At 46.7% G+C, this 117946-nt stretch overlaps 1 pseudogene; it reads right to left on the reverse strand.

Annotated features, from left to right (window-relative positions):
- Positions 1-13294: 13294 nt before the first annotated feature.
- On the reverse strand, positions 13295-98219 carry LOC132250073 (antigen WC1.1-like; annotated as a pseudogene).
- Positions 98220-117946: the final 19727 nt, after the last annotated feature.

Here is a 117946-nt window from a genome sequence, read left to right on the forward strand (position 1 = left end):
TAATACATCTATTTTCTAGTCAAGGGAAAGGCAATACCACTGGACCAGAAATACAGCCACCCAGCATCATAGGGCCCCGTTAAAGATTCTTACCAGTCCAATGGAATTCTTGCTAGTCATGACATTGCCACCAAAATAGAATAAGCCAGTAGGATGGGTGACCTGGGGCAGCACCCCAAGTAACCCAGAAAAATGTTCCCGCAAAGGTTCATAAATTGCCAAATACCTCTAAAAATCAAAGTGAAGAAATTCAATGAGGCACAGGAAAATGGTGGGAGTAACTATGATTTTTTTATGACTTCAGTAGAATAGTTACAGGTCATAACTACTCTGGAACCCTGACTTTCCCATGGTTCCTACTGGATGGCACCATAAGGGTGAACCAACTGGGGCTTCAGTACAACTATGGTGTGCTTACCATAGTTACTTCCTACACTACTGACCTGCACTTACCATCCAGCAAATAGTATGCAAGGTGAAAAACACTCATGAAGTTGCTTACTACCAGCATCATCTGAGTCCATTGATTGATGGATAAAAATACAGCAAGTGATGGATTTGTTTGGGAGTGCACTAGGCACCCAATGAATTTTACCTCCAAAGGGCAGTCAGGTGAAATTCCTGTCCGTGGCCACCTAAAAAGAGGACCTGGAGAAAAGGGATGGGAGGGAGCAGGCAAAGTACATCTTCCTACAGATGAATACCAACCTGAGGCTAGACACACTCATAGCATCATTTCAAATAATGGTATTCATCAAGACAAGATACAAGGAGGAGGAAACAACACCAGCACAACACCTATGGCAACTTCATCAATGGCTCCTGTGACGGCCCCAGCAACAGTCACCCAGGAGACAATGGTCAACAAAGCAGCAGTCCATGAAGCAACAACTCCCAAAGCAGCAGTCCCTAAAGTGGTGATTCCTGTTATACCAGCTACTAAGACAACAGCAATTAAACAAGATGTTACAGCCATCTGTGTTGAAAATGTCCTAGTGGTAACTTAACATACCCATAATGATCACATGGAAAGTACCTACTCTTGTAAACCACCTGAAGTGAAACCACAGCATCAGAAAGAGCATGTTATGATGTACTGTATGTGAGATGACCAATACCAACCATCATAGCATTTTGTATCCCATCATAAACTGCCAATGACCACAAATTCCAGCAAGGGATTGGTTCTGTGACATCTATGCAAGGCAATTTAGACTGGGATTGAGGGTAAATCCTTGGATCAGGACACGTAAACAGGTGCTTGCAAACCGCCCTCCCCCCCCCCCCCACCCGGATTATTGGCTTCAGAGGATCAGCAGAGCCTTATTTAAACTAAATATCCAAAAGTTTAAGCTACTCAATATATATGCCCTTCTCATAATAATTTACCACACTGACCACTCTAGCATTAAAGAAACTCTCTTCTCTACCCTAGATGCCCAATTCAAAAAGTCAGTCAAAGAATGGCTCCATGTTCCCACCTGCAACAGCTTGCTCTACTTGAGTTCAAGAGATGGAAGCAGTGGACAGCCTTCAACAACATACAGGCCAGGTGTCTGCAACAAATTGCCAATTTGTCAGGCTCACTGATTTTCAAAATAGCACTTAGTGGAGGGATTTGGGGTTGAATATAAAGAACTATGGCTGGCATCAGGTGAAAGTGAAATGGGAATGCCCACTGTAACCTTCCCTGGTGACCAGGGGCACCAGATCCAATAGCAGTACTGTAGATGTAGAGGGGTAGAAGGGACAATTGCTTGTGGATGCCATTTGCTAAAGGGTTGCCAAACTGGGCTCAAACCTTGTGACAGGGTACTGCCTCCATACAACGTGCCATTTGAAACAGGTCATTGCCAGTTATAGGGGTTGCTTCAAGTATGATAGGCCATCTCCAAGACAAAAACATCCTTACCCACACTGAGGAACCACATCAAGATTTTTCCCACCTCTCTGAAATTCTAACTATGAACCTTTCAAGCAGTAGCCATGCAATTGCAATTGCAATCATGGTAGCAAACCAAAGTCACAACTGCCCCTGTGCCCCAAGCGCCCAGCTGTGTCTCTACAGTATTGGCTACAATAGTTTGTACACTGTTTCATATTTCTAGAGCAGATGGTAGGGAAAATCTCATGTGAAGTTTTCCACAAGTGCTTTAAGTGAGACCATGGAATTGAAATGTTTGTGATCAGATGTTTCCTTCAGTCTTCATCTTTCCATAGATCTAAACACTTTTATGGGTGGCAATGAGAGGTAGTTCAGAAAACATAATTTTCATTGATAGGTACATATTATACTTTTATACCACTGTAAGGAGAGACCAAATGTACAGGGCTGTTTGGTTAAAGAAGACCTCTATTTGGAGCTCCAATAATTATAAAGGTATTTGAAATCTGAGCTGTACTCAGCAGCTGGGTGACACATCAATGGATCTGATCTGAGACAAGACAGCAGCCCTGCAGGAGCAGGGAGGATGTGGCAGTGACATTATACAGGCCTTTGCCAGGACCTTGATTGACTGGACAGAGGTGTTAGGAGGCTGTGACCTCACAGAGAGACTGAGGTCAGAGACAGCAGCCCCTGAGCCCCAGAGGCTTTGCCCCAGCAGGTCCCTCTCTCAAAGCCTCTTTTGAGGATTAGGTTGGATTCAGACTCATGCACCTGAGCATTAGGGAGAAACCTCTGCAGAGCGTTCTTCCCTTCCTGCTGGTACGTTCTGTAGAAAATGCACCTCCCCAGTTTAGCAGGTAAGAGCTTTGCTGAGAGCTTGAAGATTATCTGCTCTGACATGCCTACCTCCTGCTGAACTCTAGGGACAGGAAACAAGGCTAAGATGGTAGAAAATGTTCCACTGTGGATTCTTCCATTTACAACTACTAGTGACTCCAGACTCCTTTTGCTGTCCTTCCTTCCCTCATTCTTTTCTTCTCTCTTTCTTTTTTTTCCTTTGCCCTGTTTCTCTTAGTCCAGGGGTAGGGCCAAGCTGCTTTTCAGATCTCTGAATTGACCATCTCCATATACAAAAAGACTTGCTCATATTCTCACAGTGATTGCCCCTGGGGAGCAGCACCATCCTTTCTGATACTTGCTGGTTGTTGTTGGCTTTCAGCTCCTGTGATTCTCCACACTGTTTGGAGTGAGTGTTGAGGTGCCAGGGAGGAGACTCAGAGCTTCACTGTTCTCTTGTGAGGCCAAGCAAATAATGCCTACCCGAATATATTTGATGGATTTGGGAACTTCTCCACATTAAGTGCCTATGGGCCGTTCATGGTTATTTTGATTTGGTAGTTCTAAAATGTTTGGTGAATAATTTCTATGAATAATCCCAAATCTATAGTTCATTTGCAGACATTTTGTTTGAGCACCTCATGTCTATAATATGAACAGCGTTGACTATTTTGGTCCTGCTGGCATCTGGGAAGGATATGTGAAAAGAAAGCAGGATTCCTGAGTTCTCTGATCTCTACAAATGGCTGGCATTTTGACCTTCAAAAATCCCAATACATTCTTCTGCCTGTAGTCTCTCCACCTGTAAAGTGGGCAGCAATGGGGATCCATTCCAGAGCATCTATAAGGCATTTGGGACAAGCCAGGCTTATATGAAGTGCCACAGTCTACAGAAAACAAAACAAAACAAGCCTTTCCAGTCTGTTGAGGATGGGAAGAGGAAGGTTGTGGAGAAGATGGGATGTGTGGAGCAGGGACTTGAATCAGGCTCCTGGATTCCACCCATTCCAGTGGGAGAGCTGTTGTTTCCTGGTTAACGGAGGATTCATGGCTCTTGGCTTCGCTCTGGCTTACTCCCTCTGGCAGGGCAGTTCCCTGTTCTGTACCTCAATTTTACCATCTGTCCAGTGGGGAATAAGAGCAATTTTCTGACTCCTGCAAGAAGGAAGAACTGCTTCTGTAATGAGTTTTAAAGCCTTTTGAACTCAGGCAGGGGATGGCTGAGTGCACTGAGGACAGAAATCCTGATTGTTTCCTCTCATTTACCATTGACAGGTAACAACACATCTCTGCACTGTCACAGTAATAGAATTGCCACAGTGTTATTTGTGACTGCTGTGTGGCCTAAAGTCTGGTGGTGATAAACACTGTGATTCAGAGATTCTCACTTAGTTAAACTACTGGTGTGGAATGATAGAGAGTATTTTCTCAGGGGCCATATGATTTGGGTAAGACTAGAGTAAGTTTATGATCAGTACAGGACATGCCCAGCCTATGAAGCAAGCCCCAAGTCACCAGTTCCTGGAGAGAGTGAGAGACAGAGGTTGACAAATGGGCAATTGCAGGAGTCATAGAGGTCCCTAGACCTATCCTTGTAATCCTGGTGAGACATTGAATGGTTCTGTTTCTGATAATTGAAACTGGCACAGTGTGACCCATGTGTAATCTTACTCCATATGCCATACTGTTGTTATACTGGAGGTATTAAAATTGGTTCTTAAAAAGAGCGAAGTATCTGGCTGCATGAATACCTCTCCCAAAGATGGGGCCGATGGTATGTCATTGTAATGCCATGTGGGCTGTGGAATGCAATGGAGCAGCAGATGGAGCAGGCCATATGTATCTGGATGTCAAGTCCACTGGGATGCCATTGAGGTACATAACGAAGCTCCTGAGCAAACAGTGTGAAGTCAGAAGAATGTGCTAGGTTAGCTTTGGTGAGCACATGTAGGGCTGCATCTGCAAAGGTTGGTGGTGCGGAGATGTGCTTCCTAGGGCACAGTGAAAGAACTTTGGGCTGCTCCTTGCTCATTATGGGTGATTTATATGATTCATAGTTTATTCAGTGTGTAATTATTTTGGCTGCCTATGGAATACAAAGGCATACAAAGCCCTAAGGTTATTTGCAGGGTGACCACCGTCAGTCTGAGAATTTTCTTTAGCTGCTAGGTCCTCTCTGTCTGTTAGCAGAGCTGTGTGCAATAGCTTTTTAGACCCTTTGTGAAGGGAAAGGGATATTTTTATGGGACTGACATGAAAAGACATGAGGGCAAGTAGCCTTGATCCAGCATCTTATATAGTTTCTGTGTGGTGGTATGGCAGGTCTAGAATGGACCCCTGAGACACCCTGAAGCAGGTTAGATTGTTACGGTGTGGTGCTGGGAATGCCCTCTACAATGCAGTCTTGTCCTCAAAGCAGAGAGGAACTAGAAGGCTATGGTTAGTCTGTATTGTGTTTTGAGTCCCTCTTCACTGATGGACTGTGATCTAATGTAAGTTTAACACCTTCCCATGGATACCTGTTCTATACCCACACCCTATAGCACAACTATTCCCTGGGTTTGGCTGCAGCCTACTCTGCACAGTTTCTCGGGGGGTTTTAATTGCATACCAGGCTCCATGCAGGTTCTGAAGTTTCAGGGTAATTTCTGGGTCATGGCCTGTCCAGAGAGTTTCTTCCTCCTCTTCTCCCCCACCCCCATGGCCAGTTTTGAAAGGCATGTGCAGACAGAGTGGGGTAATGGGGCTGGTAGTGTATAACTTAGCAGGTTCATCACATGCCTTTTTATTAGATGTGATACATTTATGGGGGAGATTGGGATGGGGGATAAGGGGATGAGGGGGATGACTAGAGGGTGGGAAACCACTTTCTTCCTGAATCCGGCCCTGCTGGGGGAGCCTGTATATCATGATGACACACACTGTGGAGTGTAGTTTCTGCAGCTACAGTCTGCACATATATGGGCATAATCTTCAGATCACAAAACAAAAAGGGAATATCAGAGAGTTTATATTTCATGCCTGAAACACTATCTTGGGATCTCTGTGTTACATTCTGTCTGAATCATTTTAAAGCTTCACACATCTGTGAATACCAGACAATTTACACATAGCCCCACTGATAAGCATGAATGAATAACACAGAACAGACCACACTGCAATAGCTCAGAGAGAGGAGTAAATAAGTGTTCTGACTGCTTTTGAGGACATAATGAGGCAGTTTAGCAGGGGGATTACAGAGGTGTGGATGACCATGGTACTGGCCAACTCAAAACCAAAGACTCGCAGCGTTCCCTCTACCCACTGCCCTTGTGTAGTATACTGCTGTGTATACTACCATATGGAACTGGCTCATGAAGACAACATTAAGGAGAAGGCTAAATATAAGACAAGGGAAAGGAAATTACACTTCAACATGTGTTACTGAAAGTGGGGCCTTCTTTTAATGTGTTCTCTGCTATAGTAACACAGGGTGCTATAGTAACACCTGTGCCCTTGCCCATTTTGTGTCTACTCATGCCAGTATATTCTTCCCCAAGCCCCAAGCAGGGAGGGACCAGAAGCATGGAACACCTCCTCTGGTTATTAACTCAACAGCAAACCAGTGCCACATAATGGCAGGCACACAACCAGTACCAAGAGTTGAAAATGTTGCTGCCCCATCATACACAGACCCAAAACACATAGAATAAAGTTCAGCCTGCAGCTGAGGAACAGCAACAAGAGTCTACCATTGTGGCCCTGGTTTGGAAACAAGTTTAGTTAGCATCACAGACAAGGATGAAAGCAACCAGCTTCCAGCTTCGAGTAGCAGAAAAGTAGATTAGGGGCCTTATTTACTTGTGGGATGCTGAATACATGAGATGATTCAGGCATTTTAATGAGACCAGCTCCCAATAGCTGCTCTAATTAAATCACTGCCCCCCACACCACATCCTGGAGAACGTGTATAAGCACCCAAGGTGACCAGGAACATCCAGCATAGATTACCAAGATCAAGTCATGCCTAACCAAACACCTTCTATGTTAAGATGACAGGCCCTGCATAGAAAGAGTGCAGTTTCTTGACTTTTGCAAGGCTTTTGATACTGTCTTCCATGATATTTTCATTAATCATTTAAAGAAATATAGATTAGATGGATATTCTCTAAGGTGGATAAATGACTAGCATGATTCAATGTCTAGATGGGAAGAGGTAGCAAGGGGTTCCACGGGGGTCTGTTTTGGGTCTGGTATTATTAACACTTTCATTAATAATTTGGATGATGGGATTGAGTACATACTTAGCAAATTTGCGGATGTCAAAGTCAGGTGGTAGTATTCTCCATTTGAGGTTAATGCTAGGATTTCAAATGGCCTGGATAAACTGGAGAAATGGTCCACAATCAGTAAGGCAGAATTCAACAAGAACAGTTGCGAAATCCTGGACTTGGGACAGAGCAACTCCATGCAGAAATACAGACTGGGGAATGATTGCTTAGGCTGCAGTGCTGTAGAGAAGGATGTGGAGGTTACAGTGAACTATAAGCTGAATATAAGCCAACAGTGTGCTCTTTGTTTCAAAGAAAGCCAACAGTATCCTGGCTCTGACATGCTGTACACTCCATTAACCATGTTCCAGACCACTTAAGAAGTCCCCTGTGGTTCAGTTTTAGAATCATTTTCTGCCACACAGGAGACCCAGGATCAATTCCTGGATGCTTATACAAATACAGCTATGGAGGCCCCCAATGTCTGGACTCAGTCTTGCCTTTGGATTCTGTCTCAGTGGCCTAAAGTAGTGGTCTCCAACCTTTTTATGGTGAAGATCACTTTTTGGCACCCCAGGATCTACTGTGCCCTCCTCCACCTGCCCTGCCCGTGCTGCTCAGGGAATGGGGAGGCAGCTACCCCAAAATAGATAGGTCCCCTCCAAAACTGAACTGTAGAAACAGACAGGGAAAGAACAATTTTCTGAGGCTGTCTTTCAGTCAGGGGTTGCCAGCCACTCTCTCTCATGAAACTTAATCCTCATGCCAGGAGGCTGCCTCTACAGGGTCTTACATCTGAAGCAAGGAACCACCACCAACGGGGCATACCTCCAAGAGGTGAGTTCTGCCCCTCACAAAAAGGTATTACTGGGTGGTAATGCTGAGGGACTATGTCTAGGTTTTACCTAACATCTATAAAACTCTTAGCTATAGCACTTTTTGAGGGTTGGTCACAAATTGCCAATTTGTCTTGGAAAGAAGTAAAATCACCTGGGCTCACTTACAGTTCACTTACACAGTGGAACTATACTGCCTAGTACAGCACACAAGGCTTAGACACTGAGCATTTTCCAGCCACCCACAGCCCTACTATTGACCTACATGAGAAAACAGGGCCATAGATTGCTAGAGTATCAGACCAAATAGGAAGATCAGGGCCTCTCATCTGACTGCTTACCTATCAAAGCCTGTAGAATGTCACTAAATGGCTCCTTGGCCTTGGCTCCTTGGGGTCGAGTAAACTCATCTGTGATAGAGCACATTTGGTGCTCTGTCACTTTAAGGGCTGGAGCAGGTAGCCAGCAGGTGTTTGATTAGGGTGGCCATTTCAGAGCCCAACTCTCAGGGCTGGGGCAGCAGTTTGCTGCCAGCCAGTGAGGGAGAAACATCACCTGGCTGAGCTACTGCTCCAGGAACATCTTGGAGGTATGGGCTGGGGCTATGGGGAAGGAGGAGGTCACATGGTCCTGGGCATGACCTAAAACTGCACCCTGCCAGGGTAGGGAGGCCTGGTGAAACTATGCCATTGAAACGCCAGGGCCACTAACCTTCCCAGTGAGAGTGCCTCAATAACCCCAGCCCCCATCGTCTTGTGGGTCACTAATAAGAGGCACCTGAGCCCATATGGGTGTAAGACACAGGGGTGTGGGCCAGGCACGCTCAGAGCGGAGCACCTGATCCTGCCGGGGTGTAAGACCCCAGGCCCTAATGAGAGGGTGGAGTTAGGGCTAGGTATGCTTAAAGGGAAGCACCTGAGCCTGAGGGGGGTGTTCGACCCTGGGGCCCCAGAGTAGGGGTGCAGTGTTGGTCTAAGGAATGGGTGATGTGGCCCCATAAGGGACTAGGGGAAGAGTCAGCCCACAGTTGATGAACTGACTGGCAACTGCTCAGATGAGGGTCATGGGAGGCACCCAAGAGGCTGAGCCAGGGCCACTCAAAGAATGAAGTGTCAAGCCTGATGGCCCTCCAGGGTCCCTCTAGGGAGCAGGGCAGGGTGAATGAGGCCCAAGGAGGGCGGAATGAGGGAGGCCTAGTGAGAGCAGATGGAGTGCAAGAAGCCCCGGTGAGAGGTGGGTGGTGTGAATGTGGCCCAGGGTAGGGCAGTGTGTAAGAGGCTTAACTATGTGCTAAATTTGGCCTGTCCTTAAGCCGGAGATAGAACAAATGATATCATCTGCAAGGCATGGGACACTTTAAGGGGAGGTTGGAGTGTGTACTTATTACCCTCCTACATCAGGGTACCCAAAAGGCAGCCTCCTGCCTAATTAACATCTGGATCAATTAACAACAAGGCGTGGCATGCAAATGAGGTGGGTAGTTTGCCCATAGACAGGTGGTAGGCCGATACTGAGATCAGGCCTGGGAGTTTGCACCATCACACCGAGACTTATCCATTCAGCCTGACCACCTACACCTCAGAACAATCCTTACAAGAGCAGAGAGGAAAGGAGTGAAGGGAGAACAGATCTTGTATTGGAAGGTAGAAGATCTAAGTACTACTATCCTGGCTTTTCCAATAAATCACTTACTTCCTTTACAGCTACAACATGGGGGACCATGTGAAAGCAGAGTTGCAAGCCCTTTTCCTGCTCTGCAAAGTGCAACAAATATGTATTGTATTGGTCTGGACATGCTCTAAATGCATAACTCAGTGTAACAAAGTGAGTAGCCTCTTCTTTTTTACTATGTACCCTGCTTAATACCCACAACCAATAGTGAATGAGTGGGGGAGCTGCAAGAGACACAGCAAGGAAGTTAATTAACGGGGAACTATGCAGGACAGGACATCAAATCTGAAAGAGTGTGGAGCAATGACATCACAGGGACTTTGGCAGGACCACAAATGATTTGGAAAGCAACTCAGTGTCCTCATAACGATCCTCATATCAAACTTATAGAACTAGATGCAGGGTTGGAAATTGCCTTCAAAGACCCTGGGTCCTTATTCTGGCAAGATTTTTCAGGGATTCTGGAGGATTAGAGGGAATTGTAGCTAAAATCCTTTAGCAGTAGGGCAGTTCCATGTTATTCTCCTTTCCAGCTATTGGATTTTTAGAGAAATCTGATACCCACCGTCTGTCAGGGAATAGTTTTGCTTAGTGTTTGAACTCTGTTCAAGCTGATATGTATATCTCAGTATCAGTGAGATACTGAATAACTAGATTTGGATAAATATGGTACATCTTTGCAATGCAACATTTTGGTTAATAGACACAGAACCATTTGTGGCCTATAAATGGCCTGGGCCCTATATACCTACAGGATTGCCTCCTGTCTTATGTACCACCCGGATACCTACAGTCAGCTGAGAATAACATCCTTCAAGTTCTATGTGTGCTGTGTCCACAGGGCAAAAGCACATTCGAGAGGTCATTCTTGGAAGGCACTAGTCAGCTTTGGCATAGAATGTTCTGGTTCAATGAAATGTTGTCAACATATGGTCAAGGGATCTCCGGTAGAGGGCCATGCCCCTTGCTGTGGAGGAAGGCAGAACCCCCACCACCCGTACCAATCATACCTAGGCTAAAATTCCTTCCTGACCCCAAATATGGTGTTAACCTTGACCCTGAGCAAAGATGCAGGACCCTCTAGCCAGGAACCTGCAGCTTTGGTCCAAGCAGAAGCATTGGCACACGCCAGGCAAAGTCCCCAGCCTTGCCTGTAGCCAACACACAATGCCCCTGAGGGAGGCTTAAAAAAACCCTGTCACATGCAGCAGAAATGGAAGGTGGGGGCAACCAGCAAAGCCCAGAATCCTGGGAAATACCAGTAATTGAATATAGGCATAGCTACACCTATATCATGCCCAAACAGAGGCTGTCTAACTTTTTTTTGTAAATACCTCCAGTGACAGAGAATCCACAACTTCCCTAGGCAGTCTATTCTAATGCTTCACTATTCTCAAAGTGAAGAAGTTTGGGTTGTTTTTGTTTTTTTTTCCAGATATCCAATCTAAACTTTCTTTCCTGCAACTTCAAGCTATTGGTTCAAGTCCCCTCTCTGCAGCAAGTCAGCAAAAATTATTTCCTTCTATGCTATGGCAGCCCTTCAAGTATTTGAAGCCTTGGGGTTAGGAACAGCTCCATAATCAAGAATGGTTTCTTGCTGTGCTCCTCTAAATCACTGCACACTGGATTTGCTATACACTTTAAATTCATCCTCTCACTTGAGAGCCAGGGAGGTGGGCCTTTTCTAGTGTGACATATTTCAAGAGAGAAGCAGCAGCTTGGAGCTTAATACAAAAAAGGTTTTATTTAAAACAAAACAAAACAAAAAACCCTTTAAATTTATGATGAAGAATAGAAACCAGGAAATGTATGGAGAGTCTGATAATTTGGAAATAAAACGGAAATTAGAGCCCCTTCTTTAGTCACATTCAGAGATTTTGGTGAGTAAATGAAACCATTTTCAAGAAGTGAGTCTCAGTTATTCCAGGTTTGGTTGCCCCTTCAGCCACTAAGACCCAGTATGCGTTTTGGAGAGAAGGAATCTAATCATACAGCATTTACACTCCCACAGAATATTTGCTCAACACAAATCCATTCTTAGAGCGACAATCCAGACATGCCATCTTCAACATCAGCATAATAACCCTTCCCTCCAAGAAAGAGGGAAGGGTCATCTTGCACAGCCTCAGAGGTTCCTTCACTTTCAAGTCAGTGCACACTCCATTCTGAAAATATCAACAGAAATACATTACAAGCACTATGTCTAACATGCATCCACATGCCCTCACACAACACATGTGCAGTCTATAGCATTGGCTGCTACTTGTCTTCCATCTTTGCTTCTAACTGAGCCCAGAGAAGTTGCCATTCTTACTCTCTATGCCTGCAAAGGCTATGCTTACATTCTTGGTGCACAGAGGCTCAGATTCAGCAAGAGGATTAGAGGATTCCCCACACTAGTATTCTGTACTAGTGGTCAAGACAATGGAAGATCAGGGCTTGAGTTCACCAGGAAGAAGAGGGCCTAGAACACAAGTCTCCAACCATCTCTGGGAGTGCTGTAACACTAGACAGTTATGGAACAGTTGGGTGGCACTGGCATCAGATCTTCCCTTCCTCAGAACAGGACCTGGGGTTCAGGCACATGTGGACAAGGATGGCTGTGCTCTAAGGAGGGATGTAAGTTAAGGCACAATCCTGCTCCCAGCAATTCCTGTTTTCTTGAGCATTGGCTTTTGTGGGTCACTATTTGGAAGCTCCTAAATCTCTTCAGTGACTTTTTTAAGGAGCCTAGGGACAGATCAGTAGTAATTCCAATTCCAGACACCCGATTATTAATCAGAACAAGGCATAGAATAGAGCTGTTGAAGGGGATAATTTGGATTTTGTATTTACAGTTCTGTCTTATTCCAAGGCTTTCACTTGGTAACAGTAAGCCATTCTAGCTTGGAGGCACCCAAGGAGGTAGGTTCTTCTCAGCTGATGGCACAGTGTTTGTTAGCGTGGCTCCTTGACAGATCTTCACTCCAGATGCCTCTATTTTGCCATACTTATATTTCTTGGGGATGGTTCTTCAACAGCTGTCCGTGATTCTATGAACATGGGCAGGATTATGTTGTATAGATGTTTTGAGGACTCTATGATGGTGATAAAAATAATACAGCTCAGTCCCACACTGTCAGAGAGATTCTACAAAGAAAGCTCCAGGAGCAGATTGGCTCCTGTGCTGTGATCTTTTGGGTTCAAGAGAAGTGTGAGGAGATCAAAGGGTTGGCTCTCTTCTTCATAGTGAAGGGGTCACATTATCTTATGACAATATCTGTAGCCGTAGGAAATCATTATGCCAGCAGGAAACTCAACAGTGTAGAGCTCCCTAGACAATATATCTCAAGAGGAAGAGCCTTAATACTGGAGGATAATGTAAGTCTTACCTATCAAAACAAAGCAGATTCACATTTGATTTTCATTTAGTGCACAGAACTGAATATTTAATCCCAGGCCAATTCCCTGCAGATTTTAAGACAGTAGCTTAGCACTTGTAAGAAGATTTCAAGGAGCCTTATGATACAGTGACACAGGTCATGTAAGTGCTTACTCAGGGTGGCTACTTTAGAATTTTGCCTTCAGCTTCTCTCCTCTGGTTTCTGTTTTTGATCCCTAAAGCGGGCCCTGTTTCATGTTCTAAAGTTTCCTTCTGCAGTGATTAGGACTAGAAAGCTTGCTGTTCTTTAAAGGGAAACAGCATTTCTTATGTGCTTTTTCGCTTCCAGGAGCTGGGAATTTTGGAAAAGCCCACATGTCATGAGATGAGTGATAAGGTTGTGAGCATTGGAAATATTGTTCTTTCCTCTCACCTGTCTGTGAGCTCCTATTCATGTCTTGTTCTGCTGGGACCCCAAAGATTCCCTGGTATTGCTGCCCAAAACCAGGATCATGTGCAAGATCAGGAACTTCTCCGGCATCATCATAACCACCTTCTGGGACACCTCCAGCCAGGGCAGGGGCCTCTGCAACAGAGAAAGGAATCACTGGGCATGAGGTGGGACCATCACTGAGTAGAGAAGTAAATTACCTGAAAGGGACTAAAAGCTGAGGGGCTTATACTTCTCAAAGCCAGGGCAATGAGAAACAACAACACCCACCACAAACTCAGTTTCAGAGGATGCTGAAATCCATGAAAGTCAGGAACCACATTTCAAAGTGAAGATGTCCTTACATGCTTCAGGAAGGAGCCAAAAGCAGTATCCCAGCTGTTGGGTGTGAGGAAGGTGTGGGAAATCCAAGTGGGACACTGGGAGGTGAGTGAGTCCAAGGCTAAAGAGTAAGTTCTCAGTGTGTCTTGAGCGTTATTCTTTGTACATTAACTAGAGCTCACCTTGCCGTGCAAGTGTTTGTTTGTCTACTTGTATGCACTTTGGGTGATATTCTCTTATTTCCTGGTCATCTAAATGCCTGTTTTTTGCCATATACAGGGCATTCTGGCACCTACACACCTAGGTGAAGACTTGTGCACATGGAAACTATGCACATCTATATGGGGAGTCATGGGGACTCAGCATGTGAGGCAAGTACTTACCTACGCTCATTATGGATGTGTAACAATGTCTAAGTTTGAAATGGAGTCATTAACAAGCCAGGGCAACCAGGCTTTGTTTAAGGCACAGAAAAAGACTGGATATGTCCCTTTTCCACCCCCTCCCCAGGCTCAGTGGTGGGGACACTCACTTTGGAAGCCAGAGATCCTGTGTTCTAGGCCTCCTTCCCAAAACGGGAATGAACAAAGCCGTCCCAGGTTAGCCTTCATGATCTTCTCCAGTTCTGATTTACTAATATATCAGTTGGAGAAATGGACTGAAGGGTACCACAGGGGAAAGTTCCACCCCGATAGGAATCTTCTGTGAGTGAAGGGAGGAGAGGAAGGGTTAGAATCCAAGTCCTCTGGCAACTCAGAAAAGTTAGGAAAGAGAAGAAGTCTTTTTGACACTTTTTTTTGTTGTTGCCAGTTTGTTCAACTACATAGTCACATAGTCACCCACAGGTGTTTAGGAGTAGAATTCCCCTGGGTGTGTAAGTGCCAAAAATGCCTCATAGATGACTTAGGAAAGAGCCATTTAGATGATCACAAAATAATAGAATGTCACCCTTTATCACTCTGTTAACCCTTTGGGAGGAGACATAAGCAGATGCATGTATGTTGCATGTAGTCTGTAGGCTATGCACTGTCCATACCACACCATACCACACCATATCTTTGTATTCTGGCCTAAGTCCTGGAAAAGAGCAGGGGGATGAATGTGGTGGCCCTCCCACCTTCCAGACTCAACAGCTGAGCTGTAAAGTCAAGCTCACATAAGGCCTAGCTTTCTCATCCTTGAGCCATAGAGGAAGTTTGATTTTTTTTTTCCTAGATAAGAATGGTTTCTAAGCACTACCTAGTCCTTTCCCCAGCACTCCTTTTGAAATAGAATCACTTCAACTGGCACATAACAATTGCTGGATAGGATGGAGTGGAGTTATTTCTGTCTCACTGGGAGCTAGGGTCCACGTTAGAACTCAGGGCTGGCTCTTTCACAGTGGCATTTATAACACTTAACCTTGCTTCTCCTGGCTTCAGGCATCCATCCTGGCCCCACTTATCTCCCTCTCTTGACTTTCAAGGGTGCAAGCTTCAAAGGAGGTTTGGAGAGGGGTTGGGATGATGCCCAACGTATGGTCCAGGGGTAGGAGTTCTGCTTCTGGAAATCAGTTTTATGCAATTTTAGACTGTGGGTCTAAAGTATTTGGTCCCTGGGTCTAAGATATGGAAGAGCTCTCCTCCTCCTTGAATTCCAACCCCACTACTTGAGGGATTCAGTGTGGCTAACATTTTGTGACTCATACATGTACACTGGGTGCATTTTTATAACCATGCACCAGAATACTGTTTAACCCACTGAGCAAATATGAGACATACTGATATGATTATGTATCCACACTGCACAAGTAATAGTGGGTAATAGAATCTCAATGCATAGATGCCAAAAAAGGCCAGTTTCATAGTTGGAAATCTGTCATTTAGGTGAACCAAGGTGAATGGAATTCTAGCATTTCTGTGCCTATACACTCATGACCCATTAGCTTGCTTCACTCATCACCTGCTTCCTCAGCTTTCCATCGCTTCTAAGGAGCTCACTGTGTTGCATTTCCCATGAATGGTCTGTCCTTTTGTGACCCTGGCTCCTCGGGCTGCCCAATTCTCAGGGCAGACAGACTCACAGGCTGTCTGACTCCTAGCATCATTGCAGTTACTTCCCCAGATGGCCTGAAGCCTCCTTGTGCCAGTGCACAGGTGACACACAGCCTGCCTTGCAGGGTTTTGATTTTCCTGGGGGGGAGGGGGGGGACCTGTTTTCTTTAAAAAATGCCCACTCTGCAAACATTGCAATTTCCACCGGAAATCCCTCCACTGGACATGTTCTGATCATTCCCAGAAGTACTGTCCTGGCCTAGAGCAGCAAGCACTTCTCTCTTTCCTGGTCTTCTCCAGCTCAGGAAGTAAGAAACAGTTTTGGAACCTCCCACAGTTAGACCACTGCTGGTAGTCATCTCCCATCATTTCAGGCTTGTTATACTGTGGAAAGAGTATATCAGGGCCCTGGGAAGGCCTGAGCATGTCACTGATCTCTGCTGACACAGCTGAGTTCTCAGAAGACCTGAATTTTTACTACTAAGGCTGTTCCAGACTCTTTCTCAGGGCTTGCTGAAACCAAGGGATGGATAGTAGGGACTCTCATTGACCCATTCCCAGATGGGAGTGGATTTGTGGATGGAGTTCAGCAGGGTGATATTTTGGTATGACAGGCCCTTTGAGGCCAGGGCACATTGGTGCGATAGTACCAAGATGCCCTCTTACACACTAGCACACTTGGCTGCATTGTATTATAGACTCAATTCTCATCAAACTTGTTTATGCATTGCTTGGACCCTGAGAACCTGAGCAGTGTGAGGTCCTGCTGATCTCAATGTGATACAGGAACATCTCTCTGAACCAAAACCTTGGCACCTATTGAGACCACACCAGAAGAGAATAACTTTCCCTTTAAAATGGTAGGGTTCCTTTAAAATACAGCAGGGTCATGTTGTCTCTGAAGGTGGATTTGCTTCTCATCTTGACTGTCTGGAGGCACAGGGACATCACTTAAGTCGGGTTCCTCCACGATATCATAATCCAGCTGGTAATCCCCAGGATATGTTTCCTCTGTATGAACAAATACCACACTCAGCTTGCCTTGGACTTGTTCATTTTTCCAGGCTTCTAGTTCCCCACTAAATGCCTGCTGTCTTGGACCTAGAGCTGTTTTCTATGGCATTACAAGGAAACTCTTGGAGTTATCCAGGTGGAAAAGGAAGTAAAACAGGACTTGGTCCAGTTTCAGTTCTTCCTTAAGAACTAAGGATACAGCCCTGCCCAAGTGCATCCCATACTTCTGGGGTCATGCATTTCATTATGGTCAGGATTTTGGTGGTTTTAAGTAACCATGGACATATGAAAGACTGGAGCTTCAGCACCTGACTCATCCTTGTCAATGAAACCACACTCTACAGTCAAGTTTCAAGTCCTTTATCTCATGTTGACTAGAATGTAACTTGGGCTACATACTTAGAGAAGGGAGGCAGGAGAGTAAAATCTTGGCCATTGATCTAGGTTCTCTCAGTGATAGATACTTTGGTGATCAGCATGTTATTACCTTCTCCATTCCCTGTCCATAACTCTCATGCCTCATAGTGTTTGGATCTGACCCCCCGTTCCCATCAGGATGCTCTCAGGGAAGTCATTGAACACCTTGTTCAATCTGACCCAGTCCCTCTGTCTCCCATGAGTGCTAAACAGAGGGAATATTGACAGGAAATGCCCAGGAAACTAAATTCCTGTCCTTGGTCTGGGTCTCTATCTCTGGGCTCTGCCTTTCCCCATTACCTTGTGCTGATCCAGGGCCATTCTCTTCCTCACTGTTCTCAGTGTAATGCTGCAGCTCCATCACGGAGTCCTCTGAATAGGGGACTGGAAGGTGAAAGATGTTTTGTTATCCACATGAACCCTAAGGAAGGGACTGGTGGCTGAGCTCTGTTCCTAGGCTGCAGCATGGACAGAGGGAGAGGAATACTAGAGTTGGGACAAGTGGAGTGTCTGCTGGGAATGAAACTCATTTACAGGCTCCTGTAACAGCTTGTTCTCACCCTAGGCCCAGCACTTGCAGCCTTCCAGGGCTCAGGATGCTGCAAAGAGATCTGAGTGAGCATGGAAAGTGCCTTATTAGATTCTTGCAGATTCTTGCTATGCATTAGCAATGGGGCACACAGACCTGAGTGACTGTACATCTCAAGCTTGTCTCTCTTCTTCTTATAATCAATCTCCTCATACACAGCTTCAGTTATGGATCCTGAGTATGTTCCAGAATCTGAAAACAAATGGCAGGTTTCATATAGGGTCATGGAAATAGGAACTGTGAAGATAGGAAGTGTTAACAGGTTCTCCAGCCCTTCCCTTTGTAGCTCAGCTGAGCCCCACAGCACAGTTCTGCTTCCTTCTCTGCTCTACAGAACAATATCCAGTGTGACACTGCCCAAGCCTATTCAACAACTTCCCTGTAGAGACTGTTCCAGGGGCCACTCCCCTGTCACAAAACCTTGTCATAGATTTAGTTTAAAACTTCTTTTCTACTATTCCCATTGTAGTGCTTCTGACAATTCCTCAGTTTCACCTATTGGAAAACTGTGAATATAGTCACAAATACAGATACACACACACACAGGTACAATACACACATTGATTCTGATTGCAGTAAGGTGGCAAATGCCACCCCTCACCATGCAAAGTATAAGGATTTTTTTTTCCTTTTCCACCTTTCCTTTTTTCTTGCCTTTTTTTCTCTGCCTCTTTCTCTTTCTTTGCAATCTGCTTTCCTGAAATTTTCTTTCCTAGTACTTTCTGTCCCACTGATCTCTCTGTTCATGAACACTTCCACAAGTGGAGCTTCTAGCAGTTCTCCCAATACAAACCCAACATAATATTTTTCCCAATATTTCCAAACTCTTTCATGCCAGTGATATCTTTGCTTTGTCCTGACCGCAATTCTGAGCTGGACTAAGGTCAGCTTTGCCTCCATATTTTTTTGATGTCCTGTACAATTCTATTGCCAGGTTTCTGATGGAAGGCTTTACTGTACAGGCACACTGAATCACCCACTCACTGATCTTCCAGAATCCTCCCCTCCTCAGCTATACATCTCATTACCCTCCAGGCCTAGGTTGCATCACAGCTTTGCCATTGCCTCTCCCTTCACCTGCTGATTGTTTACACATTATTTTTCCATGGCCAGACCAATGAGTCTCAGCTCTGTGCAGTGCCCTGGTGCTTTGCATCTGTCCCCCCAGAATGATCAGGACCAGGCAGAGAACAGCCCCCAGGACAATGCAGATGACAATGGGCACCATGCCTCTCCCATCTCTTGGAGATTGGTGCTGAGGTGTTTCTGGAAAGAAAGTAACATGAAACAGTCAGAGACTATTCTGTGAGAAGCAGGTGGGCATAGGGAGAGCTGCAGTCTCTAACTGCACCACCCACGGCATCAGTCAACAGTGGAACACAGGCACTTTGTCATGGGGGCAACCACTCTAGGAGACACTGGACAGGAATGGCTGCTGCTCAGCATGCCCTGCAGCTCCCATCCTGGCTGTTATTCCTGGTGGATCCTTCATTCTTATAAGAGGAGCTCATTCTCTCAGGGTGAAAACAGACATTGCCTTTATGCTACCAGAAACATGTGTGTGGCAGCGCAATGGCCAAGCAGTCAGCTGTCCACAACCCTTGTTGCACCTAATGTGACCAAAGTGTGTGGCTGAATCTTTGGTAGTATCAATTTCTGTAGCTTGATTTAAGCTCTCCAGTTGTACTGGGCAGGCACTTCAGTGGCCCAGTCTTGTGCACCCTTGAATTCCTTTTTCTGGGGTTAACATCATTGGGCCTTGGAAGCTTGGGATTACCTGCCTAAATTTCCAGACAGGCTTGCTAACCTAGTGAGGAGGGCTTTAAATTCGGTTCACTGGGGGATGGAAATCAAAGCCCTGAGACAAGTTGGGAAGCAGATGATGTGGAGGAAGCACAAGCAGGAGGGGCAACAGGGCAAGCCGTCTCATTCTTCCTGAGAAAGTAGGGCAATCAGCTATTTATCTCAGATGTCTATACATGAATGGATGGAGACTGGGAAATAAGTAGGTAGAACTGAAATTCCTCACAGTCATGAAACTAGGACATTATTGGAATATCAGAATATCAGAGACTTGGTGGGATAGCTTGCATAACTGGAACACTGTCACAAAAGGATATATATTGTTCATGAAGGACAAGCAGGGGAGAAGAGGAGGGGGAGTTGTACTATGTAAAAGAGCTCTGTGGTTCCCCAGAGGCACAGTATAAAACTGGAGATAGGCCTTTTGAAAGTCTTTGGGTTAGAGTCAGAGTGAAGAGCACCAAGGGCGACATCATGGTGGGTGTCTGCTATAGACCACCAGACCAGGAAGATGAGGTAGATGAGGATTTCTTCAAACAGCTAGTGGAAGTTTCCCAATCAGAGGCCCTGTTCTCGTGGGGGACTTCAGTCATCCTGACATCTGCTGGAAGGGCAATATAACAATCTAGGAGAACACAGACAATCTAGGAAGTTTTTGTAGTATGTTGGGGACAACATCCTAATGCAAGTGCTGGAACAGCCAACTAAGGGCTGTGATCTTCTTGACCCGCTGCTTAACAACAGGGAAGGAGAGCAGCAGAGTAAAGACCCTGCAATTCAGAAAAGCAGACTTAGACTAACTCAAGGAACTGGTGCACAAGATCCCCTGGGAGGCCAGTCTGGAGGGGATAGGAGTCCAAGAGTTTTGTCTGTATTTTTAAAAAACCTTATTGAGGGTGAAGGAATGAACCATCCCAATGCACAGAAAGACTACCGAGTACAGCAAAAGACCAGGATGGCTTAGCAGGGAATTCTTCAGTAAGCTAAAACACAAAATGGAAGTTTACAACAAGTGGAAACTTTGACAGATGATTAAGAAGGAATATAAAGGTATTTCTTGGCCATGCAGGGATGAAGTCAGGAAAGCCAAACTAAGGTTGCCATATTTCTAATATCAAAAAAGAGGACACTGGTTGGGGAGGTGGGGGAGCAGGGAGGAGGAGAGGGGGAAGGTATATATGATTGTGGGGATGGGTATGTGATTGGAGGGGGGCAGTGATATGCCCATGGCCTGCCTGTACCCCTTACTCCTAAGCCCCTGTCACACCAGCCATGCTGGTGCCCCTCACTCCTGACCCATGGTACTATGCCCCCCCCCCCGCCCCCAGCCCTGCTTCCCATAGTGTGTGTGCATGCACAGAGACACTACTATCTGGAAGAAGCTTGCTGGGCCCATGCAGAGGACATAACCCCCAACAGCCAATCACCTTGCCTGCTTCTCCCAGCCCCAAGAAGGCAAGGTGCTAGTCCCCTGGAAAGCAGAGGCAGAATAAAAACCCAGACATTTGCTTGCATTTTAAAAACCCTCCCAAACATGAGGGCAGGTGGCCAAAAAACAGGATGTATGATAATTCTACCAAAGTGCAATTGGAGTTACAGCTGGCAAGCAATATGGAAAGGTAACAAGAAGGGTTTCCACAAGTATGTCAGCAAGAAGAGGATTATGTAGAAAGGTTGGATATGTATAAATCCACGGCACTCAAAATGATGCACCCCAGAGTGCTGAGGGAGTTAACCAATGTGATTGCAGAGCTGCTGACTATTATTTAAAAAAAACAAACCGTGGCCATTGGAAGAGGTAACAGGTGATTGAAAGAAGGAAAATATAGTACTCTTCTTTAAGAAAGGGAAGAAGGAGGAGGATCTGGAGAACTACAGGCAGGTCAGCTTCACCCCAGTCCCTGGAAAAATCATAAAGCAAGTCCTCAAGGAATCAATTTTTAACCACTTGGAGAAGGTGATTAGGAACAGTCAGCATGGATTCACCAAGGACAAGCCATGCCTGATTAACCTAATTGCCTCCTATGATGAGATGACTGGTTCTATGAATGTGGAGAGCAGCGGATTCAATATAGCTTGACTACCAAGGCCTTTGATACTATCTTCCACAACATTCTTGCATGCAAGGAAGTATGGGTTGGGTGAATGGGCTGTAAAGTGGATAGAAAACTGGCAGGATTGTCAGGCTTAGAGGGTAGTAATCAATGACTCAATGTCTAATTGGCAGTTGGTATTAAGTGGAGTGCCCCAAGTTCAGCCCTGGAGCCATTTTTGTTCAATATCTTCATCAACAACTTAAAAGATGGGGTGGAGTGTATGGCAGAATACCACCTCTGTCTCTCCCCAAACTCTGCTATCTGACAGTTTGGTTACCATGGTCACTGCAGAAGGCAGACACCTCTGGCCCCATCAGCTTCAGGTGACCCTGAGTTTTAACCTGAACTGAATCCATTATTGAGGGAGGGGGGAAGCCTGCTCCCTCTGCCTTCATGACTGGCCTCACACGCCTGGGTGGGGGCTTAAACTCCCTATTGTTCTAAGCAATGTCATCATGACTGGGAGAGGGCTAGAGATCCTGCCAGTCTACCCAGAAACTATTGATGCATTTCAAATTGGTTGGCTGGCAGACAACAGTTGATGGCCTTCACTGGATCAAGTAAATGAGGTCATAAGATCTATATAAGTTAAGGACTGCCCAGGAGGAGATGATAACTCTCAGAGAAACTGGACCATCTGAAACTTGCTCTCTCTCTTGAAACTCATGGTTAGTGAATTGCTTGCTTGCAGAGGGAATCTCCACCAGCCTCTGGATGATACTTGTGAGTAAGCTACTTGAGATCTAACTAGATGTATAGCTTGTAGTACCTCGGATGTGTGATCAAAGGCTACCACGCCATTTTGCTCTAGGGGATTTCTCTGTTATTGCTTTACCCTGTACCCTATTCCAGACCTACTCCTTCAACCAATAAAGTTCTCCTTTCTACCTCACATGGAAGACCCATTGGGAGACGGTCTAGATTATGCCTTGGGGTCCCCTTGGTTTGGGCGACTAAGAGAGACCACTATTTGTGCTTCAGTCTGAGGGAAGCACCCCAAGTTCTTGTAGTGGGTCAAGTACCCTCAAGGACTAGTAGGCCTGTGTTTCCCAGGGGGCACAAGTCTAAGATTGGTCCAGACTCTGGGTGGTGGTGGCATTACCCCCAAGCTTGTCGTTGTGCTCCACAAAGGGGGTCGGATGGATGTGAGGCACCCCCATGGAGGTGGTCAGGCACAGTGAGGTGGTTGGCTTAATGCAGAAACACCCCTTACTGACTCACCACAGAATGCACCTTCAGAGAGTTTGCAGATGACAGCAAGCAATGGGGAAGAGTACATATGCTGGAGGGTTGGGCTGGGATTTACAGAGACTGATAAATTGGAGGGTTTTTAAAGGACTTCCCATGAGGTTCGATAAGGACAAGTGCAAAGTCCTTTATTTAGGATGGAACAATCCCATGCACTGTATAAGCTGAGGACTGACTGGTTAAGCAGCAGCAAAAAAGGATGTAGGGTTAGCAGAGAACTATAAGCTGAAAAGGATCCAACAATGGGCTCTTGTTGCAAAGGAAGCTAATGGCCTACTGGGCTACATTAGTAGGAGCATTGCCAGCAGATCAAGGGAGGTGATTATTCTCTTCTACGTAGAACTGTTGAGGCCACATCTGGAGTGCTGTGTCCAGTTTTGGCCCTCCACTAGAGAAAGGATATGGACAAATTGGAGAGAGTTCAACAGAGGGCAACAAAAATGGTTAGGCGACTGGGAGAAGCTGAGGGTGCTGGGCTTATTTAGTCTGAAGAATAGATGACTGAGAAGGGATTTAACAGCAACCTTCAGATACTTGAAGGGTGGTTCCAAAGAGGATGGATATAGACTATTTTCAGTGGTGGCAAATGACAGAATAAGGAGCAACGGTCTCAAGCTGCAGTGAGGGAACTTTAGGTTCAGTATTAGGAAAAACTTGCTCACAAAGAGGGTAGTAAATTACAGGAATAGGCTACCCAAAGAGATTCTGGAAACTCCATTCTTGGAGGTTTTTTAAGACTTGGCTAGACAAAGCCTTGGATAGGATGATATACTTGAAAGTGGTCCTGATTTGAGCAGGGGACTGGATTTGATGACCTTCTGAGGTCCCTTCCAACCCTAATTCTGTATGATTCTATGATTTCTTCCCAGGGGGAACAGGTCACTTGTCACACAGGAAAGGGCCCCTGACCAATGCCTGACAATGGTCAATTGTGTTTAACCCAATGAAGCAAATCAGCAGTTTCAAGACCCATCCCATCACAGCTGATCTGCTTCATTTGGTAACATCTCTTTATACACTCAGGCTGGAGGTTGCAGCTCATCCTCCCTGGAAACTCAGTAGCAGTGAAATATAACCACCATTAGAAGCAAGACATTTTACCTGTTCTCTGTGGGGATGCACTGGTCTCTGTCCAATCTGCAAGGAAAGAGAGAAGGAGAGTGGAAGTCTGAAGTAAGGTAGATATGACAGGTCTGTTACCAGTATAATGTCCCCTCTGAGAGTTAATATGGGAATTTGGAGCTGGAGACCTGGTGATAAGGAGGATGGAGTGGGGCCCGGGGGCGATTACTGCTTCATTTCTGGATTTGATACAAGATGACAGGGAGTTGGTGGGTAGAGTCCTCTTTTAGCAGCCCTCTCAGGAGCACTGGGGATGCCCACTCAGGAGCTCCTGATGTCCAGAGACATAGCCTGTGTGTCACCCCACCTCACTTGTACATAACACATATATTCTGTCCCTTGCTAGGAAAAGCTGAGAGCAAACAAGTGACACCTGCTGCAGAGCTGGAGTCAGATATTTTTTAGCTTATATGTTCCAGAGAATAGTCTACAAAGCCACAAATCCAGGGGTTATCAGGTCTACCAGGAAGACAGATTTTTTTTTTTCTAACAAGACAGTAACAAATATAATGCATCTCAGAGCTGATAAAGACTGGAAATAGAACTCAAGACCAAGAACAAAGTGTTGGAAACAACCAAACAACACATATACTCACAACTGAGAGGAACGCAGGATATTATAAAGGATTTGAAGTCAGATCTTACTGCCATTGGCACAAATAATAAACAGCTAGCCTGTGCACAAGTACACACTGGTCATGTCTACATGTGCACTTTAATGCACAGTAGACTATTCTACTGCCCATTCAAGTGGTGTGTAAAAAATCATGTTAATGCATTAATGTGCAGTACAACAGTCTACTGCATAAGCATCACCAGTAGTGGGCTTAGGGGAGGGCAAACTAGACAACCGACCTAGGCCCCACATTTTAGGGGGCCCACATTTTTTTTGGGGGGGGGGTGAAGTTTTTTGCAAAGAAGTGGCTTTATTTGCATTTTAACATGACTATTTATCTAATTCCCCCAAAGAATACTAAAAAGATCCACATTACCACTGTGGTGGGTTAATATTTACCTGAATACATACCTCTAAGGGGCCCCAAATGTCTCTCTTGCCCAGGGCCCTGGTCACCACTGGCATCACACACACAAAAATAAATAAATAAAAAGTTGCTTTTGCTACTGTGCATTAGCATAACCTAATATGCCTTTCTGTAGTACCTCATATTAGAGGTCCTACACTTAATGTGCTGTAGCAAAGGTGTATTAAGAAACATGTAGATGTGCCCACTGTGTCAAGAGCAGGGTGAGCTAAGAGGAAACACTGGTGATCAAAAAGAGCCCTGCGTGCTTCTCTCCCTGTGGGACTGTGGTTACAGCTGTTCTTGAGTTACTTCTCTGTACTGAGGAGGGTTCATTCATGTACTACTCTCCAAGGATGGCACTGGAATAACAAGCCTTGACTCCTGGCCAGAAGTCCCTGTCCAATTTAGTTTGAGGGGAAACACGTATTAGAACTGGGGCCCATAGGGCTCTTGTGCAGCAGCTCCCAGAAGTGTATTGCACTGACAGAGGGCCCCAATCCCCCTGGCACTGGCAAGGATGAGTTGCACACTAGCCCACTTGATCATGTATCTATGAGGGCTGGTGCTAAATGGGCTGATGCTTTTGAAACTTGGGTCCACAAAGTCTTTTTCCTATCCCAGCCAAGAGACTGCTGCTTTGGGGAGATGGGGCCTGTTCTGCCAGTGAAACACATTCCCTACCCCACCTCCAAACATGTATCATGGATGAAAGAAACTGTCACTCACCGGTGCAGATCACAGCAGCATCTTTGTGATGGCATCTACTGTCTCCCCAGGGCTCAGCACAACAGTCCCACAGAGATGACTCTGTTCCTTTGCAATTCACCTTCTTCAGCCAGATGGGGCCAGTCCCCGCCCCAAATGCAGCCTCACCCAGAGCAAACACAGCAGCTCCACAGCCCAGTTGTTTGCACACAACATCAGCATCCGCCATGTCCCAGAAATCATCACACACTGTTCCCCAGGAGCCACGGTGCCAAACCTCCACTCTCCCCAAGCATCTGTCCTCTCTTCCCACAACGCGGAGCTTCTCTTTGATTAGGAAAAGCAAAAACCTCACACATTACTGGCACCACTGGGAAAGGCCTTTGGGGCCCAAGATGGAGACACAGAGAAGGACAAACATGCCTGTGCATTTTGTTATGTTTGAACACTCAGCAAACTGTGTCTGTGTTGTTTTCTCTTTTTTTCCTACGGAGAAAAAAAGAGGGGGGGGGGGAAGGCGGGAGGAATTCTATGAATGAACTGGTTAATGTGTACGTGTGTCATGGGAAAGAGTAGAACTTACCAATAGGCTAAAACCTAATGTCACTCTTATATAAAATACAAATTTAAATTTGTTTAGCATAATACTGAACACTTTTATATTCAGCTCTTACTGGTCATTATGCAGTTTTCTTGCATCTCCCTACTAGCTCTATTGCTCAATGAGCATTTGATCAACTGGATTTCACCCTATGGAATTTAACAGCAATCCATTACTTTGAATGTAATTTTTTTCCTTAGCTGAAATTAAGCCATTATTCTGGGAATGCTTAGGAAAAAAATAGTGTCACAAGAGCTGGTGTGACAAATAAAATTCTGATCCATAACTAGCTTCTTTAAACACATATTTTATATATGCACATATGAATGCAGTTACAGAAATGTGCACATGAACACAGATGGGAACCTGATCTAAACTGAAACCTCAAAGTCTGGCCAAATGTAGGATTGTGCATTCAAATATGTCTAATACCCACAAAGAAACAACTATAACACCCTCTCAGGATCAAGAGTTTCTTGAATCTCCCTAAATGACTTCATTTTGGAAAGCCAGTTACATTTGTAATTAATTGCCATGCTTCTATTCAATGGAATATTCTCCATCCTCTCATACTCAATGAGAAATGTTTCTGTCATTGTTTGAAATATAGGACTGTCTGTACTGAAAAGCAAATGAAAAGCAATCCAGGACACTTCAACTGAGCATGTGAAGGATGTGTTTGTGCATACCTGCTTGTGTGCAAAAAAGTTCAAACTTACCAGTACAAGTAACGTGGGTCTCTTGTCCCCGGGAATCGCATGAGTGAGGGTCCCAAGGCTATGATGGACACTCCCACAGGGAGCTGTGATGTTCATGGCACTGAATGAGGTCCAGCCACATGGGGCCAGAACCATGTCCATATGCAAAGTCTCCTGCAAATTGTCCTCCATTCCCACAGCCCAGTTGCTTGCATATAATGGCCACAGTGGCTTCAGTCATCTGATTAGAGCACACACTCCCCCACGTCCCATTATAGAAAATCTCCAGCCGCCCAGCACAATCATCACCATTCACCAGCCTCAGATCCATGAACTCTAGAATTAAATGCAGAGAATGTGAATAGGGGGGTACATATTGAAATGCTGGAAATCACTAATATTCTTATATGTTACTGGGTCCAAGTGCCACAGAGGTGCACTCCAAAGATCAGTGATTCTTCAAATCATTGCAGGGCCATTAGAAATACAGAGAAAGGAAAAGTGACCTATGAAAGTCATGATCTCCAAACATTTATAAGTAGAAATATATGAGATATAGCATTGACTGCCCACTCTAATCTTAGTGAAGGCCAACAATTTTTCCAATACCCTTGTCACAACCCAGTGATTTTGGTGCCTCGGCACGGTGGAATTTTCCCACCACATGAGAGCCTCTTGCAAAAGTAAAGGCTTTCTGTTGCTGCAGAAAACCCCCGGTGCAAGAGAGTTCCCGCCATTTGGATGTAAATTTGTGTCCTGCTATTGGCCAGTTCAAAATTATGCACACGTGGCAGCTAGTAATTGGCTTGCTGGCCGTTTAAAAATTAGCGCGACTTCCACCCAAGTTGGAGAACTTTGAGCACGCTACAGAGTACTTCTGAAGAGATCTGACTCGTGGCTGAGCTAATCGATAGCCTGATCACCTATCGATTCGTCTCCCCATCACCAAGCGCAATCCCAGACGTATCCCTTTCCCTGCTGGCCCAATTTGTAGATGGACGTGCTGGCCTGAGCCCTGCCAGCTGGAACAACTAACATAGATTTCATAGATTTCATAGACATTAGGGCTGGAAGGGACCTCGGAAGATCATCGAGTCCAGCCCCCCGCCCAAAGGGCAGGACGTCAGCTGGGGTCATAGGATCCCAGCAAGATAAGCATCCAGTTTCATCTTGAAGGTGTTCAATGAAGGTGCTTGAATGACCTCCGGTGGCAGGCTGTTCCAGACCTTGGGGGCTCGGACAGTAAAGAAATTCTTCCTTATGTCCAGCCTGAAACGATCTTGTAGTAGTTTGTGACCATTCGTCCTCGTCATCCCTTGGGGCGCTCTGGTGAACAAACGTTCCCCTAGATACTGGTGGTCACCCCTGATAAACTTGTAGGTGGCCATCAAATCACCCCTGAGCCTGCGCTTTTCCAGGCTAAAGAGCCCCAGGGCTCTCAGCCTGTCATCGTAGGGTCTGCTTCCCTGACCTCTGATCATACGCATGGCTCTTCTCTGGACTCTCTCAAGCTTCTCCACATCCTTTTTGAATTGTGGAGCCCAAAACTGGATGCAGTACTCCAGCTGCGGCCTCACTAAGGCCGAGTACAGGGGGAGAATGACGTCCCGGGATTTGCTTGAGAAGCATCTATGGTTGCAAGCCAGCGTTTTGGTCGCTTTACTAGCCGCAGCATCGCATTGCAGGCTCATGTTCATCTTGTGGTCAATGATGACCCCCAAGTCTCTTTCTTCCATAGTGCTAGCCAACATAGCACTGCCGAGCCTATAAGGATGCTGCAGGTTTTTTTTTCCCCAAGGTGGAGAACCTTGCATTTATCGGCGTTGAACACCATCAGATTCTCATCCACCCACTTGCTGAGCCTGTCCAGGTCAGCCTGGATCATCCGCCTGTCTTCTGGTGTGGATGCTTTGCCCCAAAGTTTGGTGTCATCGGCAAACTTGGCCAGTCCGCTTCTGACTCCAGTGTCCACATCGTTAATGAAGATGTTGAACAGTATGGGTCCAAGGACAGAGCCCTGGGGGACCCCACTGGTCACAGGACACCACGATGAGTGACTTCCATCAATTACTACCCTCTGGGTCCGACCCCGGAGCCAATTTTCCAGCCAGTGGATCGTGGGGGACCCAAGGCGGCAATTGGCCAGTTTCTCCAAGAGACGATCATGGGACACCAGATCGAAGGCTTTTTTGAAGTCAAGATATATGACATCAATCTCATCTCCCTTGTCCAGATCATAGGTCACCTGGTCGTAGAAGGAAATGAGATTGGTCAAGCAAGACCTACACGCAACAAACCTGTGCTGGCTATCCCTTAAGGTGTTGGTGTCGGCCAGTCCATTAAGGATGGCCTCCTTAATAAACTTTTCTAAGATCTTCCCCGGGATAGAAGTCAGGCTGATGGGCCTACAGTTAGCCGGATCCACTTTCCTCCCTTTCTTGAAGATAAGCACCACGTTGGCCTTCTTCCAGTCTTCGGGCACTACACCAGAGCGCCAAGAGTTTTCAAAGATCCGCGCTAGAGGCTGGGCTATGATGCTCGCCAGCTCCTTGAGTACCCTGGGGTGAAGATTGTCAGGGCCGGCTGACTTGAAGGTATCCAGCTTCTCAAGATGTTCCTTCACAAAGTCAGCATTAATGGAGGGCAGGGGATCACCCTCACCCGGACTTCCCGGCCCTGTAGCGGGCACGGCCGTCCTATGGGGCTGATGAAAGACCGACGCAAAGTACCTATTTAATAGGTTGGCTTTTTCCTGGGCGTCAGTTGTCAGTTGCCCCATCTGGTTCAGCAGGGGTCCAATGTTGCCCCTGCTTTTCCTCCGGCTCCCCACATATCTGAAAAAGGACTTTTTATTGTCCTTGAACATATCTGAAAAAGGACTTTTTATTGTCCTTGAGTGGTTGTTCAGACGTGGTTGTTCAGACAACTGGACCATTTTCGTCGCAACAGCAAGCGACGTAAGTAAAGTTTTACAACCATAAAGCTTTCTCGGCCTCTCTATTCACCAGCCCACCCCAACGAACGAGTAATTATTGAATCACCTCGAGTCGGCTTTAGCTGTCCGAGACATGGCAACGAGGATGGGATTAAAGGGCACGGTGATGGAGAAGAGCCTCATCAGGTGCTGCCCCTGGCGCACCGGGAACTGCCACATAGAGAATGCCAACGATCTATGGGCGCATATCGCTTACCACCAGGCGGTAGAAGGGGATGAAAGAAATATTGATGGTTACTTCTCCGTAAAGAGAGAAGAAGCAGTAGTGAAGGAATGGAGAACTAAGCTATCCCTTGGGGAGTTCGGATGCATAATGGGGAGCGACCGGGTCTATTATCGACCCCCGGAGGAAACCTCGACCATATCCTTAGCAGGGGTGAAAGCGCGGAAGGCAGAGAAGCTGACCCCTGCTCAAGAGTTCGCTCAATGCATTTGATACTTAAGAGAAGGAGGGGAATCCACCCCCACAGATTGGTTTAACTGTCCGGAGTTGGTGCCAGAATCACGGGGTCATGAGCTTCTCGTTCAGCTCCGGGAGGATTTGGAAACTAAGGGCCGTCATGTGCCGAGATGGGGTCTAACCAAATGGAAAAAGGGAAAAATGATAAATGTGCTGTTCCGTACAGTAGCGAGTCTACTAAGGGAATACGCAAATTTAGAGGCACAGATGCATACGGCGGGTAAGGAGTCGCTGGAGCAGGTGGCAAAAGGCTCCGGAGCGGCGCTTATTAATAGCGCCGGCCGCATGATACCGCTAGCAGAAAATGGCGCCGAAAGAAGCGCGAGTCATCCAGGGAACCCGGAAAGGAGGGGCGGAGTTTCAGAAGATCCGGCGGGGATCTGCCTAGCATCTCCGCCCCCTAAGGTGACGCCGTTCCCTGCAGCCCCGCCTCCTTGCCAAGGGGAGGGAGCAATGGGAGGAGAGATATACCCAACCTTCTCAGACAAAGAATTTAACTCTTTCTCTACCGCAGCTCACCCAGTAGCTGTGACGAAGCATGTTGCAGATGAAGATGGTGCTACACGTACCACTATTATCTCACGCACACGCACCAGACCAGAGATTCAAAAGCTTTGTAAGGAATCTAAGATAAGATCAGGAGAAACCTTGGCAATGTGGTTAGGGCGGTTAATAGTGGAATTCAGATCTGACACCTTGGATAAAGAAGAAGCAAGTGCCTTGACCCGACAGGCAGCATTGCGTGGTGGACATGCTACCGATTTGAATGTGGTCACAGACAGTGCCCACTGGCCCATCCCAATCCCGGCGCTCGTAGTGGGACAGGTAACCCACAAATTTCACACCTGGCACGAAGGTCGTCCACAGAAGGCTACTGCGGAGCAACTCCTCCTAGCCATAGTTGGGGTGTCATATCTCTCATGGAGCCCGAGAACAAATCCCATGGGACTAACAGCCGTACAATGAAAAGAGAGATGGGCTCATCGCCGCCTATCGGACCCTGGGGTGATCCCAACACCCTTGGAAGCTATAGAGGCCTGCGTGGAGGTATATGGAGGAGCAAATGCCGTTACACTCCGAGTCTTTTTTAATCCAATGGCAGGTCAACCAGTGGGAAATCTCTTGGGCCATCTCCCATGTTTACAAGCACTTATGCAACAAAGTGAAGAAGCTTCTGATACCATAAGGGACCGATCTTCAATATGCCCAGCCGGAACACTGAGACCCAGACGGCAAGAATTTATCCCTTGATGACAGCAAGTATGGTCACCCCCAGGAACCCCGAAGGAGAGAACCCTGAGGGAAAGAACCATGTTTGGTTTTCTTCTCTCCCGCACCGGACTTACAAAGGCACAGCTACGAATTTTGGGAGAAAAGGGCCAGTCCCATCTGGCTGAAGCATTGGGATTCAAATTCGAGGACTCCTCAAAAAACGAGTGATGGCCGTCGGCTCCGCCGGCGGCCTTCTCCAGTTCAGACCTGACCCCACGGATTCTCGACCATACGCCGAACTCACTGTTTGCAACCCTACCGATCCGGATGACCAACAACAAGCATTCTTCCTTCTCGATACTGGAGCTCAGACCAATGTGGTTACTTCAATGATACCTCATCAAAAGACCGCCAAAACGATCAAGGTACAAGGGCTTAACGCTATCGCTGTCACAACGAAGGTCAAATTTTGGGTCCAAGGCTACTGATATCCCCTAGAGGCTGTCCTAGGGGGCATCAACATTTTAGGGATCCCGGGGATAAAAGCGCTTGACCTTAAAGAACAAATGCTACAGGCATTACCCGTCATTATCGCAGAACAGGATTGGCATTGACCAACGCTTCGTAACAACTCCACCTGGCGATATCGACCAATCCCGACTAAGGGTCCTCTAAAACAGTCCCTTACTGACCTCCTGAGGCGACTTGAGCGACGAGGCTGTATTAAGACCGTAACAGCCAGCACCTACCTGTCATTAAGATGGGGGGTAGCGAAACCTGGAAAGCCTAATGAAGCCCGGTTGGTTGTAGACTATCGAGAAGTCAACAAAAGGTGCCAAGTACTTCAACAACCTAGTCCGTCTACTCTGCCACAGTGTACGTTTGAGATGGCACAGTTCCAACAAAGTAAGTGGGTTGGAGTCACATTGGATCTTAAGAATATGTTCTTTTCCATCCCAATAAACGACCCGGAAGGAATACTAAATATGTGTATTGATGGCATCATGTATAGGTGGACGGTCTGTCCACAAGGATATCGTAACGCTCCATCACTAGCCACAGGTGCCATGAATAACACCCTGAAGAATTTTCGAGCTTCATATTCTCTTCCTCAAGAGAAGTAACTAAAGATTTGGAGTTATGTCGATGATATCGCCATCATGGGTCATGATAGTTCCGTAGTTACTAGTATAGTCAGTCAACTAGTCACTCACCTTCAGAGTGAGGGATGGACAATCAACGAGGACAAGTCGTGTTTGCATCCTGTAGATGACATTATGTTCCTTGGTACTCGATACATCGGTTCCACCCGCCACGGAATTTCTCATGAGGGTCCTGATGTCAATCCATTGAAAACATCCTTCCCTACAACTAAAAGGCACTTTCAACAGCTGTTGGGTCATTTGAATTGGTATCGACATTATGTTGAACCTGGTGATTTGGCACTTCTCACCAAATTACAGCGACAGATCTGTAATAAATTCCGAAAGTCCACGCCCTGGACGAAAAAAGATCAGCAGAACCTGCTTCACCTGCTAGCTATGGTTAAAGATACACGGCTCCATGCCATCGATCTGGGTGAGTCACTAACCGTAACCCTCGGTTTCACCACCAACCATATGTGGGCTGTCGCACATAATTCTCATGATGAGTTAGTATATACAGCCCATAAAATGCTTCAAGCGGCACAACATAAATATGGAGCTGTGGGAAAAATCCTCCTAGCCGAACAATTGGTGGAGCCTTTAGCAAGGGGGCATGGGACGTTACGCACTACCGGTGCCACATTGTTACCCTTGCTGGATGCAGACAGAGTTGACCCAAATTTTCAGGGAGAATCTAAGACCTGGAATACGCTAGTGCTTACCCACCATTACAACTGGCATTGTTGGAGGTTGGAAGACACGGTACCTGATCCGAGCCCAGAGGATGAGGAGAAGGTCCCTACATTGTATGGAACTTCTGCCCCGGCATGGATGGCCTCGGATGGAACCTCCCAAAATGGCGGAGGCTATAGATATTATTGCAAAGCTTGCAACAATAAGGAAATCTTTCAAGCCAATCCAGATGATAATTCGGCCCAAAGATGTTGTGGCGGCGAAGCGCCCCCACAGGCGAGTGAGGGGGAGAAGAGGGGACCCACAGACCCCAGACCCCGAGAGCAAGCCCCCAGAAGGGCATACGTACCGTCAGAGGGGCAGCGGGAGGAAGAGCCGCATCTGCGGCTGCAGCCGCGCGAGCCGCCATTACGCCGGCTCTGGCAACAGCTGTTCCCCGCGCGGCGAACAGCTGAGCCAATCCCAGCGGCCGGAGCAGCCGCGGCGGGAGGATTTAAAAACGCCGGCAGAACAGGGAAGGAGCGGGAGCAAGGGAGAGAGAGTACAGGTGTGCTGCCCATGCTGCAGGCTCTCGCACGGGGCATCGAGGACCCCGCCTGTGGGTCTCAAGCAGCCAGTGTAGGCAAGAGCTGGAAGCCTTTCTCCAGCAGCCAAGCAAGAGGCAGTCAGAGAGTGCACGCCGAGGCACTCTCTCTGCAAGCGGCAAACGCACAGGAGGCAGGGGAGCGCCCTGCGGACGGGAGGAAAGGGGAGACAGCAGAGGCCCCAGGAGGGGGCTGGCACCAGGGGAAGCACCCACCAGCTCCCCCTTGTTTGGAGGAGTATTACCCTTAAGGAAGGAGAAAGGAGCAATCCCTCTCAGCAGGAGGGAGGATGACCGGAACCGGGGAACCGGTCAGGGGCCATCATACTGGGCCTGGCAACATCTGGACAACATTGCCCAGCGGTTGGCATGTGGACGGGGTGTAGGGGAGGCAGAGCCCCGTGGATCACTGCGTCCGATAACCGTGAGTACCACCGTCTATCGGGAGGCCCCACCCAGGATAAAGATCTCCACTGGAGACCCCTCTGAAGGTAATCGAGTACATCCAAGTCGTGGCAGGCGAGTTGAGGGGAGGGGCCACACCCCGATAGGCCAGGCGGAGCGAGGCGCAGGCTCCACAGTGGTGCATTGGCCAGGAAAGACATCATTCTCGGACGGTGGTAAAGGGACAGTGTCCCGACCCGGGACCCGATAGCGATGCAGCAGCCAGCCCTCGCGCCCACGGAGCTGCTTACGCAGGCTATCCAGGCCATAGGGCAGGTGCTGGCAGTGCAGCAACAACAGGGCGCACACCAGCAGGAGTGGATACAGCGAAATGCTGCTTTATTTAAAATGCCCCGGATGACTAGGGAGGATGACCCAGAAGCTTATATCGAGGCATTCGAGAGGACAGCCATCCAGACAGGGTTAGACCGCGGTCAGTGGGGCCACCACCTGGGGGCGCTGGTGATAGATCAGGCCCAAGCGGCCTACCGAGCGCTATCGAGGGAAGAAGCTCGTGATTACGAGACAGTGAAAGCGGCAATCCTCTACAGGCTTGAGATTTCACCAGAAAGTCATCGCCAGGCCTTTAGGGCCCGAAAGTCCAAGGAGGCCAGGCGATCCCGGGGGTTGTTGCAAGCTTTAAGCGACTCGCTTAACAAATGGTTGCCAGCCGGCAAGTTCGACCGGGCGGGCGTGATGGACCAGATCCTGTTAGAACAATTCCTATGGGATTTGGAAGAGGATGCCCAGAGGTGGGTACGTAGACACCAGCCGCAAACTAGCAAGGAGGCACTTCGCTTGGCGGAGGCCTTTGCGAATTCGGAAAGGGAACGGGGATACGGACGAGGCTCCCGAGGCATGAAAGAGGGACCCACAAGTGAAGGGGAAAGGCAAACGGTCTCCAAACGAGGGCCACCGAAAGGGGTGGTGTGTTACCGCTGTAGGCAAACCGGACACATCTCCCGTGAATGTGGGGAAGGCCTGAGCGAACTGAGTCGCACCCCTACAGGATATCCACCCTCCCGGGATAGAGGCAAAGAGGCAGAGAGAGGGGAACCCATGGATTGCAGTTTCGGGTCGGCAACCCAGAACGAGGGATGGAACCGGCCCGTAGTAACCGCATGGGTTGGAGACAGGATGGTTAGGGCCACATTGGACACGGGGTGTTCCCACTCCCTACTTCGGGCAGACCTCGCTCCGCAGAGGGAACGGAAGAGTGAGGGGCCCCTGACGATGACCTGTATACTAGGGGGAGAGATGCGGTTCCAGACTTGCTATGTCCCGCTTAGGGTAATGGAGTTTAGCGGAGAGCTCCGAGTGGGAATTGCCCCGACCCTGGCATGTGAGATGATACTAGGCCAAGAATGGGGCCCATTCTATACAGTCCTTGAGCGAGTGAGGGCTACGCAGGAGGCGAGGAACCAGATCAAGAGGGGCAACGGATGGGCCGGCGAGGGCCCAGCCCATTGCAACGAAACAATGACAGGCGACATCGACCTGGAACAGTTCGTGAGCGCAGCCCAATTTCGCAGGGCACAACATGAGGACCCGGAACTGCAGCGGATGTGGGACGCCGACCCCGGGGAAGGACCCTCACAGGGGCGTCCCGGCTTCGAGGTAACAGGGGGGCTATTGTATCGGGTCCAACGGGGTGAGGAGGGTACCATACAGGGGAGACAATTAGTGGCCACGACCTCACTCTGCCAAGTGGTGTGGAGACTGGCCCATGACTCACCCCTGGGTTGCCATCTGGGACGTAGCAAGACCTGGGCGAGGCTGGCCCAAGAATTCTTTTGGCCTCGTCTCCAAGAGGATGTGGAAAGGTGGGGGGGCCGCATGCCCAGAGTGTCAGAGGGCCCAGGAATGGAAGCCCCCAAGGGCACCCCTGAAGCCCATGCCAATAGTAGAGACACCGTTCTCGCGGGTCGCCCTGGATATAGTAGGACCCCTCCCCAGGTCGCATAACGGATACCAATATATCCTGGTGATGGTAGATTATGCCACCCGTTTCCCAGACGCCGTGCCCCTAAGGTCCATAACTGCCACTCGAGTAGCGGAAGAACTTCTTAAGTGGATAGCACGGGTGGGCATCCCTCGGGAGATCCTCACGGACCAGGGAACAAACTTTATGTCTGGGGTAATGAAGGCTTTATGTAAAACCCTCGGCATCACCCAACTAAAGACCTCGGTCTATCATCCCCAAACTAACGGTTTGGTAGAAAGGTTAAATGGGACCATCAAGCGGATGCTCAGGCGGTGTGCCCAGGAAGACCTGCGGAGGTGGGATACCATCTTGACACCCTTGTTGTTCGCCATAAGGGACGCACTGCAAGAGTCAACCCAGTACTCCCCATTTCAGTTGGTGTATGGCCATAGCCCTCGGGGACTCCTACAAATAGTAAGGGAAGAGTGGGAAAAGCCAATAGGCTTGGGGGTATCGGCGGAGAGGTACCGGGAGGAGATACAAGACCGAATCTCCACGGCCCAACGGATCGCCAGGCAAAACCTGAGGGACGCCCAAGGCATACAGGAAAGGCGTTACAATCAGAAGACGAAAATGCGGACGTTCCAGTCGGGGGACAAAGTTTTGGTATCGCTGCCAACCTCCTCCAGCAAACAGCTGGCTATGTGGCAGGGGCCATTTAACGTGGTGAGACAAGTAGGGCCCGTGGATTATGAATTGCTTAAACCAGGTCACCGCCGGGAGCGACAGATTTACCATGTAAATCTGCTCAAGGAGTGGAAAACTCCCCAGGGCTGGTTGGCCCTAGACGAGGATACAAAGGAGGACCTGGGACCGATGTGTCCCGAGTTAGGGAGACCCGGGAAGGAGGGGTCAGTACAGACGGGCAAGGAGTTGAGCCACCACCAACAGCAAGAATTATTAGCTTTGATAAAGGAATGTAGGGCAGTGTCCCAAGAGATCCCGGGGCGAGTAACGGGAGTAGAACATGAAATCAGGACCCCTCAGGGAGCACTGGTGAGGGAGAGATGGAGGCCGATACCGCAGCGGTGGCAGCAGGAAATACGGCAAGAGATCATGAGAATGCAAGAACAAGGGATTATACGACCGTCCCGCAGCCCATGGCGGAGCCCCATAGTCCCCGTCGTCAAACCGGATGGGTCATTGCGCATATGTATAGACTACAGGAAGCTCAATGCCCTGACTACGTTTGATGCCTTTCCGATGTCACATGTCACTCATCTCGTTGAGAGAATCGGGGAAGCACAGTATATAACCACGCTTGATTTGGCAAAGGGATATTGGCAGATCCCGATGCGACCCACGGATTGTGCCAAAACAGCCTTCAGGACCCCATGGGGCCTATTCGAATTCACGCGGATGCCCTTCGGCCTCAATGGAGCAGCTGTGACGTTCCAGAGGTTGATGGACAACCTATTGGCACCCCACGCAGCATACACAGCGGCATACATTGATGACATCATTATATTCTCCGCCAGCTGGCGACAACACCTCCAAGACCTCAGAGCAGTCCTGGGGGAACTCCGAGCAGCAGGGATGACCACCAACCCGAAGAAATGTAAACTGGCGGGGAAAGAAACAGCATACCTAGGGTTTCGAGTAGGCCGAGGGACAGTTCGGCCACTCACAGATTGAGATTGAGGCTATAAGGCAGTTCCAGGAACCGAGAACCCGCAAACAACTGCGTTCCTTCTTGGGACTCGTTAACTATTATCGACGATTTATACCCTGCTTCGCGACACTCGCCACACCACTTACGGACGCGTTAGCTGGGAAATCCGTGACGCCACTGAAATGGACACCAAGGATGCGAAAAAGCTTCCAGAATTTGAAAGAAGCGATGCACCATGACGTTGTCGTGCACACGCCTAACTTTAACGCCCCTTTCGTTTTACAGACGGATGCATCAGGACGGGCGCTGGGAGCAGTGTTACTGCAGAAACACGGGCAGGAGGAGCACCCAATTGCCTTTGCCAGCAGGAAACTCAGTCATGCAGAAACCAGGTATGCCACCATTGAAAGGGAGTGCCTGGCAATACGCTGGGCAATAGAGTACTTTAAGTACTACCTGATGGGGAGGGAATTCGTGGTAGTAACAGACCACGCACTACTACAGTGGTTAACACAGAAACAGAGCATGAACACCAGGATCACCCGCTGGGCTTTGGCCTTACAGCCATTCAAATTCACAGTGATACACTGTCCGGGCCGAGATAACTTTGTGGCTGACTTCTTGTCCAGGTGGGGAGGCACAGACAACGCAGAGGAAGGTACGGGCCACATCCATAGGGAGGAGCCGCAGGTGACACATGCCGTCATGAGAGAAAATCAGCCGCCACAAGGCAACTTAAGGGGGGAGGTCTGTGGCAGCGAAGCGCCCCCACAGGCGAGTGAGGGGGAGAAGAGGGGGCCCACAGACCCCAGACCCTGAGAGCAAGCCCCCAGAAGGGCATACGTACCGTCAGAGGGGCAGCGGGAGGAAGAGCCGCATCCGCGGCTGCAGCCGCGCGAGCCGCCATTACGCCGGCTCTGGCAACAGCTGTTCCCCGCGCGGCGAACAGCTGAGCCAATCCCAGCGGCTGGAGCGGCCGCGGCGGGAGGATTTAAAAACGCCGGCAGAACAGGGAAGGAGTGGGAGCCAGGGAGAGAGAGTACAGGTGTGCTGCCCATGCTGCAGGCTCTCGCACGGGGCATCGAGGACCCCGCCTGCGGGTCTCAAGCGGGCAGTGTAGGCAAGAGCTGGAAGCCTTTCTCCAGCAGCCAAGCGAGAGGCAGTCAGAGAGTGCACGCCGAGGCACTCTCTCTGCAAGCAGCAAACGCACAGGAGGCAGGGGAGTGCCCTGCGGACGGGAGGAAAGGGGAGACAGCGGAGGCCCCAGGAGGGGGCTGGCACCAGGGGAAGCACCCACCAGCTCCCCCTTGTTCGGAGGAGTATTATCTTTAAGGAAGGAGAAAGGAGCAATCCCTCTCAGCAGGAGGGAGGATGACCGGAACCGGGGAACTGGTCAGGGGCCATCATACTGGGCCTGGCAACATCTGGACAACATCGCCCAGCAGTTGGCGTGTGGACGGGGTGTAGGGGAGGCGGAGCCCCATGGATCACTGCGTCCAATAACCATGAGTACCACCGTCTATCGGGAGGCCCCACCCAGGATAAAGATCTCCACTGGAGACCCCTCTGAAGGTAATCGAGTACATCCAAGTCATGGCAGGAGAGTTGAGGGGAGAGGCCACACCCCGATAGGCCAGGCGGAGTGAGGCGCAGGCTCCACAGATGTGAATTATTAGGATTCCTTAAGGTACTGGAACATCGTCTGACACATCAGAACGATACACTCCCAGTTCCGATCATCGCAATTGATTCGCAATACATTTATAAAATTCTTACGGGCAAAGCTTTTTCTTCTGAACATTTGAATGATTGGCAAGATATTTGGGAAACGTTAACTAAATTCATGCACCTTCCGTTAATTAGGCACACTAAGTCCCATCGTCCAGATACTGATCCAGTGCATGAGGTAATTGATAAGCTTTTGGAAGATCCACTCCGAACCGACATAGTCCTGCCTGTCACATCTACCACCGATCCTGAAGCAAATCCGTTTCTCGCGTGTCTTCATGAGAATTGGGGTCACCCGGGACCATGAGCTTGCCATCAACGTTGGTGCCGAACCCTTATGGAGCCGGCTTCATACGGAGCTCGGCGCGATTGGGAAAAGGTAGCTCAGGCCTGTGAGATGTGTGCTAAAGAAAAGTGTCATAGAACCAAGCACCAACTTGGAGATTTCGATTCTTCACAGTTTCAAGCAGGAAAAGTTTGGCAGGTAGATTTACTGGGACCCCTCCCAGGGTCTAAGCCGCCAAACAAAGGACTAGTTGTTGTCGATTTGGGAACGAGACAGTTACAGGTTGTCCCCCTACAGAAGAGTAATGCTACTGCTGTCATTTTTGCTTTGACTGCTGTATTTGCTACCTGGCAACCTCCTCATGAGATTCAGTCTGATGGAGGACCCCCGTTTAATTCAAACGCTCTGGATAAATTCACTTGTCTTCATAATGTAGCCTGGCATCTTCATTTGTTGTACCACCTGCAGTCCAACGGTGTTGTGGAGAGACACATAGGTCTGTATAAGGAGCAACTTCGCCTTAGAGGAGGAGGGACATTTAAAAACTGGACTAAATTTAATCATGATGTCCTTATTTCACTAAACACCACTAAAACTTTATGGGATGAAGCTAATCTCCAAAAACCTCCACCTTGGGAGCCCAAGTTCCAACCTGACGAGTTAGTGTGGATTTCGATACCGCACCCCTATCAGTCTCATCCACAAGTTCACAAAGGGACAGTTCAACGACTGGGACAATATCCCAATACCTATTCTGTCCATTTGAAAGAGAAACCCAATCGTCCTCCTATTATTGTTCATCACAACTGGATGACACGCCGTTCCAACGTTCACCCAGTATCCTTACAGTAAATCTAATTATGAGTCTTTTGTCTTGTGTTGTTGTTTTCTCTCTTCACAGGACTGACCCTAGAAAAGTGGTAATCCACAGCCGCTTGAGTGTGAGATTCATCAAGCACCAGACGACAGTTCGTTCGAGTTAGTAGAGTGATGGTTATGAAGGAGACACTGAGACGGGGAACGTTCATTAGCTCAGGACTTGCTATAATACTGTTTTCTTATTTTATTAAACATTTCATTGACATTGTCTGTTAGTAGGAGAGGACGGACTGATTACCAGATGAAGGAAGTCCCAAGCCGCTGTTCTCCAATCAGACGATGATCAACAGTTGTTGTTATACGTTCGAAGTTATTGTATTTTGTAATTTGTAGAAAAGACCGGTCTATCAAGTTGTTTCTTTGTATATATATTACTGGTTGTTAAAGCTTTGCCAGGTCAGTGAGTCCCGAAACAAAGATGCCGGATGATAAGCTCATGTGTCTAAAATTCCAGTTGTGCCGTCGGCAAGGGGGCATGTCACAACCCAGTGGTTTTTGTGCCTCAGCACGGTGGAATTTTCCCGCCACATGAGAGCCTCTTGCAAAAGTAAAGGCTTTCTGTTGCTGCAGAAAACCCCCGGTGCAAGAGAGTTCCGGCCATTCGGATGTAAATTTGTGTCCTGCTATTGTCCAGTTCAAAATTACGCACACGTGGCGGCTAGTAATTGGCTTGCTGGCCGTTTAAAAATTAGCGCGACTTCCACCCAAATCGGAGAACTTTGAGCACGCTGCAGAGTGCTTCTGAAGAGATCTGACTCATGGCTGAGCTAATCGATAGCCTGATCACCTATCGATTCGTCTCCCCGTCGCCGAGTGCAATCCCAGATGTATCCCTTTCCCTGCTGGCCTGATTTGTAGACGGACGTGCTGGCCTGAGCCCTGCCAGCTGGAACAACTAACGTGGTTGTTCAGACGACCGGACCGTTTTCATCGCAACAGCAAGCGACGTAAGTAAAGTTTTACAACCATAAAGCTTTCTCGGCCTCTCTATTCACCAGCCCACCCCGACGAACGAGTAATTATTGAATCACCTCGAGTTGGCTTTAGCCGTCCGAGACAACCCTCAGGTGGGAACTGAAGATTATTAGGATAAATACAGCCAGGTATGTAATAAGGTTATCCTGGTATTTTAGGCAGAGAAAGGGAAAGAACTGTGACCCAACATCACCAGGAACTTGTCCTTCCTCCTGGAACTATTTGCCACATCTGCAGTTGAACATATTGATCTTGGAATTTCTCAATCTACAGGTTCACCAATGGCCGTTTTTGCACGTGATACTTAGGATGTGTTAACTGCACTTAAAACTAGAGCATCCACATTTTCAAGCAGTGAAGCATGGGGTAAATGCACTCATATCACAGCAGAGTTAGGCCACTTGCAGAAGGAGTATCTCCAGGTCATATTATATAGGATGTGTTCTGCTATCATCTGACTACTCCATGGAGATAATACAGACAATCTGTGGTTCTGCGGCTAGGATTCACAATCCATTGGTTGTTGATCTCAGCCCTTAGACCACAAGGGAGACTTTGGATGCAGTCCCGGGGCTGAGACCAACTCTCAGCTTTCCTTCACTGGCCACATGGGGGTAGAGACCTGTCTTGGGAGAGCTCCCTATGAACCAGTGGGTTGGGAGATTGTAGTCAGCATTACCATGCCTAGAACACCTTCCAGCTTGTAGTAATGCCTACTATAGGGTTCAAATTACATGCCTGCTCCTGCGGGGGTCTGCAGCAGTGGCAGCCGGAAGGAGCCACCGCCACTGCCACCGCCACCTGAGCTGGTTAGAAAGGCACGAAGTGGGCTGAGGGCTCTCATCTCTAATGTGGAGGGTCAGCCCCCTCAAATCCCCCCATATTTCAAACCCTGGCTTATTATGATCTAAATAAAACACATTATAAGTGTCCAGTGAAACAAGGTCTGGTGACTGGCCAATTTACTGGAAAACTGTCATCCTTGTATCAAGGAGCTGCTGACAGTATATAAGCTCCAAGGAGATAGACAGAGAAATCCATGGTGAATCCTGAAGTTTCTCATCTCCCTGCTCAAACATGAGCCCCCTCCCTTAAATCCATGGTACCCAGGCTTACAAAAGCAGTCACAGAACAAACCTGAGCACAGCACTCCTGCATCCTCCTTGTGCCTGCAGTTGTGCTGCCCCCAGCCCCTGGAAGGGCATTCCCAGAGCTCAGATTCATTCCCAGAGCAGTTCACATCATCCAGCCAGATCTGTCCTGAGCCTTCCCCGTAATAAGCAGAAGCAGCGGCCTTGATGGCGTGTCCACATCCCAGTTGTTTGCAAACCACATTGGAGTCTGTTTGGTCCGAGGAATCATCACAGACTGTCCCCCAGATGCCCTGGTAGTAAATCTCCACTCTTCCAGCACAGGGACCTGTCCCATTTACCAATCTGAGCTGCCTGCTTCCTGTAGGAATGAAGTCCAGCTGTTAACAGTGAATGTGATGGTAACTGAAAGCTTTTCTCTATATAAGTGTTGATGTTTCATTGGCTGAAACACTAAAATGCTTTTAAAGATTTTTTTTAATGGAAATAATAGAAAGGTTGCAGAAAACCTATAGACTAAGGAAATGATGGAGCCATTCATTTCAGACCTACTCCTGAATTTCTTCCTCGGTGCAGTAATCTTGTTGGGACATATATATTTGGCTACAATTAACCAGGGGATTAAACATTTGATGAGCCATCTGATCTTTGAAAATCTGAGGAATTTCAAATGTTTTTTAGATGACAATCATCAACTGTGTCCTGGGAATTTATTATTAGTTTGGGATATTACGAGCCCCCAACAACAACAAGGTCTTTCCTTGAATTGATTTTGGGCCTTGCTATAGTGTGCACTTTGAGCTGCTTGAATGTTGATTGGTGTCAGTGCTAGTTAATGGGATGGGGGTGGGTAATGAAATGGAAGGTGGTAAGGAAATGAGGGGAGGGGTGGGAGTGGGGGAGGGGTGGTGAATGAAAGGAAATCAGACACTGTAGGATAAAATAGGGAAAAAAACAAGCAACAATAGAATGAAAAAAGAAATAAAGTGAAAGTAAATTAAAGAAGATTCCATGTTTTAAATAAATTGGGATTTGGGATTGAGGTATGCTGGTCATGCTTCTCAGGGTGGCTAGGAGGTGGGAGCATTGGGGGAAGGTATTTTTGTAGAAGATACTGCCCCTTCCCCAGGAAGGAAGCTTCAACTTATGGGACTCAACTGCCCCCCCCCCCCTTGTTGTCCCCCCAGAACCCCTAGATGCCACTTCTGGACCCCTCCATACCCTATGACCTGGTTAGCTTGCACATGCTCTTCAGGGTGTTTGCATGGGGTTGCACCCCTGAGTGTGGGAAGGTTGCACCCCCAGGGGTGGGAAGGGAGTTAACTTGGTGCCACACCTACCTGGCAGTAGAGTTAAAGGGATGGAAAGTTCCCCACATAGAGCAAGACGGTGAGAGAGGGGATGATGGAGGACTGCAATTTGGCAGCTCAGCTGTGAGGAAGTAGCCACACACTGATGGAAAGGAAGCTAGGTAACACAGATTAGAGAAAAACCTGCTTTGCAGTGGCATAACTTTAAGAGGCTTAAAGTGTGCTTGCAATTATTTTCAGGTGTTAGTGTGTGGACAATCCAGAAGTTTAGAGCTCCAGGAACTACCAAAAATTAATGTGTAACAAGGCCCTTATTTTACACTGAAAATGAAATGTGATTCTGTGACTGGGTTCAATGTGGTGTGCACAAATAAACACTGGAGGAATTTGCCCCAGAGTTTTTTGCTCCTGGATGCGTGTTCAAATGGTGCACCCAGAAGCAAAAAACTCCAGAACAATAAGCTCCATAGTTTATTGGACCACAATAATTGCACATTTAAATATGCTCTATCAAGGAAAAAGCAAATCTTCCACTGATATAATGAGAGCAGGAGAAGACTCCACTGAACTCCAGCTACTCTGAGATTGACATATGCATGGAAAATTATGTCAGCAAAGGAATGTACAGGGCCTGATTAAAAAAAAAAAAAATGTGTTGCTACAAGGATACCTATGATCTTGTCTTTGCATTTTGATTGAAATAGATTGCACAAGACTTCCTTGCTCTATTACTATCTTCAGATTCTGGATAGTACATTGTTTATATCTTTCAGATTCAGAAGCCATTATACACTTTAGAAATATTCTAGAAACATATTTTTTTTTCACACAAAAGTTGAAACATTTGCTTTTTAAAATATTTTCAATATGAGAGGGGGAAGGTCTTTAAAGAGAAAAAAACCCTGAATGTTTCCAACGGAAACATATTTCTCTGGAAAATATTAAAATGTTCTAGTACAGTGGTTCCCAAACTTTTTTATACTGTGGACCAGCACAGGAGCAGGATGGGGCAAAGTTGACAAAGTCAACTGCCTCCATCCCAGGGCTGCTCCACCACCCAGCTTTAACCTCTCACATGACTGACAGTGGTGGAAGCCGCTTGCCTGGGAGGACCAGGGTCTGAGCAGGGGGCTCGTACCATGACCTGGCAGCCAACTCTTCATGCCTCAGTGGCTGGGTTCTAATATATTTTTTCACAAGATACACATTTTAATGAAAAAGTTGATTTTTTTTAAAGTAAAGTAATAGTGAAGGATCCTGCTGTAGCTCATTCATGCTTCTCTCCAGATATTCAGGATATTTGTCAACTTTTATATAACATTGCTATTTCCCCATGATATTTCCAAAGCCTGAGCTTGGGATGCATGTCAGTTAATTATGTGGTGAAATCACAGCATAAGGTGGACTTTGGTCAAGCTTTTGCAACATACAAACGCATACTGCCTAGGACTCTCACTTCTTACAACTTTACTAATAGGCAACAAATTAATGGAAATGAGAACTTTTTATACTGTAGCAGGACTGAGAGGTGCCAGCTTAGTAATGAAAGCACACATGGTTTCATTTTTGGTTTTTAGTCTTGTTTTTCTTCAGTCTAAAGCAAGAAAGAAGGTGAGGCTTGTGTTCACCAGATAGTCCCTTTCACTCCCCTGAAGTGCCTGTTATATACTTTTGCCATCATAGTTACCTTGACTAAGAGTTTGACTAAATGCCATACCTGGCAAAGGCTCAGCATAGCTGTGCTGGCAACATTCCTGATGTAAGTGCAAATGGTACAGGCAAAAGAGTCCTTGTCTCCAACAGGCTGTATTATTCAGGGATGTGCTCTAACTGAATTGACCATGAAGCATTCGCCCATGAAAGCCCATGAAAGCTACATCTCTGCTAGGGACTTTGTCAGTATGGTATTTTGGCAGAGTCTCTAGAATGTATACTAGAGGGATGGGGTCCAGTTCTACTCAGTCTGAAGTCAGGACTAGCTCTTTCCATACCATCATGGAAAAAAAAAATAGATTCTTACTGTCCTCAGCTCATGCTGCTGTTGAAATGTGCATGAAAAGGAGGTTGGTGTAGGAACATTACTGTGCATGAGATAGAGACACACCAAGACATTTCATTACTGCAGGGTCCCATATAGACCTTTGGTTGATCCTGTTGTTGAACTTTAATAAACAAAGCTACCAGAAAATAAGGGCATAATTCTACTATTAGAAAAAAAGAAAAATAAATGAATAACAACAAAAAATACACCATCACTGAATCAATAATTCTTTCTTTTAAATGAGGCAAACTTATAAAAGTTATAAGATTGAAATCCCACAATGGCATAATGAGGGGAGGGGCTGCTGCCCTGCACTAATATTGCAAAAAAGTGGTTATGTCTTTTCTCAAACATAATAAATAAGAGTTCACTGCACATATGTCAGAATCTGGCCTGGGACCCACACGTGTTTGTAACCATTGGAAATAATATTTCAGGGAGAGCAGGGGAGGTTGCAGTCCCTGGGATGGTCACATTCCTCCCACACAGGTAGAGCATGTTTGTAGGATTTTCAAGGGACATTACCTGAGCAAACAACACCAATGTCCTCAGCAATTCCTGCCTGCACATTTGAAGATAGGCTGGTATTGCAAAGTGTCAGACAAGGATTTTGTCCTGCACACCAGACACTTCTCAGCCCCACAGAGCCCATCCCTTGTTCAGATGTCAGGGGGTGATAGGCTCTCTCCACTTCTCCACAATGGAGCTGCCTGCACACGACTCTGGCATCAGTCATGTTCCACTGATCAGCCTGGACTCTGCCCCACGTGCCACTGAGGAAAATCTCGACTTGGCCATTGCACCGTCTCTCTCCATTTAACGGTCTGAGGGGTTTGGAGTGTGCTGGGGCTAGGAGAGGTGGGGAATTAATTAAATAAACTGCTATACATTAGGAAAGTTACTTCCCATTAGGAAGTCATGGGACAATGACAATGAGTGCTTCAATAACAGATGATAGGATTGGTAACAGTAGGTAGGCTGCTGGGTAGAAGGGTACAAGGATCATCTTCTGTCACAGGAACATTATCTAAATCAGTAACTAGGCTGTTCCTCCAAAACTGGAGCACTCTGCCACAATCATCAAGACCCACTCCGCAACTCCTGAAGATACCAAGGCCACCTTAAAGTTTACAGCTTCTAGAGAGGGAAGAGGAAGGATCTGAACCAAGCACCCCAGAGCATGGGTGATTCATGGTATAGACCCCTGATCCAATACACCAGGCTAAGCTGGGGGAATGCCTGGCTATAAGGGTCAGTGATCCAAGATCCTCCTGCAGTGCACAGGGGAGGGGACTGGGAAGTTTTGGGTAGAAGATTCCTCCATGAAAAATAGCTGTGACTTTGACTCTCACTCTCATTTATGCAAGAGCAACACAACTAGTATTTTCCTGAGTAATCCTTGAGTTAGGATATAGTTCACCCTTCGCTGCTGAGCCTGGAGGTTCCCCTTCTCTGTAAGGCAGTCTCGATACCCTAACCCTTAATTGTTCCTGCACTTACCTAAACAAATCACACTGGCATCTTGGTCATGTGAGCACTGAGAGGCCCCCAAGGCAGTAACAGGGCGAAGCCCCAAATGGGGTTCATTCCCCATACAGTGAAATGTGTCACCCCAGACAGCACCAGTTCCTTTCCAAAAATGCCCTGCTCGTGGAGCTGACACAGCAGCTCCACAGTCAAGCTGATGACAGAGAACATGGGTATTGGATAAATCCCAGCGTGAGTCACAGAGGGTGCCCCAGGAACCGAGCACCTGGATCTCCACTCTCCCAGAGCACTGTGTGCTGCCATTCACCAATCTGAATCCTGAGGAAAAGAGAGGGTATTTAAACGAGGAGATAAATAACCCATGTGCCATTGTAAACCAAGCAGGTAAAGAACTTGGAGGGAAGTTGATTTCCTTTTCCTGGTCTTGGATTGTTTTCAATTTAGGAGCTAATCCTAGTCATTATTCCCTACAGGGTTAGGATGTGGGCAAGGGATCCACACAACAACCTGTAAAAATAGTTGTATTTTTATAATACATCAGCTGCCCCACAGTAACAGTCCATGAGCCAGCACTTACCCTATGCTATTTGAAAACTAATGGGGACACCTTAGACCACAATGAAAGAAGTGTAATCTGCCACTGGCTATCTTTCGCTATCATCAGGAAGCTGTATGCACACATTGAAAAAGCTGACATGCAATGAAACTTTCCCCCTCCCCACTTTATTGCAAGGTAGTTAGTTTATTTTGTATTTTTTTAGTGATGCAGCCTCATCTAGAGTCTAGAGCACACATCCATAGTATTTTAGACAGGATGCTGAATACTTACGTGAACATATGATGCCAGCATCATTTCTATGCGAACATGATTGACCTAGGTATTGTGTCCTGGGGCAGTACACGAGGGGAGGCTCGTTCCCCACACACTGGAGCTCTTCAGTCCAAATAGGCCCTTTTCCTTCTCTGAAGCGGGCTCCTCCTGGGGTGGATACAGCTATTCCACACTGTAACTGATTGCAGAGGACACTGGCAGCCTTGAGATCAAAGTGGGAATCACAGATACTTTCCCACGTAGATCTACGTTTTATCTCCACACCTCCTGAGCATGTTCCATTCCCTCCAACCAGACGGGATTGGAAATGACCTAGAAAGTTAGCAAAGGCAGGAGTTTTCAATGAGTTATTCTAGATCTGAGTACCCCACCCTGAGAAGACTTTTGCTAAGAGCCTTTTGCCAGGGATGCTGATCAGCACTCAGCCCAGTGCTGTCAAGGACTCTGAGCAGGCAGGTCAGCCTAAGCCAAGTACCAGAGCAGCCACATTTTAGCAAACCCCAGCTCATCAAATCTGTACCAGGCTAGGAGCAGCAAGCATCCTGATTGGCTGCTGGGAGCACCACCTATGGATTTAACACCAGTTGGACCCCTGGGTCTGCAGGCCAGTTCTGCTGTGGTTAGCTTCCTGGTTCCAAATCATGGTTTTCAGCTTATTTCTGGATTTCAACTTTAGGTTTCCCTCTGGTTCTATTTCCTGGGTCATGATCCTGGTTTTATACTGTTTTTGTGAACTTTGCAATGTGGATTGCTACCCCATTTAGTCCTTGTCATCTCACCCCTAGTTCCTGACACTGGACTGTATCCTGCAGTCTGCCTGGGTTGGGGGCAGGAAGCAAGAACTTTAGCTTTTACCCAGAGAAAGAAGCTGTGTACCGGGCATGGCTTTTAAGGGCTGAAGCAGGTGAGGCCTGTTGTCTGTGGCTTCAGTGGACAGACTACCTTCATTGCCTCACTCAGCCCAGCTGGGACCAGGGTGCTGCTCTAGGTTTGCTGCAGGTGGTGCCTGTTCATGGGTAAATTGTCCTGCCTTCCAGTGAAGCTGCCTAGGTGTGGAACTCTGCTCTGGCCTCATTAAAAGAAATAAAGGAAATCCTTCCAGTTATACCATCCCAATCCTACATCAGGTCAAGTCAAAGGTCCACCTGAATCTTATGGCTTGATGGGGCCTATGTGGCTACTTTCTGTAGAAAGCAATATGTAAGGGAGTATTAGGACCAGTACCCCATTTGCCTGCCTTTGACTCCTGCAGCTGGAATGACCAGGCATCCATTACAGTTTGGTCACCTGGGAGTGAGCAGTGGCTTGAATCCAGGACAGGGCTCAAATTCACATCTGCAGAGCTGTAGTAAGATACTGGTCTGTCACTGTGTACCCCCACACTACATGCAGATGGTAAAGTCGATAATAATGATGCATAGATGAGAAAGGTGCTCCATAAAGATTTCTGTGCTATAGCTGGATAGAGGCAAGATAATGTTTTATCATATGGAGGGAATAAACATCTCTGTGACTGACCAGCAACACAGCAGGATGTTAAAGAACATCTACAAGAGATAACATCTTAAATAAGCAGGCTTGGAGGTCCTGCATCCAAGTGTCCTAAATGAAGTAGCTCCTGAGATTTCTGGTCCTGCAATCCCAGAAGTATTCCAGAAGGCTGGAAGAGAACTCATGTTGTGCCATTTTTTAGAATAGTAACTGAGTTGATGTGAAAAAAAAAGGTAGGGTAGTCACCTGGCAAATGTTCTGGACAAAATTATGCAAAAATCTGGTAAGAGATTTAAGCTCTCACTGCTGACTTGCTATTTCAGTCTCCTATGCTTAGTCTCCTCTTATCTATGCCCCAGTCATAGTCACGCAGACAAGCCAATACTTCTGTATCTCCATTGTCATTTACAGAAATGTTTCTTGTTCAGTTTTCTGTCCCCCAAATTCCAATACCAGTTTCCCTCCCCTTCTAAAGCTCAAGCCCCAGTCATACCCAACTCAAAGGTCCTTGTTCCAACACTATCTCTTCACAGATGTGATTCTTTACCCTTATGATGTTTATTCAAATTGCTTCCTTTCATTTCAACAGCATTAGTCTTTGGAGGCCAAATGCCTTTTTCAAAAGTGACCTACGGCAAAGTTTTAAGAGACAGTAGGTACAGACAGAAATGACAATGTTTGCCTGACCTGGCCCCTGAAAGCTCTTTACAGCCATGACCAAACACAAGTGCATGGCTGCAGAGCACTTTAAAAGGGCCCAGTCCCATGACAATCTGAACCCTCATTATATGAGGGTACACCTGAAGGCACTCCAAAGTGAAGTGCCTTCATTAACTTGTGTCTGCACATGCCAAGAGCACAATATTGAGAACCTGAGCATTGGCTTCATCCCACAGGGCAACACCCCAATCCACTGGTGGGACAACTAGCAGTGAGCTAGCTGCCTTACCAGTGGATGGGGCAGGGAGCTGGAATCTGCCCCTCCCTTGCAGCTCTTTCCAAGTCATCTGCCCCTGATCAGAGAGCCAGGGCCAGGAGCTCCTCAATACCAGGGCAGAGCCAGGGCCTAGAGCTCCTCAATGCCAGGGCAGCAGGGCATTGTTCCTACCCTGGCAGCAGGCAGCCTCCCTCAGGCAGGGAGCAATGTCCGAGCCCTGACCAGGAGACAGCTGTCTTTTGGCTCAGTGCTCCCTGCCACCCTCTGGACTAGAACCTGGGGTGGGGGGAGGGCTAGAGTTCCCCTGAGGGTGGCAGGGGCCCATTGCTGGGCCCCAGGAAGTAGAAGCATTTTGCTGGCATTAGCAGTAAATTTTCTCCCACATCCCTCCATGTGTAGGCACGTGCACAGGAGCATTTACTCATGAGTATTTTTCTAGCAAGTAAATTGATCCCAGATCAAATGCATATGTAGACATGCCCATAGGGTGCATGTGTAGATGTGTCCCCAGGACTGACTTACTGCACAGTAATGTACTGCACAGTGGCCACATCTATATGAGTGATGGACAGTGAAGTTGTTACTGCACAGGCATTCAGTATTTGTTTAAGTACTAAATATCTGTGCAGTAGCAGGTGTTACTGCACAGTCCTGTTGCTATACAGTTATTTTTAGCTCTAATTAGCTACTGTGCAGTGGCTCATTGCTACTAAGCAGTAGTGTTGCCATCACAGTTTGTGCCCAGTGACACTATGTCACCACATCAATAAGCTATGTCATAGTAGCTCATTGCTGTGGTGATGTTGTCTCTCTTGTAGAAGTGCCCAGTAAGTCTAAGTAATATTAATTGCGCATGTAGATGTGCCCAATGTAAAGATACCCTTTTCTATATTTTTCTTTTTCTCTCTTCTAGGTTCTTATGTCCATCTCTGTGACTCTTGTGTACCTTCCTGTTTTCTTTAAAGGACATAATTTTTTTTTTCAATATCTTGTTAAGGGTCTTCCAGCACGGGCCCCATGGTTGCAAAGCTGGCTCTGGGAGATAAGCATCTCTCAGCCCAAGCCCTGCAGTTACAGAGCTTGCACTGGGAGCTCTAGGGGAGACTGTTCCCTGCCTGCCAAGCTCCTTGATTGTGGAGCTGGGCAGTGGGAAAGGAGAGGGGGAGGGGTGACAGACCCAGGGAGCTTGTTCCATGCTGAGCTCCGCACTTGAGGAGCTGAGCAGGGAACAAGATTCTCAGCCCCTGCCTGGTGTGCAGGGCAGGGGCTGAGAACTGTTTTGGTCAGAGACAGCTGTTACTCTGTCCTCCAGAGTAAACTGAGACTGGATCAAATGCATGTGCAGATGTACTTGTCTCTTGGCCAAGTCCAGATACCTGCTGTTTATTCCATGCCAACTGCAGCTCCCCACTTCCAAGTCTGGGAATCTAGAACCCATTGTCTGCTGAGTTTGGGCTTTTTTAGCTCTCTACCTTACTGAATTTGAGTATTCCAGACTTCTGAGTAAAACTTGCCTTGTGCTGTCTCTACTTCACTGAGTTCTAACTTGTCACTCCCCAACTTATTTAACTATTGTTTCTTACTTTGAATTAGTGTTTTCACTTACTGCATCTTTTACCAGGTCACCCAGAGGTCCATGAAGCCTGTTACTCCCAAGGGTCCCTGGCAGTGCCTTAGCATAACTATGGCCTAGCATAGCCAAAATTCCTACAAAGCAAATCAGGGCATCACAGGTTCCAATGGAAGCAATGTACTTTCCAATCCTGGCAGTTCCAGTCTGGTCCATGGACTGGTGACATGCCACTTACCTGGTTCATGGGGCTAAAAGATTGAGTGCAGATACTATAAGCAAATCAAAAAAGTATCTGAGGCTGTTAATGGATGCATGGATCTGAACATCTAAACCATATAAATTCAGAAAAATGGACCAGCAGAGCCTCAATAAAGCCATTCCAGAAACTTTAACTGCAGTACCCAGATTAATATACCTATAGACCATGTGGATACCACAAGAACTACCCTCTTTACCCTGGACAACAAATTTTGAAAGCCAGCAAGACAATGGTTCCATCTACCTGCCAGCACATGAAACAGCCTACTGTACTCAAGCTCAAGGAACTAAGGCCTAGCAATGTTGAGACACTCCAGCCCCATCTTCTCCATTCAGGTCTGAAGGTTATAAAGAATTGCCAGAACCTTGGATGTGACAATTAGTCACATCGTGTTAGAAAGAGAAATTGGAGATGAATAGAAGCACTCATCCTATGGGGGGATAGTTTAGACACGTTAAATAAATGGGAGATGCTTGCCACTAAGGTCAATTACCAAACTCCATGAAATTAGAGGAAGAATTAATTTAGCCACCGGATTAAACTGTAATGTTAAGCATATGCTGTTGAACATCACAGAGATATTTCAGAGAGGCAGCCCTTAGTTGCACTCACACTGTGTGCCAATGTCCACCCACTTATATGGCTGCAGGAAAAAACCCTGGAAGTATCAAAACTTCACACTGCAAGTCAAACATCTAATGGGAGCAATATCCATTGCATACTTTGGTTTCCTCTTTGTGATCAGAACAAAATGGTACGAGGATAACTATAAAATCTTTTGTGCCCTTGGCATTCTGACGTCCAGACAAGGAAAAGTTGTCAGACTCTTTAGTCAGAAAGCTATGCTGTATGCCATACATATAATAAACATCTTTTCTATTCAAGGGAAAGGCAATACCACTGGACCAGCAACACACCCAACCAGTATTATAGGGCCCTGTTAAAGATGTTTGCCATTCTAATGGAATTCTTGTTAATCATGACTTTGCAACCAAAGCAGACAAAACTGGATAGGATGGGTTGCCTGGGAAAGCAACCCAAGTAACCCAGTAAAATGTTCCCACAAGGGTTCATAAATTGCTAAATCTCTATGAAAGCCAATGGGAAGAAATTCACAATGTACAGAAAAATGGTGGAAATAACTATAAATCTCTCAAGACTTCAGTTTCAGGGGCATAGGTTGTATCCATGTTGGTCTAAGGACATAGGCAAACAAGGTTCTTTGGGTGAATCCAATATCTCTTATTAGACCAACTCAAATATTTGGGGAAAAAAAAATTGCAAACTTTTGGGTACAAGCTCCCTTCTTGAGGCTGAGGAAGCATCTGCAGTTGATCAGTGTTCTTCCTGGATGGAACAGAATAGAAGCCAGAGGCCAATATGACAAAAAAAAAAAAATAAAAATAAAAATAAAAAAATGTAAAACCTGCCAACATATCTCCACCACCCCACAATAACTACACCCCACAAAAGAATCATCAACATTCCTGGAACTTACCTCACCCCTGGATCAGGATACCTAAACAGGTGCTTGCAAAATAAATAAATAAATAAATAAATCCTGGATTATTGGTTTCAGAGCATCACTAGAGGCTTATTAAAACTTAAGTATCCAAAATTTTCAGGTACTCAATGGGCATGTCTACACATAAATTTACGTACTCCTAACCTTAATGCACCTTAGCCTAAGGCACATTAAGGCAACTTCAGGTGGCGTCTTAAGGCACCTTAATGCAGCATACTGGGCGAAGGCTTTTGCAGCCTTTTCTGGTCAGCACCTGGGACAGCTCTCCGCTTTCCCAGGCTCTAAGGAGAGAAGCTGCAGCCAGTCCTCCCAGTGGGGCACTGCCGGCAGGAAGAACAAAGCAGTGCTTTTGCCGCTATGTCTCCCTTGTACCACGCCTGTGTCTTGGAGCGGGTTTCCTTGCTAGGCAATGCAGCCCCTGCAGCAGTGGGATGCCTCGCTGCCCGCCTAGGATTCTTGATGTAGCTCGGGGCTCTGCTAGTCTCAGCCACAACACATTGGGCTCAAAGTGGGGGTGGAAAAAGCGCTGCCTGGTGCTGGAGTCGCACGTACTGGAGTCAGATGCAGCCCCAGGCTCATGTCATGTGGCAGCCACTGTGCCAGCTTCTAAGGACACCTGAATCCCCAGTGGGCAGCGAGGCATCCCACTGCTTCAGGGGCTGCGTTGCCTGACCAGCAAATCCACCCCAAGATACAGATGCGGGGCAAGGGAGAGAAGACTACAGAGCACCAACCACTTTTTACTTTCTGGTGGCAGTGTGAGGCCCAGCAAACTTGGTTGCAGCCAGTGCACCCAACATAATGTTAAAGCACCACACCACATCTACACATGGCTTATGGCACTTCAACTAATCAGGCATAAAATTGACATCTGCTTTATGTAGGTATCAGATTTCATCCCATATAACCTTAAGTCACCATATTTAGGTTGCATTAAGGACAAGCACATGTACAGCCATCCTTAATGTGCCTTACTTATGGCAAGTAATGTGATGTTATTTTCCTTACCTCGTTTTAAGGGCACATACAGACACACAGAATATATATGCCCTTCTCAGAATAATCTACCACACTGACCATTCTGACATCAAAATAACCATCCTCTCCACCCTAGATGCCCCAATCAAAAAGTCAGTGAAGGAATGGTTCCCTGTTCCCATGTGCACCTGCAACAGCTTGCTCTACTTGAGCTCAAGAGATGGAGTCTTTGGACAGCTTATCCACACAGACAGGCCAGATGTCTGCAACAAATCGCCAGTTCATCAGACTCACTGATTTGCAAAATACAAATTGGTGGAGGGATTTGAGGATAAATATAAAGAACTATAGCTGGCATTAGGTGAAAGTGAAAACAGAATGTCTAAGTAACTAAGCCTGGTGACCAGGGGCATCATATCCAATAGCAGGGTTATACATGTATAGAGGTATAAGGGACAATTGCCTGGGGCTGTCCTTTGCTAAAGGTTTCCAAACTGGGCTCACACCTCATGGCAGGGTGCTTTCTCCATGAGGCATGCCATTTGAAACAGGGCATTGCTACTTAGAGGGGATGCTCCAAGTATGAGCGGCCATTCCCAAGACTAAGCCATTCCCACCCACACCAAGCACACATCAAGGAGACTCATCAAGATTTTTCCCACCTCTGAAATTCTATAACCCTTCCAAAGCAGTGGCCATGCAATCACAATTCCAATCATGGTAGCAAACCAAAGTCACAACTGCCCCTGTGTCCCAGGTGCCAAGCTGTGTCCCTACACTAATGACTACTGTCATTTGCACACTGATTAATATTTCTAAAGCAGTTGATAGGGAAAATATCTCAGGTGAAGTTTTCCACAAGTGTTTTCAAAGAAGCCACAGAACTGAGATGTTGCCTTCAGTCTGCATCTTCCCATAGATCTAAGCACTTTAGGGGTGGCAATGAGAGGTAGTTTAGAATGGGTAAAACATGACACCAATTTTCTGTGATAGACACATATTATATTTTTTATAGTAGTATAAGGAGAGGCTGAATGTCCAGGACTGGTTGCTTAAGGAACATCCCTATCTGCACCTGAGGTCCAGTAATTATGAAGGTATTTGAAATCAGTGCTATACTCAGCACTACGGTAACACACCAAAGGATCTGACATAAGGCAGGACAGCAGTCCTTCAGGAGAGGGGAAGATGTGGCAGTGACATCACTGGGGCCTTTTGCAAGACCTCAGTAGGTTGGACAGAGGTGATAATAGGCTTTGACCTCACAGACAGCCTGACTTCAATCCTGCAGAACAGGGTTCAGGGCAAGAGGGCAACCCTTGAATCTCAGAGGCTTTGTCCCAGCAAGTCCTTCTCTCAAGGCCTCCTTTGAGGATTAGGCTGAATTCAGGCTCATGCACCTGAGCATTAGAGAGGGGCCTCTGCAGGGCATTCCCCTTCCTGCTGGTACATTCTGTAGAAAATGCACCTCTCCAGTTTATCAGGTAAGTCTACAAAAGTCTACAAAAAAAAAAAAAACATTTCCAGTCTGTTGTGGATGGAAGAGGAAGGTTGTGGAAAAGATGAGATGTGTGGAGCAGGAACTTGAATCAGGCTTCTGGATTCCACCCATTCCAGTGAGAGATCAGTCGTCTCTTGGTTAGTGGAAGATTTATGGCTCTTGGCTTCTCTCTGGTCCTTCCACTGCCTTTGGCAGGGTAGTTCCATGTTCTGTACCTCAATTTTACTATCTTTCCAGTGGGGGAATAAGGGCAGTGAAATATGGAGTGAAATATGGGGAATATGGATTTTTGTCATTCTCTGTGAATAGGCAGAGAGCTGGGCAGACAGATGAGAAGAAGTCAACATTGTAGGATTCCTCTTGGGTTTACTTGTGGGACATTGTTAATCAAGGATGCCTAAGCAATGATGCTCTTAGTTTCATTGAAAACAGCTTTGGACTCACTGTGCTGAAGGAATGAGGGAGTTTATGCAATATGCACAGACACTGACAGAGTAAAACTATACTTATTGAAAATGTGTAAACCTTACCATACAGGATCATCAAGAGAGAGATAATTAGAGATACAAGTTTAGTATAACATAGCTGCTTTCCTACCCTTGTTTTCTGTGATTTGGGGAATAAAAAATTAGTACTAGTGGGATCAAACTATTTTCCTAGTTTGATTTTCCCCAACTCAGTCAGTGAAATAAAGTAGGCACTTACCCAGCCTGGTCTGAATGAAGAGGAGAAGAAGCCAAAGCCCTTGAGCTGAGAGATGTCCCTTCACTGCCATCCTACCCCTCCTCCCCTACTGGCACTGCCCTGCCTTCACCTCACACTGCCAAGGCTTCTCTGTGTCTGACAGGGACTACAAAGCAAGACAGGAAATATATATATTAAGGTGCTAGCATCAGCAGCAGGAAGGAGCCAGTAGAAACCACCTTCACCTCTTTAGACATTATTGGAGGGTTTATCTCAAATATTTCACAGCCAAACCTCCAATGAAATTGTCAAACCCTAGCTGTGACCATATATGAGACACAACGCTTGTGATGTCACATTTGCTGGCGTACGGATCATTATGTAACCACAGTCTAGGGGGAAGGTAGGAGAGAGCAGTGGGGGAAATGGCTCTATTGACTAGGAAAACAAGTGCTGTGACACTGAACACCAGCCAATTTATAAACTTATAGATACAAACAGAGATGAGAAAAAGGAACCTCTAAAATTCAAACCCACAGAACAGCCTGGATCCAGATGTCTCCTTGCCAAGAAAACCTTGGAGTTGGGACTTGTTGCAGGGATCAGCCATGTCAAAAAGTACATGAAAAGTATCTCTGTCCCTCCAGAGGGCCAGCACTGCTCTGGGATTCCTGGATAAGGAGGAACATAAATGGTACTTTGGTGTTGGTAGTATTTGACAGACTTTCCTTTGCACATTGTGACACTCAGTGGCAGCAGAGTGTCCAAGGGCTTCCTGTTCAGGCTGTTGGGATTTTTTTTTTCCCTGCTTCTTAGTCTATGAGTGCACATCTCAGTGGTACTAAGACACATTTAGCAATCTATCCCTAACCAGAGATGCAGGGGAGCATCTGGGGAAGATGGCAGCAGCATCCATATGGTTCCTGGGGCTCCAGCTTGGTAGCACGGATTTATGACTGAAATGCCTTGTTCCAGGAGGACCCAAAACCGTCAGACCAACCACAACCTTTCCGTTCAATAATAGGCAAATTTACTGATAAATAATAATAACAGAAAAAATAATACAAGCAATTCTATAGCTACCAATCCTAGGGCTGTCATCAGAGTCAAAATATATCTGGTCAGGATGTGGGCTTCACTCTGAGGTTCTTTCTTGAATGTCAGATTTCAGCAGCCTGGAGGTCAGAGGCCAAGCCCCCTTCCTCCCAACGCCCCCACCCGCCACGTCCCTCCCAGTGGGGTGGATGAGAGAGGCTGGTGGTATGCTCTTTGTCCATCTGCCTCAGGCTCCCCTCTTTGGGGGACCCCTCTCATGGACACTTTGCTGCTCTAAAGTCCATTCTTTTGTATTCTTTTTCCTTCCTGATGACTTTTCATCTGTGGCTATCGCTGATTGGTCTTTCTGTGGTTGTTACTGTTCACATTCTGTCCTGTCAGCATATTCCTTTGTTTCACAAGCCCATCACATGAACACATCCTAATTTGGACTGGTCTTTTCCTAATTTGGTCTGCTCCCTCAAAACTGAAACTCTCAGGCCCCCCTCTTTTGGGCCTTGTGAGCTGGTGCCACCTTATCTCATGTTATGGAACTGTGTGGTATATGCGCACAATTTCCCAGGCTATGTGTCTTTCCATTGACCTTGTTGTTTGCTTGGGTTAGACACCTTGTCTGCCTTGAAGGCTATGAAACAGTGTGAAAACTGGACTTTTAGAAATCAGTAAACACTTGCCGGTGCCCTGGGCCATTATTCTAATGCATATATATTTACCTACAAATCATCTCCCAAAAGTAAACCTCTAAACACCATTTTCTAACCATTACAGCTGAGCTTCCTTGTTGACCATCTGCTTGTGACCATTCATCCTGGCACTCAGCAAAGAGCAGCTGTTATTTTGTGCTCAACCTCTCGATGCCTGACACTTCCCTCCCCAACAACCTCCCAACTCCTGACCAGGGTGGCTCCACTGAAGGGCAAAGGGCCTGAACTCCACACATTTGGAAAGAAGCTTATAGGACAGGTTCCTCTCAGGCTTGCTCCTCCCTGTCCCAGGCAGCTGAACACAGAGGGAGTCTTCTCCTGTGAGAGCAGGGGGTGTGACAAAAAAAACGTTTAGTTCATTTGGAGAAGCAGCTTCCCCCTCTAGCCCCAGGAGTAGAATATGAGCCTGGGGTTCCTTTGGCAAGTTCCAGAAGATCCCAAAGATATGAAGTTCCATTGACATAAAAGAGGAACTTGAGTGCTCAGTCCTGGAGGGTCTGGCCATCCAATAACTGTCAGCCTGTGAAACAATTTTCTATTAAGCAAGGGCTAGTAAGCCTCATTACATAGAAGTCTCCCAAAAACAGTGTGGATTGGCAAAAATCCTGAAGGGAATATGTTGTCCAGACCCAGTGAAGAGTACTCCAGGGCCTTGTGTTTGAACGATGAGTCTCATTTTGGGTAGATTTTCTCTCCCATTTCCACACCTTCATGGACAGGAAGGGAAATCTCTAAAGGAACAGACATGACCTTTTACTAGCTCTAACTGAGGGGGCAGTGAGTGGTGGGTGGTCAGAGCCACTTCATGTCCCTCTACTTCCTCCTCCCTCCAACACCCCTGGGGGATGGAATTGGAGTGGAACTGAAGCCTTATGGTCTTCAGCTGACAGGGTGAGGTGCAGACATGGGACAATAGCTACATCTGTGTAGGCATCACTGTCTTGCTGGTGAGGGGCAGCATTCATGACCTGGAGTAGAGTGCTACTTCCCATCTAATGATCTTCCAGGCCACTGGGGACCTGCCATGTAGCTCAGATCCAGGAGACTCACCTCTTCCTGGGAAGGGAGATGAGCTAAAAGCTCATCCTGAGCATCCATAATGATGAGGCTTGGAGTCCAAGATGAGAGCAATGTAAGCAAAGCACCCAATAGCCAGGAACCTGCAACAATTGCCAGTCCAGTCACCATGTAGGCCTCTAAATAAATTATAACAGTAAAATAGGTGTAGAGATCTAAATGTAAGTGAGGTGCACGAAGTCCTAAATTTAATGTGCAGTAGACACCGCACATGAATAAACATGTAGATGTACCCAATGAAGCTATTCCCAGTAGTTATGGTGACAATCAGGAAATAGGAATATTAAAACAACTTGACGTTACTCTTATCACAACCACCCATACCCCCACCCCCACCATGGAGGCTTCTGTAGTATTGGTGCGTATTGGGGGCACAGAGGCACCGTGACATCAGAGGTGGCTCAGCCAGTCCCTGTGTACTCCCACAAGGATAGCTGCATACTTTACCCCCATTGGTGGGAATGAGCCATCAAACGAGGCTGCAGCTCAGGACTGATGGGCTTGGACAGAGTTTGGGGCACAGGTGCTCAGGTCAGGAATTTATGGAGATGCTTGAGATCAGGAGTTCTGTTTTCTTGGTAGGAGTTGGGCTGGGGAATTGCACCGTGGGTCCCTGTACACTATGTCTGGCTCAGGTCAGATCTTTCCCAAGACAGAACTGTTTCAGCTCATTGATGCAGTACCCATGTGGTGCTGCAGGGAGAGATTCCTTCTAAGTGACCTCTGATGTCGCAGTGCCACCACTTAGGCTTGTTTGCTGGCAGCAGTAAACGGGCACTGTCCAGGGGAGAGAGGTGCCAGGCAGACAACAGAGTGAGGGTCATAGGTAAGGCTGGTGTTTTACAGAGGGGAACTAGAGTGAAGTAGCGATGGATGGCATATTTACCTTGGGCATCAAAGTCCTACTGATGACTATAATGCTGATTTAGAATACCTTTAAACTTAATGTTCCTTACAGGACTCAGGTGGGGATAGGGTCCTTGCTTGGCAAGCAGTTCCAGGGATTCTGCCCACACCAAAATATTATATACACCAAGTGTATCTGTCAAAGGAACTAAATGCTTTCTTTTGCCCATTCTGGGACAACCACATCTTTGACTTCATGTATTCAGAGTATGCATAGCGCACCACTTGCTGGAATCTCAGCCATCAATCCTTGAGGAGAGAACACTAAAGTAGTCCCTCTGGAGACCCCTGCAGTCATGAGAGACCTTTGGGGTCTACTTCTGATCTTTTTCTGGAGCTCTTCTTAAAACAGAAGTCACATCATGGGTTTGAAATGGGCATGGAGCTGTCCATCTCTCTTATGGCAGATCATAATTTTAATAAAGCATACAATAAGGTTATCCATTCTACCAATTTACATAAACTTAAAACAAAACAATATAGAGTGATCTAAAAGAAGAGGTAAAGTGGAGCAAAGAATGATAAAACAGGACAGGAAAACCATATTTGATTTTGGCCCTTATTCTTTGCACAAGTAGCACAAATATACCTAAGGAGTATATGGCAGGCTCCAAAGTGTTAGAAAGAAGCCATATTGTTTTTTCCTCATTAGCTCAGTATTTAGTTCTTCCCATTAATGGAGAAATCCATTTCGTTCTTATTTCTTCAAAAAACATACAAGACCACAAAAAATGATTTAAGTCATCAGTCTCATTCTTTCCACAAGAGCATATCCTGTCTGAATACAGAATATGACACCGCCTGCCCATGACAAGTGCAGTTCTCATTATTGTCCATCTCAGTCTAGTGATGGTCTTTTGTTGTTTGTAGCTTTGTATCACAGACAGGTAGGTTTCTGAGCCAAAGGAGTGTTCAGGGGAAGTTGAAGCCAGTCTCACTGTCTGCATATCTGTCTAAAATTAATGTCTTGTTTTAAATACAAGGGAAATCTTGGGTCAGTTACTCTCCAAACATTTCATAGCCCAATTATTTGGAAGAAAGTATAGATGTTCTTTAGCCATCCAAACCAGGGTTTAGTAGGCAGAGAAGAGGATTTTGAAATTCACTGCTTGGGATATCTGATAAGAGTAAAATGTCTAGCTTTCATCCAGGCCTGACGGACGGTTTTTGAACCCGAATGCTTGCTTAATAACTATTCTCCAACCATTTGGGTTGGTCTAATAAAAGATATCAAATTCACCCAAGGAACCTTGTCTAGCTTTCATCCAGTAATTAACATTTCTTAATTGGGCCAAAGTGCTCACACTTAGTCCAGTTTCAGGGCTCATGAGACTCCCTGTCTTGGAATTAGGTAAGGATAAAAGTCATTTTAAAAAGTAAATGGAAATCTTTTTAATTTTTGGGTGGAACCCAGAGTTCTGCTCTGTACAATAAAACGGGAGGTATTTGAGTTGCAATACTGTTGAAAGTCATCTAATAATCTTTGAAGACCTATTTGAGATTACAACAGAATTAATGCATCATCTGCATAAAGCAGGAGAGAGAGATGGTCATTCAAAATCATCGGTGCATAGCATTGATTCCCTGTTAAAACCTGTTTTAAATCATTCAAGAATAATCTAAAAACATCAGTGATCATTATTTTTCCCTGCAGCTTCTAGTTCCTCCCATAATTTAGTGTTTCTATTTCTTATCTATCAATTTTTTACCATTTGTTTTCATCTTCTTGAATGGTGAAATCTAGGACAGCCAATTTAGACTTGTATTCCTCCAAAGCATCTCTTAAATCATTTTTAGCTTGAGAACAGTCCTCATTGGACAAGGGTTTGTGCCCCCAACAGTGCTTAATCCCCCAAAAAAGTACTCACTTTTGTGAGGGGGTTTTCTAATCATGGGACAACAACTTCACATTGTATAATTGCTTCTCAGGGTTCTTGGACTTTGAGGATATTAGTGGTCTGAGAAAGTGTCTTTGAAGAGGGTAATAAATTTATAACTCATTAATCCATTTAATTCATTTTTTTGTTGACTACTTCTAATTTTAGGACTAGTTGTACAGATTTTGGGAAGGGCTCACCTTAAAATTCTAATAGGATTTTTAGTGAGTGGGGGAAATGGTCACTTTCATCCATGGTAGAATTTCAAATGATTTATACGTGTACCACAGACGTGGTTCTATTAATATATAGCCTATCACACTTTCTCCTTTAGTCATAACACTTGTATATGCCCCTGGTACATCTTTTCCAGTTCATCCATTAAGCATTCTAAACTTCTCTTCAACAATTAATTTTAAGAGGCATCATCCTCCTGCATTTAGTTTCTTCTCACACAGGGCTGTAGGGTGAGATTCCCTGCATATCACTGAAGATATCTCTAATCTTTAGTGTCATGGGTGTCAGTGCCATCAATTCTAGCATTAAAATCTCCTGCTATTACAATGTTTACATCTAAAAATGTATTAAGAATCATCTCAAGAATATTATATAACAATTCCCATTTCAAAATAGCATCAGATGATGTGACTGGTGGAAAGTAAACATTATGCCCCTATGAGCGCAGATACCTATATCATGTAAGTCTGGTCACCCAAGAATCTCAGTGTTGTGCTCTGTTTCTTCTTTATGGTACTGTCCAAATCTAATCACTAGACCAAACCCCAGCACATGTTGTGTGAGTTTCCAGGGAAGTTTGGGTATAAGCCACACTGTAACTGCTCCAGAAAATGCCCTATTCAGAGATAGTGCTTTAGGCATTAAATATAAACTGCCCAATATTATTTTTCTAGTTGAGATTTGGAGATTAAGTCTCTGAATGTGCAGGCTGCAGCTGCGGAAACCACAGCACACAGCGATTTGTCAACATGAGATATGAACTCCCTTGAGGAAGATCCAATCCAGGAAGAAAGTGGTTTCCCCCCAGATTAGGTCACTTCTAGTAATGCACCTGTGATGAACTTGGTAAACGGCATGCTACCGGCCCCATTAACCCTCTCTTCTCTGCACAGCCTCTTCCATTAGACGGAGAGAAAAGAGTCTCTATGGACAGACCCTGACACCAGGGCATTTAAAACAGTTAAAGCATCTTGCTCTGGCTCTCAAAGCAGGAGTTAAAGTTTTGTTTCAGACTCATGACAAAGGTTCCCATCATGCCCCCTCCCTACCCCTCTTTTCCCCATATATACACACCCATTGCACCCAGCAGTGATCATTCAAGGGGGAGAGTCAAAGGTAGCTGCAGGTGAAGTGCGCCCTGCCACTCCCTTGTATGTTGTTGGTTACAGACACCGGTGTCCCTTAACTACCCCAGCTCTTATTAGCCAGGTGGCTCTACTGACCTTTGATGACAGTAACCAGGTACCTAAGTGCAAAGATGAAGACAGTAGGGTCTGGGGTAGAGGCGGGGGTGGGGGGGGGGGCGGGAAGAGGGAGTTGTGGAAAAAGGTGGGGCAGTAGAACATACTGTGTGTATACTCTGAGCTATAACTGGATAAGAACCAAACCAAAGGCATTTGAACACTTTCTGCTTCATGCCAGCCCTACCGCCCTTCACCTTCCATTTCACTAGGTATTGGAGTGCTTATTGGATGCTCCCCCGCTAGTGTCTTTAGGGCCTAGAATTTGAAGTGCATAAAACGCCCGACTCCAGATCACCTAAGGTAGAACTAGTACCATAGAAGCTTGCATTGCAGTTGCCCTGGGCCACCATGGGAATTATAGTCTGTTTAAACTTCAAATGAGAAATAAATTGCTGCATTGGAACTGAAGAAAATCTGGAGTCTGACCACTGCCATTGCAGTCTAGCCATTGCAGCTGCACAAAGTTATTTGTTTAGATCTCGTTAGGATCCAGATACCACAAACTTGTTGCACTCTGCAGAGCAATAAAAGGGCTCCCAGATCTGCTGTCCTCTGGGGCCAATGAACATACACATTCACAAGAATGGGATCAGCTGGGGGTTGTGCAGAGATGGCGCACCATTGGTTACAAACTTGCTTCAAGCCTGGAATGCAGACAGGCCCCATATCTCTGTGCCTCAGTCCCAGCCCTTGTAAAATTAAAATAACGAACCCAACCTCAGTGTCCTCCATGTTGTACTGGTGAAAGCAAGGTGTGGAGAGTTGAAGTGGCTTGCTCATGGTCACCCAGGGTCAGGTTCTATTCCACCTGTTAGGCAGGTAAGTGGTGTTAAGTACCTAAGTGCTAGTCTCTTATATCATCTTGCTTCCCTGAGAAATAGTAATGTGAAAGGTGGGTAATGCCTCCTCCTTCTCAGTGTTTTTCTGTGACTTAATTGTAGAGGTCAGATGATGGCATGTTACAAAAGAAGATGCATTAACAGCTTTGCTGGGATTTGAGTAGGCTGGACTAGAATCACTTAGGCACCTATACCCACTAGATGCTTAATAATGGAATTACCTCTGTCCTACAGTTAATTATTCAATGGGAAGCCCAGGAATAGAGAGTTACATATCTTATGACATTAGTTCTTGACTCTGTTTCTTCAATTCCTTTTCCCTGTGCTCTTCCCTCATGCAAAACACAACTGCAGTTTTTTCAATATTTTTCCTCCATTTTCCCTGACCCGCATGAGTGAGGAAACTCTGAGGCAGGGGTGTCTTCCCCTAAGCCATGCTCTGGCTCAGCCAGAATTCACGGCCTGTGAAGGGAGCAATTTGCCAGCATCCTACAGCTGGTGCTAGGCAGGAGATCAGACTAAAGGATCTTGATCATCATGTTTGCCCTCTCATGCTAGGAACTGGTAGTCCTGCTTCTTTATGTTGGTGAATAATAGGGCTGGGAAAGAGTAGAGAATGTTTGTTATCCAGGCTTCATCTGCTGTACCAAACAGCACAATTGTGACCATGTGCAAGAGATGCCTAGTGCCTGTGTCTAGATCCAATAATTTTTGCTGCCTTCTGACTAGTGTGCAACTCAGGAATGGATCTTGAAAAAGGTTCATAGGTAGAGCTTAATAAAACAGGGACAAATTCTTGACCCCTTCTTCCCCTGGTTTTGGTGGCAGTACCCTGCAGACAGGGCTATCCCTGGGGGAGGGAGGGAGGAGTGAATTGAGGCAACTGCCCCGGGCCCTGTGGTTTGGGAGGCCCTGTAGAGCTGAGCAGAGTGGCTGCAGTGATTCTGTGCTGCCGCCGGCTTCACATTCAGACTCTCGGCACCCCTCCTCCCCACTGTTGAATCCAATGTCAAATCTGGTGCCTCCAGTCATTGAGCACTCCCCCACCTTGCCACTTAATCTGCCTCCAGCTTCCTTGCATCTGGGGGCAGGGCCCTACACAGACTGATTTGCCCCGGGCCCCATACCCTGCTCGGATCGCCTGTGCCTGCAATCGAAGTGTCCATCTCCTTCTAGTACTTCCTTTGTGAATGCCAGGTTTCTACTTCAGGTGTCCGTACCCTAGGGGGCAGCACTATTGACACAAGGTAGGTGCCCAGTGAAAGGGAGTGTATGCCAATCCCTTACCAAGTGACAGTCCCTAGTAATTGTATTTTCTATTTCTATATCTACAGCTCTGCTGTTAGATCTCTAACATGCTGCCCTTCCAGTAAGACACCAATAAGCACTCAGTTTTCACCAATTCTCAGAACTAATCCAGAGATAAGTTAAACTATGGGCCAAGTGGACTCTCTCCAATTTTTCCACATCCTTTTGGTAGTGAGGGGTCCAAAATTAGACACAGTACTCCATGTGTGGTTTCACCATTGCCAAATAGAGGGAGGAAGCACTTCTCTTGATCTGCTGGCAGTGTTACTACTAATGCAGCTGAGGATGCCATTAGACTTCTATGCAACAAGGGTACACTGTTGGCTTATATTCAGTTCACTGTCCACTGTAACTCCCAGGCCCTTTTCCTCAGAACTTCTGCTTAGCCAGTTGGTCCCCAGTCTGTACCAATGCACGGGACTGTTCCATCCTAAGTGCGCGACTTTGCACTTGTCCTTCCTGAACCTCATGAGATTTATTTTGGTCCAATCCTCCAATTTGCTGAGGTCTCTTTGAATCCTAGCCCTACCTCCAGTGTATCTACTACTCCCCACAAGTTCGTGTTGTGGTGGTTGAGTGGTAGGCCGGGCTGTGGCCAATAGCCTGAAACAGAAGGCGGGTACTTTTGACCGATGGAGTGGAATTAGGCACGGATGCGTATTGGTAACAGATAGATTGTTTACTTATGCCACTGATGTATGGGTGCAGGCAGAGTTGACTGGCTTAGTTGCAGTTACAAATGAGTTACAAAGACTGTCTTAAAAGCGCGAGAGAAACGACAAAGTTTTCATAATCGGCTTACTGCGGTACCGGGGGCGGGGTACGTCGGGTAGGTCGGTGATGGGGAGTCACTGGTGAGTGATCAGTCCGCCAGGTTTACTCCGAAAAATGCACGGAGTTCTCCAACGTGGGCTCCGAGGTATATGCGGAGTTCTCCAACGTGGGCGGAAACTGCTTTAACTTTTATATGGCTAGCGAGCCAATTGCTAGTCTCTGAGTATGAATAATTTGGAACCGGCCAATGGTGGTGTGCGTGTTTGCATAAAGTTGGCGGGAACTTTTTCTAAGCTGTAATTTTCCATTACTGTGGCATATAGTTATTGGGTTCTGACACAGCAGAATTTTCCACCGTGACCTAGTTACTGCCACCAGCGGAATTTTCCACTGTGCCATAACATTCAGAATGATTGACAGCAGAATGTTCCACTGTGGCGGGAGATTCCACTGTGGCACATGTATCAAACCAATGGAATTTTCCACTGTGCCATAGGCATACAACTACTGGGTTCTGACAGGTGTCATGCAAGACTTACTGAGGATGCATTCCATCCCATCCTCCTGGTCATTGATGAAGATATTGAACAAAACCGGCCCCAGGACTGACCCCTGGGGCACTCCACTTGATACCAGCTACCCACTAGACATTGAGCCATCAATTAATACCCTCTGAGCCTGATGAGCCAGCCAGGTTTCTAGCCACCTTTCACTCCATTCATCCAACACATATCGCCTTAGCTTGCTTGCAAGAATGTTGTGGGAGACTGTATCAAAACCCTTGCTAAAGCCACCAACGGCACTGAGTGCTGCCTCAGAGTCCCCTGCCCTGTTGCAAGTCTGGCACCCAGACACTTTCCCCCAGTGCCAGCAGACACCAGCCCTGCCCCAACACATCCCCTTCACACACCCCTGCCACAAACATACACACATATGCCCAACACCCCCCCGCCCCCATGCCCCCCAGACAGGGCCTAAGTGCTGGGCCTCCATCCCCCACTTAGACTTATCTGTATCTAGCTTCCAGCACTGTTTCCACCACCCTGCCTGTCGGTATGACAGCTACATATGTACATGCACTCACATGCATGCAGCACCCCTGCCTCCAATTGCTGTCTCCCAACTCCCCACAACTCCAAGCAGCTCCTTGCAGGCTGGAAGGATGCTGGCCTGCAAGGGAAAACCTGTGGTTTCATGCATTTTTCTCCTTTAAAAGTGAAAATCCATGATTTTTCCCTTTAAAGGAGAAAATCCTTATTGCCTTCTGTTTTTCCATGGAAGACAGAAAACCTGGATCTCTGATAATAACACTTCAAGGAAAATTGAGTTAAACATGATGGGAAAGGGAATGAATTCCTACAAATCCTAAAATCAAACTAGATATGGTAATGGATATAGTCTAGTTTCTTGAAACTGGGAAAAAATGTCTGTTTCAGTTTAACATTTCACAGTATTTAACTTTTCTGGGCCATCAATTTTCACTATCATATTTTCAGGGATTTTTTTCCTAAACTCTCCAGCCCACAAAACTGTCAAAATTTTGCTTTCCTTTCCTGATTCATCAGCAGAGCTGTGCTAAAGTATCTTATAATTTGTAAGGCAAGGGTTATAAAGATACATACCAACCCCACCTTCTGACTTAAAAAAAAAATACACAACAAAAAAGAAAAACAGTTTGAACTGGGAAACTGCAGAACAAGAAATCATTCACAGACTGGATGTGTTAAGTGTGGTTTAAACAAGGACTATGGATTCTTATCTCATTACCTGCATTAGTTTTAGTGACCCCTTTGTTCCTATGGGGTTCTTTGCTTGTATGCCTCTTAAAGCATTCCTCCCCCTCACACACAATTTCCCCTCTCCCTCGTGCCCTCCTACCTATTGTATTCTACTCCCTTGCTCCACTTTATACTCTGCTCTATGCTGTCTTTTCACAGCATCTGATGAAGTGAACCTGGGTTCATGAAAGCTTGTGCTCTCTCTCTATATATATGTATGTCTCTTAGGGCCTTGGAACAGGTTCCTTGAATTATCATAAAGGCATTTAGATGGAAAGCAATCATTATTTAATGACTGTTAAGCCATCAGAAGTACCCTCTAAACATTTTAAGGATAAGCCACTGAAAAGAAGTTTTATCTTGGAAACGTTTTCCCTATGACTTTCAACGGTATGATCTGAAAGGTTAAGGCAGGTAAAAATGCTTTACTTTCATTTCTTCAACATCTCAAGATGCACAACTCTCAGCCGCTCTACCTCTTCCTACCCTCCAGAACTCCAGTCATCCCCTCACCCCGTTGTCACTGAGAGCAATTGGTTTGAACATAATTGCAGAGGGATCCTAGAGCTGGGAAAGCCTGCTTCCCGCAGCTTCATGGTTCTCTCCAGAGAGAGTTCAACTTCAAGACGACCAGAGAGCTCCAGAGGAAGTGTGCTTCCCCAGGACTTTGTGGTCTCATGAAACCCTTGTTGCTGTGTGCTGAGAGCTTGGTGGCCCTATGCTCAGCACAGCAGCCATATCAGTTTTAGCCAGAGCACACAGCCTGAGGAGGCTGCGTCTCCTGAGTCCTATGCTCTTGTAATATTGCAACTGCTCCACATTGAGAGCAGAGCAGGTGGGGCTCAGGGTGAGCACAGAGCCCTAGAGAAGCAGCCTCTCTGGGGCTCTGTGCTCTGGATTAAACTGACATAGCTGCTCTGTGCTGAGAGCAGCTTAATAGTTGCAGGACCCTGAAGCTGGGGAAAGCATGCTTTCTGCAGCCCCATGGTCCTGCTGCCTGGTCCACAGCAGCTCTACTCTCCCACCCAGCACCATTCCTGCTGCCCCAATCCAACTCCTCAAACCAACCCAATCCCAATTCACTGACATATATGCAAGAGTTTAGCTCTTAATTTTTTTAAGGCTTTTTTCACTCTTTTCCCTCTGTTCTTTCCTCTTTCCACTCCAAACAGTTTTTCAAGATTTCTTTCCTCCCATGCTTCGTTCTGGCTGAGCTTCTGCTACATGTGGAAGGAAAGAAGGAGCCATGCTGCTTTCTCTGCTTCCCAGCTACATGCCACCCTACCCACTCCTCTCCCACCACAGCGGAAGAGTCAAGTCCTGGCTCTTGTCCACACCCCTGCTTACCAGCCATCTAGTGGCAAGTCACAGTTGTGCAGGTCTGAAACAACTGGAAAACTTTACCAGTGAATGCCCTAAAATAATGACATCAGAACATTGCACAGAATTTTGGTGTTATATAGGTAACCTGTGGCAAGGCCTTTATTTATTTTATAATGATGCATATCTACACTGCCTTCCAACTCTATAATGTCTCACCTGGGTTTTTATTAGAGCTGCGCAAAGCAGCACTATTTCATTCTGTTTTGACTTCTATTTCTCTGTTTCACTGAGACACTGTTTCATTTCAAGTTTTGTTTAATTTTGAAACCACTGTTCCGTTTCATGTCGTCAAAACTATTTCACTGTTTCAACGCTATTTTGATGTTTCGCCCATAGGCTATAATGCAGAAGCACAAAACTGCCTATAATGTTGCTGTTAGACCCCTACTCCATGCGATGCCTAATGACTGGGGAGACAATTGATCAATGCATGCATTGCTCTTCAACAGCTTTATTCAAAGTGGAGACAGCTTCAGGTTAGCTCCAACAAACTGAGGAGGTGCCACAAACATTAGCTCTTTCCATATCTATACACCTTGGTTTATGCTCATTAACATTTACCCCACTTTTGTCCCTCCTTTGTTTCACTCCTATTCCTTCCTATCTTAAGCTCTGCCCCTGTTTACTGTTTGTTTCATTAGCATGGAATTGCCTATGCATTTCACTTATTTACATGTCTTTTTGCTATGAACGCATGCCTCAGACCCTGACCCCTGCTTTTTTCAGTCACTTGAGGTCTCTTTCTGATTTCTTCACCATCTCCAAGGTCTTACTTTTGCTTTATCTCCTAATGTCAGCCTCCTCTGAACTGCCTTCCAGGGAAGTGGACCTGGCTCTAGGGGATCTTGGAGTGAGTAGAGCACAAACTCAGATTCCTCCGTGGTCCCTTGAATTTCTTTTGCGAGGGCACTCAGGTCCCCTGCTTCCAAATCCAGCTCCTCCTCTGGCACTGGAAGGCTCAGGCTGGGAACAGAAATAGGGCTGCTGGGGACTGTCATGCTGGTGCTGCTTGTCATGCTGGTGGTGCTGGGGGTTATTATTATGGCTGGTGTTATTGGACGGGGTGCAGATGCAGGCACTGGTCCCATCTCCTTGCTGCTACCAGCACCAGAAGCCTCATGCCTGCTAGTGCTAAGAAAGAGGGTGCGTCTAAGTTTGGGGGAGGGGGGAACTTACAGCTCTCCCTCTGCCCCCTCTGGCTTCCCTGCAAGAAGACGTGGCACCTGCCTTTCCAGCACACTTCATATTCTGTGTGCTGGAAAAAAAATGTGTGTCTGTGTGAGAGTGTGTGTAATGTATGTGTAGTGCTTTCCTGCACTGCACAGTGATGAGACACTGCTAGGCAAAGCACTGCTTTCTTTATGTTGGGGGGGAGGGGGGAATAAGAAGAACAAATAAAAGGATTTTGGGGGAAGAAAGAGTTGTAAGGGATAACAATAGGGAGGGTAGGCAAGGGTAAATAAAAATGGATTGGCTACAACTTGGTAGGAAGGCATTACCAAGCTGCAAGCTTACAGATGCTGCTTTCTGCTGCTGCTCCTGCTGCTACACACACAGCTGCAAAATGTCAAAGAGCAGTTCATAAACAGCCTCTTATGGTGCTTCTTTTCAGCTCTGTCCCTCCCTCAGAGCACTGGGATTGGAAAGGACCTCAGGGACAGATTGTTGTCACTGGCCAGCTACAGAGGTCAATATCAGAGCAGTTCTTCCCCCTCTTCTCCTCCTCCCTCTTCTTAGTTTCTCTTTCCCTGCAAGCCCGCCTCTGAAACACTCTGAAACACTGTGAAATATTTGAAACAGTCTGAAACATCCAAAACATTTCTGAAACATTACAAATGGATCTGTTTCATTTCAGAGCCTTGTGTTTCATTTTGAATTTGGTGTTTTGGATGCTGAAATGTCTGAATCTGAAATGAAACGAAATGAAACGGCTACCAAAATTTTGCACAGCCCTACTATGTACATACCTGTCCTTTTCATGAGCATCCTTGCACTGGCTAATCAGTAAAAACTATCTGTCTATAAACCACCTATGTTCTCATTCCCTACTTGACTAAACACCCTTTCCCTCACCCCAATCTCCCCCTAGCCCCTAGAAACCCAAGTCAAGTAGTAGCTTCTCTCATTATTGACAGGAATCAGGTTGGATGGATGACCTGTGAATAATGAGCATTCCTCACATCTCCAGAGAGAGAAATTAATAGCTTCAGCCCCAACTTGCTTCATTTCCTGCCTGCCACATCTCCTTCCATTCTGCTCACAGCCCATCTGCTGCAATGGGGGGCTGATTGCACCTAAAGGATCATTATAGTGGTACATTAGATAGAAATAAGGAGCAGCTATGTTACTGTATTGTGCTCTGGCACCAAAACGGCCCATCAACACAGGTGTGAGGCAAAGAGCCCATTGCTTTGGGTTCCAGTAAGCACAGGTCAGAATCCACTCAAATGTCCTAGAAAGGCCTTGATGCCAGTGTTAGGCCCTGCTTGGCCATCACTGGTTGGTTGACATTGAATATTTTCAGGAGTCAAGCTGACAGCTCAGGATACACTACTGAGATATATGTTCTTAGTTGGCCATTGTGTCTAGCAGGCACAGTAAGCAGGCCTAGGCCACAATGTATGCTTGATGCCAGGCTGAAGGCTCCACTTCATTTGATGTTTGTTGAGTCTGTGTGAGATGTGGCAACAGCAGTTTCTGTTGCTGCTGTTGCTGATATGCCTGCAGCTACTGGCATTGATTTGCTGTTGAGCTGATTTGCTGTTGGTTCCTCCCTACTTGGGACTTGGGTATGAATATTCTTGCTGAGCATGAGAGGACACAAAGTGGGTAGGGTGACAGATAATGTTTCTTGTTACTATAGCAAGAAACAAGAAAAAGAGGGTCCTACTTCTAGTAATGTGTACTGAGGTACAACTTCCCATTCTCTGTTCTTATGTCTATCCTCTGCCTTAATGTCACCCTCAAAGGATAGCTTTGAACTGTGCAGAGTCACTAATTCCGCAGAGGAGTGAATGGAAGGCTGCAAGGCTTTATCATTTAGGTGGGCTCCATCACGATTACCTGTGTCTCCGTAATCTCCTGGATCAGCATTGTCCCTAAGGCAGTTACTTGTGTCTGCCTAAGGGAGTGCTTCTCAACATGATTAGATCCATAGACACCCTTCAGAAAATGACAGCTATGAGTTTTCACTCTTTTTTTACTGTGGAAAAATAGAGCAGTTCTGTTGTTGCAAAGAACTCATAGCCCACAATAGGTCATAACATTTTTGATATGATGGATTCCTGTTTGAAGTCTCTGGATTTATCTTGTCAATCACATGTACTTTTTTGCACACCTAACAGAGCTTACATTGCATAGCACCCTGCAGCACCCGTTTGCCTAAGCAACAGCTGAGCTCAGGCCTACTTACCTAATCTGTTGCTGATGGAGTCTGTAACAGGTTGTACCCTGCAGCAAGCCTGTTTTGCCTTCTTGTCCATTTGTGTCTCTCAATGGGGATATCTGTACAGAGACTGGCATTCCAACACACAGCTGTAGAAAGCTCTGAAATGTCTGAAATGATAGAGGTGGAATCAAACACAGAGCTCCAGAGGCATAGAATATAAAAACCCTGCTGTTCCCCTTCAGGGTTCTTGTTCTAGACATTAAGCCCCTGAATATGCAGACGGCAGCTACAGAAACCACAGTGTGTGGTACTGGTTCAACATGAGACACGAGTGCCCTTCAACAAAAGAGGTTTGTAAATTCCCTTTGAGGATCAGAACTGAGAGACTAGAGACAGAGTGGTTTTCTTCTGAGAAATATGCCCCCACAGGTGGTTGGGGATTCTTGTCTGTAATAGACTCTGGTGCACAGTTTGTGGGACTACTGAAGATATGTTAGCTGGTTTTGCATTTCTTGTCATGGCATAGTCTGGATCCATTTGATGTGTTTTGGGCTGTAGGAAATTGGCTTCTGGTGATGAGGTTAGTGAGGTTCGGTGCTTGTTTGAATTTACAAACCACTTTTCACAGACAGGTCTATGGACTTCACCAACCTCCTAGATACAGAAACTCATGGACTCAATATGGACATTGGATTTATGACATGCTGCAATGTGCCTGACATCTGACTCCCCAGGTAGCAGGTACCTCTCCACTTTGACCAGCTATATCCCCCTTTCACCTCACTCCACACATGTCTCTCACTCCCTGGTGCCTCAATTTACATTTTCTCTGACTGGCTTTCTTGTCTGCATTGCAAGCCAGCCTCTGGCTTCTTTACTATTCCTTCCATCCAAAAAGAGCACACGCAGCAACTGTAGATGCTTCCTCAGCCTGACGAAGGGTTTTTAAACCCAAAAGCTTGCAAATAAGAACTTATCCAACTATTCAGTTGGTCTATTAAAAGATATCAGATTGACCCTAAGAACCTTGTCTGGGCTATCTCCTTAGACCAACACAACTGCAACCTACACCCCTTAACACACACAAGTGACATGAGTTTTTCTTTAAGTGATTTGAGGTGCAGTTTCACAGAAATCCCTGCATCACTTTGCCTGAAACCTGGCAAGCCTCATGCCCACACAATGGGCTATGTGTGTGGCAGGACAGGTGCTAATGAGGGTGGCCATTTTTAATGCCCCACTTTCAGAGCCGGAGGTGGCAGTTTAGTTTCTCAGCAGCCTCCTACCCACCTTTCACCAGGGTGGCTCGCACTCCTGACATTTCCTACGGCTGCTGTGCCACCAGCATTCCCAGCCAGGCCTCCCTACCCTGGTAGGGTGCAGTTGTAGGTATCAAGCCCAGCATGATGTGGGGCCTCCTCTTCCTTACATAGCCCCAGCCCTATACCTCCAAGTTCTTCCTGGCACCGGAGGTCAGCAAGGAGATGTTCATAGATTCCTAGATTGTTAGGGGCTCAAAGGGACCTTGCAGATCGTTGGGTCCAGCCCCCCTACTCTAGGCTTGAAGACAACTGGAGTCAAGTGACTCCAGCAAGGTGACTGTCCAGTCACCTCTTGAAAACCTCCAGGGTAGGTGACTGCACCACCTCTGGAGGTAGTTTATTCCATGGTCTAGACACCCTGTCTGTGAAGGAGTTTTTCCTGGTATTAAGTCTGAAGTGGCCTTCCAGGAGTTTGTGTCCATTGGTCCTGCTCTTCCCCGGGGGTGCCCTAGTGAACAGTTGTTCACCAAGCTCCTGATGCACTCCTCTGATATAGTGGTAAGCCACTATTAAGTCCCCTCAAAAATGCTAACTCTGAACTGAAACAAAACACAGCCATTTTGCATAGCCCTACAAAACACTGAAAGGAAACACTGTCCCTCCAACATGCTGAGTCCGAAACCAAAACAAATCACAGCCATTTTGCACAGCCCTAATAGACAGGCATCTGTCTGTCTCACAAGAAAATAGATTTGTGCTGAGTGAGGCATCAGTTTGTTGAATATCTACAATTGTGGCTGTAGAACCTAATTCTTGAATGGCAGTCTCTTTTGCATTTGTCACTTATAAAATCTGTGCCTAACAGTCCTGCATGTGGTGCAGAGTTCTTCCTGAGGTTTTTTTTTTCTTTTCTCTGCATGTTGGGCTCTTCTTTCCTCAAATGCCTTCACCCCATGCTTAATAAACTGTTTTCAAGAGCTTGATCCTCAGTAATCTTCTCCCAGTTGTTTGGTTCACTGTTAATTGCCTTCATACCTCTCTTGCAAACAGCTTTGAAATGGACATAAGGACCCCCCATGTGGTCTTCTTCCTGTAGATTGTAATCCATAGTAAAGGATTAATAAAAAAGAGCAAACAAAAGGGAAGAATGGGGACTATAGAGTTCTGAATGCATACCACGCAGCCAGGTGCAGCAGCTGAAGGGAAGGGGGAAGCAATGTAAAGTGGGATGCCTGGAGGACCAATCAGACACATGCATTGGAACATTTGTTGTCCATATATAACACCGAACCAGTTCACAGTGAAACAATTTAAAATGGTCCTTGATTTTCTAGGGACACTTTTTAACCATTATGGGTGCCTTTGAGATGCTGGAAGATGCACACCAGGAACAAAAAAATGTTCCAGTGAAGACTCAAAATTTGATACCTGGAGTTCCAGGTTTCAAAAAAATACCCCCGAGGAAGAAAAGCAGGGCAGGACACGGCCCTGGACTGTGCCCTGAGGCAACCAGAGGCTCAGTCCTCCATAGAGACACTCTGGTAGCCAGCCAGAGCATCTCTATGGCTAGCCTTTGTCCTAGTGCTGAAGCATGCTGCCTACCTGTGCGGGGCAAGCAGTGGTGCAGGCTGCAGGGACCCAAACTCAGACTCCATGCCAGGTAGGTAGGGCGTGAGGGGAGCTGGAGGAGGGAGGAGGGGCCATGGGGCAGGGAGTGAGGCATCCAGCCCCAGCCCCAGCCCCTCACTCACTTTCCCAGACCCCACTCACTTCCCCAGCTCAATTTCTCTCCAGCTCCCTGATCGCTCCCCAGCTTCCCCCTCCTTCCCCCAGTTCCCCGATCTCTGCAGCTTCCCCCACCCCTCCCTCCCCAGCTCCCCTATCACTTTCCCCTTGTTTCCCCAGCTCCTTAATCATTTCCCCAGCCCTCCAATCATTCCTGCAGTTCTCTGATCGCTTCCCCACCCATTCCCACCCCCTGCATAGCCAGTACTCACCAGCTGCAGCAGAGACTGTCGGGGCTGCTTGGGGCCTCATGGCACAAGACCCTCATGTGGCACAGGGCCGTGGGAGGCAGTGAAGATCACCCAAGGCAGCCTGACACCTGCATTGCCACTGTTGCATCGTGTGGGTGTGACCTGGCCCAGCAGGCTGTCGGGCAACTAAGGGCCACTCAGGCTGAGTAGTGGCAGGCCCCAGCTTACAGCCACAGTGGCCTGAGCTGCCAGACAGCACTCAGCACCGTGCAATGCTCTGCCAAGCCAGGCCATACCCATGAAATGCAGCAGTGGCAGCACGGGTGCTAGGCAGCCAGGGTTGAGCCCCGCTGCCCCATGCCACACGAGGGGGCTTTGCCATGAGGCCCCAAGCAGCCTTGACAGCCGCTGCTACTGCCAGTGAGTGTGGGGGCACTGGGGCCAGTCAGGGAAGCGGGAGCGGGGGCTGGGGCTAGGGTCAGGCAGGGGACATATGGGCCCTTCACGCAGGGGGTAGCCCCTGCAAGGAGGCACTGGGCCCTGTTGTAGGGGCAGGGGTCTGGGGCCTGCGAGTGGGGCTGTGAGCCCTGTGGGGACTGTGACCCCTGGCTGTTGATCTAGGAGGATCTGGGCAGGGTTAGTTTGACCCAAGTGGCACACTTTTCCCCAAACCAAAGTGCATGTCCAGGCTGAGGCAAAAAGCCCCAGCTCAAATTTGTGCCACTTCTATTGTGGATGTGCTCTTCTCGTTTAACAGTCTTGTATATCTGTCCACTTAAGATTTAAGCCACACTAAAACCACTCTTAGTGTTGTGTGCGTCTGTGCCCTGAGATAATAGAGGCACTTTGTACCTTTTTCAGCTTCCTCAACTGCAAATGATATGAAGAGACTCTTTATCTTTCCTGAAAGGTCTGGGCTTCCTTGTGCTGGGGGCTTAGCAGAATAGGTGCCGGTGAAAAACTCTATTATAGTGAAGTGCTGGCTGAGTCATCTCAGCTTCTTATACTTTGACTTACCCTGCAAAAGGGGGTTGTGCTGCAAAGTATGTTAAGTTTTACTCCCAGGCAGTACTATGTAAGAGTGAGGTATTGCTGTGAGTTGGGCAAAATGTCATTGTCCAGAGAGGAAAAGGAGGAAGCTGGACACATTCTGCACCAGCAGGTGAATATGGTTCAAAGAAAATGCTTTCAGGGTGAGTGCTATCTGCACTAGGCATGATGCTGCAATCATAGAAGCTGTCTCCCTGTGGTTTGATTACTCCTGAGTGCATAAAGTTGTGCTCTGCTGAATCTTTTTGTGATTCAATGGGACTCCATCCTAAGTACTTGGCTCCTTCTTCAGGTTTTCCTACAAATAAAATTAGCCAATGCTACCAAGAAATTTGAGTTCCTGCCTGGCTCAGAGAGTTATTGACAATATTAGAAACATAGAAAATGATGGTTGGAAGGGACCTCAGGAGGTCATCCAGTCCAATCCCCAGCCCAAAGCAACTGTTAGTTGCAGTAGCAGCATTACTGCCTAATCCGGATGTGAAAGCAGAGCTCTTTTGGTGCCTTCCTGCAGTCCCTGAGGGGTGAGTTTGAGTCCTTCTCTGTCCTTGTGCTAGGAGCTTCTCCCTCTTTACCCAACTGTATTTGGGTCAAGCAAGAGGGCTGGGGAGTCCAAACCAGTCAAAGGTGAAAATGCATTACATCTCTTGTGTGCTTTTTTGATAGAAATGGGGCTACTAGGCTCTGGAGAGCTTGTTTCTACTGCCTGCCTACAAGAGTATATCAGCTGCAAACCCAGCTTCAAACATACACTTCTGTGTCTGTTTCCATCAAGAAAATTCATTTCTTGCAGTTAAAGCTTTTCTGTGGTGTCCTGTTGTCCATCCAATCTAGTGTCCTGTGTTCAGTTTAAAGATACTCCAACCCCTCAAAGCCAGGGAATGAGGACTTAGGTTCGTTCAGTTTGAAACTTCTGAAAACTACAATGTACAGAATTTAGGAATTTTCCAACTCAACCTTGACACTTCCCTGTTTGAACAATGACCAGTACACCTACAGCGTACATATCTGACCTATACCTTTGCAACTCATGTTTCTCACACTCAGGGAATAGGGCACAGGGCAGCAGTAGCTCACAGTCCCACAGCTTCTCTTCCTTGAGGGAAACCTTGTATCTGGGGAGCCTGAGTGAGCAGGAGCTCAGAACTGGCTTAAGAACAGTCATGGGCTATAGTACAGTGCTCTGATGGTCACTCATAATGCAAGCAGGAAGTACAGCCCCTAACGATACAGGACATTTTGGGAGAAGCTGATTCCATTATGGGCCACACTGTAATGATGACAGTAAGTGAAACCCTGTAACCTCCTGCTAAGGAACAAGTTATACTGCCTCCACAGAAGAGGCAGGGGTAATTCTCTGTCTTCTGACATGGCAGCAGCAAGTAGTAAAATCTTGGGAAATCTCTGTGGTTTTTATGGAGTGAGCATACTGCTGGATGCACATTTCTCTGTGAGTTTGAAAATCAGAGAAATGTTTTCCTTTACAAATCACTGATCCATCTATTCTATTGATTGATTGGTCTGTCTGTCTCCCTCTCTCTCTGTCAGTCTGTGTTTATGAAAAAGAACATAATTTAATATCTCCATAGCATTTTGCTCAAAGAGACTGTTTCAGCGATGAGCCGATAGTACAGCAAATATGACATCAGAAGTGGCGTTGTGTCTCATATATGGTCACAGCCAGAGTTTGATAATTTCATTGGAGGTTTTGGCTGTGAAATATATAAGATAAACCCCCTGATAATGTCTAAAAAGGTGAAGGTTGTTTCCATTGGCTCCTCCCTGCAGCTGATGTCAGCACCTGAATCTATATATTTCCTCCCCTGCTTTGTAGTTTGTCAGACACAGAGGAGCCTTGCAGTGTGTGAGGTGAAGACAGGGTAGTGCCAGCAGAGGATAAGGGTCAGGATGGCAGTGAAGGAACAGCTCTTCACTCAAGGTCTTTGGCTTCTTCTCTTTTCCCTTCAGACCAGCCTGGGTAAGTGCTTAGTTTAATCACTGAATGAGTTTGGGAAACTAAAACTAGAAAACATAATTTAATTCAATGAGATGGAATTTGTTTCACAAGTCACTGAGAGAGGGGGAAGAAAGACTATGGAGTTATGGTAAATTGTTTTAGTTGCCTCTCAGTGACTGTGAGAGCAAACACATATTTGCAAGCAATGTAATAAATTGTGTTCTGTAGTACTTACTTATTGTGCAGACTATATAAAACTTCTTACTATTGCAGCACAGTGAGCCATAGGATTTTATTTTTTGGGGGAGGGGAGCAGTGACTAAGAGCTTCTATGTTTATATATCCTTAATAAGTAATGAAGGCACAAGAAACCCAAGTGGGCTTCCACACCAAACTCCAGTCTTATGTCCCTGTCCAGTTCTGCATCTCTGCCTGGACACCAGACATGGTCAGCATAATTTAAAATCATCCTGTTCCACACTGTGTTTTAATTATGCAGAGAAAACTGCAGCAGTGTTTACATGATTCCCTGTCTACATGTGCCTCAATGCACTTTTCCTAATGCATATTAAATTTAGTGCCTCCAGTGTGAGGTACTAAATAAATGTGCATTGGGCTGCCCTAATTTGCATGGTGTTTTATGTACCACTTTAATGCTCAGTAAAATAGGCTACTGCACATTAAAGTGCCCATGTAATGTGCCCACTGAATTGTTGCTTAGTATGTGGAGTGTCCTGCTGTTCGTCATTCTGGTGCTCTGCACCCAAGGTATTAACTGTTGAAGCTCAGGATGGGAAATTTTGAAAACCTAATTCTGTTGATAAGGACAAATCATAATATCATATCTGGAATGTACAGGCTACCAATAGTTGTGTGTGGTCTCTGTGACTGAGATGGCTGAAATCTGGAGGAATGACATTATCTTCAGTAATTTGTGTGAGGCATAAAATTGCATTTATCCGGAAACAGACCCAGAATGTCCTGGAGTTCATGATGACATTGGTCTTAATGAAAGAAAGATTTGAGCATGTCACGAGACATCCTGGTGACCAGACTGACCTTTCATGGACTGACATTATGAAGTCCTATTCTCTGCAAGGGAGTCTGGGTTATTCCTTTTAGCTTTAATGGGCATAACTTGTCTCCTGCAGAGGGAGAAGGTGACTATATGGGTCTACTGTTGACAGCACCCAGAGGAGTGCATTACAAAATTCCTTTTCTTCTTTTAAATTGGCTTTTTGTGTCACATCCCAAGTAAATTTGTTTCTGTTTTAAAATTCATAAGCCAACAGAGTCCGATCATATGTTTTGAGTTTGGATTAAAAGTTCCATCCTCAAAATTTCTGCTGCCTCCCTCCCTGATGACAAAACACTTAACAGATCTACCAGTTGACACACACATGTGAGCATAGCCTAATTCCTTTACCCATGTAGAGTCACTCTTAACTCCAGGCACAATCCTATAGTCTTGAAAGGGACGATTTTTGGGGTGGGTTGCTACTCAGCATGAGGAAGGATGTGGGATGTTACTTATGAAAGACACAACTCAAAGCTGTAGGTGATGGTTTGATTGTTCTGGGATCCTCCTAGATTTCCTGTTGTGAGAGTAGGTCAATTTCTGTAAGGGAAGGTGTCATCTTAGTTAAAACCACAGTCTGCACACAAATTCTGTGTCTTAAGAAGACAGCTGAGAGGCAGGTGACATTTCTTTAAGATGTAAGCTGAGAATTCATTGAAGCTTGGGAACTGCCTGGGCACAAAGGGGTCCTTAAAATGGAGTTTACCTCTGGGACAAGCAGCACTCTGGTCTGTGGATCTATAAGCAGATAAGGTAAGCTTAGCCTAATAACTGATTTTTTTTTTTATTTTTTATTATTCCATAACTCATTAATTGGAGCTAATATTGGTATCTGCATTGCAAAATTATCTTAGCAGAGTATCCTGTTCCTTTCCCCAATTTGTTCCTTTGTTTGAATTCTTACTATATCCCCAAAGCAGTAGTTGAGAGTTGGCGATCTGTGGCCCATTGTCAATGATTTGTTTTCACTCCTGAGTGTCAGAAGGATGGAAGATTCTTTATAACATTTTAAATCACTTACTGATGCTTTGTATGCAAATCTGATTCCATCACTGTTAAGGCAAGGAATGTCTTTCTTTACATGGATCTAATAAGAGCTGATTGGAATTTTTGTAAGGAAGTTTTGTTTTTTTTTCCCAGCAAACCACTTGATCATGGAAAAACTGGTGAATCCCAGAAAATTCCAGTTCTGTACAAAAACATTAATTTCCCCCAAGTAAATACTGGAATTATCATTTTCAGTATACTTTGAATTTAAATGCATATTCATTTAATATTTTTCATTAAAGAAAATGTCACAATTTTAACTTTATTTATGAATTTCAACTCAAAACAAAGAGTTCTGCTTAAAACAGCTGGAAATAATTGAGATAAATTTTTCAAGCTATTTTATGTAGTGATATAAATTTATCACTGCAAACAGTTTGTCTTTAGACCAGTCTTCAGTTTCATGTTATTCTTTAACAGCATCTCCCAAGCTGTGTAGTCAGTTGGAAGGACCTCTGGGTAGCAACACGAAGCCACTAAATTAAAATTCAGGTTTAGTTTGGACACATTATGGAGCTCTGGAGATCTCTCTTGTTTCCTTTCCTACTATTATGAAGGGATTGGCTAGGTTGCAGTACTACAGAGATGGACCTGGGGGTTAGAGTGAAATTTAAACTGAAGATGAGCCAGAAGTGTGCTTGTTTGAAAAAAAAAAAAAAATAAGCACCCTACAGGGTTATATTATAGATTCATAGATTTATAGATGTTAGGGTCGGAAGGGACCTCAATAGATCATCGAGTCCGACCCCCTGCATAGGCAGGAAAGAGTGCTGGGTTTAGATGACCCCAGCTTGATGCCTATCTAACCTCCTCTTGAAGACCCCCAGGGTAGGGGAGAGCACCACCTCCCTTGGGAGCCCATTCCAGACCTTGGCCACTCGAACTGTGAAGAAGTTCTCCCTAATGTCGAGTCTAAATCTGCTCTCTGCTAGCTTGTGGCCATTATTTCTTGTAACCCCCAGGGGCGCCTTGGTAGTAAAACCTCACCAATTCCCTTCTGTGCCCCCATGATGAACTTATAGGCAGCCACAAGGTTGCCTCTCAACCTTCTTTTGTGGAGGCTGAAGAGGTCCAGGTGCCCTAGTCTGTCCTCATAGGGCTTGGTCTGCAAGCCCTTAACCATACGAGTGGCCCTTCTCTGGACCCTCTCCAGGTTATCCACATCCCTCTTGAAGTGTGGCGCCCAAAATTGCACACAGTACTCCAACCGCGGTCTGACCAGCGCCCTATAGAGGGGAAGTATCACCTCCTTGGTTCTGTTCGTCATGCATCTGCTGATGCACGATAAAGTGCCATTAGCTTTTTTGATGACTTCATCTGACACTGCTGACTCATGTTCATCTTGGAGTCCACTAGGACTCCAAGATCCCTTTCCACTTCCGTGCCACCAAGCAGGTCATTTCCTAGGCAGTAGGATGAACGTGACAAGGCACAGCTTGTGGCGGCAGGTGAAATGTTAGTCTCTAATTACCCTGGTTGTCTCTGGCAGGCAATTTTTTTTTCTCTAACTCCTTTGTCTATTTCAGAGGCTCCTTCCCTGAGTGAAGATGCTCCAGAAGAAGGTTATCATGCTGCTGTGGAAATGTTCACACCTAAAGAGGATCCTGTTTCCGGGCAGAGTGATCAGCCAATGATTAGGATTTCACAATAATGTAACAAGGAGAGAGGATCCCAGAAAGGTGAAAGGAAACACAGTGTGGACAATTCTTATACTTATTATCACCAGTCTCACACTGCTTGGTATTTTTCTAGAAGCCCCAGATCTTGGAGGCACATAGTTACTTGAGGAATTCTTCTTTCCTTTAAAAAAAAAAAGTCATCCCCTTTCTTCAAAACAAAGCAAAACAAAAGAAAAACTGCGCAAGTTTTCTGATCTTGATTCTTGCAGAAAGAGGCTTGAAAGTATGAACCAACATGAACATAAACATGTGGGAGCCAGAGGCAAAATGCAATATTTTTTTTCATATACAGCATGTCCCAGAATATAATATAAACCTTGTTTTTAAAAAGCAGAATGGAGAAAAACAGATCTTTTCTTATACTAAGTAGCTGAGTCCTAACAGCTAAAGAGTGTAGCCAACTCCTTATTCTGCTTTGAGTAAGTGTCATACAGGCTTTACCTTTGCTTCTGCCCACTAACCAGCAGAAACTGTTCTTTCTGTATTTCTCACTTGTTGTGTGCACTGCAGTTACCAGCAGCTCTTTTTGTGGGGACAGGAATTGTGTAAGGTATGCAAGAAAATATGGTATTTTCTTTCTTTGTCTAAATCTAATAAATTTAAAGCAAGCCTTCTGATTGTATGAAGTCAGATATTTTAAGGCTGGGGATTGATGACATCAGAGATGCATCTCAGAGTGATCCCAAGAAACTGGTGGGTCACAAGAGGAAGGAAATACCCTGTCCAAACAAAACTGCTCTCCCCGGCTCTGCCTGGTCATGTTTGAGACTAAAAATTCACAAGGGATGGTTGGCTCATTTGCTGCTATCTGTATTCCCAGGTCCATCTGGCTCATGGACCTCCCATCTGTATTCCAAGCTGAACCATGCAAAGACTTCATGTTGTATGGACTTAAACTTAGGCAGAGAGGAACATCCCCAGATAAGGCTCTGATTCTGCAGACATTGGTACCTATTAGGGCTGTGCAAAGCTTTGGTCCCTGATTCGATTCAGCAGAGATTCAGCCTGATTCAGTGGCCAAATCTCCAAATCTAAATTGAATCAGGAGACCCTTAAATCTCTCCAGATCAAATCCAAACCCTCCAAATTGATTCAGAGAGATTCAGAAAGATTTGGTGATTCAGACATAGATACAGCTTTACATGGTTTTTCTACATACCTCTAGGTACCAGGGGGCTTGTGAATGCTGCAATGCTGGGACACATACAGCATCCCACAGGAGTGAGGGGGGCTTCCCAGCGCGCCCGGCAGCAGACCCAGAAGTGGACCAGAAGCACTTCCAGTCCATTTCTGGGTCTGCCAGGGAGCACGTGGGGGGGCCCTTCCATGGCCCCCCTCCTCCCCCCACTTGGTGACTGGTGTCTCCTGAGTCTGGGGGGGCACCCGGGTCCTTCCACAGCTGATTGCCAAGCCGGGGGGGGGTACAAGGGGGCCCTCCAGCACACTCCTCAGAGGACCCAGAAATGGACCAGAATTCTGTCCAGTCTACTTCCAGGTTCACAGCTGAGCATGCGGGGGGCCCCCTCGCACTCCTGTGAGATGCTCCATCTGCCCCAGCATTGTAGCATTCATGAGCCGTGCCCAGTACCTCGAGGTCTGTAGAAAAAACATTTAAAGCTGTGTCTATGGCCAAATCGCTATTTCTCTGAATCAGCATTGAATCTTCAGATTTGCATTCGTCTGAATCAAATCGGGGACAGTGAGCCGAATCAACAGATCGAATCACTGTCCCTGATTCAGGCCAAATCCAAATCTGAATTGAATAGGACACATTTTACACACCCCTAGTACCTACGTGTAGTGATCCTGGTATAGCTAGATGTGGAAAGATCAGAGTCAGCAGAACTCACCAAATCAACACAGTTCCTAATGCATGTGGCAAAGGAACAGGGTGTCATGTAGTGGGGGCAGGGAAATAAACCATTTCAGCAGCTGGCTACACTGCTCCACTCCTTCCAAAAACTGCTGGAACCTGAAGAGGCAGTGGCTGTCTGAGGCAGACCTAGCTTATTCCTGAGGAGGAGCTACTATGAAACTATGAAAGGTAGAGGAGAGCTGGTCCTGGACAAAGAGGGAGGATGTGGGATTCTGGTGAGGGGTGAACTGGTCCTCAGCAAAAGCACCAGAGGAAAGGCAGTCACCTGGAGAGAAGGTCTGTCTGAGAGACTTGGAACTTGCCAGGGAAGAGCAGGAACATCTGAGGAATTGGGACCAAAGACTGGGCATAGATGAGAATAGAGTACACAGCCCTTTTACAAGAGCGTCCTCATTCTCTTTGACTTTCTTTCTCCCACAATACTGCATCCCACCAGGGATGTCACATCATCTCAAACTATACCACCCCAGCCCACCTGTAATAAATTGGTGACTGTGTGTTTGCAGTATCAAGGCCTTACTCTCTTTCCCCTATATAGAACATCAGTCCCCTTAAGAGTAAATGGAAACTGCAGGGTCCCTTTTTGTGGTTAATTACTGGCCTTCCATCAAGCTTGGAAGGACTGTCCAATGTACTTAAATGACTGCTGTTAGCATAGCAGCAAAGTATCACATAGTTCCTTCCTGGGGGGATGAACTTCCTTTTTCAAATCTGCCAAAAAATGGGTTGGGATAAAGATGCATTTCTGTGTGCGTGGTTAGAATGTCTTGCGAACATGAACTATTATGAGAGCAGGGTGAGATTTAGGGCATCCCCCATTTTTCAACTCCTTGCTCTTGAGACATATCATGGAGCAGGGAGCCATGTGCCATGGTACTATAGCATGGACTATGAATTAATAGGTATTACTTCATGTGTAGTTGTTAAGAATTATGCTCTTTTCCATGAATGGTAATAGCCCCTGGCATCAGAACCAGGGAGTAGTAGTAAACTCATTGGCCTCCCCAAATTTCTCCTGCACCAAGCAGATCTCTGCATGGGACAGAACCTGCCCATTCAGCTTTCTTGGTGGATTGTTGTGGACAGTGCATCTGTAAGCTAGACTTAAATTAGAAATATAATGTTCCCCCCTTTGTATGCATCTGAGATCCTGCCTGATCAAATGGCATCAAATGAAAAATATGGAAACTATGAAGGCAACACCCACAAGAATCATAACCCTGACTAAACTTGGACCCCTGGGGTGGATGGATTCAAAGGAGTTAAGAAAATAGTTTCTGGGCCATCAGTTGAGAGGGAGATGCTGACCATCTGCATTCAGGCTAGACTGGCTTTCTCCATCCAAGGCTAAGGGCAGGTTCACAGGAAAATGCTATGTAGGGTCAGATCCAGCTTTGTCTCTTGGTTGCCAACACTTTGGCAGCCTATCAAGGCCAATTATCAGGGAAGAGAGAGACCCAGAGTTTCAGTCAGACTCAGGAAGAGGCAACTGAGCAGACTCCTGCTGCTTTCCACAAATCTTCTTCAATAGCTGAGTAACTTCCTGTTCCCTGGGTACATCTACATAACATGCTTATTGTGGAATAAACTAATTATCTTTGCAGTAAATGTTTCATGTCTACATGTGCAGCCCTATTAGGCTTCAGGGAACTAAATAAGTCCACAGCAGGGTAGTACTTGTGAATACAAGTACTATCCTGCAACAGAGCTTTTTACTCCACAGAAGCACATGAATAGATGCTGACACAGCTGGCTTCAGCACAAGGGTGCTTCAGTGGGGAGGCTGCCTGCTGGGTAACTCCATGCTAGAGTATCTCGTATCCCAGCCAGCCCCTCCACAGCATGTTAAACCAGGTCAGACCAGCCCTGGGCTGGCAGGCTTACCCCTTGGGCCCAATGCTAGCAGGGGCTGCACCAACCCAGTTCAATGTCCTGCTGTCTCATGTCCATGTATAAACACAGCTCCCAGGAGCAATAAACTCTGGGATAAGTAGCACCAGAGTTCATTGCTTTGCCTTAATAGTACATGTAGATGTGCCACTGTATTGTAGACAACTGTGAGCCCAGGACCCAATGGCCAGTCAAGCCAAAGGAAAGTGGGCATAAGTCATCCTGCTGCAGGTGGAAGAGAGTCCTCCTGAGTGGGAAGACCTCACATGCATGTCAGGGTGAGTCATCCTGCAGTATGAAGGTCAGTTTAGAAAATGCCCCATCACTTCAAATCTAGGCACCTTGGCCAGGAACTCAAGACACTTGGTCTGGGGTTAGGTGTGTGGACCTTCTGTGCAGGGAATGGGGAGACAATGTGATTCCAACTATACATCCAGAGAGAACAGAAATACACAGGGACAATGAAGAGGGATCCCTAAGCACAGGGGTGTGTTTAACCACCCGCCTCCCTCAGAAGCATAGGCTACTGACTCATGCTGCATATTAGGAACCAAATCCCATTCCCCTTTAAGTGGGTAAATAGCATTTATATGAATTTAAAGTCTACCACCCCTGCGTAACTCTCCTCTGGCTATGTGCACTCTATTGTGGTTATAGGAGCCGACCTTTATTTTTGCCTGGGGGTGGGGGGGAGGATGAGAGGGATAAGGTGATGGACATGTGGAAAGTTTTCCCCATTTCAGGTGACAGTCCTCTTCCCAAGGGGGGGCCAGGGCCCTCGGGCATCCACATGCTCAGCACCTCTGATTGTTGTTCTATTCCACCTGGGTCATATGTATATGCTCCAGAAATGTTAGCCTCAGGAAAAATAAATACAAAAATTTAAAAAAAAAAACCATGATAAGCAGTGAAGGGGGTGCAGTCAGAAAAGAAAAAAAAAGATCCCTGATGTCCATTTATTTTATCTGGTTAATATTAAATTCACAATACAGAAACATCACCAGAGCCAGGAGCAAGGTCCTTTGTTCAACAGATCCATCACAAGCACACATCTTAATTTGGCCTTTTTCCAGTGTCTTACTTTGGGTATTATCCATTGGTCTCCCTTATCACCTTTCATTAGTGTATCCAATCATTTCATCCCTCTGATTCATCCAGTTAGTGTTCAGTTCAGTTAATTTGAGCTCGTAACCAAAATATTACTATGTTGTGTTAGAAAAACTTCTCACAGTGATAGAGAAGGAAAGAAACATCATGCGAGCAAACTCAAGGCTCCAAACTCTAGAAAGGATGTGGAGAAGCTTGAGAGAGTCCAGAGGAGAGCCACATGCATGATTAGAGATAGAGAGAGCAGGCCTTATGAGGAGAGGCTAAGAGGCATGGGACTCTTCAGCCTGAAGAAGTGAAGGCTCAGGGGGGACTTGGTGGCAGCCTATAAGTATATCAGGGCTGTGTATCAGGAACTGGGACAATGTCTGTTCACCAGGGAACACTAAGGGAAGACAAGGTCTAATGGTCACAAACTGCTGGAAGACCATTTTAGACTGGACATAAGGAAAATCTTCTTTACTGTCCAAGTCTCTAGAGTCTGGAAAAGACTCCCCCCAGAAGTGGTGCAAGCACCTACTCTGGATACCTTTAAGAAATGCTCAGATTCTTATCTTGCTGCGGTGATCTGACCCCAGCTGACTTCCTGCCCTTTGGGCAGGGGGCTGGATCCAAGGTCCCTTCCAGCCCTAATGTCTATGAAATCTATTAGCTCCTTGCATGAGGCAAGGCCAGCTAATATTGCAGCAAAGTTCAAATAAAAATGAGGGTATACAGGACTTAAGCAATGATTAAATAAGGCTAAATATATATTTTTAAAACTTCAAACAATACTTTAAACCACCTTTCTATAAACAGATGGAACTTTAAAGCATAAAATATGAAGAGCTATACTAACACTTCTACCTTGCTCTCCTTTTGACCCTACATATCTTGCCCACTTTGTTGCCAGTTTTGACAAGAGGAGAGGAGGCTGTTTCTTGCTCTATATAGCCTATGGTCAGGACCCTTTGCCGGGAGGTGGGAGTTCAAACATTCAGTGAGTGAAGTGGGTCTGGAGCCAGGCACAGCACATGTCCACCCCCTCAGCAAGTGTCTTGTACTGCTGAGCTGTTGAGTTCTAAAGAGGGAGGACTGCCCTTTTCCTCATAGTGGGCATAGAGATGGCCCATTTCCCATGAAAGTGCCTTGTTCTCACTACATGAAATAAGCAGAAGGGGGGGACTCCCCATTTCTGCTGTTGAAGCTGGGCTGCTTTCAGCTAAGTCTGAGAGAATCATGGAGTTGAAAGGAATTCAAGTAAAAAGGAGCCTGCCTTGAGCTTGTTAAGGACATCGCTCCTTGAGAAGGGGGATACCTGGCTGCTGATCCCTGCTATAGGATCAATATCCCATGGCCCACGGGCCAGATCCAGCCCACAGAGCCATTTGATGCAGGGCATGCACGTGGGGCTTTAGCAGTATTCAGTGGCAGAGGCTTCAGTAGCAGTCACTGTCCCCTATTGCCAAGGCAGGGTGGATGGTGTGGGGGAAGCACCAACTGCTGATTCTTTCCCATACTACTACCAGGAGAAACACAGGCAGCATCTGGGTCCTAGCACCTGTCCCCTCTGTCCCAAACTGGGTCAATCTACCCTGCAGGCTTATAACATAGTTGACCCCATAAAGAGTCATGGCAGTAGAGGGACTAAAAGGGAAGCTAAAATGCAGGTCACTCACAACTTTGACAGGTACATGGGCATTTGACCAGGCTTACATAAGAGATGAAGGAGAATTGGCTGCATATACTATGGACTGTACACCCAAGTGTCCATGGATGCATACTAGGATGCTCATTGTAGTACGTCGGTTTTGATTTTTTCAGATTGGAATCTGTACTCACTAAGTGAAGGGACTGACAGATGACCCGTCCCTGCCTCTTGGAGACAAAGGTTATGATGATGTTGATGCTGGCTCTGGGACTTTCAGTGGCTGAGTATAGATCAAATATCCTCTGTGGACTTCAATGTCCCATTATTAGACTCCTTCTCAACAAAATAAGCCATAGTGGCCTCAAAAGTAATAACTTTTTGGAGATACCTAAACCACCTATTTTATTTCAAGTTTCTGGAACATTTTAAGTTTTGTAACTTTTCTCTTTTTTTGTGCCTCTGAGTGTGACTGAGAAAGGGATTCTATTTTACTTATAACTGCCCATCAGGCAGACTGCGTGGGAAATCTCTGCTTCTTTTTCCTAAACATTCTTCACAGAAAATATATGGTTTTGTTTTTTCTTATTAAAAACATTTTGAAAGTCTGCTCCAGTGTTGCAGATTCTCTCCTGAGGTGAACTGGGAAGATCCCTGGGGATGATTGGGGAGTGTAATGGAAACTAAACAAAAGGAAATTATATGGCTAGTGGACCTACTCTAGAACAATGATTCAAAAACTTTTTTGTACGAAGACCCATTTGTAAACATCACTGGTCAGTCCTGACCCAGTATCCCTCACTTTTGACCCACTGCCCCCAGATCCTCCATATGTTAGGCAGGGAGTGGGTGTGTCAGGCAAGGTGGGGGGTGTTCAGGTGTGGGAGGCCCCAAGCAGCCCCTTGCAGGCTGGAACTCTGCTAGCCTGCAAGGGAAAAGCCACTGTTTCCCACATTTTTCATCATAAAAGGAGAAACCATTTTTAAATGTAATCTGGATGGTACTCATTGATGTACCCCCTCTCCAAATGAAGGGATGTTAGTGGGTGTAAATGAACTGCGGGAGGTGTGGCTGCATGCAGCTTCCCTCCTCTTCCTAGAGAGCAGAGCTGGGACATGGGCTGAGGCTTAACTATATACAGGTTTAATAAGATATGAAAAATATAAATATTAACATATACACTCATAAAATACAGGAACTATAGGTAGTATAAATGTAACATAGATACACATAAAATGCAGGCACTATAGGTAGTATATATATACTAGCCAATTGCCTGTCAGGAAGGATGGGGGAGATTTCATATATTTCATAGACATTAGGACTGGAAGGGACCTCATAAGATCATCAGGTGGGTCCAGCACCCTGCCCAAGGGGCAGGAAGTCAGCTGGGGTCAAAGGATCCCATCAAGATAAGCATACAAATGTTTCTTAAAAGTGTCCAGAGTAGGTGTTTGCACCTCCTCTGGGAGGAGTCTGTTCCAGGCCTTGGGAGCTTGGACAGTAAATATGTTTTTCCTTATGTCCAGCCTAAAACGATCTTCCAGGAGTTTGTGACCGCAGGACATTGTCATCCCTTGGGGTGCTCTGGTGAACAGGTGGGGGGGAGTGGGTAGGGACAGAACCCCATGCCCCCGCCCCATCTGGGCACGCTCCCCAGTTCTGTCCTGCCACTTGAGGTCCGGGCCGCTCCCCGTTTCTCTGCTGCATTGACAGGGGGAGGGGAGGAGTGGGTGTAGGCCCAATGCTGGGGGTGTGGGGGAGGACTGGGCCCGAGGGTGGGGAGAAGCCAGCCCACTGCGACAGTGGGGGGAGGGGGTGTAGCAGGCCCGGGCTGACACAACTGTGGCGTGGGACTGGAGGCATGGGCTCAGGACCAATGTGGCAGAGAGGGCATGGAGGAGGAGTGGGCCTGGGCCTGAGTGGGGGAAGGAGGCCTGCATCTCCTCTCCTGCTACCGCAACATCCCGGGCCCACTCTTCCCCCCTCCCGCCACCACTTCAGCTCACATTGGCCCTGCAGATGGTGACAACGGAAGGCGGGAGGGGCAGACTGAGGCCAGTGCCGGTGGCCTTGACCCCCTCCATAGGGTCCTGACCCCGATCTCCTCTGCACCACCTCCACCACCACCTCAAAGGACCAAAGGCGGGGGGGGGGGGGGATGAGGCGATTTCCGGTGGCCTTTCCCCCTCCCCCCTCCAGTCCCTCCTCACTTCCTCCAGCGAAGAGGACAGGGCAGGGGAGGTCCCCTGTTCCATCCACTCTGCTGCCGCCACCTTATAATGCGTCTGGCTCTCCTCTGGACCCTTTAATGTTTCTCCATGTCCTTCCTCAATTGTGGAACCCAGAATGGGATGCAGTGCTCCAGCTGCAGTCTTACCAAGGCTGAGTACAGCTGATGACATTCTGGGTCTTGCTTGAGATGCATTGGTAGATGCAAGCCAGGGTTTTTCTTTCACTTAGCCAGCTGTGGTATTTCATTGGTGGCTCATGTTCATCTTGTGGTCAGTCATGATCCCCAAGTCTCTTCCAGTTATGGTGCTAGTGAGTGTAGCTGTGCCGAGCCTATAAGCGTGATGCGGGTTTCTCCCCTGCCCCAAGATGGAGCACCTTGCATTTCTCCATATTGAATGCTATCAGGTTTTCATCCACCCACCTTGCAAGACTATCAAGGTTGGCCTGGATCACCATTCTATCCTCAAGTGTGGATAGTCTTCCCCAAAGTTTGGTGTCATCAGGAAACTTAGCCAGTCTGCTTCTGACACCAGTATCCAGATTGTTTATGAAGACATTAATGAGTACAGGTCTGAAAATGGAGCCTTGGGGGACAGCACTAGTCACTGAATGCCATGTTGATTCAGTTCTTCAGCCATCAGATTGTGGAGTAGTCAAGGCCACAGTTGCCCAATTTTTCCATGAGGACATCATGGGACCCCAGGTCACAGGCTTTTTTAAAATACAAATATATGATATCAACCTCTTCCCTTTTGTTCAGGTGATACGTTACTTGGTCAAAGACGGAAAAGAGATTGGTCAGGCAAGACCTACCTGCAACAAACCCATGCTGACTGTCCCGCAGAATGCTGCCTTCTGTTAGTTTGTCAAGAACGGTTTCTTTGATATTTTTTTCCAAGATCTTTCCAGGGATTGAGGTCAAATTTACTGGCCTGTAGTTTCCCGGATCTTCTTTTCTTGAAGATTGGAAGTGGTCCAATGTTGTGGCTATCTTCAGGTACTTTGCCCAGGTGTCATGAATTCTCAAATATCCTTGCCAGTGGCTTCGCTATGATGTCTGCCAGATTCTTTAGCATTCTTGGGTGCAATCTATCCCAACCAGCTGATTTGTGGGGATCCAACCTCTCAAGATGATCCATCACAAGATCCACACCAATGGTGGGCATATCTTCATCCTTAGCCTGGTCAGCTGGCATCATGTTAGGGAGGGTGGTCCCTTTGGACTGGTGAAAAACTAATGCAAAGTAATCATTAAACAGGGTGGCTTTTTCCTGGGTCTCAGTAGCCAGCTTCCCCAACTGTTTTAGGAAGAGTCCAATGTTGCTCTTGTTTGTCTTTTGGCTCCCCACAAATCTGAAGAAGGCCTTTTATTGTCCTTGATTTGTGTAGCCAATTGGAGTTCAGTTGCAGCCTTGGCTTTCCTAGTTTGCTCCCTGCTGGTGCAGACTGTCCAGTCATTACTGGGGAGAGGGGTGTGCCTTCACACCCGACAGCTGTTTGCAAGTCTTTTTCCCTGTGTATAGCTGTCTCAGGATGGCTCTCCCTCTCTCTCTCTCCCTTATTCCCACCTTCCATTACTTTTTTTGGAAGGGGGAGAGAGGAAAGGGCTGATGCCACCGCCTGGTTGCTGGTTCGTGCTATGATCTACATGTCGGTGGAAAAGAAAGGCATCAAAATGAACTGAGAAAATGAAAGGAAAATTTATTGGACCAGCAGGGTCCCTTTCTGAGTTTGTCAGGGTCCAGCCAACTCCTTTTGTTTGTTCTATTGGGACAGATTCCCCATTGGGCCAGTTCAGGTATCTTCTTTGCTTATATTGCCACTATGCCTGGCTTGATTGTTTCGGGAGGCAGTCAGTCAGGGCAAGGCAAGGTTGGGATAGATTGCACCCAAGAATGCTAAAGTGCCCCCTCCCCCCCGCCCCCCTGCCTGTTTCCTTGGAGCAAATTAGTCAGAGGCACCGTGAGCTCAGAGAACTGAAGTTTAAAGCAGTGGTAATATTTGGCAACCTCTAAGAAGGTTTCAACTGCTTACAGATCTGAGGAGACTTGAACTGGTGCAGGGCTTCCACCTTATTGGCCAATGGGTGAACCCAGCCTTGCCCTACTATAAAAACCAGGTACTTCATTTTTGCCTTACTAAGGACACATTTTTTTTGGGTTGGCCATAAGGCTGGCTTGGCAGAGTTCTCGTAATACTGCCCTCATGGCCTCTAGATGTTCATTCCACCCCTGGGTGTAAATTATGATGTCATCTATATAGGCAACAGCATACTGTTGATGTGGGGCCAGCACCCACTCAATCAGCCTTTGGAAGGTTGCTGCTGCCCTGTGCAGCCCAAAAGGCATTCTCTTAAATTCATATAAGCCCCACGAGGTGCCGAAGGCCATTTTAGCCCAATCTTCTCTTCTTAATGGCACCTGCCAATATCCCTTAGCTAATCCAGTGTAGAAATGAAGTGGGCTTTCCCCACCCTTTCTAATAGCTCGCTGATCTGAGGCATGGGAAAGGCATTGAGCCCTGATATGGCATTTACCTTCCTAATGTCCACACACAGCTGCAATGACCCGTCTAGCTAAGTGACTGCTACCAGGGGACTCTGTCACAGACTCCGCGATTCTTGAATAATGCCTTGCTCCAACATCCTTGTGAGCTCAACATGGATAGCATCATACCTGTAATGGTTGATTCATCTCCACTTCTTCCTGATGATCTGCCCTGGGAGCAGTTATTATGCAGTGGGTGATTCCACTTGTACATCCAGGGGTTTAACTAAAGACATCATGGAAATCCCTCACTAAAACCCTCAAATGTTGTTGTTGTGAGGGGTTGAGTTGTGGCCCTGCCAGGACGAGTGTGTCACTTGCCTCTGTTCTCAACTCCATCCCCAACTCTGGTGGGGAGAGGTTGACCAACAGACCTTTCTGCTCCCTCCACTCCTTAAGCAAATTGATATGATAGATTCGTCTCTCTTTACAGAATCCAGGCTTATGAACCTCACCATCTATGGGGCCTATGGCGGGTCACCTGGAAGGGTCCCTGCCAACACTTCAGAAGCTTATTTTTGGTATCAGGGAGGAGTACCAAGACCCGCTGGTCAACCCAGAGATTCCTCTCCTGAGTCCTTTTATCATACACCACTTTCTGTATTTGCTGTGTTGCCTTCAGATGCTCTCACACCAATTCCCCTGCCTTCGGCAGATGCTGCTTCATCCTTTGCACATACTCCAAAGGGCTGGCCCCCTCATTAGGCTCTTCCTCTCACCCTTCCTTTACTAGATCTAATAACCCTCTTCAGCAGTGTCCATACACTAAGTCGAATGGGGCATACCCCAACGATGACTGCCTAGCCTCACGTGCTGTGAACAGCAATGGCAGGACAGCCAGGTCCCACCACCGGGGATCAGTTTGCATGCACCACCACAGCATGTTCTTCAAGGTCTGATTAAACATCTCTACCACCCCGTTGGTTTGGGGGTGGTATTCCATGGTTTGTAGATGTTTAATCCTCAACATCCTACATAAACTCCGCAGGACCCTGGACATAAAGTTAGATCCCTGATCTGTAACAATCTCCCTTGGGATGCCCACCATGGCTATCCATTTTAAGAGCTCCTCTGCCACTCTGGGTCCTGTAACTGTACACATGGGAACTGCCTCTGGAAACTGGTCGCATAGTCAATGATAACTAACAAAAAATGATCACCAGCCAAGCTTTTGGACAGGGGCCTCACCACATCCAGTGTGATACATGAGAAAGGGACTTCAATCATGGGCATAAATTGTAAAGGGGCCCGCATGGGTTTACCCCCGCTTACTCTCTGGCAGGCTATGCAGGTCTGGTAAAACTTCTCCACCTCCTCATATAGCCCTGGCCAGAAGCACCATTTTGTCTGTCAACCCTCTATCTTATGATGCCCCAAGTGCTCCTTGAATGGGTTTTCGTAGGCTAACCTAAGTAGGGGAAGTCTAAACTGAGCTGGTATTAATAGCTGAGCTACCTCCTCCCCTCGGGATGACCCCTGCTTCACCTGATACAGCAACCCCTTCCTAACCTCAAATCGTGGCAGGTTGGCATATCGATTCGGGTCCACCACTTTGTCTTCTGTTTTTGCCAATTCAGTCTCTTGAATGGCCTGGAACCCCTCCTTTGCCTCCTGGGCCCTCCAGAAGGTTTGGTTGCACACCAATCACTCTATGTCAAAATCTTTGCAGAGATCTTCTGCCTGATGCCCCAACAGGCCAATTCCTCCCAAGCTATCATTTCTTATGATATTCAGGACTTCGTAAATCTTGCTCCAGACTCATCCTAGGATCATGGGATATGGCAAATGGTGGGCCATCCTGACTGGCATTTCCCAAGTGATATTCAACATGGTGACCTGATAGATTTTTCAGGGATAATAAGTACCATGTCCATGCATGCACATCATCTTCACTGGAGTAGCCTTTTGGAGGTAGGTGTTAGGAGCTAGCCCACTTTGTATGAAGGTATGGGAGCAACTGGTGTCAATAATTGCTTCCAAACTCTTGCCCCCGACCCAGACATTCACTACCGGGTGGGGCCAGGGACCCCTCTAAGCCTCCTTTGCTATGCTACAGTCCATGGACTCTATCCCCCCTGGGTCTGTCAGGTTTGATGGTCTGTCCAACTCTAATGGAGTATACATCAATCAAGCAGCAGCCCGTGGCAAATAAGCACAGTCTTGGAACATGTGCCCCACTTTTCTGCATTGGAAACAGACCAGCCCCTGATGGTTGGGCTTCCTCACTTCTCGGAGATCTCAGAACCCTGGTTTCATCAGGTCGTGGGGTCTTGAATACCCCATCATCTTCAGATTTTGTTCTGGCGGCTTTTCCCCTAGTGCTCTGTTAACATTTTCTGCCAGCTGCAATGCTTCTGCCAAAGATCCTGGCCAATGATAACGGAACCACTTCTGTGTCTCTTCATCTAGATCATTCAAAAATTGTTCCAACAAGATTCTAACACAAATCTCACTTTTAGAGCTCTCTACTGGTCTCAGCCACTTGGAAAGCAGGTTGGCCAACCGTTGCAGCAGAGCCTGTGGCTCTTTCACTTCCTTCAGCTTCCTTGCCCTGAGTGCCTGCTGATAGATTTCGCGATTGAGGTCCAGCCGATATAGGATTTCCTTCTTGACCTTGGCATAATCCCAGGCTTCATCCCACGTCATGGATCCATAGGCTGCTTGGGCCTTCCCTATTAACAAGACCCCTAGCTGTCTGGCCCATCAGGACTTTTTCAGCCTGGCCGCCAAGGCGGCTCACTCAAAGCTTTCTAAAAATACCTCTGGGTCATCATGTATCATCATTTTCAGTATCCTTAATTTTACCGGAAGTGAGTTGATGCCAAGCTTGTTGCTGCATCCAGCTCTCTTCCAAAGCCAGCTGGTGTGTGGCTTGCTGCTGTTGTTTCTGGAGGACTTGCCCCATCAAGTGCAGCGTCTGTTGGACCAGATCCACACCAGCTGCCCCTGCCCCTCCATTTTCCTCTTGGCCATGGTTGACTTTCCAGCCAATGCAGCACTTGTTGGGTTGTTACTGAGGAGAGGGGTGTGCCTTCACACCCGACAGCTGTTTGCAGGTCTTTTTCCCCATGTGTAGCTGTCTCGAGGTGGCTCTCTCTCTCTCTCTCTCTCTCTCTCCCCCTTATTCCCACCTGCCATGACTTTTTTTGTTTGCTGGTTCTGGAAGATGTAAAGGAAGGGGGAGAGAGGGAGGGCCTGATGCCACCGCCCGACTGCCACCAGTTGCTGGTTCATGCTATAATCTATGTGCCAGTGGAAAATAAAGGCATCAAAATGAACTGAGGAACTGAAAGGAAAATGTATTGGACCAGCAGAGTTCCTTTCCGAGTTTGTCAGCGTCCAGCCAACTCCTTTTATTTGGTTTATCTTCCCACAGATGGTTTAGCCTTCCCCTTTGGGACAGATCAGTTCTCTTCTTTACTTATATTGCCGCCACAGCTGGCTTGATTGTTTCAGAAGGCAGTCAATCCGGGCAAGGCATACCTTGAGGGGAAACATCCACTTCTTCCTCTCTCTTCCTAGGAGATCCTTGCCATGCTTGGCACTGATAAGATGCCAGAGGAGAGCAACTCGCTATTCCTCCAAGGGACAGAGAAAAAAAAACCAGAGGGAACTGGGCTGGGACAGAAGCAAACCCTGTGTCTCCTGTCTTTTATCTGGATTGCCACTGTATCCGGCTTGATTAGGAAGCACCGGTGATTAATTAACAAAAAAAAATGTTAAGCCCAGGGAGAGAGTACCTGCATTCTTCTTTTACTCCCTCTCTTCCTTGGATGAGGGTTCCTCTGAGCCCTCGAGCCTCCTGGTCTCTTCCTAGTCCCCAGAGTTTCAGTCTTGGCCTGGATGTGGCCGTCCTTCACTCCACCTGCTGGCTTCCAATTTCACTCTCTTCCTCCAGCCCTCTGCCCAGCCCCAGATATTGCTCTGGCCAGTGTGATTCCCCAATCCACTTAACCTGGTGAGGTGTTAAAGTGGATCGGGTGTGCGCTGGCAGCTCCCACTGTAGCATGGAGACTTTATTCTTGGAGACCTGTGGCTTGTGGCTTGGAGAATGTGTTGGGTGAGTACCCCTGTTGTTTCACACAGACCAGTGCAGAATACTCCTCCTTAGTGGTGTTTCCTGTCTTTCATTGTTTATAAGTCTCTTCTTTTAGATCTAGGAGATCTATGAGTTCTGTGTTGAGCTAAGGGGTTGTTGAGACCTTTGACAAACTTTCCTACAGGTTGGATGGACTCCCCTTGTGTTTCTTGGATCACTTCCTTAAGGAGGAACCAATCATAATGAATTCCCCTACTTTTGAAATAATGGCCTCTCAGGGCCTCAAGAACAAGCATCCTGAGCTTATGAAAGTCAGCTTTCCTAAAGTCGAGGACTACTGAATTGCTGGCTGACTTGCCAGCTTTGCAATGGATAGTGCAATTGATCGACTCATAGTCACTGTCACCCAGCTTCCCTTACATTCTTAGGTCACTGATTAGATCATTCCCTTTGGCCAGTACCAGGTCCTGCAGTGCCTTAACTCTTGTTGGCCCATAACATTCTTGAGACAGGTAGAGCTTATCCACACATGTAAGGAAGCTTTGAGGCCCATCAGATTTGGCCAACTGCTCTTCCCATGAGATGTCCCAGTAGTTGAAATCTCCAATGACAACCATGCACCGAAAGAGTACAGCCTCAGCTATTTCCCTGCCAAATCTTTGGTAAAGCTCTTGTTCCTGATTTGGAGTTCAGTAGTAGACTTCTACCATTTTATCCTCTTCACCATGTTCCTTTGTATTCTAACCCAAAAGGACTCCAGTCATCCTCCCTGGGTGCCAATCTCCGCTTGTAGGGACATGTAGCTCTCTTCATATAGAGAGCTACAGCACCACCCCTTTTTTGTAGTTGTTTTTGTTTAGCAGAAGGACCAGTTCCTCCTGTTTATTCCCCAAAGTCCTAGCATTACTGTACAGGCAAGTAAGTATGCTGTTGGAAGCTCTAGAATTCCTTGTACTCGTGGAGAAGCTCTGTTCCTGGGCTGATGTAGGAGTGGGTTTCCTTGAGCATCCTGACCTCCTGATTTTGTATTTGATGCTTGGTGAGCTTGTTCTGGTGGTTATCTGTCCATCCCCCGGTGAGATTAGTTTAAAGCCCAGTCGAGCAGGTCAGCCATTCTGGCTGAGAAGAGCTTCTTCCCCAGTGGAGTGAGGTGGAGGCCATTTCTTCCCAACAGACCACTGCCTCTCTCTCCGAAGTGTGGACAGTGGTCATAGAAGCCAAAGTTTTCATGATGGCACCAGCACCACAGTCTTCTGTTTACTGCCTCAGTTCATCTCTCCCTCCTCAGCCCATGACCTGTAACTGCAAGGCTCAAGGAAAAAAAACAAACAAAACATCTGTGCCCCCAGCCCCCTTAGCACCACTCCCAGCACCCTGTAGTTGTTCATGACCCAGCTGGGATTGTTATGAGCCACGTCATTAGTGCCTACATGGGTAAGTAACATAAAGTAGTGGTCAGAGAGCCAGATAAGTTTCGGGATCCTCTCAGCCAAATTCCAGATACGGGCTCCTGGGAGGCAGTAGATCTCCCAGGCTAAGGGATTGGGGTGACAGATCACTCCCTCTGTCCCCTTCCAAAGGGAGTCTCCCACAGTGACAACTCTACCTTTCATCTTAAGGATGATAGCTGGTCATGTTTCTTCCTCACTTGCCGGAGCTGGCAGCTCTTCAGGCTCTACTGGAGCTGCAAGGGGTTCATACTTGTTGCAGAGATTCAGAGGGGTGGTGACCCTGGTGCAGTGAGCCTTAGGGCTGGAGACAACTTTTGTCCAACCCCCTGCTGGGACAGTATGGGAGTGCCTCTTGGCCTCCCTTGTCCTGGCAGGAGACCTAGGTCTTCCCTTTTCTTTCTTGGGGTGAAGGGCCTGGCAGTAAAAGTCAATCTCCTTTTTACCATTCCTGATGGCATGCAGCCTCTGCACCTGGCACTGCAGAGACTCCAATACAAAGCAAACCTCACAAAGGGAGGTTGCAATGCTGCTGATCCCAGGTTCCCAGAGTCATGCCAGGCAGCTTCCACAGCCAAGAGCCAGGGGCTCCATCTGAATGGCAGCTGGAACCATGGGTTCCATCTGGGTAGAGGCCTCAGAAGTACCAGAGGGGAGGGATCCAGCTGCAGAAGGGAACTTCCCAAAGTGTGATGCGTCCCACCCACCATTGCATACGTAGTATTTTGGCTACTACGGTGCCAACCATTGCCTTGAGGCTCACAGCCTAGGGCCTCATGCCCCTCCTGCTTGCCCTCCTGTGCTAACTCCTGCTGTAACTCATGCAGCAGGCCTAGAGTGCACCTGTTTGCATGTTCTGGTCACAAGACTCCAGTTGCATGGCTCCCTGGGTGGCTGAGTGAAGTAGGCACCAGGGGGGAGGGGTCGTGACCCTCCTCGGCTCCTCTCGTCTGCCCTGCAGCTGACTAATTCCCACCCTCACCATGGGCCCCATGTACCTGCCACTTCTGCTGGAGGTTGAGGTCAAGGTCAGCTGGGATCCTGTTGGGGGTTCTGGGGGTCCCAGGGCTCACGGAGGTGCATCTTCCCCTCCTGGTGCTAGCAGGGGAGGCTGGGGGGATGCTGCCAGGCTGGGGGTGAGGGGGCACATGCCCGCCTCTTCTCCCTGCCCCTTTTCGGCCATCCCATTATGGCCAAGACACACACACACAAGCACACACACACAGGCATGCACACAGATGGGCACACACTACTCTCACTCACTCTGTGCACATGGACACACTGACATAAACACACTCTCCCTCCTGCCATGAACACAGACACACGCACGTACACACACAGATGCGTATGCATTCTACTCACTCAGTCTCTGCACATGGACATGCAGATGGAGCACAGAAAAACTTACTGTGCCATGTTTTCCCTTTTGCTGGCTAGGTCTTTAGAACTAGGAGACAGTCAGCTTGTCCGGGAGCTATGTAGGCAGTAAGAGGGAGCTTGCATGGGCTGGAGCAGACTGCCAATCCATTGGTTTGGGGATGCTAACTAGCAGAAGCTGGGATGTTACATTCTGGGAATGGTTGGTGTCCACTTCCATGTCCATGCCACTGTACAGGGGAAGCAGGGAGTCCTCAACCTCTATCAGCTCCAGGGTCATTTCCTGGGTCTGTGTGGGTATGTGTTGGGACAGCAGTGCACAAGCACTAGTAGTATCAAAGATGATGATACTGGTCATGTCCATAATATATCAGGGCTGCACTATGACATCAACCAGGAAGACATGAGCCACCTCCTCATATTAGGTGTGTGTCACCTTCTGTGTGCTGGAAAAAATGTAGGGACTCCCAGGTCCTCATGTACCAGTGTCTCAGTACCTTGCATTTCAGCTGTCATTAGCACCAGTCACATTTGTGCCTATGGCCTATTTCCAAAGTGATCTGTTTGAAGAGCAACTGGTTGCAGTGGTTGTAACAGAATGTCCACTAATTTCCCACTTCTCCCCAAATAGTGAACAGGTTCTCTACCTCCTTTTGGCTCCAGCTCTTTCTGCATTTGGAAACAATAAACATGGTTATTGGGGTCATGGCTTGTGTTTATAACGTCCCTGATAGATGTCTTCAGAATGGCTTGCACTTACAACTCATTTCCAATGCTAACTTCAAAGGCATGACCAATGAGCACAAGATGACTGGGAAGTTGCCACAGGAGGCCATATATAGGAGGGGAAGGCCACCTGTGATTCCTGGAGGACTGCATGACCAGTTTGTCCCCAGATTCTGTGCCACAAAAATTATACAGACACACTTTGCAGTGTCCTAGGAGAAAGTATTAGCATATTTTATTTCTCACATGTTAGTGGGTTTGGATGAGGGACAGCGCCTTGTATGTGTTCATTCTCATGGTTTAGCCTGGGCCAAAACATTTTTCCATCCACAACAAAATGCAACATCTATTTATATACTTAACCTAATAGAAAAGCCTGTGCCTACATTCCTTTTTCACTTCTACTTCCTCTTCTTTCACTAAAGCTAAGATACTTAGTGTCAGTCAGATATAAGTTTTCCTAGTCCAGAAGAAAACTTCCTGTGTCAGGGAGCAACCTGTAGGGCCCTGTCACAATACCAGTCTGCCCACCTGTCTAGGGAAGTCTTCCCTGTCTCTCCTGCCATGCCTTGTTGTTATGATGCTCATGGTAATAATGAAGGAAGTTGCCCATTTAATGCCCAGATGACTAGGGCTTATCACATGACTACAACCTCCCCTTCTTCTGTCCCATGACTTGAAGATGGCATCCATATTACACAGTGCCTCACAGCGACCCATGTTCCAGGGTCTCACTGGAACTCTCACTCCCCCCTGGAGCATGTCGTTACTATGCCACCTGTGTATTCAGCTACTCACTATGACTTCCCTGGCCCCTTACTCACTGCACTTGGCCTTTGGGTTCTGCTTGCCCCAGGTATCCACACATGCACACTGCATGCCCTCTCACTGAGGCCCAGCTCTGCCTCTGGCCTAACTTCTCCTTCACCCCCTCTCTAGGGCAACAACCTCCTAGGTACAGAAACTCATGGACTCAATATAGACTCAATATAGAATTATGACACACTAAACCTGCCCGACTCCTCAGGTACCCCTCCACTTTTACATGTTACATCCCTCTTCCCCCCTGCCCCAGCTTGTCTCTCTCCCCCTGAAAGATCCATTTCCATTTTCACTGATTGGCCTGTATTGCATGCCAGCCTCTGGCTTCCTTACTATTCCTTCCATCCAGGAAGAGTATGCACACCAACTGCAGGTGCTTCTTCATGAACCCTTCCTGATGAAGGGTATTCAACCCAAAAACATTCTAAGATATATTTCTCCAACTATTCAGTTGGTCACTAAAAGATATCAGAGTGACCCAAAGAACCTTGTCTGCCATGTCCTTAGACCAACACGGATACAACCTACACCCCTAGCATTTATCCTTGGTCAGCTGACTGAAATAAGGCAGGGCCCTGGGCACATCTAAGCCCCAGGGCTGGGGCTGGCAGGGAGAGTTCTCTGGCAGCTGCTGGAGAAGAAGCTCCTGCCAGGAAAGGAAAGAAAGTTTCTGTGACAGTTTGGCTGCCTGAGATGCTAATGCTACTGTGCTGCTTAACTTTTGTTATTTAAAGTGGCTGTAGAGGAGGAGGAGACCTGATTGGGGAACACTACCAGGTCATGTAGATGCCCCAGCACAAGTGAGGGTGCAGTGACAGGGGCATAGAGAGCCCAGCAACAATAGAAGGTAGAGTGAGACTAAGACCTTATTAGAGGGATATGAATATACTATCCGAGAGGCATGGGGTGTGGTAAGGGGTGGTTGGAGCCACCTATCTAGACCTTAAGGGTTAGGGTGCCCCTTGAGGCACCTCCATAGAGTGGATCCCAGCAAGGGATCAAAGAACCTACAGGATTTAGTGGGGTCTATTAGCACCATGACTGAGCTGAAGTTCAAGGGCAGCCTCCTTATCTATTATCTCTACCAACCCTATTCCATGACAAAGTGCAATTTCCCAGAATCCCCTGCACCTATCTCCTTGAAACTTGGCAGTCTTCATGTTCTCAGCAAGAGCTACCATGCCTGCTGTTTCACCCCACTCTGCCTTAGCATACATACAAAGTCACATATGTCAAGAGTTTTGCTTGTCAGCACCTTGAGCTGCAGTTTCCCAGAAACCCCTTCACCTATCTCCTTGAAACTTTGCAGGACTCAGGCCCTCAGAAGGGACTACTATTCTTGTAATATTCATCATAAATCAGGAAAGAAATGACAAAGTTATAGATATTTTAGTCATTCCCCTTTATACCCTAAGGCTGAAACACAGAAACAGCATTGAAACAGGGTCAAAACTCGAAATAGTTTTGGCTGAAATGAAATGAAACAGTGATTTAAAATGCCAAAATGAATTTCTGTCCCATCAAAAAGCCAAATCCCAAAACAAAACAAAACAAAACAAAACACAGGCATTTTGCATAGCCCTGATGGCCATGATTCCTGCCCAGCTCAATTCTCTAAGATACCCTCCCTTTATTCCTTGATTCTTGCTCTTATTAATAGATTGAAAAAAGGGAGGAAGTCCACAAGTCTTAGAGAAAGCCCTAATCAATTCCTAGTAGCAGATCCCCACTCTCTCTCTGACTTTGCTGGTCACACCAGTCTCTACCCTTAGGTGGGCCCATCTGGCCCACACGTGCCACAAGGCATTAAGCATTGCCTCTGTACACCCCATACAGACATGCCATGCCTTGCAGGTGTCACTTGTGCCCAAAGCCACCAGGCTACCTCAAGCCTTTATTACCCTTTTGAGGTTTTGACCTTCCTGCTTCTGCCCCTTTCATCTTCATGGTCCTTTAGCCAAGACCCACTGTTCCAGACCTGGATCCTGGGCTCTGTGGTCTCTATCTCTGCCCCAACCAGGCTCCAGGATCACTGGTCCCATTGGTCTTTCAGAGTCTCTGGACCACCTGGCCCCATGCTCTGCCCTGCTCTGGACTCTTTAGCATCATCTCTGCCCTTCTTGGTCCAGCTTCCTGGTTCCCCTATTGTGTTTCAATGTCAGGATCAAGGCAGTAATGTGGCCCTGCCCTGGCCCCAGCCCCACTCCCCCAGGGTGGACTAATGGGACCTCCAAAACCACCCCTTTCTAGTTCTACCTAAACCACCAGTTTAAAACTCTAACCCAAAAATAAGCCCTCTGTCTATAATAAAACTCCATAAATGGGTCTAAGCCCAAATCCAAGCTCCTTGGAAGTATCATTCATCTCCTTGCTACCCTGAGTCCTATTCCACTGCAAGTCAGCAGCATTCTACTTGCATTATTTCCCAGGGTAGTCCAGGTGTCAGCCAGGAGCTCCTCTACAGCTCCCTTGTCCTGGAATTCTTTACTCAGCAGCTCCCAGAACCAGACTGACTGTTCTGGCTCAAGCCCAGGCTTTATATGGCTGGAAGCCACACTGTATTGTGGTCGTGTGACTCCAAGAGCTGCCACAGGTGTTTCCTTATTTAGCGTGCCAGGTCAGCTCCAGAGAAACTTACTTCTGCTGGCCTCCACTGTAATAATGGCTTGTAATAGGTAAATCCTCAGGTACCTGTTCCCTGGAAGCTCATAATGGGATACTTTCCTATCCAGAGGCTCTCCTGCTGCCCTTCAGGTAATAGGAGACTCTGGTTCTCTGTTACAGACTCATTAATAATTACCCTTCGCTTGTGGCTATTAAGCCAGTTATCTGTCCATCTTGGGGTAGTTCTATCTAGCCGTCATCTATCCAATTTGTTTATGAGGAGGTCATGCAGGACCTTGTCAAAAAGCCTTGATGAAGTCCTGATACACTGTATCCACAGCATTCCCTTCACCCACCCAAGTAGTTACTTTGCCAAAGAAAGAAATCAGGTTTCTTTCACATGACTTGTTTTTTTGTTTGTTTGTTTGTTTTTTTAAATTTCATGCTGTCTGCTTGTGATCAGCTTTTCCTCCTCCAGATCCTTGCAAATGCCCTTCCTTAGGATATTCTTCAGTATCTTACAAGGTGTTGATGTGAGGCTAACCAGTCTATAATTCCCTGCATCCTCCTCCTTGCCTTTTTTAAAGATGGCCACTACACTTCCAAATTCCCTGTCCTTGGTACCTGGCCTGTGTCCCATGAATTCATAAAGAACATTGCCAAGGACCCTGAGTTTCATAGATTTCATAAACATTAGGGCTGGAAGGGACCTCGGAGGATCATCAAGTCCAGCCCCCTGCCCAGGGTCAGGAAGTCAGCTAGGGTCAAAGGATCCCAGAAAGATAGGTTCTCCTCTGCCAGTTCCTATAGTGCCCTGGGATGAAATCAATCCAGCCCTGCTGACTGGAATTCATTCAGACAGGGTTTGCAGAATCAAAGATGACTCCTGCAGAGGGGAATAAAAGAGACAGAGCAAAGGAGAAAGAAAAAACAGCCTCTCTGCTCTGAGGGAACTTTGGTGAGTAAATCTCAGAAATCAGTTCTCTAAAATTTTCTATGGAGGCTGTATTATCTCATAGCTTCACAGTAGAAGAGAAGATTAGACTAGTCCAGTAGAATTTCTTGTTGTCCTTTACTTGGGTTGCCATCCTCAGCTCCATGGTAGCTTTGGCCCGTCTAACTGCCTCCCTACAAGCACGAGCAGAGGAGGTATATTCGTCTTTTGTGATCTCTCCCTGTTTCCACTTTTTATGTGCTCCCCTTTTGGTCCTTAGGCTGCCCTGGATTTTTGCGGTCAGCCAGGGAAGCCTCCTGGCCCCTTTCCCTCTTTTGCCTTGCTCGGGAATTGTCTTGCTTTGTGCCCAAAGGATCGTTTCCTTAAGGCACAGCCACCCTTCTTAGGCTCACATCCCTTCAAAACTCCTACTCTGCAGTGCGTCCTTGATTAATCGCCTGAGTTCATTGAGATCAGCTTTCCTAAAGTGTAGCACTTTCACCCTACTAGTTACCTTACCCACTCGACGTCTTATGGTGAATTCTATTATTAGGTGATCACTGTCCCCCAGATGGCTACCGATCTGGAAGTCCCCTACCATGTCATCCCCCGTTGCCAATACCAGATCCAGTATGGCATTCCCCCTAGTGGGACCGTGTACCTCCTGTGTCAGGTGGAAGTCCTGTACACAGGTTAGAAACCTTCGTGAGCGGTGGGACTTTGCTGTCTGTGACTCCCAGCAGATGTCCGGGTAGTTTAGGTCCCCCATGACTACCGCCTCTTTAGCTTTTATGGTCTCCAAGAGTTGCCTCAGGAACCCCAAATCTCTTTCTTCCCCTTGATGTGGGGGTCTGTAGCAGACCCCTACCACCAAATCCCTTTCTCCTTGCCCCCCATGTAGCCTAACCCACAATCCTTCTACTTCCTCATCCTTGGATTCTGTCTTGATGAGGGTTGATGTATATTGCTCACTGACATAGAGCGCAACCCCTCCCCCTTTCTTCCCCACCCTGTCCTTTCTGTACAATCTATAGCCCTCAATATGTACTGCCCAGTCATGGGATGAATCCCACCAGGTTTCTGTTAGCCCCACTAAGTCATAGGTGTTTAGTGCAAGCAGGAGCGCTAGTTCATCCTGCTTGTTTCCCATGCTCCTAGCATTAGTACATAGGCACTTGAGCCCTGCGACTGGTGCCTTTGCTGCCCCCCGCTCTGAGTCCCAAAGGGCCCATTGTTTCTTACCTTCTTGTTTCTTACCTGTGCCGTAGTGCTGGCCTCCCCATGGCTTTCAGGTTCCCAATGCTGTCTTTCTTCAGGCTGGGCTGTCCTTGTGAGTGCCACATGGTTTGGTGGTCCACAGCTTCCCCCGCCCTCATATTCCCCTCCCCCGGATGAGCCTAGTTTAAAGCCCGCCGGAGGAGATCCGCCAACCTAGAAGAAAACACACGCTTACCTTTGGGGGACAGGTGAAGCCCATGCCAGCTGATCATGTCCCTCGTCGTAATGTGCGGGTCATTGTCCAGGAAGCCGAAGCCTGCCTCGAGACACCACTGCCGAAGCTGCCAGTTGGTTTCTCGGATGCAGTTCTCATGCTGTCTTCCGCGTCCGTTCACTGGTAGGATGGAAGAGAATACCACCTGTGCACCGAACTCCCTCAGCACACCGCCCAGAGCACTGTAGTCTGCCATCAGGTGATCGGGGGTTCTCCTGGCCGCATCATTAGTACCCACATGGACTAGGACCATGGGGTAGTAATCGGTGGGCTTGATCCTGGCCTGGATTACCTCCATCACATCCCAAATCTTTGCTCCAGGGAGGCAGTATACCTCTCATGCTGAGGGGTCCTGGCGACAGATGGGCCCTTCCGTACCTCTCAGGATGGAGTCGCCTATGATGAGCACTCGTCACCTCCTCCTCTGGGTCCTCTTGGATCTCTTGATCTGTTCGGAGTGTGAAGAATGTGGTGTTTCTTCCTGCCCAAGGGTTTGCTCCTCCCCTTCCATCTCCTGCAGGGTCGCTAGGGCCTCGTACCTGTTCACCAGTCGGACTGGAGAAGCTGACATATGTATTACACTGCCCATAGCATAAGATAAAGCGACACCAGTTATAAAGCCCCAGAGCAGGGGGGCCTAAATCCTGATTTGGGGGAACAGATCAAATTAGGAGAAGTCCCAGAAAGACCAAATCAGTATGTGTGTATGCAATGGGCTTGGAATGTGTCGATGACACAGTACGTGGACTATGACAACCACACAGAGGGACCAACCAGAGATAGCTATGGATGAAGAGTCATCAGGAGTCATCCAGGGGAAGGAGAATACAAAAGCAGGGATTTGAAATTAACAAAGGGTCCCTTCCTCTCTGTCCCTCCTCATCCTTCTCCCCAAGAGAAGTCTCCATCCCTGTCTCCTGAAAAGGGTCTCCAGAGCAACCATGGACAGAGGACACAATATCAGCTAGTTTCATCCACCCCACTGGAGGTAGGGTATGGGCCTCAGCATCCCACCTTTAGGCTGCTGACATGCTGATATCTGACACCTAAGAAAGAACCTCAGAGTGAAGACTACATCCTGGCCAAATGTACTTCGATGAAAGCCCTAGGATTTGGTAGATATTTAGAATTACTTGATTGTTTGTTTTGCTTCTTTTCTGTTGTCCCTGTGTATCAATAAATTTGCCTATTATTGAAAGGAGAGGTCGTGGTCAATCTGAGGGTGTCCCTCCCACCTCTGTATGAGGTCTCTGGGTCTTAAATCCAGAGCCCACAGTTTACGTAGCTAGTAATTCTATTCTTCTAAGAGAAACCAAAACTGAAAGAAACCATAGTGCTTAAGGAGGCACACAGCATAACCGCATTTAAAAGAAAGAATGCCCTATATTATGACTAATACACAATACATCGAAGAGGCAAATAGTGATAAGATTCAAGTGAAAAAAATAATCAGGGCTAGGGTCAGAAAGATGTTGATAAAGGTGGAGGAAAAAAGGAGCTTGCAAAGAAAATTAGGATATATAAAACCATGAGAGAAGAAACAACAAGGGCCCTCAGAACATGTGGAGAAGGGAGATCCAGCAGAATATTTAAAGTAGCCCCTCCAGTCCTTCCTACAGCTAGAAACAAAGACCACAGACAGATGTTCATTTCTAGCACTAGAAACTTCTGTGAAATCCTCAGAAAGAGAGTTTGTGGGTTGGAGGGTACCTGAGTTCCAGGTCCCATCTTCAAAGCTATACAGGCAAGTGCTCTAGCTAAGGGGGAGTAGAAGCTGCCTTTAGGGAAGCCCGTTAATTGACAGCCTGCCCTCTCCCCTGTCAGGGAAGAGGGGAGGCAGTTAATAGGCAATTGACAACTAAAGAGCAACAGCTACCACAGACAGTTCCTCCACCTGTAGGCCTGAGATGGGTGAAGAGAACTGCTCTCATCATCCTCTCTACTACCTGCCTCCTGCAACAACTGGGGTCACCCTCTGGATGACGCAGAGGATTGCACAGAGCTGGGGACCTTCTCCCATGGGTAAAAATGTCCCAGGACTGGGGTGGTTTTGTACTGTGGGAGAATGCCCCCTTGCCCACCCTGCTAACCAGCTGATTGGTAGGATGGGTGCAGGGGACTATTCTCTCAGAGTGAATGCTTCTTTGGCTCCAGGAGGGATCCAGCGCCAGATACATCTAACTCCTGCCCCATGCTTTCTTCTGGTGTGATTTGGAAGAGTGCACAGGAGGAGCAGAATATGCTCCTAGGGCTGAAACTCCTCCAGGGTGCTAGGAAGGCTCTAGCCCCAGGGGTAGCTGCTTCTTGTCCCAAGTGAGAGAATGACCACCCCCCACCCTGCTGCCCATTCCACAAATTAGCTGAATCTCCATGTTTGGAAAAAGAGATTAATGGTATAACAATTAAAAAAAATTGTGGATCCACATAAGTGAGAAATTGCACAAGGTAAATAATATGGGGTGGGAGGAGAAAGTTGATCAGGGCTTCAGTTAATTAAGTCAATGTTAGGGCTAGAAAATATACAAGGATGCACAGGGACCAAATATGTAATGCACTGCTGTTGTTTCCAAGGGGTCACAGCACTTCCTGGGTCAGTTTGTCCAGATAATTTCTTCTGGATCCTTCTAACAGGGCAATTTTGAAGAGGATTTGCAGAGCTGACAGGGTTAGTAGGACTCATAGTGTTCAGTTTAAGTGGTTCCTCATAGATGTTTTCCAGAAAGTGGCACAGCCTGGGGGGAAATGATTGGAGGGAGAAAAAAAAACGCTTTATTTTTGGACCCAGCTCTCTTGAAGGTTACTTATGTCTTGTGTTGAACTGGTGCCATGCACTGTGGTTTCTGCAGCTGCAGTCTGTGCATTCAGGGGCTTAATCTCCAGATCAACAACCCTGAAGGGAAATCACAGGGTTGTTTTTTTTTTAATGTTATGCCTATGGATCTGTATGTTTGATTCCGCCTCTATAATTTCAGAGCTTCCTGCATCTGTGAGTCGGAGTGGCAGCCTCTGTACAGTTATCGCCACTGGGAGACACAAATGAATAATAAGGCAAAACAGGGTTGCTGCAGGGTAAACCTGTTACAGACCCCATCAGCAACAGATTAGGTCAACAAATCTGACCTCAGCTGTTGCTTAAGCAAAGGGGTGCTGCAGGGTGCTAGGCAATATAAGCTGTGTTAGATGTGCAAAAAACTACACACAATTAACAAGATAAACCCAGAGATTTCAAACAGGAATACATTGTGTCCCAAAAAATTATGACCTGTTGTGGTCTCTCAGTTCTGTGCAACAGCAGATAGGATCCTGCCCAGGGTGTGAAACTCCGGCTATCATTCCCGGCTGCCTTCCACCTGCTCCATCCACTTGCAGGTAGTTGCTCATCATGCTGGGCACACAGAGTGGGTGGAAAGCAGCCAGGAGCTAGAGCCAGAGCTTCACATGCTAGGCAGGAGCCACCTGGAAGAAACTTTATGCTTGTCTTCCCAGAACTGTGCCACGGGGGCAGGAGCAGCAGCTACTGTACTGCTGCAGCTGGAGGCAGGGGAGGCAGAACAGCCCCACCATCCTCAGCCAGCAGGCAGCTCTGGAGTGGCTGTTCCCAGTGCAGGTTCCTAGGGGCTAGGGGGAGGTTGGAGTGGTGGGGGTGCATACAAGTAGGGAAAGAAAACACAGATGCTTTATAGAAGCATAGTTTTTCATTGACCAGCCAGTGCAAGGGAGCTCATTAAAGAATAGGTATAGAGATAGGCATCTATCAGCCTCAAGAGACAATAGATTTGTACCCAATGAGGCATCAGCTTGTTGAAGATTTGCAGGTGTGGCTGTAGAACCCAGTTCTTGAATGACAGTCCCTTCTACACTTGTCAGTTGTGAATTTTGTATCTAGCAGTCCTGGATGTAGTACAGGGGTTTTTCTGAGGTTTCTTCTTTCCTCTAAAGCTTTCATGCTGAATAGACTGTTTTCTAGTGCTTTGATCCTCAGTAGTCTTCTCCCAGTTGTTTGACTCAATGTTCATTGCCTTCATATCTCTCTTGCAAACAGCTTTAAAATGGAGATAGGGATGCCCACATGGTTTTTAGCCCTGTAATGCAGGGGTTATCAACCAGGGCTACTTGGGAGGGCCCTAGCGGGTATGCCTGGGTAGGCAGGATGGAGTGCCACTGCCTCTCAGGAGCAGGGCCGGGGTGGGGACCATGCCCTTCTGTGGGCTGTGCAGGTTCCACCCGGTCAGCCAGACACGGCGGGGGGGGGAGGGTGGAAGCTCACACGTGGGGGCTACCACCGCTTCCCTTGCTACACACCACATCTGGCTGTGTGCCACCCCTCCCTCCCCAATCTACATCCCACCACTGGGAGCACACTTACTAAAAGAGGTTGAAAACCCCTCTTATTCAGGTTCTCCTAATAAAATAAGCCAACACTGTCCAGAAATTTCACTTCCTGCCTGGTTCAAAGGGTTAATAACAATATTAGAAGCATGGAAAATGATGATTGGAAGGGACCCCAGGATGTCATTCAGTCCACCTCCCAGCTCAAAGCAACTGGTAGTTGCTGCAGCAGTGTTACTACCTAATCCAGATGCGAGAGCTGAGCTGTTCCAGTGTCACCCTGCAGTCCCTGAGGGGTGAGTTTGAGCCCTTCTCTGCCCTTCTGCCAGGAGCTGTTCCCTCTTCACCCCACTTTTTTTTGGCAAGTGAGAGGTCACTGGGGCTGGGGAGTCCGAACAGGTCAAAACTGAGAGTTCATCACTTCCCTTGTGAGCTTTTCTTGTAGAAATGGATGTGCCCTAACCTTGTTAGCCCTATGGGCTGCTAGACTCTAGAAAGCATGTGTCTACAGCCTGCCTACAAGAGCATATCAGCTGCAAACTGAGCTTTAAACACACAATTCTGTGTCTGTTGTCATCATGAAGAAATGAGCTGACAAAACACTTCATTTCTTACAGTTAAGGCTTTCCTGTGGTGTCTTGTTGTCCATCCAATCTAGTGTGTTGTGCTCAGTTTAAAGATACTTCAACCTTTCAAAGCCAGGGAATGAGGACTTGAGTTAGTTCAGTTTGAAACTTCTGAAAACTACAATGTACAGAATTTAGGAACTTTCTAACACAAACTTAACACTTCCCCATTTGAAAAATGACCAGTACACCTACAGGGCACATACCTGACCTATATCTTTGCAACCCATGTTCCTCACACTCAGGGAGCAGGGCACAGGACAGTGGTACCTCACAGTCCCACCGCTTCTCTTTCTTGAGGGAAACCTTGTATCTGGGGAGCCTGAGTGAGCAGGAGCTCATAACTGGCTTGAGAACAACCATGGGCTATAGTAACAGTGCTCTGACGGTCACTCATAATGCAAGCAGGAAGTACAGGCCCTAATAACACAGGACATTTTGGAAGAAGCTGATTGCACTATGGGCCATGTTGTAATGATGAAAGTAAATCAAACCCTACAACCTCCCACCACAGAACAAGTTATTCTGCCTCCACAAGAGAGGCAGGGGTTATTCTCTGTATCTTCTGATGTGGCAGCTGAAAGTGGTAACAGCCTGGAGAATCCTTGTGGTTTTTACGGAGTGAGCATAATGCTGGATCCACATACTCTATGTGTTTGAATATCAAAGAGATGTTTTCCTTTCGAAATCATTGATCCATCTATTCTATTGATTGATTGGTCTGTATATCTCCTTCCCTCTCTGTTAGTCTGTGTTTATAAAAAAGAACATCATTTAGAAATAATGTTCTTTATAAAAAAAAAACATTATTTTGTTCAAAGAGACTGAGCGATGTGCTGATAGTACAGCAAATATGACATCAGAAGTGGCGTTGTTTCTCATATATGGTCACAGCCAGAGTTTGATAATTTCATTGGAGGTTTTGGTTGTGAAATATATATGATAAACCCTCTGAAAATGTCTAAAAAGGTGAAGGGGGTTTCTATTGGCTCCTCCCTGCAGCTGGTGCCAGCTCCTGAATCTATATATTTCCTCCCCTGCTTTGTAGTTTGTCAGACACAGAGGAGCCTTGGCAGTGTGTGAGGTGAAGACAGGGTAGTGCCAGCAGAGGATAAGGGTCAGGATGGCAGTGAAAGAACAGCTCTTCACTCAAGGACTTTGGCTTCTTCTCTTTTCCCTTCAGACCAGTCTGGGTAAGTGCTTGCTATAATCACTGAATGAGTTTGAGAAAATAAAACTAGAAAACATAGTTTAATTCTATGAGATGGAGTTTATTTCACAAGTTGCTGAGACAGAGGGCAGAAAGGCAATCAAGTTATAGTACTTTGCTCTAGTTGCCTCCCTTAATGACTGTGAGAGAAAACACATATTTGCACTAAATGTAATACTTATGTTTAGTATTACTTCTTGTGCAGACTGTATAAATCTTCACACTATTGCAGTACAGTGAGCCCTAGGATTTTTTTTTTTTTTTTTTTTTTTTTTTTTTTTTTTGCGCAAGGGGACATTCAGTGTTTATAAAGAGCTTCAGTGTTTATAAATCCTTGATAAACAATGAAGGCACAAGAAAACCCAAATGGGCTTTCACACTAAACTCCAAACTTATCCCCGTGGTCAGTTCTGAATCTGCATATGAACACTGAATAAATTCAGCATAATTTTAAATCATCCTGTTGTACCCTATTTTTAAACAATACAGAGAAAACTCCGGAAGGGTTTAAATGATTCTTGTGTTGCAACACTGGATGTGTCTACATGTGCATTAATGTGCTTTTACTAACGTGCATTAAATTTAATACTTCGTAATGTGAGGTACTAAATAAATTCACATTAGGCTCCCCTAATGTGCAGTAGCAAAAGCTCATGTTTTTTTTCATGACACTTAATTGTGCAGTAACCTATGCTACTGTGCATCAACATATTTTACATGGGTTTTTGCACGATGCTTCAATAATGCACAGTGAAATAGTTTACCATGCATTAAAGCATACATGTAGATATACCCACTGAGCTGTTTCTTAGTACCTTGTGTTTGTAGGTTCCTGCTGTTTGTCATACTGTTACTCTGCAACTCAGGTATTAAGGGCTGAATCTCAGGATGGGAAATTTTGAAAACCTAATTCTGTTGATGGGGACCAGTCTTAGTATCAGATCTGGAATTTACAGTCTACCAATAGTTCTGTGTAGTCTCTGTGACTTTGATAGCTGAGATCTGGAGAAATGACATTATCTACAGCAATTTGTGTGAGGCTTACAAATACATTTCCCCATAAATTCACCCAGAATGTACTGGAGTTTGAGTTCATGATGACATTGGTTTTAATAAGAGAGAAAGATTTGAGCATATCATGAGAAATTCTGGTGACCAGACTGACTTTCATAGAGTGAGCTCATGAAGCCCTATTCTCTGCAAGGGAGTCTGGGTTATTCCTTTTAGGAATAACGGGCATAACTTGTTTCTTGCAGAGTGAGAAAATGGCTATATGGGTCCACTGTTGAGAGCATTCATAGGAGCTCATAACAAAACTCCTTTTCTTACTTTTAACTTAGTTTTGTGTCACATCCCGAGGAAATTTGTTTCTATCTTAAAATTCAAAGTTCAGCAGAGTTTGCGCATACATCTGAGTTGGATTAAAAGTTCTATCTTGGATATTTCTGACACCTCTCCCCCAATGACAAAGCACTTACCAGATCTACCAGTTGACACAGAAGGGTGGACAAAGCCTAATTCCTCCCCCTATGTAGAGTCACTCTTGACTCCAGGAACAATCCTCTAGTGTTCAAAGGAGTCATTTGTGGGGTGAGCTGCTACTCAGCATGAAGACGGATGTGAGATGTCATATGAAAGGCGCAACTCAAAGCTGGAGGTGGTGATTTGGTTGTTCTGAGATCCTTCTAGATTTTCTGTTGTGAGAAAGTTCAATTTCTGTGAAGGAAGGTGTCGTGTCACTTAATTTGTGTGCAGACTCTTGTTTTCTGTGTCCTAAGAACACATCTGAGATGCAGGTGACATTTCCTTAAGATGTAAGCTGAGAATTAATTTCACCAGCAGATGCACACAGCTCTGGAGCTGCCTGGGTACATAATGTGGTCCTTTGTTTACCTCTGTGGATGGCAGCACTTTGGTCTGTGAATCTATAAGCAGCTAAGATGAGCTTAGTTTAAGAACTGATTTATTTTTTATTCCATAACTCATTGGAGCTAATATTGGTATTCGGATTGCAAAATTCTCTTATCAGGGTATCCTGTTCCTTTCCCCAATTTGCTCCTTCGTTTGAATTCTTACTATATCCCAAAAACAGTAATTCAGAGCTGGCAATCTGGGGCCCAGTGTCAGTGACTTTTCCCTCCTGAGTGCCAGAAGGATGGAGTTTGCTTTATAATATTTTGAATAACTTATTTGTGTGTGCAAACCTGATTCCATCAGTGTTAAGCCAAGACATGTCTTTCTTTCCATGGAACTAATTAGAGCAGATTGGAATTTTTGTATGGAAGGTTTTCCCAACAAACCACTTGATTATGCCCAAACTGTGGCTCTTCTCAGAAAATGCCTTTTTGTACCAAAGCATTAACTTTTCCCAAATAAATACTGGAATGATCATTTTCAGTGTACTTTGAATTTAAATGTACAGTAAAAGCTGCGTTAACCTGCATTTAAGTAACTGGAGCACTCTTTTAACTGGAATTTCTGGCGGGCCGGCCAGACATGGGGGTAGAGGGGGAGGAGGGAGCTTGCACGTGGCAGGCAAAGCTCGTCACCGCCACTATCCACCACCCTGAGCTGCCGCCACTCCATGTGCCCCCCACTGTGTGTGCAGCCGCCACCACCCTGCCCCTTCCCACCCCCGCTCCACGTCTGGCCACCCCCCCTGCCGTCACGTAACGGGCACCCCTTTTCCACTCATGTAAGATAACAAAGCTTTTACTGTATATTAATTTATTATTTTAATTAAAGAATATGTTTTTTCATAAATTT

Source organism: Alligator mississippiensis, chromosome 4 (genome assembly GCF_030867095.1).
Source record: "Alligator mississippiensis isolate rAllMis1 chromosome 4, rAllMis1, whole genome shotgun sequence".
Taxonomy (NCBI): domain Eukaryota; kingdom Metazoa; phylum Chordata; order Crocodylia; family Alligatoridae; genus Alligator; species Alligator mississippiensis.